This window comes from Trichomycterus rosablanca, chromosome 6 (assembly GCF_030014385.1).
Source record: "Trichomycterus rosablanca isolate fTriRos1 chromosome 6, fTriRos1.hap1, whole genome shotgun sequence".
In the NCBI taxonomy this organism is placed as follows: Eukaryota; Metazoa; Chordata; class Actinopteri; order Siluriformes; family Trichomycteridae; genus Trichomycterus; species Trichomycterus rosablanca.
In genome coordinates, this window is record NC_085993.1 from 43,241,122 (window position 1) to 43,385,300 (window position 144,179).

The 144,179-nt window shown below is 38.8% G+C and overlaps 2 protein-coding genes, 1 long non-coding RNA gene and 1 other non-coding gene across 4 annotated transcripts; all 4 read left to right on the forward strand.

Annotated features, from left to right (window-relative positions):
• The first annotated feature begins 16,695 nt into the window (after positions 1-16,695).
• On the forward strand, positions 16,696-105,864 carry col7a1 (collagen, type VII, alpha 1). Its single transcript, XM_062998143.1, has 116 exons — positions 16,696-16,759; positions 19,757-19,937; positions 20,980-21,136; positions 23,316-23,409; positions 23,521-23,679; positions 23,771-23,934; positions 25,424-25,553; positions 25,675-25,794; positions 27,651-27,806; positions 28,130-28,249; positions 28,518-28,667; positions 29,118-29,228; positions 29,799-29,927; positions 30,356-30,481; positions 30,631-30,777; positions 31,965-32,087; positions 32,201-32,467; positions 32,618-32,761; positions 33,783-33,911; positions 35,059-35,205; positions 35,398-35,526; positions 37,530-37,676; positions 37,798-37,917; positions 38,001-38,150; positions 38,789-38,925; positions 40,620-40,746; positions 41,176-41,319; positions 42,452-42,627; positions 45,770-45,877; positions 46,399-46,470; positions 47,847-47,882; positions 47,977-48,030; positions 48,296-48,361; positions 48,464-48,577; positions 49,728-49,754; positions 49,873-49,917; positions 50,239-50,310; positions 50,661-50,720; positions 51,130-51,165; positions 51,252-51,296; positions 52,233-52,268; positions 52,372-52,416; positions 52,502-52,537; positions 52,633-52,656; positions 52,847-52,879; positions 56,341-56,412; positions 56,508-56,567; positions 57,491-57,526; positions 57,659-57,739; positions 59,461-59,496; positions 59,624-59,668; positions 59,802-59,873; positions 60,467-60,511; positions 60,606-60,641; positions 60,778-60,819; positions 61,291-61,371; positions 61,453-61,488; positions 61,620-61,655; positions 61,980-62,060; positions 63,421-63,456; positions 63,602-63,673; positions 64,476-64,520; positions 66,512-66,547; positions 66,649-66,684; positions 68,630-68,734; positions 68,831-68,890; positions 69,029-69,064; positions 70,565-70,600; positions 71,340-71,387; positions 71,468-71,503; positions 71,590-71,721; positions 74,288-74,497; positions 75,094-75,129; positions 75,213-75,257; positions 75,442-75,549; positions 75,634-75,705; positions 75,794-75,838; positions 77,134-77,169; positions 78,758-78,793; positions 78,875-78,919; positions 79,052-79,084; positions 79,203-79,265; positions 80,196-80,231; positions 80,395-80,475; positions 80,579-80,647; positions 80,796-80,831; positions 81,652-81,711; positions 84,560-84,604; positions 84,688-84,723; positions 84,812-84,847; positions 84,957-85,016; positions 86,004-86,129; positions 87,778-87,849; positions 90,088-90,123; positions 90,220-90,279; positions 91,286-91,330; positions 92,545-92,580; positions 92,670-92,705; positions 92,824-92,880; positions 94,424-94,495; positions 94,578-94,649; positions 95,614-95,649; positions 95,766-95,846; positions 97,012-97,065; positions 97,152-97,205; positions 97,427-97,489; positions 98,058-98,120; positions 98,219-98,335; positions 99,870-99,947; positions 100,035-100,088; positions 100,191-100,239; positions 102,283-102,378; positions 103,616-103,741; positions 103,905-103,967; positions 105,487-105,660; positions 105,776-105,864. The coding sequence occupies exons 1-116, from the start codon at positions 16,696-16,698 to the stop codon at positions 105,796-105,798; spliced, it is 9,225 nt and encodes a 3,074-aa protein (XP_062854213.1). The 3' UTR covers positions 105,799-105,864.
• On the forward strand, positions 29,152-30,704 carry LOC134317186 (uncharacterized). The gene is made up of 4 exons (XR_010013182.1): positions 29,152-29,228; positions 29,799-29,927; positions 30,356-30,481; positions 30,631-30,704. It is a non-coding gene; the product is annotated as an uncharacterized LOC134317186 (long non-coding RNA).
• Positions 105,865-121,240: 15,376 nt separating the features above from the next.
• LOC134317330 (G-protein coupled receptor 22) lies at positions 121,241-123,042 on the forward strand. Its single transcript, XM_062998144.1, has 2 exons — positions 121,241-122,087; positions 122,529-123,042. The coding sequence occupies exons 1-2, from the start codon at positions 121,241-121,243 to the stop codon at positions 122,951-122,953; spliced, it is 1,272 nt and encodes a 423-aa protein (XP_062854214.1). The 3' UTR covers positions 122,954-123,042.
• A 13,916-nt stretch (positions 123,043-136,958) lies between these two features.
• trnaf-gaa (transfer RNA phenylalanine (anticodon GAA)) lies at positions 136,959-137,031 on the forward strand. Its single transcript has one exon. It is a non-coding gene; the product is annotated as a tRNA-Phe (tRNA).
• Positions 137,032-144,179: the final 7,148 nt, after the last annotated feature.

Genomic DNA, 144,179 nt, shown 5'->3' on the forward strand with positions numbered 1-144,179 from the left:
TGGTTTTAATGTTATGGCTGATCGGAGTATATGTTAATTAAAAGTTTAAAAAAAGTATTAAAAGTTTAAACCGTTTAGCGGTTTTTAAAACAATGTTTTAATAAAGACATGCATTTAATGGTTAACATAATGGTTTCAAAAATACTGCTGGCTCATCAAGAGCTAATTTAATAAACTTTCTTTTCAGCCTTTCTTCTGATTTAAACTTATTGAATACATGGGCGGTGGCAACATTTCCTCAGGACATTTCTTTTTAATCAGCTGCATCAGCCGCTCTTGTTTTTAAATTATGCTTAGTGTTTACTGCCAATTGAAATGCTGCATAAATCATCCATGGTAGAAAATGAAGGAAAGAGAAAATAAGAGAGAAAATGAGGGCTTAGTTAGTCTATTAACATGTGCAGAGATGTGACCAAAATGTCATATTTGGATGGGAACATTGTATGATAAACCTGGATAGTTCTACCTAAGATAGATAGATGCCTCGATCCAATATAATTAGCAGATGCAATGAAACATTTTTGTTTACACAGATTTATCATTGTGTGTAAAAGAATATAGAACCTGTTGAATGCAGCTGATAGTTAGCTAGGGTAAACATCAATAAAGATAGAAGCAGACAGGTATGTAAGCTAGAATGGAGACAGTATAAAGAAATGATCTGTTTTCAAATTGAATGCAATTAAATTACACAGACTATGTGCTAAAATGTTCCTGCACCTCTAAAATAACCCACAATGCCCTTTCTTCAGACAAGTCCTGTCATATTCCCACAAAAAGATTTACATTCACTTTGCACAATAAAGAAGCAGTGGTAATTTAGTGGTAAATGTCCCTGAGCAAGGCCCTTAACCCTCAACTGCTTATATTGTACCAGTCACAATTGTACATTGCTCTGGATAAAGGCATTTGCTAAATGCCATAAATGTAAATGTAAAATCCTCTGCCAAAACATCACTTCACTCAAATTTTTTCACTGATTTTTAGCATTGTATATAAACCCTCTGCTAAAAATCATTTAACTGGACAGACGTGTTAAAACAAGCATTAAATTTAAGTTCTGTTAAAACGTAAAAGTAATTTCATTTCTCAACATTTGAGATGGGTGCCCTCTAGGCCTGGATTCCTGATAATTGTGGTCAAAAGGCTTGGGTGTGGTGCAAATGTGTATCTGTAAATGTGGGTGTGTGAAATAGTTTAAGAGGGAGTTTTAAGGATCACCTATCAGCACAATTGTCTGGTTTAGGGACGTGAATTAAATGAATTGTGAATAAAAACTTCAGTGCAAGGGTGTGCGTGCCTTAAGGTTTGTCGTAAGTTTAATAAATTTAACAACAATTAATAAAATAAGAAAAATACTGAAACAGTCATGTGTAAACCTACTTTGATCTGCATTAAAAAACATTACAAAGATATATTATTATTTGCTCATTTTAAATGATTACCTGTGACATATCTGTATTAACATGTATGCAGGGGCAATTTAAGACTAAATTTGTTCTAAATATTCAAAAATAAGGTTGCACATAAAAGAGTTTAAGGTTTGCACCTTTGCCAAAAAGTGAATTGCTCCAGTGAATAATCCTACAGTTTAAAAACACCACAAGCATTTGCAATTTAACTTTAACAGAGCAACATATCAATAAAAATTCCAGGAATCCAACAAACGAAAATGACTTAGAAACTCTGCTGGGATGTTTGATCACACAAACAACTTGTAAGCTGAAAGAACATAACACTATTTCAATGAGCAGCTATTCTGGGCAGTTAGTCGTACATCACTTTAGAGGCCGAAATAAACCTTAAATAAGTACAGTGGTTAGATTATTTAGATTATATTTATTAAGAAGGTAATTTCATAAAAAGATCATTTAAATCTACAATACTGATAAAATGCAATAATCTTATATTCAGTGTTTTACAAGCTTATACATTTTTTAAAGCACACAATTAAAATTTATTTAAAAAATTATGTTGGAACTACAAGTGCAAGTTCATTTATATATAGGACGTTCTATCTGAGATCTTACTCTATAGAGGCTTAATTAACACAAAACATTTGCCACTTTCAGATGCAGATATCTTTCCCTTGACTATAAATATATACAATTATTAGTTTGCTCCATTTAAAAAATGTACTCTCACTTTTACAGGAGCCAAGCTGAAAAAAATAATACTAAGGATGGTAATTTTGTATCTTTTTATTTGTTGCTATTTTGCTATTGACAATGCTCTTCAAAGTTGTCCACTCTGACATACAAAATATATAATGTTTATATAAAAAATGTTAAAGGTGTTTGGGTGGTGCAGCAATCCCACAGCTGACACCTCTTGGAAGCTCAGTGATGCCACCAGCCTGGTCATGATCTCCACAGACACAATTGGCTGATTTGGCCCAGATGAAGATCTAACTATTTGCCATTATGACTCAACTGGTGGAGTAATACACTAACAAATAATGTAAATCATTATTTGGCAGAAATAGAAGATTTTGGACTGAGTTGTAGGACCTCAAAAAACTGTTCCATCCATCCAGTGCAAATATGTGTATGTATACACAACATCAAATATAATACTATACACATTTTAGCAATTTCTTACCCTGGGCCTAAGCAGTCTCCATAATCACCTGTGCCTCTTTCATAGAGTCTATAATTTACTGATGAATAGCAGGACTTTTATTTTAAGACAGGAATTTAAATGTACTTATCTGTGTGGATAATCCATCATATTGTATTATACACTTTCTTTACATATGAGCATGTTATGCAGGCTAAACAAAAAAGTATTTTAATGTATAAACATTACCCAGGTTTATTTTAGTCCTTACTAAACTTTTTGTTGCACTAACTTCAACAGGCTGCATTATTTAGAGTAACATGATATTTTGTTAACAATACAATGTCACAATTTTAAACCCCTACATAATAATAATACTAATACTCAAATGTTCTGCTAGGCTATATGACCTAAAGTTGGGTTACAAAATGATTAAAGCATTTGGGAACGTAATAATGACTCCTAATTTGCTTCAGCTGTGATGTTATAAAAAAACACCATCCAGAGAATCAAGTGTTCAAGGTGTGTTGCAACTATCATGAAACTAAGAAGCTGCTACAAAAGCTGAGAGAGGAAATGATTTAATTGCACCAAAAAGTCAATGATTATAAAACGATTTTAAGACCTTGAACATTTTAAGAGACACCATTAGGAATAGTGTACAGAAGTTTAAAACTTATAATGCAGCAGCAAACCTGCCAGAAGGAATTTGGATTGTAGAGGTCTGGGACACAGTTCTATGGAGTGACCAATCAAAACTGGAAATGTTTGGCCAAATTGATTAGCGGTTTGTCTGGCTCAAGAAAGGTGAGGCTTATGACCAGTACAATACTATCCCCACTGTCAAAAATAGAGGTGGGTCAGTAATTATGTGGGGATGTTGTTCGGCTGCAGGAACTGGCAATCTTGATCATGTGACTGGCATCATGGATTCATAGACATATCAAGGCATTTTGAAGAAGAATGTTATGACTTTCATAGGAAATCTTTGGTGGGTTTTACACATTTACATTTTCGGCATTTAGTAGACGCTTTTATCCAAAGTGACTTACAGTACTGTGACAGTATATTGTACAAGCAATTGAGGGTTAAGGGCCTTGCTTAAGGGCCCAACAGTGTCAACCTCGAAGTTGTGAGGCTTGAACCAGCGACCTTTCCAATACTAGTCCAGTACCTTACCCACTAGGCTACAACTGCCCAAAACACAGTTGGAAGCTTTACACATAAAGAATGGGGGCAGCACGGTGGCTCGGTGGGTAGCGCTGTCGTCTTACAGCAAGATGGTCCTGGGTTCAATCCCCAGGTGGGGCTGTCTGGATGTTCTCCCCATGTCTGCGTGGGTTTCCTCTGGGAGGTCCGGTTTCCTCCCACTGTCCAAAGACATGCAAGTGAGGTGAACTGGAGATACAAAATTGTCCACGACTGTGTTTGATATAACCTTGTGAGCTGAAGGACCTTGTGTAATGAGTAACTACCGTTCCTGTCATGAATGTAACCAAAGTGTAAAACATGACGTTGAAAATCCCAATGAACAATCAAACATGAATAATGGTTGAAGATTCCACAAGATAGGTGTCAGAAGCTTGTTAGCACCAAAATCACTTATTAGAGTTTATCGGGGTGAATAATTGTAACATGGACATTTATCAACAGAAATAACTGAATGTATGTATTAAGTATTTTTTGCTTAGAACTTGATGTTGATTGTTTGTGGGTGATTCTTCAATTGGGGGAACCTTTATGTCCCTAGGTTATAAATTTGTGTTAAAAATACTTTATTACAAAACAAATATTTTAGGTATTAAAAAGATCATTCATTGCATCACTAAAAAAATTACATACCAAAATAATTATGATTTCCATTTTTTATGATGATTTAAACATCAATATTTTGCTACTTTGGCCTTGTCCCCAACCCAGACTTTAAAACTTCTCTGCTCTAATAAAATGCTAAAAAGTGATCAATTCATTATAAAAATCACAATATGAGTTTTATAATAACTTAAAAAGAAACAAAATGTCATTTTTTTCATATTTGTACAACCTATGCATATTTTTGAGCAATATATTACTGCCCCCAGCATTATCGTCATCACCGCAACAGTGTATGGTTTCTGTAGAGAATCATTTGAAGGTAACACTTGTTTATGTTGTAACCATGGAAACAAAGACTCGCAAGGAAGCACATGCCAGCCATGAGAGAAGATTGACAATTTAATGTCTGGAAATGTGAGTAATTTAATCATGTATTCCTCCTGATTATAGAGTATATTTATTCAGCGTCATTACCATTTACATCAGTATGGCAGTACTTTACCAAACAAAAAAAAGAAATGTACACATTATTTATATGTATTTAAAGTGCATCTTGTACTAGCTATTGACTAGCTTCAGCAAATCCATGGCCTAGCTAGTTTTTTTCTTAAAAAAAGTAAAAATTTCCATTACCGCAACACGTCATTACCAACACATAATGACATTTTGCTATGCCACTTTGCAAATAAATATGAGATATTAAAATTCTATATAAGCTCAATTGTAGCCATCATTAAGTCTTTGCTCTAAAGCATGTAAGCATTATCTTGACATAATTAAAACTAAATTATTACTCATTTTATTTTTCAAAAGTTAAGATGGTAAAAAGAGCCCGCAATTGAAGAATCACCCTAATATATGTTGATGATGGTTGAGCTTGAGCTATTTTTTGTGTCGTTGATAAGGTAGTATGTGTTTTGGTAAATATAACATGTAGCCTAACCCAGTAAGGTGAGTGATACCTGAGAATCACTGCTGAGTGAGATGATGGGAGTCAGAATGAATTTGTCTACTCGTGATCTGATTGGCTGAATCACGTTGAGGCGGGTAGCTCGCGCACCCCGGGTTCGTCTTCGTCAGGGGCACAAAAATGATCTTGAAGGGAAACGAGAGCAGAGAACAAACGGAGCCAAAGAAAAGGCTTAGCTGTAGGCGCCTGGACAAGTCTGAACCACAAAACCGGAGCTTCCAATGTTCCCGGCGCTGCTGAAATTACACTTTATGTGAGGCTCATAGAGATACTTAAGTAAAGGTGCAGAGCTTTTTGACTAGAAAAAGCACTTTAATGGACCCACAGGAAAGTTTAATTTCACACCTGTAAAGCTGCTGTTTGGAAACGGCAACGTGGAACAGCATCTAAGAAATATGCTTCACCAGATCTAAGTTTTCCTTTTCTGGTATATTTTTCATTTAACAGGTATGTTCTGTGTTATAATACTTCATAACATGTCGTTGTTTGTGATACAGAAATGTAAAACAGAGTCAGTTACAGATAATGTATTCATTAATGTCTTATCAATAAATGTGTGAACCGATTCTTTGGAGTCGATTCATAAAAAATTCAATTCCACAGTTGGAATTCGACTCACGTTTTGTGACTTAAAATGATTCTGAATTATGATTCTGAAGTCTTGCAGCAAAAGTCTCATATTTATAGTATGACGCTGTTTAATAAGACTAATAGAATAGAATGTCTTTATAGATATACAAGTACAGTACAATAAATTAATTTGACACATTTTCCAGCTTGTTTGGAAGTCGGGGTCAGAGCACTGGTTAAGGGCCTTGCTCAAAGATTGGACAGTGGCTGCAAGGAAGAGCCAGGGTTCGAACCCACAAACTATCGATTGATACCCCAAAGCTTTAACCACAAGCAAGGCTAATTTACTAGAATAGTTATGACCCTAAAGAGGGCGGCACGGTGGCTCGGTGGGTAGCACTGTCGCCTCACAGCGAGAAGGTCCTGGGTTCGATCCCCGGGTGCGGCGGTCCAGGTCCTTTCTGTGCGGAGTTTGCATGTTCTCCCCGTGTCTGCGTGGGTTTCCTCCGGGTGCTCCGGTTTCCTCCCACAGTCCAAAGACATGCCGCTAGGCTAATTGGAGACACTGAATTGTCCCATAGTTACCTAGCTGCTGCGATGCACAGACCAGTGCATTGTAGTGCCGGTCCCAAGCCCGGATGAATAGGGAGGGTTGTGTCAGGAAGGGCACCCGGCGTAAAAACTGTGCCAAATCCCGCCGGCGACCCCTGACGGGAAGAAGCCGGAAATGCCGACCCCGTAACCGAAAAACGGGACAAAGGCTGAGGAACAAGAAGAAGAAGTTATGACCCTAAAGAATATCTGAGGATAAGTCAATAGATATGTGCACCAAGTCAATGTAACACTTTTTTCATTAGATGTCAATTTCTGTTCTATTGCATTTTTTATTATTCATTGTTTTCCGGCATCAGTACTGACCTCCAAAATTTCCCCAAATCAAACATACCTAGCCGTAACTGAGGCTGGATTCTTATTATCTGTAAAATCTCTGTTAAAAGTGAACACCTTTCCACACCCTGGTTAGTGTGCTATGGGTCTGTTAGGGAGGTATCTGGGGTTCAGCCAGAGTTAATAAGACAACTGATTTATAGAAGCAGTTTTGACAAGTGTGGCATGCTGGTGCAGATATTTTATTATTTTTAGCCGCAGAAGTTTTGATGTCATATTTAAGCAGCTGTTTTTGTAGGTATGTAAAAGAATTAGTAGCTTATTCTCTCAGAATATTAAATATGTATTGTATCATTTTTTCAACACATTAAGCTACCGAGACTTTTTAATTAGTGCCACAGTTTACAACCAAGGCCAAATCCTGAGTTTACCAGAACTCAGTACAGCTAAACTTCTGTATTAGTGTATGTGTACTTTTGTTTAATGGTGATGGTATATATACACCGATCAGCCATAACATTAAAACCACCACCTTGTTTCTACACTCACTGTCCATTTTATCAGCTCCACTTACCATATAGGAGCACTTTGTAGTTCTACAATTACTGACTGTAGTCCATCTGTTGCTCTGCATGCTTTGTTAGCCCCCCCTTTCATGCTGTTCTTCAATGGTCAGGACTTTCCCAGGACCACCACAGAGCAGGTATTATTTAGGTGGTGGATCATTCTCAGCACTGCAGTGACACTGACATGGTGGTGGTGTGTTAGTGTGTGTTGTGCTGGTATGAGTGGATCAGACACAGCAGCGCTGCTGGAGGTTTTTTTTTTAATACCGTGTCCACTCACTGTCCACTCTATTAGACACTCCTACCTACAGGGGTTGGACAATGAAACTGAAACACCTGTCATTTTAGTGTGGGAGGTTTCATGGCTAAATTGGACCAGTCTGGTGGCCAATCTTCATTAATTGCACATTGCACCAGTAAGAGCAGAGTGTGAAGGTTCAATTAGCAGGGTAAATATTGCAATGCACACAACATTATGGGTGACATACCAGAGTTCAAAAGAGGACAAATTGTTGGTGCACGTCTTGCTGGCGCATCTGTGACCAAGACAGCAAGTTTTTGTGATGTATCAAGAGCCACGGTATCCAGGGTAATGTCAGCATACCACCAAGAAGGACAAACCACATCCAACAGGATTAACTGTGGACGCAAGAGGAAGCTGTCTGAAAGGGATGTTCGGGTGCTAACCCGGATTGTATCCAAAAAACATAAAACCACGGCTGCCCAAATCACGGCAGAATTAAATGTGCACCTCAACTCTCCTGTTTCCACCAGAACTGTCCGTCGGGAGCTCCACAGGGTCGATATACACGGCCGGGCTGCTATAGCCAAACCTTTGGTCACTCGTGCCAATGCCAAACGTCGGTTTCAATGGTGCAAGGAGCGCAAATCTTGGGCTGTGGACAATGTGAAACATGTATTGTTCTCTGATGAGTCCACCTTTACTGTTTTCCCCACATCCGGGAGAGTTACGGTGTGGAGAAGCCCCAAAGAAGCGTACCACCCAGACTGTTGCATGCCAAGAGTGAAGCATGGGGGTGGATCAGTGATGGATTGGGCTGCCATATCATGGCATTCCCTTGGCCCAATACTTGTGCTAGATGGGCGCGTCACTGCCAAGGACTACCGAACCATTCTGGAGGACCATGTGCATCCAATGGTTCAAACATTGTATCCTGAAGGCGGTGCCGTGTATCAGGATGACAATGCACCAATACACACAGCAAGACTGGTGAAAGATTGGTTTGATGAACATGAAAGTGAAGTTGAACATCTCCCATGGCCTGCACAGTCACCAGATCTAAATATTATTGAGCCACTTTGGGGTGTTTTGGAGAAGCGAGTCAGGAAACGTTTTCCTCCACCAGCATCACGTAGTGACCTGGCCACTATCCTGCAAGAAGAATGGCTTAAAATCCCTCTGACCACTGTGCAGGACTTGTATATGTCATTTCCAAGACGAATTGACGCTGTATTGGCCGCAAAAGGAGGCCCTACACCATACTAATAAATTATTGTGGTCTAAAACCAGGTGTTTCAGTTTCATTGTCCAACCCCTGTAGTTGGTCCACCTTGTAGATGTAAAGTCAGAGAAGATCGCTCATCTATTGCTGTTGGTCATCTTCTCGACCTATATCAGTGGTCAAAGGATGCTGCCTATGGGGCGCTGTTGGCTGGATATTTTTGGTTGGTGGACTATTCTCAATCCGGCAGTGACAGTGAGGTGTTTAAAAACTCCAGCAGCACTGCTGTGTCTGATCCACTCATACCAGCACAACACACACTAACACACCACCACCATGTCAGTGTCACTGCAGTGCTGAGAATGATCCACCACCTAAATAATACCTGCTCTGTAGTGGTCCTGTGGGGGTCCTGACCATTAAAGAACAGCATAGAAGGGGGATAACAAAGCATGCAGAGAAACTGATGGACTACAGTCAGTAATTGTAGAACTACAAAGTGCTTCTATATGGTAAGTGGAGCTGATAAAATGGACAGTGAGTGTAGAAACAAGGAGGTGGTTTTAATGTTATGACTGATTGGTGTATATATAAATACAACAGAAGGTTTACCTATGTAAGTTAGACCTGTTTATACATGTTTGCTGTAGTGTGTAGACCTATAAAGTGCTTCAGGAAGTAATTATAAAAGAGATGAAAAAATTAGAGTTTTTCTTTTGGGTTTCCTCTGGGCATTTTATATTTCCAGTTTATACTAGTATGATGATTGACTACTCTACATTTTTTCTAAGGCAGTAGTAGCTCAGCGGTTAAAATACTGGACCAGCTATCAGAAAGTTGCCAGTTGAAGCCTACCACCACCAAGTTGCCACTGTTTGGCCCCTGACCAAGGCCCTTAACCCTCAATTGCTTGAAATGTATTCAGTCATAATTGCAATTGTCGCTTTGGATAAAAGTGTCTTCTAAATGCACCAAATGTCAATATAAATCTGCACAGCCTGGTGAGTGCTCAGTGACTGATCACTAGAACAGCTGCACCACCACTCTGACCCTTACCATATCAAGGATATTCTTTCTATGTGTTGTTCATATATGTTTACGATCAGTTTACTCCTAATGGATAAGTAGGGCAAATGACTGTTACACAGAATGAATGTGTGTTACTTAGAGCATCTGTATTCACTCGCTCTGGCTTCTCTACTTCCTCTTGTGGTTCTTTGTTTTAAAAATGCTGTGCAGTTGTGCATATTCTGCATGCTTTATTTGTTTGTGTCTGTTGTGGAGTTCTTCTCAGTTCTTCATTCACTCACTTGCTTACTCAGACATTACTTACATGCTAATTCATAGAAATCTGTCTGACAGATGCACTTTGACAGGAAAGGAAATGTCCACTCCCTTTAGAAGCTGTAGGAAATCATCTGTTTTATGTCTTGCTGTTTTAACAGACTGTTTTGCATCTTTGGGGCAGCAGAAATCTTATTGTGGGTTATTTTTATGTGCAAAAAGCACCTAATTTATTTGACAGTTGTTTTGTAGTTTCCATTTTTAGCTGCACTATTATTTAGCAAAACATTACCAACACCCCCTGCTCTATTTGTTTGCGTGTAATTGAATCCGCTGGATCTACTCTGCCCTCTTTTCTGATTTTTCTACTTCATTTATTTTTCTTCAGTGTTCGATTCTAAGGGTCATTGTACAACAGTTTGTATAATGGCAGAACAACATCACAAGTTCTTCCTTTCACATTTCTTCTTAGTGTTGAAGACATGCTCATAAAGTAATTTCACTCATATTTTAGATCAGATGTCCTCTGTTACTATTTTGTCTGTTCTTATTCTGACCTTATATGGCTTTTTTATGAACATTTCAGGGAGTGCAGTTATATAACAAATTGGAATGTTTTTGTGGCATTTGCAATAGTTTGGATACCTTCCCAGTAGTAATGTCTTAAAACTTGTTTGGCCTTAATTAACCGTTAGGACTTGTTATGCAGGTCAACAATTGTCATCTGATTTTTTTATTTTCTGTTTTCTTTTAGTTGCTCCTATTTATTTAGGGGGAGACATGGTGAAACATTCTGGTAAACATACCTGAAATGGCACAGTTTTTACACTAGATGCTCTTTCTTATTTTATCTGGGCATTTCATTTTATAAAATATAAATATGATTTTTCAGAATTTGGGTCAGTCCATCTACCTATCTATCTGCCTACCTGCCCTATCTATCTGCCTGTCCTATCTATCTCCTCCTCCTCCCCCTTCTGCCTCTCTCACTGCTACTGACTTTGCAACATTCTTTCAGGACAAGATCGACAAAATCAATCAATCCTTGTCTCCGACTGACCCACTTTCAACTGACCCTCAACCCACCAACACACTCACCAGCTTCACCCCACTCACCATGGATGAGGTTACACAGCTCCTCTCATCCAGCAATCCCACTACATGCACACTCGACCCTATACCATCCACCATCCTCAAAGACCTCTCGCAGGACCTAATCCCCTTCATCACACCCATCATCAACAACTCCCTGACATCAGGTGTTGTCCCTACTGCTTTTAAGAAGGCTCAGGTCATTCCCCTTCTTAAGAAACCTACACTAGACACTATAGACATTAACAACTACAGACCTGTCTCACTCCTCTCTTTTCTATCCAAAATTCTTAAACGTGCTGTCTATAACCAACTATCTGCCTTTCTCACTCAGAATGACCTCCACGATCCGTACCAGTCTGGCTTCAAGGCAGCACATTCTACAGAAACAGCACTTGTAGCTGTTACTGAGAAGCTTCATGCAGCCAAAGCAGCCAAACTGTCATCTGTTCTTATTCTTCTTGACCTTTCTGCAGCCTTCGACACAGTGAATCACGGCATTCTCCTGACCACTCTCTCCAACCTTGGAGTAACAGGTTCAGCATGGCAATGGATGGCCTCCTACCTGGAAGGGCGCTCCTACCAAGTGTCATGGAGGGGATCCATATCTACCCCATGCACTCTCTCAACCGGTGTTCCTCAGGGCTCTGTACTTGGCCCACTTCTCTTCTCTATCTACACCCGCTCTCTGGGTAAGGTCATAGCCTCCCATGGCTTCTCCTACCACTCCTATGCAGATGACACTCAGCTTGTTCTGTCATTTCCTTCTTCAGACACGCAAGTCTCAGCTCGCATCTCAGCATGTCTGCGAGATATCTCACAATGGATGTCAGCTCATCATCTAAAACTTAATCCCAGCAAGACAGAGATGTTGCTCATTCCTGGAGATCTGTCTCCAACCCAGGACCTAGTCATTTCTCTGGATGACTTCCAGATTAGACCATCTGATAAGGTAAGAAGTCTTGGTGTTGTCCTGGATAACCAGCTGACCTTCTCTCCTTATATAGCCAACATGACGAGATCGTGCCGGTTCCTCCTGTACAACATCAGGAAGATTCGGCCATTTCTCTCCAGAGAAGCTACCCAGATTCTGGTGCAATCACTTGTAATCTCTCGGTTGGACTACTGCAACTCCCTCCTGGCAGGAGCTCCCATGTCCACGATTAAACCCTTACAGCTCATTTAAAATGCAGCTGCACGTCTGGTCTTTAACCAACCTAAACACTGCCACATCACCCCACTGCTGCGTTCTCTTCACTGGCTTCCTGTAGCTGCACGCATTCAGTTTAAAACACTGACGCTCGCCTACAAAGCCAAAAATGGACCAGCCCCAAGCTACCTTCGGGGTCTAATCAAACCCCGCTCTGTACCACGCAACCTCCGAGCCTCTAGTCTAGCTCGACTTGAGCCCCCATCCAGGACTAAAGGAAGACAAGCATCAAGGCTGTTCTCTGTTCTAGCGCCCAAATGGTGGAACGAACTTCCTCTGTCTGTCCGAACAGCTGAGTCTCTTGCTGTCTTTAAAAAACGATTAAAAACACACCTTTTTACTAAACACTTAGGCTGATTTGTACTTATTTACTAACACTTTATTCCAATCTTTTCCATTTCAAAAAAAAAAAAAAAAAAAAGGCACTTTGGTTCTAACAGGTTTTAGCAGAGTTGTGTTCTTCGACTGTTGTCTATCTAAACTTAAGGAATGAAATGTTCACTATGGAAGCACTTCTGTAAGTCGCTCTGGATAAGAGCGTCTGCTAAATGCTGAAAATGTAAATGTAAATCTATCTGTCTGTCTGTCTTTCTGTCCATCTGTCTGTTTCTCTGTCTGTCCAGCCATCTGTCTATCCATCCATTCATCAATCCAGCCAACTATAGGCCTTAAATTCCTTTTGTGTATATCTTATATAGTATGTACTGGGCTGCACTTAATCTCTTTTTTGCTAAATAATTACATTGATATTGTAAGATAAATAACTGTCTTACTGCAGCCCATGTCTTTGATACACTGATGTGTAAGCAGTGAAGTGAGGGAAAGGGAAGGTAGAGTAGGTGCCAATGATGCATGGAATAGATCTATATGTGTGTGGGCCCACCTCTCTGAATATACCATCACTACATCAACAGTATCTCATGTGTGGTTTATATTGTTTCATAGAATGGTTGGTTATACATTTGATTTATTTGCACAGAAAGCCTAAAGTCCTCACTGCCTCACCTTGTGTGGCCCAGTATTAAATGTCTAATTTCCTGTCGGTTGGAAACTTCTGATCTAGGCGGTAATAATGTTTGGAGGTTGGTCCAACAGAGCAAAGGTTTGCCTGCAAGTGCGCCAGAGGGTGTACTTTTAGTTGACTAAAACTCTTGTTGCATGTTAAATCCCACCTTAAAGTATGGCATGCAAGGAAGAATTACATAGAAAATATATAGAGATAAATTCCACGGTCAGTGGAAGTCACTGAGCACCTCAAAATGAAACAAATCCTAGAGAACTTGTAGTACAGTTGTCCCCAACCACCAAGCCGCAGACCAGTACCAGTCAGTGGGTCATTTATTACTGGGCCGCACAGAAAGAATAAATAATTAGAAATCGCTACAAGAGCAATTAAATTTCCAATACTCTTGGGGTGTTAGTGTCTCTAATCACCACTAGGTGTGAGCAGCGTCTCGTTGCAGCGAAAAAAGCTCAGGGTTCCCACCGAATTTCCATTCTATAGTTTTTCTATTTTAAATCCTCCCGCCCCCACCGGTTTGTCAAATTATATCTTATATGAAACCGGTCCGTGGTGCAAAAAAGGTTGGGGACCGCTGTTGTAGAACACAAGACTAATCCAAGTCGTTTTAAGCAAAAGCAGAATAAATGAAGAATACACAAACTTCGTATTTATGTGGATAAAAATACTCATACAATTACAATTCACTTCATTCTAGAAAAAAAAGAAAAGATTTATCACTTGTATTTTTCTGCTTTAGAAATATCTAGGCTTATTAAAAGTATTGACTTGACTTTAATTTGCCCATGTTATGATCAGAGTTCAAGATAAAAGAGTTGCAGAAAAAAATGTTTCAGCTCAAGTGTTTAGGCCATGCTAAATCGTTTTAAATGCCTTTCTCAAATAATAGACTAAAAGTGTTATTGTTGGCTGTTGAAGGTAATGTATTTCATATCACTCTTCTTAATAGATAGAGCAAAAACATTTGTTACATAAAGCCATCAGTAATGTATGTATTTATGATTTCAGTAATTATATATTAGTATATATTAGTATATTTGAGTAATAGATCATCATGTACATACCACTTTGTTGTATTTTGGGATTGATCACACCTATAAATGTTCCATACCTCTTTCCACACACACACACACGCACACACACACACACACACACACACACACGATTACTCATGTCATATCTTGTCAGAAACACAGTGAGGGATGCCACGCTCTTTAAGATCATGTTTTTGTTACGCATTTGCCAGTAACTTGAGTTTGAATATTTGTTGTGTTATAACTCTTTGCATGGGTTATTTGTTCATATTAACTGATGTGGAGCTGACAACAGTCTCTGCATGTTTTGTATTTGCCTAAGAAGTAGACAAAGCTAAGTGGGTCTCTGTAAAATAAGCAAAATAATACTGGTAACTGTGGTGTTACAATAACTAGGATCCTGCCCCTGCTGAACCCTTGAACAAGGGTCTAAACCCTCAGTTGTTTAGATTGTCTCTTGTTTCAGTTGTAATTTACTTTGGATAAAACTATCCGCCAGATTTATAAATGTAAAAAATGTTGGGTTTTGTGGGGTAGAATGTATTTTTGTGGGATTTAGGTTGCTGTGTTTTGAAGACGTTGGTACATGCTTAGACTTCTTGGTTCCCTTGGGGGAATTTAGTCACATAAAACCAAATTAAACAGTTCAGACCAATTCAGACTTTTTGCCTACAGAAAACAAAGATTAAAGAGTTTGAGTTCTTTTTCCAGACAGGAGAGCCATTGGGACTCTTACAGTTACTCATTATACTTCTCGTCAGGGTTGATTACAAAATGTTATGAACATACACCGATTAGGCATAACATTATGACCACCTCCTTGTTTCTACACTCACTGTCCATTTGATCAGCTCCACTTACCATATAAAAGCATTCTGTAGTTCTACAATCACTGACTGTAGTCCATCTGTTTCTCTACATACCTTTTTAACCTGCTTTCACTCTGTTCTTCAATGGTCAGGACCCCCACCCCACAGGACCACCACAGAGCAGGTATTATTTAGGTGGTAGATCATTCTCAGCACTGCAGTGACACTGACATGGGGGTGGTGTGTTAGTGTGTGTTGTGCTGGTATGAATGGATCAGACAAAGCAGTGCTGCTGGAGTTTTTAAATACCGTGTCCACTCACTATCCACTCTATTAGACACTCCTACCTAGTTGGTTCACCTTGCAGATGTAAAGTCAGAGACGATCGCTCATCTATTGCTGCTGTTTGAGTTGGTCATCTTCTAGACCTTCATCAGTGGTCACAGGACGCTGCCCACAGGGCGATGTTGGCTGGATATTTTTGGTTGGTGGACTATTCTCAGTCCAGCAGTGACAGTGAGGTGTTTAAAAACTCCAGCAGCGCTGCTGTGTCTTATCCACTCATACCAGCACAACACACACTAACACACCACCACCATGTCAGTGTCACTGCAGTGCTGAGAATGATCCACCACCCAAACAATACCTGCTCTGTAGTGGTCCTGTGGGGGTCCTGACCATTGAAGAACAGCATGAAAGGGGGCTAACAAAGCATGCAGAGAAACTGATGGACTACAGTCAGTAATTGTAAAACTACAAAGTGCTTCTATATGGTAAGTGGAGCTGATAAAATGGACAGTGAGTGTAGAAACAAGGAGGTGGTTTTAATGTTATGGCTGATCGGTGTATGTGTGAAACAAGCCATTCTTATAAACACAGTTTTAAACTGACCAGAACCAAGCTGACCCATAAAAGTTCAGCTAGCGTAATAGACCACCCGAGTGCTGTGCCTCTCGAGCACCTTTTTAACACTGATCACATGTCAGTTCTGTTTTACAAACTACTGTGCATTATTTGTATATTCTACTAAGAATCTAATATGGATATTTTCATCGTATATGCAAAACTAAAGCTAAAGAGAGAGTGTATTGTTAATATTGCTGTGCACAAACATGTATAACTGCACATATATGTTTTATGCATTAGTCAATGCTTACTTTGAAAATAAACTTTGGCTCAAAGCTTTGTTGGTTTTGTAGTTAGACATACAGTGCTAATAACTGTGCTCAGTGTCTCATCCTGACACTCGGTTTTATATACTTCAGTTAAAAGTCTCAATTCTTGTCATTTGTGTTTATAGAAAGGATACAGTTCATAGGTTAGACTGTTGCTGATTGCTGATTGTTATTACATGTAACGTGAGATGACTAATGTTTGAGTGTGTGTGGCATTTTTTGTTTTGTTTAGAGAGAACATGTGGCACCGGACATTGGTGGTTGCTGTGTTGCTGTCCTTCCCATACACATCTACAGCTCAAGGTAATGATTTGCAAAAGTCATCTGTAGAGAATTGAGCAAAGCTTCTAACATTTGCAATGGCCTGGTTACACAATGTTAGGCTCAATATCTAGTTACTAAGAAATTTTAGGAATCATGTTTATGTATAAAAAGAGGATCCACCAATGGCTCAGTCTTTGCAAGCTAAGATGGGTTCTGGCTCACTACTTTGTGCCAAGAGAATTGTCAGTCAGTTAAAACAGAACATTTCTAAAATCTAGATTGCAAATAATGTCTTTTACCATCTACCATACATACAATTGTGAAAAGATTTAGGGAATCTGGAGAAATCTCAGTCTGTGAATGCCATTGCCACCACATGTATGTACATACACAGATCAGCCATAACATTAAAACCACCTCCTTGTTTCTACACTCACTGTCCATTTTATCAGCTCCACTTACCATATAGAAGCACTTTGTAGTTCTACAATTACTGACAGTAGTCCATCTATTTCTCTACATACCTTTTTAGCCTGCTTTTGACCTGTTCTTCAATGGTCAGGACCCCCACAGGATCACCACAGAGAAGGTATTATTTGGGTGGTGGATCATTCTCAGCACTGCAGTGACACTGACATGGTGGTGGTGTGTTAGTGTGTGTTGTGCTGGTATGAGTGGATCAGACACAGCAGCACTGATGGAGTTTTTAAACACCTCACTGTTACTGCTGGACTGAGAATAGTCCACCAACCAAAAATATCCAGCCAACATCGCCCCGTGGGCAGCGTCCTGTGACCACTGATGAAGGTCTAGAAGATGACCAACTCAAACAGCAGCAATAGATGAGCGATCGTCTCTGACTTTACATCTACAAGGTGGACCAACTAGGTAGGTAGGAGTGTCTAATAGAGTGGACAGTGAGTGGACACGGTATTTAAAAACTTTAGCAGCGCTGCTTTGTCTGATCCACTCATACCAGCACAACACACACTAACACACCACCACCATGTCAGTGTCACTGCAGTGCTAAGAATGATTCACCACCTAAATAATACCTGCTCTGTAGTGGTCTTCTGGGGTCCTGACCATTGAAGAACAGGTCAAAAGCAGGCTAAAAAGGTATGTGGAGAAATAGATGGACTACAGTCAGTAATTGTACAACTACAAAGTGCTTCTATATGGTAAGTGGAGCTGATAAAATGGACAGTGAGTGTAGATAGAAGGAGGTGGTTTTAATGTTATGGCTGATTGGTGTATGTGATGTCTTTTCCTGGGAATTTCATGGCTGTTTTAGCAAGACAACAGCAGGTGTCATCTAGGTGGCAAAATCTAGGTGCACATGCAAAAACAGCAGGGATTCATAGTGTAAGCACACATCCATAAAATGTAAGGCACAATATGTAGAGAAGTGAGACAACAGTGACCACAGGTTAAAATCTCATATCAAGCAAGACTGCAACTGCAAAACTGCAACAATTAGTATTCTCAGTGTTATTGATAGGAAAGGTAGGAATTTCCCCCATGGGGCTCAATAAAGGAATCTTATCTTCAGAAATCTTATCTTAAGGAATCTTATCCTAAGGTGAAGTAACACCTTGCTGCCTTCTCTTAGCAACCAACCTTTCCTTCATATTTGCAAAAGCATCAACCTCTGCAAGCTGGTCAGATTTTTGCAGTCACTTACAGTGATGTTGCAGAGTAACAGCTGTTTAGCATAGTTCATACACTAAAATAATTCAGATTATTAAACAGTCTAGTACATGTAACCAGCTGGTGGAATCTGGTAGTAGAAGCCCAGGTGGTAAAATTAACTTCCCTGGCAGTTCAAACAGTTAAGTCTCTTGTCATCTGTAAAAGGTGAATAAAGACTCACTTGTGTATTAATAGGGACTGTTTTACGGGAAACTCATTATTTAAAAAATAAAAACCCTACATATGTTTGCCACCTAGATGTATTATGAACAAGGCAATGACAAATTGAAACTTTTGGGACTGTCAAAAAGTAATGTCTGTTGAAATCTAATTGGCCAATAATCTACTGTATAATACATGCAGAGGTGGAAAGAGTACTATTACTTTAGTGAATTTTTACTTAAGTACGAGTAAAGTTAGTAGTCTAAAAATCTACTCAAGTAAAAAGTAACTCATTTAAAATTTACTCAGAGTAAACGTTACTTAGTTACTTTTTTAACAGGAGAGGGTGTCTCTTCTGTGTAATGCAAACAGTGGATATAAAGTGGATATAAATCTCACAATAGTTGTTTTTAATTAAAATATAATAGAAAAAAACATGTTGATACAACATTTAAAACATTTAGGGATGTGTAATGTGTCATTTTAGTACAGACCATCCCATAAAACTCTTTCAAACTGTATAACCACTGAAGTTGGCATTAATTGTGGATTCTATAGATCAGCCTTCTTTTCATCACCAACAAATACCAAACAACAGTCATACTGCAAATCTCATAACTCAACACAAGTAAAGGTTACAGGTGTTGTGACTTTCACTAAATGACACAAAGAAAACCTTCAAGATGTAAGACAAAACTTTTAAAAATCGCCCTTCCCCCCCTACTCTATACCCAGATTACAGCTCCTTTATTTTTTTACTCAGTAACGGATGTCATTTAAAACGTAGCGAATTACAATTCTTAATACAAAACATATTTAAGTAAAAGTAAAATTACTGGTTGTAAAATCTACTTTAAAAAGTACAAGTACACCATAAAACTACTCAATTACTCAAGTAACGTGAGTAAATGTAATTCATTCTTTCCACCTGAATACATGTAAATTGATTAATAATATTGTGCTGAACTGACATGTGCCTTGCTTCTACATACATCTAAAAACACAAGCTGTAAAAGGATGGTATAAGTGTGACCAACAGGAAACTTAACAATTTATTAATTGGTAAATAACAAAAGAAACATTTAAGTTAGCAATGTAATTTCCAGTGTTTCCTGTCTATTTCTACGTCTTTAAATAACTGAATTGCTAAAGACGAGGGTTGAAACTTCTCTTCAAATGCAGGTCAATGTAATAACGTTGTTGTGGCGGATATTGTGTTCCTTGTGGATGGGTCATCCAGCATCGGACGTACCAACTTTGTCTTGGTGAAGGACTTCATGGCAGGGATTGTCAGACCCTTCTCCAAAGCAGTGGGAACATCTGGCATTCGTTTTGGAGCAGTGCAGTACAGCGACACAGCAAGGTGTGTATGTAATGTATGTAATGACATGGTATTATTAAATAAAATACTATATTATTCACTTTATTGTATTTAATCCTCTTGAAGGGGATGAATATTACAGATTGCTACTATATACATTTGCAAAATGTTACATTATATATATTGCAAAATGTAGTACACCTGTTGAGGAAATACATTTTAAGTAGAATTAGCGTCTCTTAGAGTACTATGATTTTCTCCACATCACAAAGTCAGGTTAGATTGTTATTGTTATTGTAATTTTTTTTCTTGGTGTAAATGAGATTAAATAAGTGAATAAGCAAGTGATGCCCTAATTATATACTAATGCGTTGTCTTGAGAGAATATCTGCCTTGTGCCCATTTATTTTTTATATGCATTTTTTAACTATTCTCAACTAGAACATTTGACTGCTTTTTTTTTTTTATCACTAACTGATCGTATATTTTCTAATCACTGATTATGCCCATCATAGGATTGCAGTGCAAATATTATTAATTCATTTATTGTCTGTTGTATCACTTCTTTATCCTAGTCAGTGGGTCCGATTAGTTGGGCGGAATGCAGGTGACACCCAGGAAAGGTCCATCAAACACATACTCACACGTAGGGTGTGTGACAGCATGTCTTTGGACCTGTGGGATGAAACCTACAGACACAGGGAGAATATGCAAACTCCACACAGACAGGACCCTGACCACCAGGCTGGGAAATCAAACCCAAGCCCTTTTTATTGTGAGGCAGCAGCACCTCCCACTGCACCACCATGCCGCCCAACTGCAGTGCATTTTACAGTAAATGGGGATTAAACAGAAGGGTGTCTACCTTAGTACAAGTTGTATTTTTATTTTTGCTTTAGGTTTACTACAGAGGCTGGAGTTTTATCACACCTTTAAACCTAGTAATTACCAGCAGGTGAAAGCAGGTGTTTTTAAGCAGGGGATTTACCAGATTGTGCTGGAGATGTGCAGGATTATCTAAGTAGGTGGGCTGTTGTGTGGTTGTTGCCTAGCTCCTCTTGTAAATGTTTATACCCATTCTCAGGGTGGAATTTACCTTTACTACATACGTGAATGGCACAGACCTGTTAAATGCTATCCAGAACATCAACTATAAAGGAGGAAATACTCGCACTGGAGCTGGCCTTAAATACATTGCAGAAAACTTCTTCAGTCCCAGCACTACCAGAGATGTGCCCAAGGTGAGTACATTGTGTTTGTTTGGCTTGAGTGTTAAAATGTGTCGTGTTTTAAGCTCATAATAACGTGTAATCATTGGGAGATTAAAGCAGATTCATAATAAATAGAGCAGCACTTTTTCATGGCAACAGAAATGTATTATGTTGTCTCATTATGTGATTCTCCCAGTATGGACAAGAACACAAGTGCTAAACAACATCCAAAAATACAGATTTCATTATATTCCAATATTAGTAAATAACATACAGAAAGCAGGTGGGAGACAATAATTACACCTACAATAATTTAAGCTGACTCTTTCTTGGAGTTTCTCTCTCTTCATTTTAAAGAAATTTCAGCCCACACTTCTTTTAGTTCATTGATGTTTGCGGCTATTTATTTATGCACAGCTCTCTTAAAGATCACTCCACAGCATCTCAGTGATCTGGACGTTAACTTGACATTTCCAACACCTTGATTTTATTTCTTTAGCCATTCAAGTGTTGATTTGGTTATGTTGAAGGCCTCACATTTTCTTTGAAGTTTACGATTGTCCTAATGACTGCATGTTTCCTATGGCCGCAAAACAAACCTAAATGATCACCATGCTTGCTAGTCAGTATGATGTGCTTGTGGAGGTATGCTGTGTTTGGATTTTGCCAAACATGGCACTGTGTATGATGACCAAACATTTCGTTCTTGGGCTCATTACGCTTGATCAAAAGGGCGGCACGGTGGCTAAGTGGGTAGCACTGTCGCCTCACAGCAAGAAGGTCATGGTCCCCAGGTGGGGCAGTCCAGGTCCTTTCTGTGTGGAGTTTGCATGTTCTCCCCGTGTCTGTGTGGGTTTACTCCGGGTGCTCCGGTTTCCTCCCACAGTCCAAAGACATGCAAGTGAGGTAAATTGGAGATACTAAGTGTCCATGACTGTGTTCGATATAACCTTGTGTTAATTGTTGAACCTAGAGTATCTACCGTTCCTGTCAGGAATGTAACCAAAGTGTAAAGCATGACGTTAAAATCCTAATAAACAAACAACCACTTGATCAAAAAGTTGGGGCATTTTGTAAGATGTAATTAAAAAAAGTATCTGTAGTTAATTCTATCATGAAACTTGATCATGCACAAAGAAAGTCATATATCAATTCTATGCAGAAAAATTTCACTGGGCCCGAGCTCATCTCAAAGGAACCGAAAGTCAGTCCTGTAGTCCATTAAGTCCACATTTCTCTGCAGAACTAGGCCTGCTATTGTCTTGCTAAAATTGTTTGTTTGTTTATTTATTAGGATTTTATGTTCATGTTTTACACTTTGGTTACATTTATTCATCAATTCACAAGGTTATATCAAACACAGTCATGGACTATTTAGTATCTCCAATTCACCTCACTTGCATGTCTTTGGACTGTGGGAGGAAACCGGAGCACCCAGTGTAAACCCACGCAGACACGGGGAGAACATGCAAACTCCACACAGAAAGGACCCAGACCGTCCCACCTGGGGATTGAACCCAGGACCTTCTTGCTGTGAGGCGATAGTGCTAGCCACCATGCCGCCCGTCTTGCTAAAATAACCATGGACTTTTATATTAATAATATAATATTATTAATAATAATAAATGTGTATATTGATGCCTTACATTGTACTGTCTTTTACTCCATATTTGTATATAGCAGTGCCCCTGTATATTCCTCCATTATTTCTTTTTTTTCTATATTGTATGGTTGTGCAACATGTGTAGAGTTCTGTGTTTCTGCTGCTGTTACAATTTCCTTCGGGATTAATAAAGTTCTATCTATCTATCTATCTATCTATCTATCTATCTATCTATCTATCTATCTATCTATCTATCTATCTATCTATCTATCTATCTATCTATCTATCTATCTATCTATCTATCTATCTATCTATCTATCCATCCATCCATCCATCCATCCATCCATCCATCCATCCATCCATCCATCCATCCATCCATCCATCCATCCATCCATCCATCCATCCATCCATCCATCCATCCATCCATCCAAAAAACATCACCTTGATGGCAACATAAATCTCTCTAAAATCTACAACACACTAAACTACAAAACAGAATTCACTGTATATAAAATAGGAAAAGTGTGTGTTTTATTTGCTGAGTATGTTTTCTAGTGTGTTTTAAATAGCCTGTTAGCCTAATGTGTCTTTCTCTGTTTGTCCAAGATTGCTATTTTGATTACAGATGGAAAATCTCAGGATAGTGTTCAGGAACCTGCTCAGAGACTACGCAACTTAGGAGTTAAAATATTTGCAGTGGGTAAGAACAGCACTTCGGATTATTTTTCTCAATTACTTGGAATATATTGTGTTTAATTCTAACATGATATGTCTGATTTGCTCTTTATCTTTCTATTATTTTCTCTTTTAGGTATTAAGAGTGCGGATCAGAAAGAACTAAACCTCATTTCTTCGCCTCCTGATAGTGAATTTACCTCCTTTATTGGGAATTTTAGGGCTCTCAGCACTCTGCTACCTCTGCTGTCTCCTCGTGTGTGTAGATCATCTGGAGGCACCTATTCAAGTGATGGTATTTAAGTATCAAAATATTTAGAGATATTTCCTTGGAAATAAAGAAATATTAAGAAAATCACCACAGTGCTGCTTTGTGTCTCTACCAGGTGCCCTCAGTGGCCCATCTGACTTGAGGTTTTCAGATGAGACCACTAATTCCATCCGATTTCGGTGGGCACCAGCAGGGGGTCCCGTAACTGGATACGTAGTGCAGTACACTCCTCTTTCTGGTCTGGGTCAGCCACTGACATCAGACCTGCGGGAGGTAAATGTAATGTAGTAATATTGTAAGTGTTTGTATGTGTGTTTGAGAAAAAAAATCAAGGAGTAAGCAACTTGTTTTCATAATTATTTCCTCATAAATACTTATGTATGTAAATGTTTTTAATGTAATTATGCTATAATTATTTTTAGACAACTTGTAACTCATTAGACAACTTAGATAGCTTATAAACATATTTTACATTACTGTGTAAAAGAGAAAGTACTTTTCTCAGGAAAAGGCTTCAAATAAGTTTAGAAATGCGTTTGCACTATGTGTGTACTTGAGTACATAATCTAGTCCATAATCCCGCTAATAGAACCTACAAAAAAGTACATTTAAAGAAATTCCCTGTCAAACTCCTCAGTGATGTTTTAAGTAGTCACCATGATCCTTACTGCCATGTCATCGTGTATGGCTTATGCTTCAGCATTATGCAGACACCAAACTTAAACTCTTCATGTCCAAACGTGTTGGCTGGAAAGACTCATTACACCCAATCCTTCTCTCAGAGTTTAATTGTTATTCACTTGTTTACTCTGGGTGTAAAACAGTTTTTTTTTTCTTTAAAAGGTTTGTTTTAATTGTTTTAAAAGATTTTGTTTACTATTTAAAAAATATTATGTCAGAATGATTCGTTTTAATTTATTTGAACACCCTAAAGTCTTCTGTTGGATGCCGTGGTATGACTAATTTTACAATATGTAATTCTGGAGAAAAAAATTGAATATGGATTGGTGGACTTTTATGCTGTTGATTTTGGAGAAAACAGGATTCATCTGGCCAGTCGATTTTCTTTTATTGCTCTAATATCCAGTTCTGATGCCTGCGTACCAGTTGTAGTACTTTTAACAGTGTACATGTCTTAGCATGGGGACTTGACTGGCTTTCGACTAGGCAGCCCCACAGAGAAGGGTTTAAAGCACTGTATGTTGTGTCACCAGTATTGCAATTATATGCAGTATGAGATACAGCTTCGCTTCTGTTGGTCTCTACCAGACACCATAGCCTTTTTTTTCAATCTTGGCTGCCAAACAACTTTGTGATTTGTACTTTCTTGGACCAGTGGGTACTCACCATGGCAGCCTGGGAGAATCTCTTGTTGCTTCTGAGATACTTTAGTCCAGTCATACGGCAATAAATATTTGACCCTTATTAAAGCCACTCAGGTATTTATGTCTGATCATCTCTGCTGCATTAAACACGTGTAATACAAGTAACTACAATCAGCTTAACATCTAATATATCTGTGACCATAAAGTGGGCACTACCATGCAAATATTTTTTATGGGTAGGCCTTATGGTTTGGCTAGACATATTGTGTACAGTGAAAATGACAAATATTATGATATTTATGAGACCTGAGCATGATCTTTACATTATACACATGTTTGAGGCAATTAATTTTTACGTATAGCAGTGTTTTTTTACTCTTTTAGAAATGTACTTGATAATTCTTACATTCTCATCCTATATAACTTTCTTTCTTGTCTCTCAGGAGAGAGTAGCAGCTAGTCAGCAGGTCTATGTGGCACGGCAGCTACGGTCGGGCACAGAATACTTGGTGTCAGTTATTGCCCAGTATCCCAACAGTGTGGGCGAGACAGTGTCTGGCAAAGCTCGAACAAGTGAGACAAACGTGCATAATACCATGTACTAACATATGCTGTGTGTATAAGATGTATAAAAGATCATGTATTTCCAAAATAAATGCAATGTCCTTATTTTGCATTTTTATTATCTTCTCAGGGTCTGTACAGACTGTGTCCTCTCTGCGCTTGGTGCAGGCTGGGTTTTTTACTTTATCCTTGGCATGGGACCGTTCCTCTGGCACCACACAGGGTTACAGGATTACATATAGGCCCAGAGGTAACATGCACACACACATATAACTAATCATTTAGTTGATAACTACAGATAAATTGTGTTGATTTAAGTTGGTGTCTTATAATTTAATTAAATTGTCGCTGGGACCCAGGGTTTGAATCCGCAGCAGTACTCTTGGCCAGTCAGAAGTATACATACACACATTCTGAAAGGAGGGCGGGGGCGTGAAGTCCTGTCTGACTCTGACCAGGCTAAAGTGGTGGTAAAACATGAAAATGACATGAAACTATTGGGAACCTTAAGATGCTATAACTTTCAGTACCAGTACTAACTTTAGTGTGTTTCTGTGGAGCACAATTTGCACATCCTTATGAGAAGGCAGTGTTTTCTGAGCACTCTTATTGAATTTTATGTTTCTGCTGTGTTAAAAAAGAGCATCGATGTATCGTTTCATTTAAAAATGAACAAAGTGAGCTTGAGCAAGCTTACCTAATTCAGTCCATGTTTAGGGTCTTGCAGATACAACATGGAGAAGGGTGCATTTTGCAGACACTTTTAACCAAAGCGACTTACAATTGTGAGCATATACAATCCTTGCAATTGAGGGTTAAGGACCTTACTCAAGAGCCCAACAGTGGCAACCTGGCATATGTGGGGCTTGAACCAGCAACTTTTCAATTACTAGTCCAATACCTTAACCGCTTAGCTCCCACTGCCCTAATACATCTACGTATATCCATGTATCTATTAACAAAGGCATAGATCCACAGTAAGCAAATCCCTCTAGTGAGAACCTGTCGGGTTCACATTTATTTAAGGTAGATGTAGGAGCAGGTTTGAGAAACAAAAGCATACAGAACAGCATATAGCAACATTAATTGCTTATACATTTCATTTAGTTTTTATTTCACTTATTCTTATCAATCATTTTATTCTGGTCGGAGTCACGGCTGGTCTGGTTTCCCTGGAAACACTGGGCGCAAGGCAGAAAGTCAAGTTTGTGTGTAGGAGCGTTATAATACATTTAGTTGAAATGCTTATTTATCATGTCATGTGTTTCCCTTTGTAACAAAGAGTGTTTATTTAACAAGTGATTTAATGTCTTATCTGGGTAAACAGTTCCATTAAAGTCTCTAGGAAATGATTTCTTTTAATTGTTAACAGTTGAGAGTATTTTTGTTCAGTGTTAAATAGTGTTGCTATGGTGGACTAGGTACATCTTTAGTGTAAATTCTGTAAGTATTGTTCGAGTTGGCAGACTTTAATAGGTCAGATTGGGGTGTGTCTATATTTAGTCTGGCTAGGTTTTATAGACATGCTAAAATGTCTAAACTTGTCCTGTCACTTGGGCATGTGGATAACTCTATAAATATGTTTGTATCATATCATGGATTAGCTTACTTAGATTTGTAAGCTGAAAAATACTCTGTTTTATGGTCTTGTAATGCAGGATTTATTTTCCATGTCTGCACAGGAAAGGTTTCCTCCAGCATCTGCTTTCATTATCTGTCAGTGGAAAATTCCGGAAACAGTACACACACGAAACAGAAACAAATGCTAATTCTTGTACAACAGAATAAAGCAAAGACAGTCATCAAACTCCTCACAAATATTGATCTGAAGACACATTTAAAGACTAACAGAACAGTACAAGAATTATAGACTGAAACTTTTAAAGGGAATTATTAACCTCTCATGCTATGAATGGACCCAGTGGGTTAACATGGCCGTAAACATCCAAATAAACAAACTAAATAAAAATCATATTAAACACTGAAACAACTGCACAATAAAATATTTATTGGTATTTAGCGTCTTTAAGAGTGTTACCTGAACAGTTTTTCATGTATTGATATGGCAATATTTTCACCTTGTTTTGCTTTACGTTTGCTTTACAGGTGAACCTGCTAGCTTGTTGCAGGAGCAGACAGTTGAATCGGATGCCACTTCTCTCACACTGGATGGTCTTAAATCAGATACAGAATACGTTATTAACCTGTATCCCCTTTTTCCTCGCGACAGTAATGCACTATCTACACTTAATGCCCGCACATGTGAGTTCACACACACACACACACACACACACACACACACACACACACACACACACACACACACACACACACACACACACACACACACACACACACACACTTTGAACAATACTCCCTGCTGCTTCAAATTTATACTAAACCTCCAGCTTTATCAATCTGATCTCGTCTGGTCTTATACGCGCGATTGTTGTCCTTAATTGATGTGATACTGCCACCATGTGGTAATTTTTATAGATATCAATGATCAATTATGACGTAATTATTTAATTGTATAATTGTATCATGATGACCATAATTGATCTTGTGTTTTCGTGTGTGAGTAGTGCGTTTAGAAGGAGTGCAACAACTCTCTGTTAACACAAGCTCAAGCAACAGTGTTGATGTGCGCTGGAAGGGAGTAACTGGTGCCAGAGGATACAGGCTTGTCTGGGGACCTACAATAGGTAAGCATTTAAGCATTGTAATTTTTTTATTTATGCATTTTCTCCCAATTTAGTGTAGTCAATTTGTCCTCCACTGCTGGGGGATCCCTGATTCCTGATCCCTCTCGCCAGTGGAGTTCACATACACCAGCAACTTTCCTTCCAGTCAAACCTGATTAAAAACCAAAAGCAGTGTTTTTACTATTTATTTTTTGTATTTCTCCTTTGATTTGCATCCCCCCTTTCTCTACATGTTAAGCCTGTTAAAATATCTTTCCTGTTGTTTCAGGACAAGATCTAGAGACTGTAGAGGTGGCAGGTGACAGTGAGACTCATAAACTGGTAAACCTGAACCCTAACACAGAATACCTGGTTACTGTCATTGCTTTGTATAATGGAGAAACAGAAGGGCCTGCTTCAACCACACGCTTCACGATAGGTATTTACAAACACATATACACATACATAATAAAGGTTTATTTTGGTGTTTACTTACTCACTTACTCTAAGGCTGAATTTACATGATACACTGCAAAACTGTATTTTGTGTTATTGTTTCATATGAAGTGAAACCCTGAACTGTTTTAACAATCTTAAATCTAGCAGAACACGTCTCCAAATGACCGTCATTGACAGAGCTTTTTTGTTTTAAATTAAAACACATCATATAAAACTGCGTCTATGATAACTGTCTAGTCCGTTGGACAGTTGGTCAATATTGTCAGTAGGCAGCAGAAAGCAATTTTGCCACATATAATGTGAAGCACAAAACACTTATCATGTAAAAGCCACCTAACACTCAACATTGGGGCATCTGAGTCACGTTACTTTGAATAAGTAGCTGTATTAGTGTATATAAAAGGTTAAACTATTTATTTTATCTAAACAGAGCAGCAGGTTCTGAGAGCCATTTCAAAAGGACCCACCAGCATCCGACTGAACTGGAACCAAATCCGAACAGCCAGAGGCTACCGACTGGAGTGGTATAAAGAAGGAGAGAGTGAGTTACACACACAAACACTCACACACAAGATTATGCATTGTTAGCGTTCTTTATTAGCAACATTTCCAACCAGTCCAGATTTTTCAGTCACAAATAGCTAAATACAGAGCTGTGACAGAAAAACAGGAAACAATGGGATTAACAGCTTCATTGTGTCATGGCGTAGATTCTTTGGAGACTTAGCTTAGGGGTAGGTCACTATTCTTCCAAAGTAGATTTCTCACAAAATATTCACATCAATCTTGTGAAAAAAAATAAGAAAACATATTACACAAGCTCCACACATGCATAATTTTGTGATTTTACTGCGCAATAGTTTCAGCATTTATTAAACTATATAAATGCATTTTAAAAATTTCAATTATAAACTCCAAATGCAGCTGGACAAATTAGCACCCTTATTTTGTACAGACTGTAAAAGTGCTCTCAATTAAAATCAAGCGTCAGCTGTCCAAAATTAATTTCAATTAGCTTTATTCAGGATTATACTAGTTTATATCGTTTGAGGTATAAAACACTATAACACAGTTCTTTGATGCACTTTTTTATTTTTGTTTCCAACCACAGGCAACAACATTCAAAAACAGAACTTCTCTCAGTCTACCACAAGCTATGAGCTCAGAGATCTTCAGCCAAGTACTGATTACATCATAACTCTGTACACACTCTACGAAGGACGAGAGGAGTCCACAACAGGTCAGAACAGTCAGCTGACACAAAAGACAATTCAAAACAACACTAATGTGATTTGTATTATATGTTATTTGAAAGTGTATTTTTTCCAGTATCTTTTTTTTGTTGTATTATATTTTTTAATTTATTTATTTATTAATGACATTTAAGATGTTAGTGTCAACAGAATTATATGAATTGACCAATTTTCCCTTAAATTTGTCCATATCTAATGATCATAGCAGTCAGAAGTTAAAATATTCCAGCTGGATAAAAGTATTACATGCATTAGTAAATGCACTTGTGGCATTAGATGGTGCATCGGTCAGTTTTGCTAGCCCAGCCCCTTAGTCGATTCTAAGCAGGATGAAGCGATTGCTGAAAATAAAATAAAAATGAAACATGTTTCTGTTGTGTTTTATAAATGATTTCTAATAATTGTTTGTGTTTAGTGTCTAGTGTGGTTGGTATAGTCACCGATCTCCGAGTGCTCGAGACATTTGGCAGTACTGTACGGCTGGGATGGATAAGGGTGCTCGGAGCAACGCAGTACAGCATTCTCATACTGAACACTGAATGTAAGAATGTATTGTACATAAAAATAATTAGTGCTAGGCAGTCTGATGAGATACAATCTGATGGTATCTTAAGTCACTTGCCAGAGCTTGAGTGACTTTTTTAGTTTTATGTAAAGTAGCTGTTGACAGTTTTATGGCTCTTTTTTCAGCTGGGTTAGAGCAAAACCTGGTTGTTCCTGGAAACCAGACAACAGTTGACTTGAGCGACCTTATAGAAGGTGTATCCTACTCCGTAAGTGTGACTGCGCTAGTGGGCAACATCAAAGGAGATCCAGTCACTATCTATCTCAGACCAGGTATGTATATCTGTTTTCTTGTCTGTCTGTCTGTTTGTCTGTATGTGTGTTTGGTTTTGCAATATTACAGTGGGGTTATATTACAGCATTTCTCCCAATTTTCCTCCAATTATTTGATTGCATTTTGCTTCCTCTCTACTGCTGCTAACCTTCACTCCTGACCAAGGAAAGCCGGGATTTTTCACCTGCACGAGATGAGCTCATATGGGGCTCATTCTCACACATGGACAGTCACACGCTGATTTCCACTATCCATCGCCTGATGCAGGCACTATCGATCAACCAGCAATGGTTGTAAATCAGTTATGAGGAATCTGCTCCGGCATTTACCCCTGACAGATGAACCAATCATTGACCAAGTGAGCGCCCCGACCTGCCAGTAGCAGAACTGAGATTTGAACTCACAAGTTTGAGATGTCAGCTCTGGTGTGCTAGCGTGTTTTTACTGAGTGCCAGGATAAACAAATATTTCATAAACTAACATGATTTGAAGTAGTAGCCCTGTACACCTGAGATCCAGTATTGAATGTCAGCTGACGTTTTGACCAGCCAAGTGTCTAAAGAGACATGATTGACTATTTCTCTTTTGTGGGGAAGGGGGGTGAAATGCTAGTTGAAGCCCTGATATGGATTGTAACGATGTTCAGGGAATTCCTGCCTTTTTGTTTTCTGCTGAAACTAGTCTTTCCTTGACCTGACCACAATTAAGTGGTTATTGGAAATAAAATGGTTTAAAGTGGTTCAGATTGTCTGCTTTATATCAGCATCCAGAACATAATATGTTTAAACTGGTTTGTAACTTTATTGCTACAGTGCAATACAGATACACATGGTCAAACCTAAGTGAAAATTAGTGAACACATTCTCAACAAGGAACGTGCACATTTTATGTTGATCTGCTGCACATAAGATATCAGAAACAAAACAAAAAATGTGGCATGTGTAAAAGCAAAAGAAATTTATTTACTTATAATGTGGTAAATTCTGCAATTAAATAGTTTTTTGACTTGTTGTAAACTGCTTTGCTATTGCTACTTCTGGTTATAAGTTGTCTTAGTAAATTAAAAAAGAAATATTGTTTGAAATAATGTCTTTATAGAAATGATAAAAAAATGAAGCATTAGTTAATCAGTTATTTAATAAAATTATTTCTGCTTGATCTTTTAACATGATTGAATATTTCACAGCATCAGTTCTGAATAAGGTGACAGACCTGCGTGTGGTGAATGCTAACAGTCGACGAATCCGAATTTCATGGACTGGAGTTAGCGAGGCAACAGGTTATAGAGTCACTTGGAGACAAGGCAGTAGTAAGTGTATAAATACATTCAGTATACATTGTATATATATTTTTATATAAATATATGTATCCCAAAATTATAAAATGCTAGAGTGTAATCTCTGTCTTTCCTATCTATTTTAGATGCAGAGCAGGTCCGTGTGCTTGGTTCAGATGTTACTGCTTACACTATAGAAGGGCTACAGCCAGATGAATCTGTTATTGTGGGTGTGGCTGCTGTAAGCGATAGCCAGGTCGGAGATGTAGTGACTGTCACTACCAGAACGTCTGGTTACGTAGGGACAGTCACAGGCCTGCGGATCGTCGATGTCCGTCCCACGCGGATTCGAGTGTCTTGGTCAGCTGTATCCAGGGCAACAGGCTATAAAATCACTTGGCAGCGGGATGATGGTAGGCATGATAGATTTATGCTAAGCAGGTACAATGCTGCATGTTAATCATTTTAGTATGTGTCAAATTAAGCTCTGCGCTTCGTGCTTTGCATTTGAAACAACCATATTTCAGTACTTGGTTTATTTATGATATCTCCTCTAACCCCAGGAGTGGAAGAAACTCAGAACTTACCTGGTGATGCTACATCCTACACCATTGATAGGCTGCAGCAAGGCACCTCCTACAAAATATCTGTTTCTGCTCTGAGTGGCTCCAGGCAGGGACCCACTGCCTCCCTGAATGCCAGGACAGGTACTAATTCACTTAGCATCGTTTTTATTTACACATGACAGAAGTCCTGACAAGGCATGATTTGTCAAACATAAACGGCAAGAGTAGAACCTGTTTAGTAGTGAACAAGCGGTCTTTTACAAGCGGTAATGAAACATGCTAATCATATTGAATAAAGATGCAGCTGATATATTAAAGCTTTTTCTGACAGCATTAGTTTATCTATTATGATATAATAAACAGAGTTTTACTTTTATACTGGAGCATGATGCAAAATATCCACATAAAAAAAGATACACAGACACGCAAATGCAGAATTTAATTTGCAGTGACTCCATATTGAGGCAACAGCTTTCATTAGCAATTTTACTGTATAATAGTTTTAGCATTCATTAATTTAACTATATAAATGTATTAAAAAAGTTAGAAACTCCAAATGTGGCTGGACTTATGAATGTTAATGAATTTAAATGTTCTTTTTTAACTGACTGCATTAATCGAACAATGACTTTCTGGTCTGTTTTTGGATAACCAGTCAATTATGGACATTCCTATTAGCTGACAACTTAACAATTTTGCAAACCTTGCAAAATCATTTCCTAAGAGCAAAGGGTTGATACTAGGGATGTAATGAAGCACCACAAGACAGTAAAAAATCGGTGCACATATGCCACGGTTCTAATTGGTAATTCATTTAAGATGAATCGATATTCACTTTAAACAGCAGAGGGCACTGGCACTATTCACCTTGTCTGGTGGACTGCACTTCACAAAGTTGCCAGGTAGGGGATTTTCCAGCCAAATTTATTTATGTGAGGATATTTCTTCATTTGTATTATTCGTTTATTTATATAATGTTGGATGGTGAACCCAGTATCGTGGGTAGAGTGTATCGTTACATCCCTAATTCATACCCAGTATTAGTATGTTGATGTAATTCTGTAAGTGAAGAATTAACATAAAAAATGTTCTAGTTTAATTAAATGAAATATTATGTTAAACAAATAGCTAAGAATCTTATTCTTGTCTTGTCTGTGCTTAGCTTCAGATGAGTTTGTGGTTGGACATGTTACTAATTTACAGCAAGAGTCTCGAGGGGAAAGCATCAGAATCAGCTGGGTTGGAGTTCAGGGAGCAACAGCATATAGAGTACTGTGGAGGAAAAGTGAAGGTAAGTAAGCGTACGTACACACATACACACTCGTTTACTTTTGCTTAGATCCACCAGTTCTAAAATATCTTTCACTAATCAATTTAGCTTGGAAGCAAAAGGTGTTGGTGAATGATAAAGACAGCCACTTAATGTAAATGCATCATTATTCACTTCAAACTGCCTAGAAGAAGATTAAAAGAAGTTTTGTCAGATACAGTATTTAAATGTTCTATTAGCAGTCAGTGATGGTTGCCTCTCATTCATTGCCATCTCTGGCTTGTTCTGGGTTTCCCTTCTTTACCCTCTTTTCTGGTTGGTGTGACTTGGTTGTTACAAGCGTTCTGAGCAGCTTGCCATATTGTGACAACAGTTTTCATTTTCTATCTCTGTTCTATCCACTTTCAGCATCGGGACTCTGTTTAGACTGTTGCAACACATTTGGAAGTATATAATTTATTTAATTGATTTTATGCACCTGTTACAAATGGGTTTGGCTGAAACACCTGAGCATCAGCAGTACAGCGGTAGCCTGTGTTAAATCATTTTTCCATTGTACTTTCGAGCCCATGTTTCTCACAGTAAGATGTGCAGTTTGACATTTGTACTTTCTTGAGTCAAATAATACTTTTATTGAATTTTACAAACTGTCCCAACATTTTCGGTTGTTAATAATCACTAAAATACATAGATTTTGTATTGTAATAATATGTTTAAAATAACTGCTACCAGTTAGCGCCCAGGTGGCACAGCGAGATATTCCGCTAGCACGCCAGCACCGAGATTCTGAACTCCTCGGTTCGAAACTCGGTGTTGCCACCGGTCGGCTGGGCACCATCTGGTATGGATAATTGGCAGCGCCTGCAGCAGATACTAATTGGCCACAGTATCTGCAGGGTGGGGGCCAGACTATGTGTGGGTGGGTGGGTCTTCATACGCTGTGTAAGGACCCTGATTGGCAGAAGAGATGCCTGTGCAGAATGCAGGGGCGAGAAGAGTAACGTTGTGCACATGTTGGAAGAGGTGTGTACAGCGACGTGCTCTCCTTGGATGCAATCGGGTAGCGTTCAGCAGCGGAAGACAAATTGAGTGTGCTAAATCGGGAGGAAAATGGGGAGAAAATGCTTACAAAAAACTGCTACTTTAATGTAACCACTGATGTGTCTAGGTGGAGATGAGCAGCTTCAGTTGGTAGGTGGCAATATAACATCAGTGGATCTTAAGCAGCTGGAAGGAGGAGCCCAGTATGACATTCAGGTTGTGGCCCTGATTCAGAACAGAGAGGGGCCTCCAGTCTCCATCAGAGTCACCACAGGTCAGTGTCACCCTTAAAGACAAGTTCATGTTTAAGCATGTTTGGTCAGACACACCTGCGTATCACTGTAGAGATAAGGTGCGTGTATGGGGGGCGGGGTCGGCATGATCATATTAATGTTACACTACTTTTAAGTTGGTTGTCACTTGTGCTTATGAATAGCTTTTAATAGTGGAAGGGTGTGTTTTTCAGCATCATCCGAAACTGTGCCTAGAGTAGAGGGACTGCGTGTTGAACAGTCAGCTGCAGGAGGGCTGCGTTTCTACTGGAGTGCGCTGAGAGATGTTGATGGGTATAGAATATACTGGAGGTCTTCACAAGGTACTCAATGCACATCACACAACTAATTAATCCATGCTGTTTACTCATCTACAAAAAGACACACCTGCAAAAAATGTGCATGATAACTTAGGGCTGGGCGATTTTCACGATTAATTCGGTTAATCAGAATGAACGTTTTCACCCGATGTTAGAATGTGACAATCGCGATTGTTTACATACTTTATATTTTTACTAAAATACCAACATGACACGAGGCAGAAACTGACCAGACGCTCGCGGAATATAAGTCAGGGAAAGTTTAATATAAAAAGGCAAAAACAGTGTACAAAACCAGGTCAGAGTCCAAAACCAGAGGATAAACTAAAACAGTAAACGGAAGACAACAAGGGTTATACACGGTAACGGTTAGATTCAGAAATAAGGAGCGTAAACACAATCACTGAATCGAACACCGCTGAACTGAATCAAAACTCCGGCGCGGATTGGCTGACCGGGGACATGTGACGGTCCGTGGAAACATGGGAGTTGTAGTCTATATAGTTAGAAGCAGAACGTGCCCCCTCCATCCACCCCCCAATCACAAGAGGACAAAATCAAAGCTGAGCTGAGTGATTACTTCACCCCCCCTCCCCCAGTATAGATACTGATACAGACTCACTCAGTGGTGGAAACAGCACAGCACAGACTCGTGTTTCTTTTAAGAAACCTGTAAAGAACTTTTTTTTAGTCCTTTTCCTAATGTAAGGTTTTGCTGCACATTATTTAAAAAAAAAAAGAGTTGTTTGTGAGCTATTCTTATAAAGCATATAGATAATTCAGATTTCCATTTTGTTTTTAATTATTGTGATCGTTATTGTTATAAATTTTTAGATCCTTAAAAGGATAATTATAGGTGGTGGTGGTACTAATCTGAGTCTTATTTCAATTGCATTATACAAGAACAAAAAAAATCGAAATCGTAATCGACAATCGGTTATAATTTTAAAATAATCGAGATTTTTTTTTTGGGGCAAAATCGCCCAGCCCTATGATAACTTGCATACAGGCTTCAACCAATGCAGTATTAAAATGCATGTTAACATTTTCTTTTTGTTATTTAAATACAATGAGGGTGTAATACATATGTCCTTTGGTATCTGGTACCACAACATTACCAGCAGGTCCTTCAACTTCTGTACGCAGCAACATGGATCCTTCTACAGTGCATCCAGGTGCCATCTCTTGTACTTATAAATGATGCACTACCTGTGTGCCCATTTGAGGTACTTTTGACGGTAGACAGGAGTTAGGATGGCTACTTTAACTGTTCTTTGACTAGGCAGCCCCACACAGAAGGGTGTAAAGCACTGTGTGTTGTTGTAATACATTCACCTCATCACCAGTATTATAATTATTTGCATTTTGAGCCACAGTACCTCCACTGTTGGTCATTACCAGACACCATAGCCTTCATGTCATCTGGCATTAATGAGTTCTGGCTGCCCAACAAGCTGTCAGTGGTTTGTGGCCTCTCCTTTTTCTCCTTTTTAGAGATACTTCAACCCAGCCATCTGATAATAATAACGTAACAGTTGGTCCCTTGTGAAAATTACTCCCGATTGTATGCCTGATTGTATTTGCTGCACTCAGCAAGTGTACTACAGGTAACTAGCATCAGCCCAACATGTAATATATCCCTAATTGTAACAAAAAAGGCAGTGTCATGCACATTTTTGAGGGGTGGTCCTAATGTTTTGGCTGATTGCGGTGTCTGCAATGGTTTAAAGTTTTTTTTGTCATTTTTCAAACACAGTGGCACAAAGTGGCTTTATAAAGGCCATCATGCTTAACCTGGAGAGGCACAAATGAATTATTAAACATTTTGTTTATTTAAAAATGAAGGAGCTTATTTCTAATAAATGAATCCAATTCTCAGTTGCTCTTAATTGAAAGCCAAAAAATTCAATCCTGTATTATTTTGCACGTTCTGCCAATTTTGTTGTTAGTTAAGCAAATATGCAGTCACATTCAAGTCGCCCATGTGTAAAATCCTTTTTTTTAAGGTGAGGCTGAATCAAGTCGTCGGATTGATAGAGATGCAAGCTCGTTTACCTTGGATGGCCTCCGTCCTGGGTTGACTTACACTATACGATTTGCTGCTGTGAGAGGGGGCAGAGAAGGTCCACCTGTCACTATCAGAGAAACCACTGGTACAGCCTCAAAACAGGCACACACATTTCCCTTTTACCCATAATCCCATAAGAAATTTTAATCACCCCCTCATGATTTAACATCATCTCAGCTACAGTTATACATTTTTTACTTTTCCAGCTCCATTACAAGTTGTGACGGATCTCCGGGCAATAAATACTACCCAGAACTCTGTGTTGCTTGGTTGGAATCCAGTTTCTGGTGCAAGTGAATATGTACTGCGGTGGCAGGATGAAGACGGTGAGAAACACATGACCATGGTTTAAAACGAACAAACAAATAAACAAAAAGAGTGTGTGTGTAAGAATGTTTGTTTGTTTCAGAACCAGACAATGGCCAGACAGTCACTCTTCCCGGTACGACCAACTCGTTCCGCGTGACTGGTCTGAGGCTGGGTCGTCAATACCGTTTCACTGTGCAGGCTATGGTCTTCAATAATGCAGGTCCAGAGACTGCTGTGGAAGAACGCACAGGTTTTCTTTTTATTATTCAAGAAATGGTTTCCCTTCAGATTAAATTTATGCAAAATATATTTGCAGGTAATGTGGGTGCAGTATAGCATTAGGTTTCAGGGGACCTTGGGGTCCTGCATTGTTTTTAGACGGTACTCTGGTTTCTACCCAATAGTAGACTGGCTGCTCTAAATAGCCACTAGTTATAAGTGATTGGGTGAGAGTGTTTTGCCCTGAATTGGCATCCAGGGTGTATTCTGACATTGCGACACTGCATCTTAAAGTGGCACCAGAGCCACCAAGACCCTGATCAGAATTAAGCCGTTACTGAAGATAAATTAATTTGATCAGTCAAGTGTTATGTATTGCACTGGAACTATTATGCTATTGGAGCTGTAAGGAATAAAAGTTTACCTCACCCTAATTATTTTTGTAAATAAATACACAGTTCCCTTTAATAGTCTGTTTTGCTATTTGATATAAAGCAATAAAAGAGGACAAGAGTCAGTTCTATACAAATTCACAACACAGACACTCAGTATTTATTATTTTTTAGGAAACAGGATATTATAATTATACAGTGAATGTAAATTTAAAGTAGGTGAAACAATATTAGATATATTTTTCAAAGATACCTAAGTCGTCTCTTGTTTTTCTAGTTTGTGTGGATGGTCGTTTGGACGTGGTGTTTTTGGTTCCCACCTCTCGTGATCGCTCTGCATTGGAGGAACCTCTTTTTTCTCTGCTTGCAAGTGCTGTGGGATCTCTCTCCAGTATTGGAGCCAGGGACTCCCAGGTAGGTCTGCCAAAGCCTAGAGCACCAAATGCACTGCAACAGACTTTAGCAAGGACACAGGCCAAATTGTTAAAAGAACATTTTAACTGAATCTACAACTGCATATTAAAGATTTATTTTTGATTAACACACCACAATATTTTTAGTCTGTACTACTTTGTCAGATATACATGTACATGAGTAAAGTATAATGAAATTCTTATTCAACATGTCCCAGCTGGTTTTGAAGCTAGGGTCAGAGCGCAGGGTTAGCCACTGTATAGCACCCCGGAGCCAAGAGGGAGCAGCAGTGGCTCCATTGCAGAGCAGGGATTCAAACCTACAGCCTTCTGATTGATAGCCCAGAGCTCTGCCCACTAGGCTACAACTGTCCCAAATGAAGGAAAATGGTGGTAACATGTATATTAAATGTTTTTTACAAAAATTAAATTAAAAAACCTAATACATATCCTATTAAAGTATATAGTGGTGTGTCATATTTGTTACAATTGTGGTGCCCAGCTTATTTTCCTCTGCTCTTTACAACTTAAAAAAAAACAGTTTACTTAAGCTGCGTCTGAAATTGCATACTTCCATACTCAACAGTACGCGAAATGAGGACGCGAGAGCAGTTAGTATGTCCGAATACATAGTATACACAAAGAGGTATGCGAGAAGTACCCGGATGACCTACTTATTGGGCAGCCATGTTTGAGTATGCAAACGATGCACACTTGCGGTCCGCTAATGTATCCCATAATGCAACTGGAGCTGCGTAGGCGATCGAAGCGGAATAAGAAACAAGAAATATAGTGGAAAACGGAGTCCTCTGTTCACAAGTGTAAGTAAGATAAATAAAATATTTTTTTTTAAAGATGAATAAATAACAAAAAGACGATAAATATCCAAAATTTTGGTTTGTAATGAGTCTGTAACTATGGTGATATTACGTCATCACGTCCCGCGTCATCACTTGACGTTGGTAAGATGGTGGACGTAGTATGTACGGGTGTTGTGTGCATACTGCATACTTCTGTACTGAAAGTATGTACTTTTTTACCGGCCGAGTAGTGCATACTTCCGCCAATCTAGTACGTACTCTGTAAGTATGCGATTCCGGACGCAGCTTTAGGTATAGATTTGCTTCTTGGATCACAACTTCCTAAATCAGTATATTAGAAAGTTTAAAGGGTTCCAGCCCTCTTAAGCCCCTAAAAACTGGATTATTTCTTATTTTGGATTATGATGTGTAAATATAAAACCTGGTTAAGGGTCCCCTGAGTAAGGCCCTTGACCCTCAATTACTCAAATTGTATTCAGTCATAATTGTAGGTTGCTTTGAATAAAAGTATTTGCTAAACACCACAAATATACATGTAAAAACCATGATGCTGTGCTACTAGTGGCATGGAGAGTCCTACAAGGATGGATTCTTTGTTTTAAAAATGTTTTTTGATTGTGTGATTGGTGACACATTTATATCATGTATTACTTTTAGCATTTACTCAATCAACAAAGAGGACTATTCATTTGTTAGCAAAATACATAATATTATATTATATACATAATATACATAATACAGAATCTTTTAACATGTTAACCTGGGGGGGGGGGAAGGGGGCAGTTAAACAGATGGATGGCTGGGTCAGTGACGGACATGATCTTTTAACTTTTAAATAATTGTTGTATTGCTATGTGATGCTCTCAAACTCCAGGTGGGAATGGTGGTCTATGGTGCAGAACCTGAAGTGCGTTTTCGTCTGAGTCGGCATAGCAGCAGAGAACCCTTACTAAGGGAGATTCTGTCTACCCCTTTTACTGGGAGACCAGGAAATAATATAGGTCTGTATGTGTATTTTAATGGTCCTGAAAAAGTGACCCTTAAGGTTTATTTTTATTTCTATTTTTATTTTAAAATACAACCTACGGTAGAATTTGGCTGACTATGAAACCGCAAAGCATCCTTACACTATTAATAACATTTTTAGCATTTTTTTGTAAAATGCTGTGTTCACTTTCTGCCAAATGTAACCGGACCCAAGTTCATTTTTGACTCGTCAGTGCACTCTTGGAGGCTGACCACTTCTGGAATGATTGAGCACTGTTATAGTGTTTTTTATTCCTTTTACTTTATTTGTTATTGTCCATTTTTTCATTTATTCTTGTTTATCTAATCTAGTCATATCCAATTATTATCCAATTACTTTCATGTACTCAGGTTTTGTCTTAAACACAGTGTCTAAATACTTGCTTGTTTGTGTGCTGTGTTAGGTCAGGCTATGACGTTTACTCAGCAGTATCTGCTAAGTGCAAGTGCAGGTCGAAGGGCTGGTGTGCCAGGTGTGGTTGTCATCATCACTGATGAGAAATCATCTGATGATCTTATCCGTGCTGCTGCTGCAGTCAGGAATTCCGGTAAGTTCCACGTGTGTGTGGTACACTACACAAACATTCATTAAGGGCAAAACTACTTTGACGAATCTTTATTCTGTGGATTTTTAAAGGCAAAGTGCTATATTGCAGAAATAACAATAACATTAAGGTCATGCATTTAGCACATGATTTTGATAGATATATTCATGGTATACTGTAGAGGATTAGCTAAATTATACAGCGGTTGGACTACAATTAATTCATTATTTTATATACCATGAATCATATCATATCGCTACTGTGCCAGGGTTACAGTTGTCCTGAGAGCTCTATATACCTAGAATTAATTATGAAGCTTACTGAATTGTACAGTACAATTGGCCATTAGTAACCATGCCTATAGTTAAATCCTAGAATCAACAAAATTCACTAAAATAAAAGTTAAAATAAAACAGAAAATGTATTTTTTTAATGAAATAGGACAGAACTGTGAGGGCTTGAAGTAGGTGTTTGGTCTTCACATGTAGTGCTGTAAAATTAGTTTTGGGTGTTTGAAGATACCATTATGGCAGAACATTTCAGACCCCATGTTTTTATCCATATTAACAACTTTGCACTAAAATAATAGCAAATAAACACAATCATGTCCAGATCATATTAGCTGTAAACTATACAGGTGCATTGTACATATGCAGACATAATATTTATTTATAGTCAGTCTATGTGAAATGCAAGTGTCACAAAGCCTCTTATGACTTGCCCTGCCCAGCATGTCAGTTCTGTTGATAATTGGCCTTTATTTATTATCTGGTATTATTCTAAAAAGTGCCTGTAATCCCCTTATTCACATGCTGGCGAGTGTGTCAGCCAGTATCATCAAATCTCTAAATATTACATTTCGAATTAACGTTACATAGACCAGCATTAACACTATCATCTTGTACTAGGCTTGTTGAAAAAGCAGGAACTAGTGAGTGTAATGTAGTGCCACTTGGTTAATGCAGATTATACTTGGCCCAGAACCTGATATGGGGAGCCCAGAAAAGAGTACCTGCAGTTTATAAGAAGTCAGGGTAAAAAAAACATTTTACACTGTGATCTACATTGATCTTAACACTGCAAGGCTTACTGAGTCTGTGGTGTACCCTTCAGTTAATCTCTTGCACAACCGCAGGTGTGACCGTGTTGGCTGTTGGGCTTGGACGTGCAGATCAAGAGGAGCTGCGCAGGGCAGTTACAGATGGCAGCACTCAGAATCTGCTAACTGTTCGTGATGCAGCTGATCTCTTCAGACAACACTCTGAACTGGCAGAACTGCTTTGTGGCATTGCTAGAGGAAATGGTGCATTGGTCAGTCACTCTTCGTTACTGTCAGAACACCCATGTCATTTAACATGTCACACGTCTGGTGTACAATAGAGAACTTTAAAAACTTGTATTGTTTATCCTACCGAGTTACTTGTAAATAGACACCAGTTCAGTATGGGCTAGTGTGCACTACCTGATTTAATCACTAACAGCATAGCTAACTAGTGCACATCAAATGCATTAAAGCACTAAAACATAATCAAGACTGTGCTATAAATACATAGGTGAACAGTCTAGACATCTAGTGTATGTGATATAATTTACTGTAAAACATTTGTGTTAATAAGCCGAAAGTGGTGCTGCTGCAACTGGCAGGTTGAGGCCTTATGTTTTTAATTGCACACTATTAAGTGTGTACCAGTTACAAAACTTAAGCTCTGTTGGAGTAATAATTTAGCACACAATTTGAAAACATGAATCGATAAACTGTTTAAATGACCTTTATAGTTTTTGAAGTAGTGTCTACTAGGCATAAAATTCTCTTTCACACACACACACACACACACACACACACACACACACACACACACACAAAACGCATGCACACACACTCACAGATGTAATGCAGGAAATACTATATTACTGTAATAATGTTACATTTCCTACATTTGAAATGCTTATTTAAAACTATGAACATTCAGTCTGCATTGTGTATGTATGTTGTAGGGTCCAGACCAGTGTAGAGTACAGTGCCCACAGGTACATCACTACACACACATCACTATTTTATCATCTATATATATATATATACTGTATATATATATATATATATATATATATATATATATATATATATATATATATACTGTATATATACTGTATATATACCGTGTATCACAAAAGTGAGTACACCCCTCACATTTCTGCAGATATTTAAGTATATCTTTTCATGGGACAACACTGACAAAATGACACTTTGACACAATGAAAAGTAGTCTGTGTGCAGCTTATATAACAGTGTAAATTTATTCTTCCCTCAAAATAACTCAATATACAGCCATTAATGTCTAAACCACCGGCAACAAAAGTGAGTACACCCCTTAGTGAAAGTTCCTGAAGTGTCAATATTTTGTGTGGCCACCATTATTTCCCAGAACTGCCTTAACTCTCCTGGGCATGGAGTTTACCAGAGCTTCACAGGTTGCCACTGGATTGCTTTTCCACTCCTCCATGACGACATCACGGAGCTGGCGGATATTCGAGACTTTGCGCTCCTCCACCTTCCGCTTGAGGATGCCCCAAAGATGTTCTATTGGGTTTAGGTCTGGAGACATGCTTGGCCAGTCCATCACCTTTACCCTCAGCCTCTTCAATAAAGCAGTGGTCGTCTTAGAGGTGTGTTTGGGGTCATTATCATGCTGGAACACTGCCCTGCGACCCAGTTTCTGGAGGGAGGGGATCATGCTCTGCTTCAGTATTTCACAGTACATATTGGAGTTCATGTGTCCCGCAATAAAATGTAACTCCCCAACACCTGCTGCACTCATGCAGCCCCAGACCATGGCATTCCCACCACCATGCTTGACTGTAGGCATGACACACTTATCTTTGTACTCCTCACCTAATTGCCGCCACACATGCTTGAGACCATCTGAACCAAACAAATTAATCTTGGTCTCATCAGACCATAGGACATGGTTCCAGTAATCCATGTCCTTTGTTGACATGTCTTCAGCAAACTGTTTGCGGGCTTTCTTGTGTAGAGACTTCAGAAGAGGCTTCCTTCTGGGGTGACAGCCATGCAGACCAATTTGATGTAGTGTGCGGCGTATGGTCTGAGCACTGACAGGCTGACCCCCCACCTTTTCAATCTCTGCAGCAATGCTGACAGCACTCCTGCGCCTATCTTTCAAAGACAGCAGTTGGATGTGACGCTGAGCACGTGCACTCAGCTTCTTTGGACGACCAACGTGAGGTCTGTTCTGAGTGGACCCTGCTCTTTTAAAACGCTGGATGATCTTGGCCACTGTGCTGCAGCTCAGTTTCAGGGTGTTGGCAATCTTCATGTAGCGCAACAATTCGTCTTTTAAGATCCTCAGAGAGTTCTTTGCCATGAGGTGCCATGTTGGAACTTTCAGTGACCAGTATGAGAGAGTGTGAGAGCTGTACTACTAAATTGAACACACCTGCTCCCTATGCACACCTGAGACCTAGTAACACTAACAAATCACATGACATTTTGGAGGGAAAATTTTGGAGGGTGTAGTCTCTTAGGGGTGTACTCACTTTTGTTGCCGGTGGTTTAGACATTAATGGCTGTATATTGAGTTATTTTGAGGGAAGAATAAATTTACACTGTTATATAAGCTGCACACAGACTACTTTTCATTGTGTCAAAGTGTCATTTTGTCAGTGTTGTCCCATGAAAAGATATACTTAAATATCTGCAGAAATGTGAGGGGTGTACTCACTTTTGTGATACACTGTATATGTATATACGTATATACTGTATATATATATATATAAATATATATATATATAAATAAATATATATATATATATATATATATATATATATGTATATACTGTATATATGTGTGTGTGTGTGTGTGTAATGATCATATATGTTTTCTTCTTTCTTTTTAAGGGTGTGAAAGGGGAACCAGGACAGAAGGTAAAAAAAACATTGTTTATGTATTGTCATGTTATTGTACATTAAGAAAACTGTTTTAATGTACATTGAGTGTATAGTTAACACCAATGAGAAACACTTATGCACAAGTCTGTTTAACCTGACCATTGTTTAGCATAACTATGTTAAATAATTGGATTAAACATTTTGAGTTGAAAGCAGTCAGCATATTTGTGCTACAATTTATAATTCTTTTCTTTTAAACTATCTTCACCATTTAAGTTCTACAAACATTGCCTTAATTTGTGTAAGCTCTTAAAAACCTTTTTTGGATTAGTACATGAAAAGCAATATTTACAAATCGTGTTATTTATTCTTTGTTTAGGGTGAGAGAGGCAGTGATGGATCGCCTGCAAGGAATGGAGAACCTGTGAGTTAATCATAGTAATTGTACTCATTTACTGGTTCCTGTCTGGTAACAGATCGACTTCTTGTCTGTTTTATGTTTTAATCAGAATCATCTTAATGAATAAATTCATGTGTTCATGTAAGGGTCGAAATGGTACACCTGGTCGTGATGGCCCTAGAGGACCTGCAGGGCCACCTGGTCTTCCAGGATCCAGTGTGGACCCACCACAAAGAGGAGAAAAAGGAGAAAGGGTAGGTGAAACACGTTCAGAGGTAGACACTGTTCTAAGTATTTTATACTACATTCAGGAGTAATTAAGCAAATATAATAATAGATAAAATATATAAGTGCATAAAGTCATAGATAAAAATGCATCAATGACTCATACTGGATTCCTTCTGGCTGCTCCTATTCGGGGTTGCCATAGCAGATCATTTGACTGCATATTTGATTTGGCACAGTTCTTACATCAGATGCCCTTCCTCACGCAACCCTCTTGTTTATCTGTGTTTGGGACCATCACTAAGTGTACATTGATATTGATAGCGCCTTGACTCATACTTACAGTTAAAAATGTACAGTATTTGTGAATACTAAATCCCAACTTTATCAGCCCACATGTATTTATTATTTATTAACATACTGACGTTCTTAATCCATTTAAATGTATTTTCTCATGACATAAAGGCCTTTTTACTTTGCCACAAAGGACACATGCTAACATGTGCGCACTGCTGTCTTTAATAATATCTTTATGCTTTTGTGCTTTCAGGGATTTCCAGGGCTGGATGGGAGTCCAGGAATCCCTGGGCGTGCAGGTACTTCTGGTGCTGCAGGCCCTCCTGTAAGTACACTTTTAAAGAAACTATAAATTCCTTTATATCAGTTATTCATTCATTGTATGTTTTACCACCGCATTATCCTGGTCACTTTTGTTGTGGGTCCAAATCATTGGGCAAAGGGCAGGAAACCCTACAGACAGGTGCATCACAGGGCACACACACTTAGGGCAATTTTTAGTAGCTCCAATTGACCTGGCTGCATGTCTTTAGACTTTGTGGGGAAAAAACAGAGCACCCATGCCACCACACGGAGAACCCCAACAGAAAGGGTCAAGTCTGCCCGCTCATGTAATCAAACCCAGACCCTTCCTGCTGTTAGGCAGACACTGCTACGCACCCGCAAGAACTGAAAATGAACCCAATTCGCCCGAACTCTAACTAAGAACAATGCTCTGGGTAAAAAGCCACAAGCAAAAGGGTAATGGGAAAGTAAAAACAGGGGACAAAATAACAGAAACAAATTTAACAAATAAAATACACAAAACATTTGCAGCCTGCAACAAAGAAAGATAACAAGAAAGTTATGTACCACTTTATCCAGGGTGGTTCCCTTGTGCCAACTGAAAAAGGTTGCCAGAAATATACATTTACACTAATAGCATTTAGCCAAAAGCTTTTATCCAGATACAGTCTGAAATGATCAGAATACAATCCAAGCAATTGATGGTTAAGGGCCTTGCTCAAGGACCCAACAGTGGCAAACTGGCAGTACTAAACCAGCTGAGCTCCCACTGCCCACTATAAAAGTGTGCTTGCCTCATACACCTGCAGAAAATAGACCAGACCGAGCCTGGCATCACGGTTTACAGAGAAAAGCAGGTTGCCAGAAGAGGAGCTGGCAAATCTGTGAGAAAAACTGAGATAAACAGTTAACACTTCTACCTGGAATAAGTTAAGAAAGGCAGAAGAACAAGCCGCTGATCTTTATGGCTGGTGGGCTTGTTACAGAATGTAGAGGACATGCTACGCTTAGTCTAGTCTGGCTTTTCTGCCCTGTCGAAATGAGTAATGCCAATCTAACTCCGCTTATTTTCTTCTATAATTGTATACTTGATTTTGCTTCTGTCAACTATGGTTTGTCCATGGTTTGTCCATTAGTGTGCTAAGGGACAGTGGTAGCCTAGTGGGTAGAGCTTTGGGCTATCAACCGGAAGATTGGCGGTTTAAATCCAGGCTCTGCTATGCAACCACTGTTGGGTCCTTGAGCAAGGCCCTTAACCCTGTCTGCTCCAGGGGCGCCGTACAATGGCTGACCCTGCGCTCTGACCCAGCTTCCAAACCAGCTGGGATATGCGAAGAAAGAATTTCATTGTACTGTACATCTGTATATGTATATATGACAAATAAAGTATATGTTCATGTTCTAATTTTTCTACAGGGCTTGCAGGGGATACCTGGAGTCAGAGGGGACCCTGTGAGTTTATGTCCGCACAAGAACTCCTACAGACATAAATTAACGTTAAATTAAATTAACATTAAAAAATAATAAAAACACTCTTTATTTTTAGGGAGAACCTGGTGGCACCGGGTCTCCTGGATCAAAAGGGCAAAAAGGTGACAGGGTAAGATACTTCATCAGATTGTGATGTTGCAACACTGTAGGTGTTTGATGCTTCGTTCAAAGTGATTTGCTTTTGTGCATTCATGTAAAAGTGAATAATCAACAAGCAATCTATGATTAAGTACTGTAGGTGATTTTAAAACATCACCTGCATGACCTTTGAAAGACAGACTTGGCTTATAATGGCATGCTGTTAGCTTGGTGCAGACTAGGGTGGGGGATCTGTTTCTGTGTTCATAATAAAGAGAAATGTCTTTGTTTAACAGGGTGATTCAGGAACTGATTTTGGCTTGCCAGGACGCAAAGGAGAGCCAGGAGTTCCCGGTCTACCAGTAAGAAGAACACATGAGTAACATGAATTTTACAGTGAAGAGTCGACCATGACATTAGAGCCTAATTTGGATTGTTTTAATGGCATATTTCTCTGTTTGAAGGGGTCTTCGGGACGACCAGGTTTGAATGGGCCAAAGGGAGAACCAGGAGTACCAGGGCTAACAGGACAAGATGGTCGCCCTGGGATACAGGGCAACCCTGGGCTGTCAGTAAAGGTGAGCTTTTCATGGTTTACATGTGTGTTATATGTATGTGTGTGTGTGTATGTGTGGGTGTGTGAGAGAGAGTAAGAGTAGGAGAGAAGGTTTGCATTAATCTTTACGGTCGCAGCATGTGTAGGTTTTTTACTTATCTGAAATAACATACAGAGGAGGTTTTAAATGATTTTCATTAAGTCTGTCTAAGGGTGCTTGGATGGTGCAGCAGTAATTAATGCTAACCCACTACTGCTGGGATCCAGGGTTTAAATCCCCAACAGTGCTGTTGTTTGGTTGGTTGACTACATCCAGATGTGATTGGCTATGTCTGATGGGGTAGGTGACCGACACCCTGTGATAGATTGGTGTCTTGTCAGGTGTGTGTTACTGCATTGTGACCACTGAGGAATCTGGGAAAACTGAACCCATTACAACTCTGACCAGGATTAAACCATATGGGTTTTTCAGATCATTAGTAAGCCCATATGAGGCCAGCTAAAGTGGGTCATTGTTTAATGCAGTGTTGTGTGAGGGATATACACCTTACCGTTTACATATAGATCTCCAGATTTACTTAGTCTTTTAATTATGTTTTGAACAGTATATGATTTTATGGTTTTGAACTGTATAATTTCTTGCAATCAAACACTTAACACTTAACAGTCCTCAAAAAACATCGGACGGGCTAATAATACACTGTCATTGTACAACTAAGGTCTCTTGAAGCGTGCTTATTATGGTGCAATACTATCCACTTATTTCTTAAAAGTAAATATGACATGATTTTAAAAATGTAAGATATAAAATCATACCTACCTATTTTATTTAGAACTTTAAATGACTAAATAACCATTAACATGTCACTTTCTCTGCATTAGCATCAGGTGGTTGCTTTATTTTATAGACCTTTTATGTGATGAGGAAGCCATTGTTTGCTATGGAATTAAACAGTGTTTTATATACAAATAATAGCAGATTAATTTCATAATCAAGGATTACTGCACTTAATGGTATATATGTCATTATAAATGGTATAATGTACAAGCAATATGATATGTGTATTTGTCATTGGAGGCACTGAGCTGAAGGGTTATAACAAAAACTATTGCTTAATTAGTTTGACATTTACCAATATTAATGTGTAATGTGTAATGTCACACTTTTTCAGGGTGAGAAAGGAAGCCGGGGAGAACCAGTAAGTAATGATGCTTTAATTAAATGCGACAAAATTACACTAACATTTTTTTTCTGTTGTCTCCTGAGCTCAAGTATGTCGCTTGTCCTTGCTATCTTCTTCTCTTACTGATTTACAGGGTGTGGGGAATGGGGTAGCAGTAAAGGGTGATAGGGGTGAACCAGTAAGTATTATTTTCATATTTATTTTAAGATTAATTTAAAGCATTAATGTGCTTGTTTGTGCATGTTAAGTGCTGTTATACATGCCTCAACATACTAAACTTGAAGGCTAAACAGACTATACCAAACCAAATGTGCCACTACATTTTCTGCCATGCTGTAGTTTTATTTCATTAGTAGTGGTTTTATATTGTTTAGCTTTAAGATCAGCTTTTATGAAATATATTTTTACTTTATCTCATGTAGTGTGACTAGGAATGAGTTAATAAATCAAGAGGAAACTTGACTTTTAGTAATCTAAGGTGTTGTTTATGTTTGTGTAGGGAAATACGGGACCGTCAGGGCCTCAGGGCTTTCAAGGACCGTCTGGATCAAAAGGTTCCAAGGGAGAACTGGTAAGTATGTGTATGTTTATATGTTTAAGGTTTTTGATGCAGTGCTGCCTGTTTTTATGTTTTGTGGCTCTTTTGGTGCATACACTTATTGATTTGTTTATTGATCACATTATTTATCACCGATGTACAAAATGAAAACACAGTTCTCTAGATGATGAGTTCTCAGTGACAGCCCAGGACATGATTTCTTCTTCACCAGACTGTTAACACTTATTATTCAGACAGCTAGCATTATCTGGGTATCCACTAAACCCAGATAACAAAGTGGTGTTCAGTTGCCACTAAATGAAACAAGTTTTGTATTTCTAATATGTATTTTGACTGTTTATTTATTTATTTATTTATTTCAGGGGGAGAGCATAAAGGGCAGTCCAGGGCTCCCTGGGAGCCAAGGAGATCCGGGTGATCGGGTGTGTAAGCATAAATGCACATCATGCACGATCATCTTTACATACATACAGACATTCTCTTCTTACTTTACAGCATTGTGCTAAACAAGCGCTTACATACATTTTACCTAATGTTAACAGTCTATTACGCTAGCCCACCACTGCTGAAATTTGGAATAGAATTTCAACGCTATCGTCCAACCAGGTGTCTACACAGACGTGATTGGCTAGGTCTGGCAGCTCTCTGTCTAGGTTGTTTCATAGTGGAACCAGACCTGCCATTACCCTGACCAGGTAAAAGCAGTTAATGAGAATAGAATGAAATAAAAACATTAAGCCACATTTTCCCCCCACACAAACACATTCTCATATCTATATTAAAGCCATTAAAAATACTGGTTGATCTGTTATTATCTATTTTGTGTCCTAGGGTCCGAGGGGTCCACCCGGTGAAACTGGAAGCAAGGTTATTATCCAAAGATTAATATTTAGTTTAAAAAACTAAAATGTTTGGAAATACAAGCAATAACTTGCCTAAATGACCTTCTCTAGGGTGACCGGGGGCAGGCTGGCGAGCCTGGACTACAGGGTGACAGAGTAAGTGGAACTTTTTACAGTGGTTTCTACTGAGAGTTACAAAGTGTGTTGTATTGACAGGGCCATTCATACTAGTAGATTATAAAGACGCAATAGGGTCAACAATCAGAAAGAAAACAAATAAACAACTATAAACATGGTCCAAAGTTATATATAGTAAAAAAATGAGTTTGGTTATAGATAAATATGAAAATAACATACAGCATAAAAACAAGCTTTAAGTTGCACACACACTTAAATTAATGTGGCGGCACAGTGGCTAAGTGGGTAGTTGCTACTGTTGGGTCCCTGAGCAAGGCCCTTAGCCCTCAATTGCTCATCGTGTTCAGCTCATTTTGTAAGTTGCTTTGGATAAAAGCGTCTGCTAAATGCTGAAAATGTAAATGTAAAGTTGGGATCTAAAATTCATATCCCCAGCAGTGCTACTGGTTGAGCGTCTATGAACTAACATGATTGGTTATGTCTGCGTATGAAGTTATAATACAAAAAACTGAATTAAAGGAAAGATTATTGTTGTATGCACGGTTGGTGACATCATTTTTCATTTCTATTGCATATAAATTCAATTATTTTCCTTGTAATGTATGATTGGGATTATGATTACTAATATGCAGATTTGTCTTTTGGGTTTGCTGTGTTCTTTTGTGGTTTGTTAATCTCAGTTTTTTTGCCGCTCGGTGGTGTGGCAGTCTATTATGCTAGCCCACCATTGCTGAGATCCTGGCTTAAATCTAAGTGGTGCTGTTGGCCAGCCAGGCGTCTGCACAGACATGATTGGCTGTGTCTGGGTAGGGGGATGGCTGAAGCACTGCGATGGATTCCTACCTTGTGCTCAGTGTTTCAATTTGGAACCAAATAATAAGTGACTGAGTCCTTTTCTCTAACTTCTGTATATGTGTTCTTGATATTAATAATTGCTGTGTGTGTATTTTTTAGAGTGAGAGAGGACCAGCCGGTCCAATAGGAGAAAAGGTGTGTATCACTTAATTAAACTCTTTCTTGTTGTTTCATGGTATGCGCTATACTTGTTTCTATACATGTGCATATTTTCTTTATTTGTGTTTGTGTGTGTAAGGGCGAGGCAGGTAAACAAGGACCAACTGGACCCCCAGGAATCAGAGTAAGTATTCAGTTTAAATGTGATTTATTAATGAAGATGTATGTGTGTCTTTGCCTGTTTGTTAAATTGTTTACACGGGTTTTAGAGCTTTCCTGGCACAAATGGTACTCCAGGCGAGAAGGTAAGGAGCTTAAGTACTCAACAAAAGAACTGAGGATGCTGGCAGTTTGTTTTTGCAGTTTGTTACATTCATGTTCATTGTGTTTTTGTTAATAGGGAGCTAAAGGAGAACCAGGCGGTGTAAGTTGAAGATTATCTGCAAGACACAGCTGTAGTGTCTCTCACATCTGTGATTTATCACTTCAGTTACAGTACAGTGCCTTAAAAGGATGTTTATTTTAAGCCATAGAAATGACTCTGGATTACAATCAAACAATTAAATACAATTAATGTACTACTGTGTATTTATTGTGTGCCGGTTTGCTTCCAGGGCCCAGAATCAGTTGGAAGAAAAGGGGAGCAGGTGAGATAAACTTTTGTCATGCTTGTTTATTATTCAGTTTATTTAAAGCATTTTCCAGTTCATTAAGTGTGTAGGAAAATGTGTCCATATTGTAAAAAATATGGTAGATCAATATATATATATGTATATGTGTATATATACAGTATGTGTATGTATATATATATATATATATACAGTGTATCACAAAAGTGAGTACACCGCTCACATTTCTGCAAATATTTAATTATATCTTTTCATGGGACAACACTATAGACATGAAACTTGGATATAACTTAGAGTAGTCAGTGTACAACTTGTATAGCAGTGTAGATTTACTGTCTTCTGAAAATAACTCAACACACAGCCCTTAATGTCTAAATAGCTGGCAACATAAGTGAGTACACCCCACAGTGAACATGTCCAAATTGTGCCTAAAGTGTCAATATTTTGTGTGACCACCATTATTATCACTGCCTTAACCCTCCTGGGCATGGAATTCACCAGAGCTGCACAGGTTGCTACTGGAATCCTCTTCCACTCCTCCATGATGACATCATGGAGCTGGTGGATGTTAGACACCTTAAACTCCTCCACCTTCCACTTGAGGATGCGCCACAGGTGCTCAATTGGGTTTAGTCCATCACCTTTACCTTCAGCTTCCTCAGCAAGGCAGTTGTCATCTTGGAGGTTGTGTTTGGGGTCGTTATCCTGTTGGAAAACTGCCATGAGGCCCAGTTTTCGAAGGGAGGGGATCATGCTCTGTTTCAGAATGTCACAGTACATGTTGGAATTCATGTTTCCCTCAATGAACTGCAGCTCCCCAGTGCCAGCAACACTCATGCAGCCCAAGACCATGATGCTACCACCACCATGCTTGACTGTAGGCAAGATACAGATGTCTCGGTACTTCTCACCAGGGCGCCGCCACACATGCTGGACACCATCTGAGCCAAACAAGTTTATCTTGGTCTCGTCAGACCACAGGGCATTCCAGTAATCCATGTTCTTGGACTGCTTGTCTTCAGCAAACTGTTTGCTGGCTTTCTTGTGCGTCAGCTTCCTTCTGGGATGACGACCATGCAGACCAAGTTGATGCAGTGTGAGGTGTATGGTCTGAGCACTGACAGGCTGACCTCCCACGTCTTCAACCTCTGCAGCAATGCTGGCAGCACTCATGTGTCTATTTTTTAAAGCCAACCTCTGGATATGACGCCGAACACGTGGACTCAACTTCTTTGGTCGACCCTGGCGAAGCCTGTTCCGAGTGGAACCTGTCCTGGAAAACCGCTGTATGACCTTGGCCACCATGCTGTAGCTCAGTTTCAGGGTGTTAGCAATCTTCTTATAGCCCAGGCCATCTTTGTGGAGAGCAACAATTCTATTTCTCACATCCTCAGAGAGTTCTTTGCCATGAGGTGCCATGTTGAATATCCAGTGGCCAGTATGAGAGAATTGTACCCAAAACACCAAATTTAACAGCCCTGCTCCCCATTTACACCTGGGACCTTGACACATGACACCAGGGAGGGACAACGACACATTTGGGCACAATTTGGACATGTTCACTGTGGGGTGTACTCACTTATGTTGCCAGCTATTTAGACATTAATGGCTGTGTGTTGAGTTATTTTCAGAAGACAGTAAATCTACACTGTTATACAAGCTGTACACTGACTACTCTAAGTTATATCCAAGTTTCATGTCTATAGTGTTGTCCCATGAAAAGATATAATGAAATATTTGCAGAAATGTGAGGGGTGTACTCACTTTCGTGATACACTGTATATATATATATATATATATTAGGGCTGTCGAAGTTAACGCGATAATAACGCATTAACGCAATCTCAATTTAACGCGATTAAGATAAATAGTGCCATTAACGCAAATTCTAGTTCATGTTGAGACTTGACTGGTAGAACAAATGTTTTAATGTCGGACATGTCACCGTTTTTCATTTGCGGTTTGTTAACAAAATGTAAAAGAGCGTCGTAGCATCTGCACTTGCATAATAAAGAAATAAATACACGCTATATTCACAAGTTGTTGGGAGCAGAACACTTTATTAACTTATTCTGTTATGGTAAAGAATACCGGACAGCTGAGTCAAGCACGTTAGTTCATGAGCTATGGAAGCCCCAAAGGGTCAAAACACACTCACTTCGTGTAGAAACGTCCATCAAACCATTGGATAGTATTACTGCCTAGTATGTGAGTGAATAAAACTCCCTTACAGTTTTCTCTTGTCCCAGCAGTTTTTAACATTTAGCATAAAATGAAAAACACCATTTTAATTGTAACATTTCACTTAAAAATCCTTGTTTTCTATAACATTTACACAGATTTTTTTTAATGCGATTAATCGCGATTAACTATATGAAATTCTGAGATTAATCGTGATTAAAAATTTTAATCGTTTGACAGCCCTAATATATATGTCACGGTGGGGCTAAGGACTAAACAAAGACAAGACAAAGGGGGCGGACACACACGCAGAGATGTAGGGCAAGATATTTATTAATGAACTAAACAAGGGAATGACAAGAGTATGGAACATGAACTAGGTACACGGACTGGGAACACAGACTGGGAACACGGACTGGGAATATAAACTAGGGATACAGACTAAACATAGGTTAGGAACATAGGCTAAACATAAGCTAGGAACATCGGCTAAACACAGGCTAGGAACACTGGCTAAACACAGGCTAGGAACACTGGCTAAACACAGGCTAGGAACACAAACTAAACATAAGCTAGGAACACTGGCTAAACACAGGCTAGGAACACAAACTAAACATAAGCTAGGGACATTGGCTAAACACAGGCTAGGAACACTGGCTAAACACAGGCTAGGAACACTGGCTAAACACAGGCTAGGAACACTGGCTAAACACAGGCTAGGAACACAAACTAAACATAAGCTAGGAACACTGGCTAAACGCAGGCTAGGAACACTGGCTAAACACAGGCTAGGAACACAAACTAAACACAGGCTAGGAACACTGGCTAAACACAGGCTAGGAACACAAACTAAACATAAGCTAGGGACATTGGCTAAACACAGGCTAGGGACATTGGCTAAACACAGGCTAGGGACATTGGCTAAACACAGGCTAGGGACACTGGAAAATAACCACCCTAAACCAAAACAACCCCCGCCAGCCTGTTCCTCAGCTCTCCTTTTTAAACTGGTCCCTGATTAGGAACAGCTGGGGCTGATTGCTCAGGGGGACCAATCAGGAGTGAGGCCTGGCAGGAGTGAGTGTGCTCACGGAGAAGAGGGGCGTGGCACATATAAGCACACCAAGGCTAGCAGTGTGACAATATATATATATATATATATATATATATATATATATATATATATATATATATATATATATATATATATACTATATATATATATATATATATACGTATATATATATATATATATACATATAAATATATAAAATATTGAGATATATATATTCTTTTAGGGCCAGAGAGGACCTCCAGGTCCCGACGGATCTCAAGGTGAAAAAGGAGCATCAGGAGAAAAAGGAGATAGGGTACATTTTGTTATTTTGTATACTAGTAGATCCTAGGGAGTAGGGAGCACAATAGTCTTTTAAAACACTAACTATTTGTTTGCCTCTGTTTTTAGGGTCTTCCTGGAATTGGTACATCTGGCCAACCTGGACTTAAAGGAGAACCGGGTGATCGGGTTAGTATGCCCACAGGCAATTAAAAGCACTGATATGCTGGTTTGGTTGTTGTTCCTGAATGTAATTGCAAAATTTTAAGAAATATAACTTTGTAACATTGTTAACATTTGTGTTTTCAAATCTTGCAGTGTGGTATAATAACATGGCAAAGATGTAGAATAGAACGATTGTGCCAAATTGCCTGACTGGAGAGCGTCGGCACCCACAGAGGACCATGCTTTTTTTAATATTCCTACACCACACATGCAGGCACCTCAAGCAGACAGTAGATGCTGCAGCAGCGGTAGAGAGAGGATAGCCCAGCCACCCGTCCTTTTCTCAGACACAGCCAATAGTGTCTGTTGAGTGCCAGGCCAGTCTTCAGTGAGTCTGTCTGAGCCAAACAGTCAAATAAAAACCCAAAACAAAGAAGTGGCTTTGGTGCAAGTCTCTGAAAGCCTTTGAGTGGCCCAGCCTAAGCGCCAAGTTAAACCCCATTATAAAATTTGTGGAGAGACCTGAACATGGCAGTTCAGAAGCATGCATCGAATCTGACAGAGGTTAGAAAAAGCTGCCATGAAGAATGGGATGAACTGCCCAAAGCTTGTATATATGCATTCTAAAAGACTTGCAGCTGTTATTCACAGTGGGAGATCAGCAGTTAAGATACTGGCCTAGTAATCAGAAAGTTGCTTGTTCAAGCTCCACCAATACCAAGCTCCACTAGGTTTTTGAAAACACTGTTTTTACTTTGTCATTATGGGTAATGAAGTGTGAATTCATAAATAAAAATGGCAGTTATATCTATTTAAATGTAAATTCACAACTGCAATAAAGTGAGCAAAACTTCACTGGTAGTTTTTGAAGTTACACAGATAAATTACACAGCAAATTTAATTTGAAAATAGTAATTTCTACTTTATTTGTTTATGTGCTTTATCAGGGTGCTCCTGGATTAGCTGGCAGAGCTGGCATCAAGGTATGCAGCGTCCTTATTTTAAAACAGTTATACCAAACCTGTACTCTAATACCACAATATTACTGGACATTTTAACAAAGTTTTAAAGGTTTTTTTTAACCAAGCTTTTTTTTTCTCTGTGGGATTTTGTAGGGCAACCAAGGTGAACCAGGAGAGAGAGGAGAACCAGGCAGTTCTGGTCCTGCAGGACCGGTCGGCCCCAGAGGAAAAGATGTAAGAGAATATTTTTCCACCTAATCAACTCTGTTCAGCTATATGATCTCAGGTAATCTCAGGCCAAGGCAACAGCTTAAGCTTTAAGTTCTTTTAGAGGTTCAGAATGTAGGATTTATGGGTAAACGTCATATAATTTTTATTAAAGTTTTATTTACCTTATTAACAAAAAAAGAACCAGCATTGTTGTTGCTAGTCATTATTTACCATGGTTGTTTTACTGTACACTATATGGACAAAAGTATTGGGACACCTGTTCTAATGATTGAATTCATGTGTTTTAGCCACAACATTTGCTAACAGATGTAATAATTTAATTTTTTAAAGAAATTTAGATGCTTCTTTTAACTAAATGGGCACAAATTTCCACAGACATGCTTTAAAGTCTTGTGAGAAGCCTTCTCAGATTAGTTGAAACGAACTTTGTAGTTATAGTAAAAACGAACTTTTTCACGCCCACTTCTTACTAACACTCCATTAACACTCTTCTACATTTACTCGTCTACAGGTACTGTGAGATGGAGTTAATAACTCTTGACATGTGCAATGCATTTAAGTTTTATTACTTTTTACCATTCATAGGACTCTTGGGTGGTGCAGTGGTCTGTTACACTAGTCCACCTCTGCTGAAATCTGGTTTCAAATCTCAGTTGTGCTATCGGCTGTCCAGATGTCTACACAGACATGATTAGCTATCTCTTTGGGTGGCGTCCAATGTATTCCTGCTTTGCTTCAGTTTCTTTTGGTGGATCAGGGCCTGCTACAACTCTGATCAGGAAAAAACGATTAATAAAAATGAAATGAAATGACCATTGATTACTTTACATCTACAGGTACATTATATTTAGGGCTGGGTGGTATGACCAAAAATCTGTATCACATTATTTTTTTAAGATTCTGACGGTTTCACGGTATATCATGGTGGGTTTTTTTATTTTATTTTTTGTATGACTGGGACTTTTTATATTTCTGTGGCTGATTTTACTGTCATAAGTACATACAATATTAAAAGTTTCAATTTCACCATGTATATAATGAAGGTTTTGAGGACTCTAAGCTTTGCCTAACCCCACACAGTTTATGATGGAATCAGTACATGTAAAACTGTTTTAATAAATACAATGTTTATTGTTTATTTAATGTTTAAGTATTGTATGATTACCCTTAGCTCTCCCTTTAACAAATAAAACAATGTTTGCAAACTCCACTGTTCAACTTGACCACAGGTCTGATGTAGAAAAGTGGATGACTTTAAATATCTCCTCTTCCAGTTCGCTTATAACATTGATATAGCAACTGACCTGAAGTTTCCCCCCTTAAGACATACCTGGAATCCACTGTTTTAATTATTGCTCTGAAAGCTTCTTTCTCGACTGTTTATTGAGTAATATTATATGATTTGCTGCCTACTGAAGACTACAGCTGTAGTATTAACTGTGCTACGGTATGGCGGTATATGAAAAATCCATACTGTATGAGGAATCAAAGACGGTATACCGAATGTACCTAATTATATTACATTTATTACTATTTAGGGCAGTAGCTAAGACACTACATTAGTAATAGGAAGGTTGCTCGCTTAATCCCCAGTACTCCCACATTGCCACTGGTACTTAATCCTCTATTACTTGAACTTGTATATGGTCACAATTGTACGACGCTTTTCATAAGAGCTTCTGCTAAATGCTGTAAATGTACAAATATTTTTGTTTTTCATTTAGGGTGTAAAAGGTGACAAAGGAGATGACGGGCTTCCTGTGAGTTTCACTTTTACTCTTCTTTGTCTTATAGTGGCTATTGTATCTAATATACAAATACAGACAGTGATTTATATGCTATTAGATTTCCTATGCTATTATTTTCTATTGTTCCATGTGCTCTCAGGGGGAAGATGGGTCACCTGGTAAACCAGGAGAAAGAGGACTGAGGGTGAGTAGGTTGTAAACATAAACACATAAGACATTTCTTATTTAAGCATAATTATTGGGTGTTGTGTTTATTGAGAAACTCTGAGCTGACTAACTTAACTGGAATGTTTTATCATTGTGCCTTGATGTTTCAGGGTATTGCAGGGCAGCCGGGTCAACCAGGCGATAAAGGAAACCCAGGGGATTCTGGCGAGCCAGGACGAAGTGTAAGAGACACTTGTGTTAAAGTATCAGACAAATAACGTTAATGCTAGTCTTAGTAACGTTAATTCAGAATGTAATGTGTAATGATTTGCTGATACCAGCTGAACACTCAGAACTGTTGGAAGACAGGCATCAAGACTATTCTCTGTACTAGCACCCGGGTGGTGGAATGAACTTCCCCTATCTCTAGCCATCTTTTAAAGGCGATTTAAGACCCACCTATTTAGTAAGCACATAAATTCTGTAAGTCGCTTTGAATAAGAGCGTCTGCTTAATGCTGTAAATGTAAATTTTAACGACAAACGCAATGCGAGCTAGCATTCTTTATTAGCAGTTTGCTTGCTGACCTGCTATCAGAGATTGCAGAAGGACATTTCCAGCCAGGTTTAAAAAACAATATTGATGTATAGATGTTCCTGTGTCATTTGTTATTTTCATGAGCATTAGGAGGTAGTATAGGTACACAGGTAGGTAGTGAATATCATGAAAAAATATTGCACATGACAGCTCTATTCAAAAATGTTAAATCACAGTTAAAATATTGTTATGGTTCAGTTATGCATGTTGGCTGTAAACAATATTGTGTTTGGTGTAGGGCACTCCAGGACCTCTAGGACCAAGAGGGCAGAAGGGAGATCAGGTCTGAAATCTTATATATGCTCTTACATCTTACCACACAAAACACCCACTGACACAGACAACAAACAGTATTCTTTATTATGTTTTTACTATAGGGAATACAGGGTCCCCCTGGCCCTCCTGGAGATGCCGTAAGTGCACATTTACATAATAATAATTATTATTATTATTACTATAATAATAATACAATAATCAGTACTAATACCCAAATATTGCTTGCTTTGATTCCTTGCTAGCCATATTAATCTTGTTTTGCTTGTATTTTAGGGAGATATGCAGTCTCTTTTAAAGGGAGAAAGAGGAGAAAAAGTACAGAACAAAGTTTTTATTAAAATCCATACATCACTTTAATTCTTAACACTTTAATGGTCTCCTCAACCCTTTGGTTGAGCTTACTTTGTGTCTAAATACTTAATAAGCTGTATTTAAATAATCTTGTTTGGGCCATATCTACTCGGTTGACATGTGTTAAACTCAAAAATATTGGTAGATGACACTCTGGGTTTTAATATAACCTATGTGTCAACTTAAAGCTAGCAGCTAAAAAATCATTCATGAAAAATTGCTTTGTCGGTTTGATAGAGGCAAATTTAAAAAATACTGTGTGCACTAGTAAAACATAAGAAGTGTTTGTTGTTGGCATAATTTTCTAAACATTTTCTTGGTGAGACCATTAAAGGGTTAAATATGGTTAAATGCTTCAACTAGAAGCTGCACTACTTCTGTTAATACTACTGCTGATATGATTAGTATTTAATCTTTTGTCTGTATGTCAACCAGGGAGAGTCAGGTACTCCTGGGGCAAATGGTAGCAAAGGTCAGCAAGGGGATGCAGGACCACAAGGTTCCCCAGGAACACGGGTAAAGATTGCATTGAGCTCACCTACCTACATATGTATAAAGTCTGGACTTGTTTGTGAATTATTTTTTGTTCAACTTTAGGGAGCTGATGGTCAGCGTGGACCAGTAGGAGGCAGAGTAAGAACTCTTTTCCATGGCTTGACTTTTATTTTTTCTGATTCTTCGCTTTCAGTGGCTAAAGAAATGATCTAGTTTATATGTAACCCGTGTTGATGCATGAGTTTTACTCATCTGTGACATCTGTGTAGGGCGATCCAGGGGAGCGAGGCAGCCCAGGAGAGAAGGTAGGTTCTTAAACTAACTATAGGCATGAGTTCTTGTGGTAGAGTCCAAGTGCACTGTGGGATTGGTCTGTACAGTCTACAGAACTGCACAGTTTAGTGTGTTGTTTTAGCAGTAGTTTGGTCTTGTGCGACCAATAAGCAATCTTTGAATCTATTACAGCAGACTAATACATCTGGCTTGTGTTCCTTTAATACCTTTACTGGTTTTCCAATGTATTGTGAATCACTGTCATTAGTATCCACACAATTATTCATTCAAACCATTTGTGTTAGCTGTTATTGACTGTGTGTGTGTGTGTGTGTGTGTGTGTGTGTGTGTGTCAGGGAGAGAGAGGAGCTGCAGGAGTGGATGGGCGGCCTGGTCAGGATGGAAAGCCCGGCCCACCTGGATCTTCAGGTTTACGGGTCAGGACTCTTTTTTAACTACAGATCAATTGTTTGTTGATTTACACACACACACACACACATACACACACTTTTTTCTTTTGGCTGCTTCTGTATTTAGAGGTCACCACAGGCAATCATTCTGGCTTTTATACCTTATTTGGCAGTCTTTACATTGGATGCCCTTTCTGATGCAACCCTCCTTATTTTTATCCGTGCTTTACACTAAGCTCAATGGCTTAGCTGGTTGGGCACCTAATACAGTCACGTCCACGCAGCTCTCAAGCCAGATATTGTGGCGCCGGCGAGTAGGAGGGATAGCATCAGGGCCGCAAATGAGCTGCCTTTGGCAGTTCAATCAGTGGTTTAGGGACAGACACTCATTCATACACACATACATTCATACAACAGACAAACATATAAGCTGCCTATCCAACCCTCACCGCAGCCACCCCACTCCCAACAACAGGATACACGGCTACGGTGAGCTTAGACACCACTGCCGCAAGGCTTTCTGGGTAAAGCCCGTGCCGGCCTCCAGTGGCGACGCTACACTGCCCCCTCCCTAATGGTCAACTGTCCCGGTGACCCACTCACCAGCGTCCACTGGGTGGCTCCATGTCCGGACCGCACCCCATTACACTGCCGAGCCGCCGTTCTACCCACTGCTGCACCTGGCCTACTGGAACACCGCACTGACCCGATCAGTGGGCAGGGCACAAGGAGACGAACACCGTCCTCCCAGCCACCAGTAACACATGCCCCCGCAGCAACACCTGGGCTAGCGCAATCGGACAGATCAGGCATATTGGCCCACCAAACCATCAGAGCCACCCAAACACCACGATCCCACTTCTGACACCAATGTGGCGCCGGCGAGCAGGAGGAATAGCATCAGGGCCGCAAATGAGCTGCCTTTGGCAGTTCACTCAGTGGTTTAGGGACAGACTCTCATTCATACACACAGACATTCATACAACAGACAAACATATAAGCTGCCTATCCAACCCTCACCGCAGCCACCCCACTCCCAACAACGGGATACACGGCTACGGTGAGCTTAGACACCACTGCCGCAAGGCTTTCTGGGTAAAGCCCGTGCCGGCCCCAGTGGCGACGCTACAATATTATTGCAGCTATGATGGTGGGCAGAATTTGTTCACCTGTTTATCTACACAATTTGAATAGGCAGTCATGAAGGATTAAACTTGCTTACATTTGTATTTGTTAATATATATATATATATACAGTATGTGTGTGTGTATATATATGGTCAAATATGTAATATTTGCAATAGCTTGCCATTGTACCTTAAATGTCAGCACACATGATTACAAAACAATGTTGCTACTTAACAGGCTGTGCATTGACTGTTTTACAGGGTGATCCTGGTAAAACTGGAGAACCTGGCCGAGATGTAAGTATGCACTTTCATGCAGTCTTTTTTATTCATTATTATTATTTTTATTTAATTTTCATCCACTAGAGGGGGACTGCTGAGTAATTTCCTATTATTGATTCTAATGAAACATTTTGTAAAAAGGTTTTTTTGTATTTTTCAGGGCTTAGCAGGACTGAGAGGACCACAGGGGCCCCCAGGACCAATTGGGCCCCCAGGAGCTGCTGGCACACCTGTAAGAAATGTCACCAGCATTTGTACCTAGCAGATGGATTTTTACAAATGGTGAAAAAGCTTAATCTCACAGTGAAGAAATGAGAAAAATACAACCCATATGTACATATTTGAGCTTACAGCAATAATTACAGTGATTACATTGTTCCAATTAACCCAGTTTTTGCCCCTATGTTCAGTGTGGAGAGTGGTTTGGCATAAATAGAAGAATGACTACACTGTAAAGAACCTGATGCCTACTGCAAAGTATGGTGGAGGGTCTGTGATATTGTGGGGCTTTTTATCATTCAAATGGTTTGGGAACATTGTTATGGTTCATAGTATCATGGACTTTATGAAATACTAGGGCATTTTAGTTTTTAAAAGAAACTAAAATGGGTTGGCATTGCATCTTCCAGGTAGACAATAATCCAAAACATATGTCCTGACCAAAAAAAAAAAAGGCAGTGCAGAAGAGAGGACCTAGTACCCTGGATGACCTGGAGAGATTCTGTGGAAAGGAATGGTTTAATTCCCTTCTCTGTATTCTCCAGCCTTGTAAGATCTTATAGGAAAAGAATCAGGGGTACCAATAATTGTGGCACATGTGGTTTTGTTGAAAATTATTATTTATTGATGAGGGTTTTTTTTTTTACTTCAGTTATTTTTTTCAAGGTGATATTAAGCTAATTCACAAAAAAATTATTTCTAAAATGCTTCTTACATACATGTGAAATATATGTAGAACAACACTGCAAATAATGAAGGGCATTCAACAGTGGGCTTAAGCATCACCAACTTAAAACTAGTTTGTTTTGTTTTAGGGTAAACCAGGTGATGATGGAAAGTCTGGACCTCCAGGAAAGACTGTAAGTTTTAATTGAAGTTGTGAAAATAACAAAACATCATTATATCAATATATTAACATCACAATACATTTAAATTCTTATGGTATTACATCTGTTACCTCCTGTTACATCTATCTCTTTAACACAAAAACTACCAACATAAGTATTTATAAATTTCCATAAGAGTTCCATAAATGATTTTTTTATGGAAAATCAACCTCAAATCCTTTGCACTTGCACAACATAATTTTACTTTGAGGGTAGAGCTCTAATCCAAGTATTAACAGTCTCTATCATTCTTGCACTCATACTATTGTTACAGGCCTGAGTCTTATTGAACAGAGAGCTTTATATCTATTTAGTTGAGTGTGAAAGTAGTTTTTAAGCTCAGAGGCACTCTCTGGAACTGATCACTGCTTCATCTAACAATGTTTCAGATGTGAACTCTACTGTGAGGTGTGTGAAAATGATCTGCTCCCAGAGCCAGGCATTTAGTAAAGTGATTACTTTAAATGACTTTCTATTTCAAGTTGCACACAAGTTATTTTAAAGTGCTTAACATTTAATACTTTTTTATAATTAAAAAAGAAACAGCACATATACAGACATTCTCACAGTAAAACAGCTGACTGACTGAAATCAAGGTATGAAAAGCATTAAAAGTGTAATTTAAAAAAGATAATGATAAACTAATGACAGTGAGCATTATAGATTTTCATTTTCATCAACCACTTTATCCTGTTTGGGGTCACGCAAGATCTGGTTACACCGTATAACACAGGGTTTAAAACAGAATACCCTGCACAGGTGACACTAGAATGCAGGGCTTCAGCCACCTCCTTCTTCAGACATAGCCAATCATGTCTGTGTAGACGCAGGGTGGCACCCGGCATTATAAATTATAAAAATAAATTAAATGTTAAACATTTATGTATTTTCTTAGCCAGGTAAGCTGATAAATGAGTAAGGTAAATACATATAAATGAATGTTTATTATACTGACAAAGAACATTGATGATTAATCTGATATACACAAGTTGTGTTGTAAAGTTGTGTGGATTTTAGATCCACACAAGTGTCCTGTGATTTATGTATGCAGCTACATTTACAGGTGCATCAAAAAATTAGAATAGAATATTCAAATCCTGAATAAATTATAATACATTTACATTAAATAATTGAAACCATAATAATAAAGACATGCACTTTTTATCTATTATTTTGCAAAGACTTTGTAGATGTCAGATGTTGTGTTAAATTTGCATTGTGCAACTAAGCTGCTTTTGGGATAGTGCAAAAAAGAATCTGAAAAAAGCCTCAAATCAATGTTCTTAAAATACATTAAAACATTTTTAATAATAAAACAGCTACATTGCTGTCTTACCCTGCAAGTACTTTATTGGTTCTGCTTTCATGTGAATTTCTGTATGAGAATCATCACCATGAAATTATCATCATGCTGCACTTCGTCCAGCTGAGTGAACACACTTTTACCTAATGAGTCCATTAAATCTTTCATAATGAGAGCATTAACCATCGTACTAAATTGTAACTGAGCTTAAATAATCAGCAGTTTTGACTATAATTACAAGACCGATGATCAATCTAATTTAATTCTAAAGCAGCACTATTTCTGAGATAATATGAATGATTTTTTTATCAAGAGTAAATGAACCCTTGTGTATTTATTAACAAAGCAAAATTGTTGGACTATTTTGCTACTCAATAGATGTCTTGAAAAGATCATATCAAGAATACCATGCAATGCTGAAGAGAATAAAAAAAACAGAAATAACTGTGTGTTCACGCTGAAAGGTAAATAAAAATGGTGTCAAACAGCACAAAGAAACACTCTGCTCTCAAATGAAAAACTTTTGCAGAAAAACATTGTTCATAAATAAATAAAATAAAATAAAAAATAAAAAAAGTCAAATTGTCATTACAGGTGTAAGAAAACATATTTATAATGGAATTGCTTGTTAAATTAATCATGTTCTTCAAAAAAAAAATAGGGTGAAGATGGCGTCCCTGGGGAGGATGGCAGGAAGGTAAGAAAAGTGTTTTTAATTTTAGCTTAGGTTTTGTAATTATTGAGTGTAGATAGATAGATTAGATAGTTTGATCATGTCTTGGCTGTGTGTGTCTACAGGGTGACAAGGGAGAATCTGGCTCTCCAGGCAGAGATGTAAGTCATTTTCTTTGAACATTGACTCTGTCTTTGAACATTCACTTATGGTTTCTCTTTACTTGACTTTAAAAGTGTGCCCAACCTGGATTTCTGCTAGTCTCTGCCCTTTTAACAGATTTAAAAAATGCATTGAACACTATATTGAGCACAGGGCCACAAAACCTGGACAGTTAGATTGGAAAAATGTTACCTGATCTGATTCATTCTAAATTCCTGCTGTGACTTGCAGATGGTGGGGTCAGAACTTGCCATGAACTGCATACAATCATGGAACCAGTCTGTCTTGTCAACAGTTTAGATTGGTGGGGGTGATGCAATTTTGAGGCAAATGCTTTTAGGTACATACTTTCGTGCCGCTCTAATATTAATGGATAGACTAAGTGCTTTTTGTCATTTCTCTTGTTTCTGGCAATTACCCTTATCACTCTTCCAGTGACATTGCAGGCTAGATCACATTACAACTCATCTTCTGCACATTTGTAACCTATTCCACTGTAGATCCTGACTTGTAAGTTGGCATTACACTGCAGAAATGTGTCAGCAATGTTAAATATGGGAATATATTATTTCCACATTATTTTTATTTTTAGTATTTGCCCACTTCCTGCTGCTAATTATGATGCATCATGGGTAGAACAATTACCAACCTGGGGTGAAAATTAGCACATGTTTTTTTCAAAACACGGGAAGTCAACTACCTCGTTCTTTCAAATAATTTGTCAAATTGATGTGTTTGAAGGAGGATAAGATAAGATAGCCTTTTATTATCCCACAGGGGGAAATTTGTATGTTTGGATGTTTACTGTCTGCTTTTAGACACAAATTCCCAACTGCCAAATTGAACTGTCAAAATCTATCAGTCTTAAACTTTTCATGTTTCAAAATCCCCTGCCCTAATATTTATATTTCGTTAAAATGATTTTTTTTTTTTTATTATTATTTTTTACATACATCAGATTATTTTAAATATTTAAAATAGTGTTCACAGTGGGGAATACAACACAAGCAGGTCAAACATGGAAAATTGATCATCATAAATCTAAAACACAAGCAATGATTTAAACCTAAAAACGACATAAGATACAAATTACTCCTGTCGAAAGTCAGGAGCATCATCAGTGACTCCACTCATCCCTGTCACAATGTGTTTACCTTTTTGCCCTCGGGTAAAAGGTACAGTAGTCTACACTGCAATACGGTCCGATTTAGGAATAGCTTTTACCCGACTGCCATTAGACTCCTGAACAGAACAAAATAACCAAATACTGATGCAGATTAAACCATTTGTGCAAAATCTAATATACAATATTGTAATGTGCAATAACTTAATGCGCGATATCATAATGTGCAATAATGTGCAATGTGCAATAATCACGTGTAATTATCACTATGTGAATTTTTTTACATGTGCACTACTCATAGCTATGCAGTAACCATTTGTAATAACCACTATGTGCAAATCTTGGCATGTGAATTAATATTAATATATGTAACTTTTAATATACCTATTTCAGTCTTTTACATTTTTATATCCTTCATTTTATATATGCTCTATATTTTAAATCTGCAGTGTTTTTAGGATTAACCAAATGCTCGTAATTTAGTTTGAAATGTGAAATGACAATAAAGTTAATCTTGAATCTTGAAACTTAGGGAACCTAACAGAAACTAGAAAAAAACTAACATTAATAATGTTCCATTAATGCGACACATTCACCGTATGACTGGTGTAATACAGTGCAATGTGACACATCTTCACAAAAGATAAACAAATAATTCGCCCATAAACATGTAAATGAATGTAATTATGGAAGCCATTTACAGTAGTGGAGTCAGTAAACTTGTGGAAAAACTTCCACAGCTGTGTCCATTCCAAGTGCAATGGTATGTCCCATGATTTAAAACAATATGCATTCCTTTATCTCTTTTTTCTCTTTGTCAGGGTCAAGACGGGCTGAAGGGGGATCGTGGCCCTTCAGGACCCACTGGACCAACTGGGCAGCCTGGATCCCCAGGGGTCCCAGGTAACATTGGACCACCAGGACAGGTGTGTGTGTATATGTGTCTGTGAGAGATCAAAGCATCAATGCTCTACAATTTTTGCTGGCCTTAACATCTCTTTCTTTTTGCTCCTTACTTGCAGGTGATATATATTAAAGGAGCTGATCCTATTCAAGGGCCCCAAGGGCCTCAAGGAGTCCCAGTGAGTACAAGTACACCACAGTCTTTTGTAGATTCCATTAATTTAGCAATCTTAAAAGTATAACCAATTACTTAAAATGTATGATCAAAAACAGAACTACTTCTACATTTTTATAGTTTTATTACATTATTCTTTCAGGGATCACCAGGAATTCCAGGCGATCCTGGATCAAGAGTAAGTTAGGATTTTTATTCTCCTTTCCCTGGGTGTAATATTTGCATTAGGTTAGCAAAGGATAGCTTGAGTTCATAGCCTCTGTATGCTGTTTAGTTCCATACATGTAGTATAAATTAGGGATGTTGGATATTAATTGGTTAATTGCTGCTTGATTTCATTTGAGAGTGCAGCTACAGTCTGTTGGAGCGAAACACACCTTCATACCTACCCTCTGTGCCCACGCGTCAGTTTTGTGTTCATCTGCATGTCTGTGTTGAGTGTTTGATTTGGAATTTTAATGCAGTTAAATATTGTATAAATAATCTACTAGGAATTCAAATTACAAACAGAAATGATTTTAGGTCACTATGGAGGCTGACTGCATGTTAAACATGTGGATCTGTGTGTAATAATGAGGATATTTTGCATAATGCTTTAGTATGAAGGTAACACTCTGCTTATCATCTTATACTTATAATATCTACACTAATACTGTCAGGAAAAGCTTTAATATACTGACTGCATATTTATTTATTAGGATTAGTTCTGATGTTTCGTTAGTGCTTGTTTTGAACTGTTTACTACTGATACTGAACTGGTTCTGCTCACTGTATTTATATTCATCTTACTGTTCTACATTACTGCCACATTCACTGTTACACTGTTTATTAAATAAGGCATTAAGACTTATTCATATGAAGCTCAGTGATGTGCTTTATATTCTGATAGGGTAAGCTTTTTGTTTATCAGTTAATTGTTGACTGTATCAGTTAATTGTTGTATGACAGTTGTTTATCAGCTAAAAGACATTGGCAAAATTTGCATCCCTAGTATGTACCTACTAGTGCACACATCATTATATATAGTTTAAAAATTGCTCAAAGGGGTATTTTTGCTATTGTAATTTTAAGGTGGACCATCTATGCTTTTAACCTACTGAAATAGTACATTTGTTTTTTGTTTTATAATCAAGACTACAGTTTTATATCTTATTCCTAATTCTTTATTATGCCTCCCTGTCAGCTTAGACTGTTTTTATCCAACATTGTGTGTAAGTTCTACAAACTAACAAGAAATCAGCCCTTTCTGACACCAACAAGCATGCCACAAAGTCATTCAGATGACATTTTTTTTTCTCATGTTGATGTTTGACATGACAATGACCTGTGTCTGTATAATTTTATACACTGTGCCACTGCCACATGACTGGTTAATTAAATAATTACATGCCTAAGGCTGTGTGTTTCTAAAAAAGTGGTCATGCCAGGGTATGCATGTTTAAAAATTTCACATCAAACTTCCCTTTATAAATACTCTTGCATTTGCAATGCATTGTTTTCATTAAAATTAATGACAACGATCATTTTAATGAATGTGAAAATGCCCTGGTAAATATGGTTTTAGATTCTCATGTCCTGGAATTTCTATTGAGAAAAACCTCGCAAACACACAAGACTTAAGTCACCTATTGTGTATGTTGCTCTAAATGAATAAATAACTCACACCTACTTTTTATAGGGGGAGAGAGGTGTACCAGGCACAAAGGGAGATCAGGTATGTTCTATTAGACCCTTTTATTATTTGTATGCTTTATGTTTTGAATTTGAATGGATATATTTCTCATTTTACTCATCAATCTACTTCTAAATTTGAACCCCTTTGGTAGCAATTACAACAACTTCTTGAATACGTCTCTAAAAACTTTGCACACCTATTTTTGGGCAGTCTATCCCACTCTCTATCCCAGATCTGGTCACCAAGAGTCTGTGAACTGCCATTGTCAGGTCTTTTTACAGATGTGTTATAGGGTTTGAGTCTGGGCTATGACTGGGCCAATTAAGGGCAAGTTCAATTTGGCCAGATGTTCAACTCTAGAAAGTTGGAAGGTTCTGCCATGCTTTTTTCATAATTATTATGTTGAATTATTATGTTCAAAGCCGTAAATATTGCTTTATATTCTTGCCCTGATCTGTACCTTTCCTCATTTTGATCATGGGGGTCAACAGACAGTTCCTTTGCTTGCTTTCTGTTCTGACAATTGAAGCCCCCTTGTAGAGCCGGTGTGTGCCTTTCCAAACTATGTCCAAGTATTAAAGCAAACAGGATGCACACAAGTTGGAGTGCCAAGTCAAAGTGTCTGAATACTTAAATTGTTTTAATCATAATGGGTAATTAAGTGTAGATTTAAGATGCAAAATCTAATCTGCTACAAAGTAAAACCTTATTGTGTCATGGATTTGCTTTGTCTGCTTTTTTAAATTTATGTATTTATTTTATTTGTTGTACTTGTCAGGGAGATCCAGGAGAAGATGGATCACCTGGAAAACCAGGAACCGCTGCAGTAAGTATACACTCACTCAACCCCACATTTTAGTTGGCAAACCAGTCACAATAAGAATATTCTTCCTTTTTCTGTTTCAGGATGTGAAGAGAGCACTTTCAGATAATAACATTGAGGTATTCAGAAGATTAACAATGAAATGCCAGTGCTTTATAAATGCAGTGCTTGTAGAGCAGATGTAAGAAGTTCTTGTTTTGTTTAGATTAGGGATCTGCAGGCGGTGCTGGAAAAGAAGGACATAATACTGCAGATACCTGACTTTTCAAAGAGAACGGATAAAGGACAAAAAGGAGAGAAAGGAGATGGAGGAGCTCCAGGCCCGTCTGGTGCAGATGTAAGTGTTTGTGTGTGTGTGTGTGTGTGTGTGTGTGTGTGTGTGTGTGTTTGTAAATGATGGGCATGAAAAATCATTTTACATTGACAAAATATTCACTTGAGTGGACACTGTTTATTTCTGTTATGGGCACATGTAGTTTTATTGAATTTTAATAAAGTGAGTATACCAATCATTTGAGGGGAAGGTCACATGAGATAAAGCCTGTTGGAAACTAAAATTGTTCTGGCACACCTGTTATCAGTGATCTTGGATAAGATTTACAAATCCACAGACACAGAGCATGTAAAATTTATATTCAAATTATTTATATACAGTGCCATGAATAGTGTTTGTTTTTCTATTTTAATTTTCACACACGTTCATTTAGATAATAATATTATTATTATTATTATTATTATTATTAACAACCTGATTATATTAATGTGTATAAACAACCTGAGTTTATACACTGTCATGGGAAAATAAGATGAGATGATAGATGATCGTGGGTTCTTACAGAAGTGGAATAGCTGAAGAACAAGAAACAGAGCTGTGTCCTCTCTCTTTATATTGCTCTAGTCACAATACATTGGGTGTTGGACTTTGGAACCTCCATTCTGTTTTAACTGTTGTTTCTTATTTTCTTATAACAGCTTAATGACAGACATGTTGCTTATCTCTGTACTTTAGACTCCCAGACACATCTCAACCACAATATAACTAAGGATTTAATGCACAAAACAGCATAAAACTAATATTCAGGTGATATTAAACATAATCTAATTATTCCATAACTACACAATATGGTTAAAAAAAAAAGTTCATGTATTGAAAAAAAAGGCCATCCAATGCAAACTGGACTGGCTGAAAATAATATAAGATTCCCACTTCTTAAAAAATTCACTACCTAACAGTTTTTGAAAATTTCTACCACTTCTGTTCTGGTAGAAAATAAAGTTTTGCAGTGGGGGGAAGGTTATCTGCAGGCTTTTCTCACAGCTAGCAACATTACCTTTACAAGAATTGGATGTTTGGTGTAACAGTTGACTTCACATTGTGTCTGTCTTTATTGAAGCTGAATGAAAAGTTCAGTTCTTTTTCAATTTCTATGCAATAACTGTGGTTAAAAAATAGGATTTATACTTTTTGGATTTGTTTGCATGTTAACATGTGTTTGTGTGTGTGTATGAGCATGTATTTTTATAAAAAGAGTAGAAGCATACAAATTAAGTGGTACCTTGTAACTCAACGTCCTCTAAACTCAAAATCTTTGAAACTCAACGCCCTTCATCAAGAAATGTGTACCCTTAAACTCAATGTGTTTGCAACTGCTGCTTTAACTTGAGCGGTGGGGTAAAATGTCATGCATTTAGAGAGTCTAAACGATTATCGTTTAAAAAAAGGAACTTAATGTATTAAAAGAATGACATAGAAACACTAAACCTCTTATTTGTTCTCTCCACTAATTAAGAAGCATAAGGAAACAATAAAGAAGTAAAGCTAAAGAGCAGGTTTTATTGTATTTTTGATTGATTTATAACTCTTTTTTTATTGTATTTCAGTGTTTTTATATTATATTTGTGTTATTTTCAGTATGTAAGTGTCAAAAACAACCCCATCATTTTACATTAGCCTAAAATATACGCAGTTCCACGGTACCATGAAACTCATTAACAGGCTTCCCATACAAAAAAATACCTTAATCTCAACGCCTTTTAAACTCAACGCCACTCCCAGAACCAATTGACGTTGAGTTTCAAGGTATCACTGTAGTTTCTTTGTGGCTGTATGCTGCATGACTGTTATGCTTCTGTTGCACTTTTACTGGCCTGTGCAGTGGTGAGTAGTAGGAACTGAGTGGTCCTCAGGAACTGTCCATGGTGATGTGGTTCTGAACTGATAATAATGACTGCCCACTTTTTTAGCATCTCTGGTTTCCAAATTAAATTTTACACATAATTTGTCTGCAAACACTTGAGCAAATATTTAAATGAAACATTATGAAAATTAAACCAAACATACCTGATAAACCTTATTTAATAGTATATAAAATGAAACTTGCAATATGGCAATGAATCATGGATTTTATGACATATCAAATCAAGTCATCAAATCAGTTTCCACAGCAAAAAGTGCTGCTTGCTTTATGTTTTTGTAACACTGTGTGTAGTGTAGTTTGTGTCCATGTATTGTTTTATATGACAGTTTTAGTTTTGTTCTTCATTTTCACTGTGTTAAGTCTAATTGATAAATGATAGCTGGTCAGCAAAGTAAATCTTTTAAATCCAAGGTGGTGGATCTAAATAGTGTTCAGTGTCAAGCTTGTTTGTTTAAACAATATGATTAAAATGAATTCATCAGAGGCATTAATGACTAGCAGTTTTACTTCTGGAGTTTTACTGTCTATAGACCATCAGAGACAAAGTTTATTCACATTCTGATTTGTCTCTTTTGTTTTATTCTGTACTTTCCTGGCTTACAAAGTAAGGTTTTACATTTTTGTACAGTTTTTCTCCTTAAATCTCAGCGTTTTAGCTTGCTCTCATTGTAATCCTGTTTTACTACTTTTTTCTCTTGCTCTAAGGGTGCTCGAGGCTTACCAGGTGAGCGAGGTCTGAAAGGTGATCAGGGTGACAAGGGGTCTCCAGGTCCCCAGGGCCCCATGGGAAGGGCTATAGGAGAAAGGGGCCAGGAGGGTCCTTCTGGACAGGCAGGGGAGCCTGGCAAACCTGGCATTCCAGGTGTACCAGGACGAGCTGGAGAACTCGGAGAGGCTGGTAGACCTGGAGATAAGGTAAAGAACATTTATTAGCTTTTATTGAGTTTTATTGATTTTATGTTTAAAATGTGTTTTTACAATTGACCACCAGAACATGCTTAAATTTAATAGAATAATGGACTGTTAAACATCCAGGTCAGTGTAATTTGGCTAAATGTTCAGGTTTGCTGTGACTACAGCCTGAACACAAGAACAAAAAAACTACATACAGCAAACACTATGTCTGGCAGAAAACACTGCACATCACCTGATAATACTGTCCTTACAGTAAAGTAAGGATAGCATGGTATAAATTATGCTATGTGAGTGCCTCTCAGTGGCAGATAAAGAATCTGATTGAGCATGATCTGCCATGGAGAATGGGTTAAACTGCACTTATCCAGGTGTTGAAAGTTTGAGAGACGTATTCAAGTCTTGCAGCATTTTTTTTTTTAAACTATTCAACAAAAGGTCCAAATACTTGCAAATGAGAGTGTTCACTTTATTCATGTGGTTAAATAAGTGCAGATTGGGTAAAAATGCCAATTATATTTAATCAGAATTGAACTCATTAAAGGTAAAGATGTGGATTTTTAACACATTAAGTTTTAACTTCATTTGGATTTTTATAGGGAGAAAGAGGAGAAAAAGGAGACAAAGGAGATTCTGTGAGTACTGATCATTTTTAAACCACTCAAATCTTCACTGACAGCTGTTTATGCATTCGATTTCACATTTCACCTCTTTTAAGGGTAAATCTGGAGTCACTGGTGTAGCAGGACCCCCTGGACCTAAGGTAAAAACAATTGAAACTGAATATTTACTACATCATGTTTGTGGTGGTAAATAGATTAAAGTACAGGACTAATTATAGAAATGTTATGGATTCAAGCTTCACCTCTACCAACCTGTCACTCACTAGGGATAAAAGCATCTGCCAAGTGACTAAATGTAAATGTGTACTGTGTTGCGTATTCTAGGGTGACTCAATCGTTCAAACCATGCCTGGTCCACGGGGTCTGCCAGGCCCTCAGGGTAATAAGGGAGAGGATGGAGTGCCAGGGCTTCCTGGGCCTAAGGGAGATCGGGTATGTACTTTTGTGTGTGTAACATTGTGTGTGTGTATGCATACACATTTCTCTAATGATTAATCATCATTCTTTATCATTTAGGGTTTTGCAGGTGTTCGTGGAGAGAAGGGAGAGAGAGGGGAGACCGGGGAAAAGGGCAGAGATGGCTCTCCTGTAAGTGTTTAGAATCCTAAAATGAGGCTGATTTGACAGACAGCTATGCTGCTGTTTGTATGTTATGGTGATAATGTTATATGTTTAGGGGTTAACAGGAGAAGCTGGAAAACCTGGACTGGATGGAAAGCCGGTGAGGTTTACTTGTTTTATACCTTTGCGCCTCACTGCAAAAGATAAATTTGTATTATGCATAACATCAATTTAATTATGGAATTAATTTTATTTAAATGAAAATATTTGTTGTTTGATTATAAAGCTATGAATGCTGTAATTGTTAAGAGTATTTTAACTGATTAACAGTAGGTTTCTGATTTTCACCCAAGAAAGGGGGTTTTAAGATATTGTAACATGCTTTTTAGTAGTCTATCTTAGGCATTTACAGCCATATGATATGAGGTCCAGATTCCAAAAACTGTACCAGGTAAGTGGCAAAGTGAAGGCTTAGTATTCACCACCAGTCATCCCGGTCAGGATCGTGGTGGGTCTGATTCATTGGGTGAAACTCACCCCTATTTATTTGCCCACCTGCTTTCCAAGTCCCCTATCACACAGCATTCATAAGTATTATAAAGTGAGACTAGCACATGCCTCCTTTAAAACATGGACAGCCAGCCAACCACATTTTACAAGCTGTTGCTCAATCACTGTCATTGGCCAGGCTAAACTTCTTTGAGTTAGACTTTCAACCCACTATTAAATGCACAGATGTGCAGGATTGACTGGGACTGGGATTGACTGGACTGGGGGAGTCTTCATAAGGGAAATGCAATTGCTGTTCCTCTCACCCAGAAAACACATCCAGTCATGTAATATGTAATTAGTTATGAACCATATTTTGAACTGTGGAGCTTTGTTTGATATAGCCTAGCACCTGCCTTGTTCTATACAATCACAGCAGTAGATTATTTTTCATTACATGTTAGTGTTGTGTTGCAATGACTGTTAAAGTGACCACATTGAGGGGTAACAGAAACAGTAATATTAAATATGTAAAGGTATAGTGGAAAGTAGACTGATGAGGAGAGCTGAGACACACTTACATCTTTATTTATTCCCCTCTGGAGCAGGGTTTAAGGGGGTCATCTGGTCTACCAGGCCCAGCTGTGAGTAACATTTACCCAACTCTGCAGCCGATCCGGGGTGTGTTAGTGTAGGGGGTCTGGGGGAGTCTGGCTGCGAGATCTGCAGGAGTCTACTAGAGCTGTTTTTGCTTGGCTGAGACCTAAAACAAACTGTAGAAAATAACCGATACAGCATTGCTTCTAACAGCTCATCTTTCTGTCTCCCCCAATCACACCCCCATCTACTGTCACTCCTTGTCATTCCACTGTCTGCCTGACTTTTTCACAATTCACTGATCTTTAACTGTCACTGTTCCTTGCTGTATTTCTTTTCCCTGTATGTCTCTCAACCCGTTTTCTGTAGGGCTTGCCTGGGTTCCCAGGAGTGCTGGGCAGACCGGTAGGTTTTCTCTGGCTGCATTTGTTGGCTGATATGCTTTGTAGTGGGTAAGGGGCAATGTCTGAGTCTGTCTGTTTATGGGTCAAAGACTTTTACCGGAAACATGGCAAAGATTATTTGTACTTTTTAAATGGTTTTAAGTGTTCAGTGTGAAATTAGAATGATAAAATGTAGCTTATATATGCAACAATATTGCACTTTAATTTTCTTTCTAATTGAATGTGTTACTGCTTCTGTGAACACTGAGATAAGTAAGAATTAAATATATAATGCACTTTTCGTAATTTTCTGTTAAAGCACCAGCCTTAACAGTAAAGTAGTCAAATTTAGTCTTTGACCCATATATATGTCTAGCGGTGTCAGTTTACTGTACATGTATGCTTAGTGTGTGTGTATGTGTGTTTGTGTGTTTTCAATGTGTTATTTGTAGTTATTTTACTAGTACCTGTAAGTACATGTACACTAATAATTTATTAGATTACTGTTATATGATTATTCAAGTTGTAATTATGAGCCCTTCCACTGCCAACTGTCACCAAGCCACCTAACTGTAACCCAATAATACAATCGTTTTTAGGTTTTAAGATTTAAACATTTATAAAATCAAATATATATTTTTTATATTTATGGCATTTAACAAATGCTTTCATTTGTTCATTTACAACTTGTCAATAGTTGTGATAACAGTTTGAGCAAATGAGGCTTAAGGGTTTTGCTCAGGGACCCAGCAGCTGCAACTTGGCTGTGGTGGAGTTTCAACCAGTGATTTTCAGATTACCAGATCAGTACTCTTACCAAAATAGGAACAAATGTCAAAATGCATCCTAAACTAATGGTGTAATTACTATTTCGAACACCAAAAATCACTATTTTTAGCGTGGATGCATTAGCTTCAGTCTTCAGACAGCTCGCTAAAAGCTTATCTCTGATGGTACGTAACTTAAGGGAAGATAGAAAGTTCCGGAGAGTGCGCACAGGTAGTAATGGCTAGAGGGAAAATATATAGGTGGGGGCCACCATGCAGGGCCTTCAAAACCAAAAGAAGCATTTTATATTGTATTTGGAACTAGTGTACAAATTTAAGTTTAAATAGTTAAAATAGTTTTACTAATTACAATCAGGTCCATATAAAAGTAGTTTTTTCTATACCTTAATACTACTACAAAAAAGTCATAAATGATAAATTATGTAAAGCCATTTTTTTTTTTGCAAATCACTGAAGTGCAGGTCTATAGAGTCTAAGCTAAGCAAACAAAAGAAAGTGGCATTTCTCTGTGCTTCTTGATAAAATAACTATTCATAACACTTGATTTGAAAGATAAGCATGCTGCCTTATTAAAAGGCAGATATACAGTATGTACATGTATTTACATGCACTGTTATATATGTGTCCTCTTATGGGATTAAAAACACCTTATATAGGTGTCTTTAATCACAGCTATAAAAGACCTTAGAGTTGCGTTTGCATGTATGTGTGTAAATGTGTGTTTATGTAATTCTGAGCATGCACAGCACTAGTGTTACTATAGTGTTGCTAATAGCTTTGTCTTTGTGTATGTGTGCTGATTGTCACATGTCTATTACACAGGGAAATCCTGGAGAACCAGGCATTCGAGGGTTACCTGTAAGTATGCACGTCAGTGCACAAATGTTAGTACACCAACATACAAAAGTGCGTTCCTACTAATTCTGAGTATCATTGTAGGGGCCAATGGGTGCAAATGGACCTCCTGGACCACTTGGTGTGAAGGTCAGTGTCAACCCATGATTCAACCCATGATTCTGTTGACTTCATCAATACCTGACTTGGTTAAATTGAGCAAAAATGAATAATGTATATAAAAAAAGTATGTATATGACTGTGTGTCTGGTAAAATTTTAGGGTGACCAAGGAGAGGCAGGAATTGGAGTTCAAGTAAGTCTTTACATTAAGTGAAGTGTATTTGATTTGACTTCATTCATGTAATACTACTGAAGTGCATTATTAAAATGCTAAAATAGTACAGTCATTAAAATGTCATTATATTTAACAGGGCCCTCCCGGATCGCAGGGCATAAGAGGACTACCTGGAATTATAGGCACACCAGGAGCTATTGTAAGATAAATTACTATTTTTCATAGTTTGTCATTTTGTCCCAGAACTCTTAATATAGTATCAGCTCTCAGTCCATTTCTGTTTGCAATGGTCGTAGACAGGTTGACAGACAAGGTTAGGCAGAAATCACGATGGACTACGATGCTTGCGAATGACATTGTGATTTGTAGTGTAGGGAACAGGTTGAGGAGAGCCTGGAGGGATGGATGTTTGCAATGAAAAGAATGGGACTAAAAGTTAGCAGGAGTAAAATTGACGTGTGAAAGAATTAGAACCAAATTTCCACCAAGGCTAGCTACTCAATCCACCAGCGAGTGACAACCCAAGCGTTTGAAAAAGAATGCATTTGAAGGCAGATAACTCAATATAACCACTCCAACATCTGATGGTATTTGCATCCAGGATGAACCTTGTGGCGGGAATGCTGTTATGAGGCCACTGGAGGCAGCTTACATCCAGGGCAGATTGCTCGTGGCAGCCAACTTTAATAAGTATTAAGCCACTGACTGAATTCCCAGGAAAAAAGATCAAAAGAATGCTAGCAAAAGAACCAGCAAGTTGGGCAGAAACAAACCCATCATCCTGGCCAACGAAAGCCGCTATATATAGTTCACTCATGGCTGCAGCATATAAGTGCTTAATGAGGTGCAGAGACTGCTGATTGAATGAACCAGCACTGTCAGTAATCTGGACCTTTATATACTTTATTTACCAATCTATATGGCAGATGGGCCCATTACACTGTTCCTCATATACATGTACTGTATATATACATTTTGATTCATGGTGATCAGTGTTTAGAACTGTTAGATAGTCAGTCTCATGAGGTCCAGCATGAGATTTATAAATGCCAGGAACATATATTTTTATTTGTATCCTTTTATTTTAGGTGAATACTTCTTAGTATGTTAATTCTAAGCCTTTTTATAGGGCCCACAAGGACCTCCAGGGCTTCCAGGACAAACGGTGAGACTTAATTCATGAATAAACACATGAGACAGACATTGTGTGGGTGAATATTACTTCATATTCATATTCCCTGCTGTTTTGCAACTTGGTGTGTCAACCACATACAATTGGGATTGATTCAATCTGATTACAAAATTTGCATGTAAAATGTTTGCCGTAGGGAGAGAGTGGAAAGCCTGGGGTCCCTGGTAGAGATGGTATACCTGGAAAAGAAGGAACGCCTGGGTTGCCCGGAAAACAGGTACATTTTAACATCTGAAAACATTTCTGCTCTTAAGCTTTTTCTGCCCTGCTCCTAATCAGCCTACATGTTCCTGCACTTTTTCACCTTCCTTTGTCTACAGGGTATTGCCGGACCCGTGGGCCCCCCAGGAACAAAAGGAGAGCAAGGAGATAGTGGCCCACCAGGAAAGGTATGTATAATAAAAATGTAAAAGCATCATTTGTAGGAGTGTGTTTTTATAGTGTACTGATTCCTTTGGGAAACATACCTGCATTTCTTCTACAGTCTTAATATCCCTGTGTTTTCTGCTCTTTCTACTCTGTTTATATGTAATATAGGCAGTAGCTGGACCACCTGGAGTAAAGGGTGAGAGGGTGAGTGACCACTTCGCTTATTTTGTAGTGAATGGTGTACATCATGTATGTTCATCAGTCTATTGCCATAGGCGGCGCTTAGGTGGCGCAGCGGTAAAACACGCCAGCACACCAGTGCTGACATTTCAAACTCATCGGTTCGAAACTGGGTGCCTACATGAACAATGATTAGCTCGTTGTTCATACAGGGTGGGAAGCCGGATAGGGACTCTCTCATGACTGATGCAATTACGACCTCTGCTGGCTGATTGATGGCATCTGCACAGAGACGGGGAAAGAGTGCGTTGATCAGGGTGTGGCTCTCCGTACACACAGCTGATCCGCATATGAGCTCGTCTAGTGCAGGTGAAAAGATGCAGTCGGCTACTGCACACGTGTCGGAGGGGGCGTGTGTTAGTTTCGTTCTCCTCAATTAGGGCGGGGATCGGCATCAGTGGAGAAGAAGCATAATGCAATCAGGCAATTGGACGCGCTAAAGTCGGGAGAAAAAGGGAGAAAATGCATAAACAAAATATTGCCTTAGGCAGTTCTAATCATGCGTAATGGATCATTTAGTGGGTTTGTTCTATGTATTTGAGACTTTCAAACAAAAGGCTTTTGTTAAAGTACAGTACACAAAGATAGTCTTTCACTGCAGATATTTTATGCTTTTTCTAAAGAATAATTTGCCTCATTTTATGTCTGTGCTTGTACAAAGAAAAATGCAGAAGTGCTATCTGCATAATTAGTCAATTCTGTAGAAAACTGAGTATATAAAAGAATTATGTGAATATATTTGTGCACATCAGTATTTTATTGTGATTTCTTTTTTATTGTGAAGGGTCCTTCTGGTGAAACTTTGCCAGGTGTTGCTGGAGAGAGAGGTCTACCTGGATTACAGGTGATTTTGTCTTTTATGCTTTACACAATGATATACACCGACTAGGCAAAACATTATGACCACTGACAGGTGAAGTGAATAACACTGATTATCTCTTCATCACAGCACCTGTTAGTGGGTGGGACATATTAGGCAGCAAGTGAACATTTTACCCTCAAAGTTGATGTGTTGGAAGCATGAAAAATGGACAAGCGTAAGGATTTGAGCGAGTTTGACAAGGACCAAATTGTGATGGCTAGACGACTAGGTCAGAGCATCTCCAAAACTGCAGCTCTTGTGGGGTGTTTTCAGTCTGCAGTGGTCAGTATCTATCAAAAGTGGTCCAAGGAAGGAACAGTGAGAAACCGGCGACAGGGTCATGGCGGCCAAGGCTCATTGATGCACGTGGGGAGCGAAGGCTGGCCCATGTGGTCCGATCCAACAGACGAGCTACTGTAGTTCAAATTAGTTAATGCTGGTTCTGATGGAAGGGTGTCAGAATACACAGTGCATTACAGTTTGTTGCGTATGGGGCTGCATAGCTGCAGACCAGTCAGTCAGGAAGGTGGTCATAACGTTATGCCTGATCGGTGTATGTTTCCTGATTCACAAATAAATTACTGTGACTATTTACTAAGTAATAATAATAATAGTAATACCTTAAAGTTGCCAGTAAATTATTTTACAACCCTTTCGTGTTTTAGTTATTTGTAAATGTTTTAAAATACTATTGGTAGCCGCTCAGGTGGCACAGCGGTAAAAGACACGCGCTGCAACCAGAGCTGGATTTCGAAGGAGCATCGTTTCGAATCCAGCTCTGCCTTCACGGTCGAGGCTGGGCGGCTATGGACAACGATTGGCCTGTTGTCCGGGTGGGGGGCGGGACTTGAGACCGTAGGGGATGCTCTCTCAGGAACGGGGCGGTTGCGCCCTCTGCTGGCTGGTTGGTGGCGCCTGTATGGAGACGGGAGGGGGTGTGGCGGAGTGTGTGATCCTCCGTGCACAGTACTCTGCCACGCTACACTCGTCAAGTGTGGGTGATAAGACGGTCGATTGGCTGTGCACGTTTCGGAGGAGGCGTGGAACGGCCTCGTCAGCCCCAATCAGGAGCAGGAATCCGCACTAATGAGAGGATGATAGATGGGACGAAATTGGACGTGCTAAATTAAAAAAATAATAATAATAAAAATTTAAAAAAAAATTAAAAAACAATTAAATAAATAAAAATACTATTGGTAAAAGGCCAGTATCACATTTAATATCATAGTAAGTGTAAATAAGGACAAATATTTATTTAAAAAGTTTCCAACCTCAGTGTCTATTTCAAACATTTAATACATTGGAATAATTGGGCACTCAGGAGGCCTAGCAGTAGAATATGCTAACCCACTGCTATCAGCCTGTTGGGCATGTACACAAACATGACTGGCTATACATGAGGGGGATGGGGGTTGTGGTGGCCACACTTGTCGGATAAAATAAGGAGAGTTGTGTCAGGGAGGGCATCCTGTGTAAATATTGTGCCAAATCAGGTATTCAAATCAGAATGATTTGCTGTAGCCCCCCATGAATACAGGGAGTAGTAATCAGGGATGGACAGGTAGGTGAATACAGGGACCTTGTGGATGGCTTTGGCAAGTGGTGCGTTAGGAACCATCTGCTCCTGAATATCTCCAAAACTAAGGAGATGTCCATGGACTTCAGGAGGAAGAGGACTGTGACCACCCCTGTTACCATCATGGGTCAGAATGGTGAACACATACAAGTATTTGGGTGTCTGGCTTGACAACAGACTGGACTGGAGGGCCAACACAGAGGCTGTGTACAGGAAAGGGATGAGCAGACTCTACTTTCTGAGGAAGCTCAGGTCCTTTAATGTGTGCAGCAAGATGCTGACTATTTTCTACCAGTCTGTTGTTGCGGGGGCTGTCTTCTTTGCAGCAGTGTGTTGGGGAGGCAGCATCAGAGCGGGAGATGCAAAAAAACTTAATAAACTGATCAAGAAGGTTGGCTCAGTCTTGGGCTGCTCACTGGAAGGCTTCGAGTTGGTGGTCGAAAGGAGGTCTTTAAACAAACTCATTTCCATACTGGACAATCCATCACATCCCCTCCAAGACCTCCTAGTCAGACATTGGAGCACATTCAGTAACGGACTCATTCAGCTCCGCTGTAAGAAGGAACGATACAGGAAATCGTTTGTACCAACAGCGATCTCACTGTATAACTCATCCCCACTGTGCCGGGACATTATCGCTCACTGAGTTAATACCAGGACTATCAGGACAGACTCATGAAGCATGATCTGTCACTCTGTTTATGTCATTGCACATCTCTGGACATTTAATGCCAAGACACTTTTGTAATTTATCTATTATATTACATATTGCATATATATTTATTCCTACCAACATTGTACTGTAATACTTAATATTTCTTATGCACCTTGAGCCTATTTAATTAATAATTTTTAACTGAGTCTTTTATTTACTTAATACTTTTTACTTATTTTTTCTGATGTACCTTGAGCTGTTGTAATACTTGACTTTCCCTCTGGGATTAATAAAGTGATCTATCTATCTATCTATCTATCTATCCATCCATCCATCCATCCATCCATCCATCCATCCATCCATCCATCCATCCATCCATCTATCCATCTATCCATCTATCTATCTATCTATCTATCAGCGGGTATGTCATGTACATTGTTTTGATTCATAGTACCTGGCTGCAGGAAACACATGAAAGTACTCACATGAACATACATGTAAAAATATTTGAATATCAGATTTCTACAGTCAGATGTGTTTTGTTTTTTTATGTAATGTATTTTTATTTTAATACCAGTGATGCCTTCTCTGTTTCTCAGGGTGTTAAAGGAGACAAGGGACCAGCCGGCATTAAAGGAGATAAAGTAAGTGCAAAAATATAAATACACATCCCCCTCACACACACACCACAATAATTGATTGATCATGTTGTGCACTTGACCTGTAGGGAATAAGAGGCGATCCTGGGGAGGCAGGTGAAAATGTGAGTATCTGCAGACAGTATATAGAAAAGCACCAAGGAACATCCAAGTGTTGTGCTTTAATGTTTGTGTCTCACTCTGCTTTCACAGGGAGACAGAGGACCACTGGGGCCTAAAGGATCTAAAGTATGCCATTAATTCTGTTATTCAGTCATAAATTATAGGATTGCCTGTGATTATTTTAGCTCAATAAATCCAGTCATGTCAGATTAAAAACTGCTTTTGCTTGTTTTAGGGGGAATCAGGCCTGGGAATAACTGGCCCTCCAGGACAAACTGGACCCCTTGGCTTAAAGGTTTTCTTCACTTACACAAAGACATTATTTTATTCTTATAATATTTTTACAGAGTAATGTTCTCTTCCAAATTGTGTTTTCACTGACCAGTTGTATTTTGTTAATATAAAAAATGAATTTTGTACCTGCAACACACTCAGAAGATGTGGGACAGAGGCTGAGATGTGTTACATCACACTTTTTCATCATTTAAGCACTAAGGATACTCCTAATTGTTGCAGTTTTAAGTGGATTTTTTGCCCATTCCTGCTTGACACGAGACTTCAGCTGCTTAACAGTCTATGGTTGCCGCTGTCTGATTCTCCTTTTCATAATGCGTCATACATTTTTAATTGGAGACCTCAGGTGACCAGTCAAGCACACTCACTCTGTGTCTATGAAGCCACAGTGTTGTAGCTCATGCTGGCTGTGACGTGGCATTGTCTTGCTAAAATAACCATGAACTCACTGGGAGAAGACATCACTTTGATGGCAGCATTGACAGCAGGTTTTACAAGGTACTTAAAGCTCCAGTGTGGCTATATTTATAACAGTGGCCTGTTAGTTTCTCATGCAGTGCAATCTGAGGACTCATAGTTCATGCACATTTAATAGTGGTTTACAGCCTTGCAATACAGATTCCCTGAATCTTTTTCATTATATTATGTACAGTAGATGGTGAAAGACCTAAATGAAGTACAATCTTATGTTGTGTAATTGACAATTCTCTCATAAATTGGTAAGCCACGACCCATTTTTGCTTGCAAAGACTGAGCTTTTGATGAATCCTTCTTTTATACCCAGTTATGATACATTTCACTTTCATGTAACACCTGTCCCAACATTTTTAGTGTGTTGCATCGAATTCAAATATAACTTATAATTACCAGTAATATGTAAGTACAAATACTTAGAAGTTTTATTATTCACATAGTTAAATTTTCATGCCATGTCCATGAAAACTACTTTATATGTCTCATACATTTACATTTTATATATGTTTTTTAGGGTGATCCTGGTCTTCCAGGCCCTCCTGGATCACCAGGTCCTCAAGGTCTAGCAGGAACACCAGGAGTAGCAGGTCAAAGAGGTGAAGCAGGCCAGCCAGGAACTCCAGGACCTCCCGGAGACAGGGTTTGTAAAGACACTCAAAATCCCCACTGCAGTGATTTGAGTAATTATTATAGAAACCACTGCTGTATCCAGTTATGCCTCTGTTTTTGCCTTATTGTTCACCTGATGCATTTACTCAAACAAAACATTTTAAGATTTTAAGATGATTTTAAGATGGTGAAATCATTTGACAAGAAATGAAAGAAACTAAATTCATGTTCACTGACATGGGTATTGTCAAGTGTCATGTGATACAACAGAAAATTGATCAGAAACTGCTAAACTCGGAGCATAAAATGCATTGTAAAATTTAAATGTCTACTCGTAAAACAGATCCTAATTTAAGTAATTACACAGTCTTCAATTTTACCTAATACCTTTAGATATACCTCAGATCTGCAAATTGAAAAATAATGACAGTGATGTCTAGAGCTTGCCTTAAGAAGTACTGGCTTATTAGTTAGTTAGCTAGACCCTTGACTGATGTCGTAGGGGTGCCATGCAGGAGAGGGCAATCAGCGACATCAGTCCTCGGTTTTTTGCAGTAATGTGCCAGGGGTCTGTCCGGTCCATACTTTGACATTGTCAATCCAGGACTTGCGTTGACGCCTTCTCCGCCGTTTACCTTCCACTGTGCCTTGGAGGATTGTCTTAGCCAGTGAGTCGTGGCGGGTCACATGGCCATACCATGCAGGCTTACGATGTCGCACAGTGGCAAGAAGAGGCTCCTGGTTTCCTGCGAGTGTGGTGATTTGCTGCCAGATGTATTCGTTGGTCTTATGCTCGGTGTAGCGGAGTTGCCTGAAGTTCTTGTTCTCGAACACTAGGATTCTACTTTCAGTTACAACATTTAGAGTCAGCTGAAACTGAACGTAGAATTCAAGCGTTTGAGAACAAGAACTTCAGGCGACTCCTGCACATTCGCTACACAGAGCATAAAATTTAAGGACTGGCTTGTTAACAGATCACCAGCTCTTTAATGTCTGTTGGCTTTTAAATATTCTCTTTATTTGTTCCCTAAAAGACAGTTAAATTAATTATCTTATTACATTTGTTTGTATTCACAATTTTAAGGAATTTAAGAGAAAGAAAATCACATTCAAATCATGAATCCAACTTTCTCGCATTAATGCAGTTAACATACAGAATACTACTATATACGCAAGAATGTGCAGGAATGCACTTTCTAATGCAACCCTGCTTTTTCCTCGAGGCTTGAGACCGGCACTGAGAGCACACTGACAAGTGCACTTCTTAATGGCTAGGCTGTTCACAGGCCTAGCCAGTCATGTTTGTGTAGGTGCCAATCTGGCCAGTAGCACTGCTGAGATTTAGTCCCCTAGATCTGAGAGGTTGTGGGCTAGCAGATTTTACTGCTGTGCATCAGAATAATTATTGTTCCTGCTCACAAATACTAAAAGTGTACAGACATTGCTTTACCTTTTAGGATCTATGAATATTCATTAATACACAAATATGCCAGGTAGTCATGTTATTTTTGTGATATATTAGTCTGTGATGTAATATCATATTTTAGGGAAATGTCTGGTGAAATAAAAGTGAAATTAAGGGTAACCATACTTTTCCTGGCTCATTAAATAAATAATAAAATGAAGATTTTAGAGGTGATTCTCAAGGTGATTCTTGACTATTAATTTTGGTGTTTAAGGGTTTGCAAGGCTTTATAGGCAAAGCAGGAAACCCAGGGACACCTGGTACTCCTGGACCCCCCGGACCACCAGTAAGTAGAACGTGGATATGTTTATTTTATCTGATTGTACAGTTATGTATGGGCTATATGGACAAAAGTACTGGGACACCACTTCTAATTTTTTAATTCATGTGTTTCAGCCACAACAATTAATAAATCAGTTATATAAAATAAATTATATTCTTTAAATTATATTCTTTCTGAAAACCAGGGAAACATTTAGGAAAGGCCCTTTCCTGTTTCAGCATTATTGTGCCCCAATGCACAAAGCAAGTTATGTAAAGACAGCAAGAAAAGCTTGGTTTAATGAAACTGCACAGAGCCCTGACATCAGCCCCACTGAACAGATTTGGAATGAACTGGAGCATCAGTTTAAGCTTTCTTGAGCAACATCAGTGCCCATTTATAGAAATCTTCTTTAGACTGAATGGACACAAATTCCCACAGACATAATTTAGAGCCTTGTAAGAAGGCTTCACAGCTGTTGCTATAGCCTATAAGATCTCATAGAGGTCACTCTATTGTAATAGCATTTGTTAATACTTTTGTACATACACTTGAGGACAAAATTATTAGCCCCCCTATGAAAAATTCATTGTTTTAAATGTATTTCCCAAGTACTGTTAAATAGAGCAAATAACTTTTAACACAGCTTTTTCAAACATCCCAGTTTTATTTTGAATGATTACATCATTTTACTTTGCCCACAGAAATGAAATTATTTCACAAAATCAAAAACTACCACGGTCAAAATTATTAGCCTCCCTGATGCTAATAGTCAGTTGTGTATCCTTTTTGCTGGATAACAGCCTGCAGTCGTTTGCTGTAGTTTTCAACAAGTCTCTGACGCATCTCCTGAGGAATCCCAGCCCATTCTTCTTTGGCAAATCTCTCAAGCTCCTCCAGATTTGATGGCCTTCTGGCATGAATCTTCTTCTTCAGTTCACCCCACAGATTTTCAATGGGATTCAAGTCAGGGCTTTGTGCAGGCCAGTCAATAACGTTCACTTTGGTCTTCTGGAGGTAGTTCTTCACCAGGAGCGATGTATGTTTTGGGTCGTTGTCATGTTGGAAGAGAAAGCGACGACCCAGACCAAGTTTTGCTGCTGACTGCTTAAGGTTTTCTTTCAAAATCTTCACATATCCTTCTTTCCTCATGATTCCTTCCACCTTGACAAGATTCCCAGGTCCAGATGCACTGAAGCATCCCCACAGCATAATACTCCCACCACCGTGTTTCACTGTGGGGACGGTGTTCTTTGGGTGATAAGCCTCCCCCTTTTTCCTCCAAACATAAGCAATGTCTCTATGGCCAAAGAGCTCTACTTTTGTCTCATCTGACCAAAGGACATGCTTCCAGTATGCATAATCTTTCTCCAGGTTGTCCTTAGCGTACTTCAGTCTGGCTTGAAGGTGTCTTTTCTGCAGGAGTGGAGTTTTTCTTGGTCTGCAACCTCACAATTCATTCCTGTGCAGGGCTCTAGTGATTGTCTTTTCTGAGACAATAATTCCTGACTTGGCTAAGTCATTCACTAGTGTCTTGGCAGTTGTTCTTGGGTCTTCAGACACATCTCTCACTAGTTTTCTTTCCAGGGTCTTTGATATCTTGTGCTTCCTACCTCTGCCAGGCTTGTTCTGTATTGTGTGGTTCTCTTTGAATTTTTTAATAATATTTCTCACTCCAGTTCTTGACACTTGGAAACGCTGTGATAACTTTGTATATCCTTCTGCTGCTTTGTAAGCATCGATGATTCTTTTTCTCAAGTCTAAACTGATTTCTTTTGTTTTTGGCATGATGCTTTCTCAAGTGACAGCTCAAATGCTTACTGAAGCTTTTATACTGTGTGTAAATTGGGAGATAACCCTCAGCTGTGACTTGATTTAATGAGCTTTCATCATTTCAAAGTTAAAGCACACCATTGCACAGCAGTGGTTTGTGCTATGGCTCAATAAAAAAGTCAGTACTTAAGGGGGCTAATAATATTGACCCCGGTGATTTTTGTTTCTTTTCAAATAGTTCTGTTATAGTAAGCAAATAAAAATAATGTATGCTTTCTAAAGAAAACTAGTATGTTTAGAAATGCTATATTGAAAAATCCTTGCTCTGTTATAAAAGGACTTTGGGAAATTTTAAAATAACTTTAAAATTCATAGGGGGGCTAATAATTTTGTCCTCAAGTGTATAGTGTGTGTGTGTGTGTGTGTGTGTGTGGTTAAAGCATTTCAAATTGTTTTGTCATAATTTACATTGTGCCTCTGGTTTATTAGGGTACTGCAGGTACACCTGGCATGAAGGGTGATAAAGTAAGTATTATCGATTAATATAGAATACATTTGAACAGAAATATTGCAATTATCTAATTAACTAACAAATTGGATTCATTTGGATTATTTGACTAGGGTGAAGTTGCAGTAGGAGTACCAGGACTCAGAGGAGAGAGAGGTGATCCAGGGCCTCGGGTAAGACTAAACATCATAGGTTAGGATTTTAAAGGCCTAGTGCTTTAAAGTGTACAGAACATAAGAAAAATTGAAAGCAATATATAAATGGGCTAATGAGGAGCAGCTTGATTTGAAAACTTGTCTTGATAGATGAAAGTCTGTGCCTCCGGAGATTTTCATAAATGTTCAATGACATTTAAAGCTAGTGGTTGGGGAGGTCATAAAGACACTTGACTTATCTTGGTGTTCATCAAACCACTCATGAATAATGTGTGCCTGTATGTGGACATTATTATCCTGGAGATCTAGAAAGATCTTTAATATCTGTTGCCTGCAACAATTACCTGATGCCTGTTAATACACCAACGGATCTCTCAACATTGTTAACATTGCTCAGGGGTCTGGGTTTAGCATTCTCTACACCAATTATGCTCGTTTACACATTTGAATTGTGTAATGCAGAAGGTTATAAAAGGTTTCTGGCATTCATTCCAGTGTTGTCTAGCATACATTTACATTTTTAGCATTTTATCCAAAGTGACTTATAATTGTGACTGAATACAGTGCCAGCAGTTTAACCACAGAGCTACTACTGCCCTAGCTCATTATGTGCAATACTTTTGGGGCTGTACATCTGGGGCATTTAGAGGTTGTCCTAGGTGTATCTATAACTACCAGTTAAATTGCCATCACCATTTCTCTTGTCTGACATTTGCAGGCATGACATTTTCTTTAAAACTTTAAATAATTCCAGGCTTGTGACTGATGTACCTGCAGAACTATTTCACCTTTTTAGAACTCTGTTCTTCTCTCGGTGCTTCAAGTTACCTTGAAATGTCACATATTAAAGTGTAACTGTCAGAGCTTCTTTATAGCTGATTCAGTCCATGCTGGTAAGTATCAGTTCTCCTCATAGTTGAGGTCATTGCTCATGTAGTTTTTCTGTATTTTTCACATGCTATATAGTTAAGCATTTTAGTGTTTTGGAGTGAAGGATGGATGTTTTCTTGTCTTGTTCATGTAGGGAGAAGAAGGACGACCTGGACTGGATGGAGAAAGAGGTTCTTCGGTAATTATGTTCATATTCCTATTTATCTTCTTGTCTAGCTTGCCCTCTTATTTCATTATCTGTATCTTGGTCTGTCCTTTATCTTGAGACTCTGGCACCAGTGTCTGTGCCTCTTACTTGCTCTCAGTTATCTTTATTGTATCTGACAGTAACTGATCAGAGTGACTGATTCTGCTTTACAGATAGAGAGTATCGTAACTCAGTGTCAGTGAACAGTGGAAGACAAGACTTCCAATCTTTTTGGGCCTATGTTTAAAACAATTTATAGTTACTGTACTAATCTCTACCTCTCATACTCGCTGTCATTTTTGTAAAAGTATTTTGGCTAAAACTATATTTACACGCTTATGGTTATGTCATCCCAGTTGAAAATGTCTAGGTTTGCCTTATAAAGATAGCAGTTCTGCTGTCTCCTGCCATTGCACTCTAGAGAAAAGCATTTAACTCTAAATTGCTTTGGGCACTCACCCTGCAGAGACTATTATTACACTGCCTTGGGCAAAAGAATCAGCTTAATAAGACCATACATACATTTATCATGCACCAATGGTTTCACTCATAACGTTTTATGTGAGCGCACAAAGGAACAAAATCCTTTCCTATGATTGATTTTCCCTGGGATTTTCTTCCACCTCCTGAAAACATGCCCCTGGTAGATGCTGTAAATTGTCCCTTATACAAGTAAGCGAATAAATAGCAATATGTATAATTCCCTGTGATGGATTGCAGCCCCTTCCAGGGTAAATTCCTGTCGGTCCTGCTCCCGGTGTTTCTGAGTAGGCTTCTGACTGATTGCAGCGCTGATCAGGATGAAGCGGTTAAATTTTTTTCCAATAATAGGGGTCACCACAGAGGATCATTCTAGTCCACATACCTGATTTGGCACAGAATTTTTTCTTCTTATTTTATCCAGGGTTAAGACTGGCATCAAGTGCACTAAGAATTGCACTTTCAATGGCTTGCTAGGCTGTTCAGCCATCCTCCACTATACAGATAGCCAATCATGTCTGTGTAGTCACGCCACCGACTGATAGCAGTGCAAAGATTCAAATCCCAGATTTGTGGACTAGGGTATTTTCCTGCTGTGTGACCCAAGTGTGCGAGGATAAAGAGTTTACTGAAGATGAACAAATAAGTACACATATGTTTCATAGGCAGATTTGGAATAGATATGATGGGTTTTAGATTGTAATTCACATTTCTGATTTGTGCAGGGATTTCCAGGTGCCAAAGGAGCACAAGGAGAAAAGGTAAGTGTATTATCTTGAAGTGGCCTTCTTATTTGTTATAAACTAACGTAATAAACCTTTTATATTAAACTTTCTTCTTTTTTTTATAGGGTGCAACTGGACTTCAGGGAGAGAAAGGAGTGAAAGTAAATGTTTACCATATCTACAGCTTTTATTGTTTAAGAAGTGGTTGTATTATGCCATGTGGTTTATGTTTGTGGTGGCAGTATGTGCATTCAGTTTATTATGCTTTGATTTTTATAGGGTGAAAGTCTGTTGGTTGGTGGGCCTCCTGGTGAAAAAGGAAACAAGGGAGAAACTGTGAGTCATTTCACCTGAAGCAGTTGCCATGAGCACTTGCTTATCTTATCTTAATCTTAATGCCAATAGTCCTTTCCAGTTCGGAAAGAAGAATCTTTAGAAATGGACAATCTACAGTCCCCACATCCAGCTGTCCAAAGGGCTGGCATGAGGTCAATAGTAATTAGAAATCAAACATAAATAAGTGTACATCCTACACACAATACAACTGCATTGGGTTTTTTTGTTGAAGGTACTGTTTTTAAGGGACTTTTTTTTTTTCAGTTTATCTAAGTTTGTATGTTCGTGCTTGTGTGAGAGTGTATGTAGCTCCATTGTAATGTGTTGGTGAACAGAGCTGATCAGAAAAATATTAAAAATATCAGCTCACATTAAAAAAGAAAGATTGTTACAGAATGTAGAGCTTTTAACAAGAGATGGACCTTTAAGTATTTATTTACTGAAGTCAAAGGCAAAGCTGGGTGGTTAGTTTATAGGGAACAGATTGCTGTGTTTAAGGATTACAATTTGAATCGCCTCAAGAAACACAAGAACTTGAGTCATGCAGAGCAAGCACAGACATCTGAAGCTTTGCTAGCTAAGCTGCAAACACAACAAGGGATGGAGCAGACAAGACTAGCTTCATGATATCCAGAAAAGAAAAACAAAAACTAACAAAATAGCAGTAGCACTTTGTATTAAATTACTTTAATGATTTTTAATGCAAAAACATGCATTTCTTCACAATTGTTTTTGTGAATGTTAATTGAATAGTGAAATAATGTTGGCACGTGTACTATGCCTGCTTCATATTTTCATTACCTAATTAAAACATCTAGTCTCACCAGTAACAACTTATCAAAACCATACAAATTAGCTGCTTAGGTGGTGCATCGGTAAAACACGCTAGTACACCAGAGCTGGAATTTCGATTACATTATACCCAATCTCAGCTCTGCCATCCAGCAACGATTGGCTGTTGTTCATAGGGTGGGTAAGCTGGACCAGGGTTTCTCATAACTGGTGCAATTACGCATATTGGGGGATAATGCTGATCAGGGTGTGGCTCTCCATACACAAGGCTGATCCGCATATGAACTCGCCTTCTGCAGGTGAAAAGAGGCAGTCAGTACTGCTCACTTGTCGGAGCGTGTGTCAGTTGCGAAGCTCCTCAGTCAGCAGTGGAGGGTTGTATCGGTGGAGGTGAAGCGTAACGCAATCAGGGTAATTGGATACGACTACAGTAGGGGAGAAAATTGGGGGGGAAATTCTGAGAAAAAGAGGGGGGAAAAAACATACAATTTACTACTTTTAAAATTAATTTAAAAAAAACGTTTAGCCTAAATTTCTTTTATTAATTGCCCACCACTGGGTTAAAGTATGTTTCAGCTTTGTGTACGCACCACAGTAGAGCTTACTGAATTCTGTGCATGCTGACAGCTCGCATACAGAAAAAATGTGTAGTTATTAGTAATTTATTTTGGTTTTCTTTGCAATTTTTGTAGTTTTATCCAAAACAAGGCAATTGTTGTAGATTTCTAATTTTGTGGCCTTTTTCCCACAGGGAGACAGAGGGCTTAAGGGTCCTCAAGGTGAAAAAGGCCTAAAAGGACAAGAGGGACCACCAGGGATACAGGTAAGATTCTGTACTTATTTATCTTATTTTAAATAGGTTTGTGATTTCATATGTTACACAAAATGTTTTCACATGTTTACAGGGTCTGAGGGGAGAGCCTGCAGAGAGAGGTTCCCCTGGATTTCAGGGTGCACGTGGGCCAGGAGGACAGAAGGTAAATATATCTTTAACTGTTAGCTGTTGTAGTCTGATACTTTTATTATTGTTATTATTATTAGTAGTAGTAGTAATATGTATTTGATGTATACACAAATTCACTCACTCACTTTCTTAACCACTTATCCAATCAGGATCGCGGGGGTGGGTGGATTTGGGTGCTGGAGCCTATTCCAGCTTTTCAATGGGCACAAGGCAAACAGCAACACCCTGGACGGGGCAGACACATATACACACACACACGAAAATACACACCCATTCACCTATAGGGCAATTCAGTGTCTCCAATGAACTTGACTGCGGGAAGCGGAGCTCCCAGAGGAAACCCACACAGACACAGGAAGCACATACAAACTTCACACAGAAAGGACCCAGACCGCCCCGCCTGGGGATCGAACCCAGGACCTTCTTGCTGTGAGGCGATAGTGCTACCCACCGTGCCGCCACTGTATACACAAATAGTAATAATAAATACTGCTGCCAAAGACATCCTAACAGTGATGTCACTGGATGAAATATCAGTGATAAAGAGAGGAGCACTTATTATGTTCCAGAATGTCTGACCCTTTATTAATAGAGGTTCATCTTAGTTGTAGAAAGCTGGCATTTTATATTTTCGTGTGGATACAGTGCAGGCTTGGGGTCTTGCCCTTCTGTTCAAGGTTCAGTAAATATGAACTTTCGCTAATACACACATTAGCTTCGGCTTTGTGTCTGATCCAAATAAATATTTATAAACTATCTTAAGAATCGTATTGCTCTGTGTTAGAACCGCTCTGGAGTAAGTAACACTTCTATAACACTTCTATGGCATCCAAGGGAACACACTTTGTTGCGGTCTAAGCTTAGTTTTTCACACTATGTAAAATATAACTGTAGCTTGAGACACTCACCTGTTGTTACTGTGTTGCCGTGTTACAATTTGACACATTTTTAAGCCTGTCATTATCCTTAATTTGCAGGGAGAGGCAGGACTGCCTGGGGTTCCAGGAGAATCTGTATGTATATATTTTTATCTCTTTACCTCAGGATCAAGCAATAAATTATGCATTTTTATTCCCCATAGGCTTGATTATGCCCTTTATTTGATGATGTGTGTGTGTGCAATACTTAGGGTGGGCCTGGCAAAGATGGCCTTCCTGGCACCAGAGGAGACAAGGGAGAGAACGGTGTGACAGGATTGCGTGGACCTAAGGTGTGTGGGTGTGTGTGGGTGTGCATGCTGAGGGGTTGATTGAAATGTAGGTTTTCTAGTGAATTTAGCCAAACATACATTGTGACTAACATGACATATGTGAACTAACAATATAGATTTGGCTGCTGTTAAAACATAAATGGTTTCATGTTATCACTTAATAAAAAAGCAAAAAAAAAACAGTGATTGTATCGTAATAAGCTGCTGCTAGCACCTTCAGGCATCTTCACAGAATAAATGCTGTTATTTAATACTTTTTTATATGCATTTTCTCCCCATTTTCCTCCCGATTTAGCGCACTCAATTTTGTCTTCCGCTGCTGAGAGATACCAGATTGCATCCAAGGAGAGCACGTTGCTGTACACGCCTCTTCCGACACGTGCACAGCCCTCCTGTTCTCGCCCCTGCATTCTGCACAGGCGTCTCTTCCGCCAATCAGGGTCCTTACACAGCGTATGAAGAACCAACATACCCACACATAGTCCGGCCCCCACCCTGCAGATAAGGTGGCCAATTAGTATCTGCTGCAGGTCCTGCCAATGGCGCCCAGCCGACCGGTGGCAACACCGAGTTTCGAACCGAGGAGTTCAGAAACTCGGTGCTGGTGTGCTAGCGGAATATCCCACTGCACCACCTGGGCTGTTATTTAATACTTGCTGCCAATGACGGTTTGATCTTTAAGGCAGACAGATAGGTAGTCAGGCAGAATACTCAGCCTAGAGTCCCAGATATACTTGTGAAGCTTTGCACTCAGGTGTAAGGAGTAATGCCTGATGAGGTGCAGGGAATGCTTTAAAATATAGTGCAAAGAGAATCTGTGCTTTCCTATTGGGATGTTATGATCTGCTGATTTTATCATTCAAAGATGCTATTAATATTGCCCTAATACATATACTGATGGGATTTATAATAAATGCTTAAAATATCTTATACAAACCACTATCTACACTGGAACTGTTGAACTTTTAAGACAAATCCCTCAATTTAGACAGTGATTGAGGTGGGTTTAAGGTATTAGGTGTGTGTGTATGACTGACCTAGAAATAGCGCTGTACTCTATAGAGACATGGAGTTCTATCGAGCTTTTCGGTGGTCAGGTATATATTTTCATTACTCTGTCACCATGACTTACTGGCAGCTTGATTGAAGTCTCATTGGTGTACAGGGGGAGCGTGGCTCCAAAGGAGTGTGTGGAGCAGATGGACAAAAAGGAGAAAGGGTGAGTAAAAGAGAAAGTGAGAGAAAGATCTTTGATGATGTTTAACTTTGAGGCTTGTTTTAATGGTGAATGTTGTGACTTCAAAGGGAGATGCTGGAATGAACGGTAGACCAGGTTTACCTGGAAGAAAAGGAGAGTCGGTACTTACACACACACACACACATTTACATTTTCAGCATTTAGCAGATGCTCTTATCCAGAGCGACTTACAAAAGTGCTTCCATAGAGAACATTACCTTATTCTAGTTTAGACACACACACTACAAAGAGTATAATCAATTAATTACATAGTTATTTTCAGTTACAATCCTAATACTAATACTAATCCTATTCTCTGGTGATACTGGAAATTTCGTTACAGGGTGATGTGGGATCTCCAGGGGCCACTGGAAGTTCAGGAAAAGAAGGAATTGTTGGACCCAAAGTATGGATTACTTCAACATGTATTCAAGCTTTATTTTTGAAAAAAAAAAAAAAAAAAAAACACCAAAGTATCACAGTATTATTTACCTTTAGTTTGATTTGCCTTTGTCATGGCTATAAACTGTGCAAAAAATCAAACATGGTTACACCCACAGGCTTTCCAAAACCCTTCCGTAATTATTGTGATAACAGGTGTCGTGATGAAGAGATAATCAGTGTTATTCACTTCACCTGATAGTGCTCATAATGTTATGCCTAGTCGGTGTATGCACCTCCTCTGACACTTTTTATCACCTGCTGGTTGTGGGTTCCCACACAGAGAGACTAACTCCATGTTGACCACATCTTTAACACTACATATTGTTAAAAAATTAGTATGTATTAATATGACCCGCTATTTGGTGCAGTTTGGGATGCAGATCCTGTATACTTTGAGCTGTGATCTAATGTGTTGTGTTGGCTTGTGATCACCCACCAATATGGCAAAGATACATAGAACTGAACCAGATAAAAGTATTAGCAATTTAGCAAGTATATGTGCAATTAGCTTTTTGCATCTTCCTGTTTAGGGTGATCGAGGTTTTGATGGTCTATTGGGACCAAAGGGAGAACAAGGAGAAAAAGGTGAAAGGGTAAGTTATTATTTTAAAGACCTGCTATAATATGATATGTTAAATATTAATGTCTGTATCTTACTTATCTTTATTAATCTCATTCTTTTCCTTGTCAGGGTCCACCTGGTATCCCTGGCCCACCAGGTCCACGAGGTGTAGATGGGCCACCTGGTTTGACTGGTCCACAGGGGCTTGCTGGAGTAAAAGGTCCTGAGGGACTGCAGGGGCAAAAGGTTTGTAAACCAGGGAAATTTGTGTCACTTATGTTGTGGTTATACATGTAAGCAACCAGCTGTGACATAAGCAGCATCGTCCACATACACTCATACATAATTGATCTTGTTAGAATGGCACATGTCAAGGGTTGGGATGTAGTAGCTAGCAAGTGAAAAGTCTCTACTTAAAGTTGATTTGTTGGAAAGAGGAAGAATGGGCAAGCTTAAGGATCTGAGCAACTTTCTTCAAGGGCTTGACAGTTGGATCAGGGCATTTCCAAAAGTGCAGGTTTTGTGTGGTGTTACCAGGACGCATTTGTTAGTAAATCTAAAGTGGTCCAAGAAAAGACAACAAGTGAACTGCCGACAGGGTTGTGGGCAACCAAGGCTCACTCATGTGCCTGATTTGAAGGCTAGGCCGTCTGGTCAAACCCCACAATTATTAATAATTGTCAGCACAAGCTTTGCTGATTAAATATGTAATTGAAAAATTAACAGTTCTATGCAGCATAATGAGATATTAATTTGTAATCAAAAGAGACATTTCAACACACACACGTGTGTGTATATACGTATATATATATATATATATATATATATATATATATATATATATATATATATATAATGACATAACTGGAAATATTGGTACTGTTGCATTTTATTAAAATATGGAGCCCTGTATTATGATAAAGAAAAACAAGCCCAGACTAGGCATAACATTATGACCACTGACAGATGAGGTGAATAACAATGATTATCTCTTCATTACGGCACCTTTTAGTGGGTGGGATATATTAGGCAGCAAGTGAACATTTTATCCTCAAAGTTGATATGTAAGAAGCAGGAAAAATAGGCAAGCGTAAGGATTTGAGTGAGTTTGACAAAGGCCAAACTGTGATGGCTACATGACTGGGTCAGATCATCCCCAAAACTGCAGCTCTTGTGGGGTATTCCCGGTCTGCAGTGGTCAGTATCTATCAAAAGTGGTCCAAGGAAGGAACAGTGGTAAACCAGCGACAGGCTCATGGGCGGCCAAGGCTCATTGATGCATGTGGGGAGTGAAGGCTGGCCCGTGTGGTCCGATCCAATAGACAAGCTACTGTAGCTCAAATTGCTGAAGAAGTTAATGCTGGTTCTGATAGAAAGGTGTCAGACTGGTGGTCATAATGGTATGCCTGATCGTGTATGCATTTAACAAAATTAGCACATTTTAGGTAAATTACATCCACTCTATGTTTAAACTTTCAAAACAAGAACACTATGTCTACTGTAAGGGTTGCTTTGCTGCCTCAGCCACGGAAAATCTGTGCAGGCAGCAATAAAGTCAGAACACTGTTAAGGCATTAGGGGGTGTAAGGTACAGCCCAGTTTAAAAAAGCTGTACCTCAGTCATAAGTTTTTGGTCTTCCAACAGGGTAACCAAAATGATAATGGCACAGATATAAAGATAGTTGGTGTTTAGATGATCCTTACCTGGATGAAGCAGATACTGAAAATAAGTAAAAATGAATCCATATTGTGATCAGTAATTGTGGAAATCATTTTGTAGGGTGAACGAGGTCCCCCAGGACCCGCTTCGCTTGGCCCTAGAGGCATTCCAGGAATTCCAGGAGAGAGAGGAGAACAAGTCAGTCAATGCATATAGCTCTATAAATTCATTATCATTTTTGTATTGTTAGCACATCACACTCCTAAATGTTTGATCTGTGTAAAGGGTGAATTAGGCCTTGATGGCGCCAGAGGAGAAAAAGGAGAACCGGGCATGACGGTCAGATTATACACCATCACCCCCATTATTTCATACTTATTGTACATCTTCCACTCAGTCTGCTAGAGTAACAGTCATCACTGCATCTCTTGTTCTTTGTAGGAGGATGAGATTCGGTCTTATGTTCGTACTGAGATGAGCCAGCACTGTGGTAAGTGATTGACTGGTGTGTCCTCCACCTACTTTGTTCTAATATGCATAATAAGTTGCTTATAGCAGACAATATGACAAACTCCCTTTCTCATTGCTGTCTTTATTTGTGTGTCTTTCTTCTTTTTGCAGCATGTGGAGGTAAGAAACCTTACATTTTAGAACACCACTGCACACAGTTTTAGAATTCACATTAGCACTACATCAGCCTTAAACAAGATCAAAGGGGCAGTTAGCACCAGAACAATTGTGCAACTGTTCCAGTCGGCTATAATTCCTTTTTTTTCTAGTAAAATGTGAAATGACTTTTCAAAAAGACATTGAAATGCTTCCAAATTACTTATTTGGTTGAATTGAACATTTAGTGATAGTGTTTGAGGAGAAAGCTCATTTCAATCAGCATAACAATCTTGATTCATTTTGTGGAATAATTTTCCCCCATATTATTTCATTTTCATGTTTACCATTGCTTTATCCTGTTCAGGGTCGCAGTGGGTCTGGTGCAGTAACACACCCAAACAGAACACCAAACCATTGCTGTGCCCTGGCAACCCCCTTTCCCGGACATAACCAGTCTCACTGTATGTAGCACCACTGAGGATTCAAACCCTGGAACCAGAGCACAACCTAATGAATTACATATTCAATCAAAATATCTTGGTACTGCCGCTCAGGTGGTGCAGCGGTAAAAACACACGCTAGTGCACCAGAGCTGGGATCTCGAATACATCGTATCGAATCTTAGCTCTGCCTTCCGGCTGGGCTGAGCATCCACATGGACAACGATTGGGCTGTTGTTCATATAGGGGTGGGGTATTAAGCCAAATAGGGACTCCTCGTAACTGATGCACTACAACCTCTGCTGGCTGATTGATGGCACCTGCACAGAGGCGGTGGAAAGACTGCGGATCAGGGTGTGTCTCTCCGTACACAAGGCTGATTCGCATATATGCACTCGCCTAGTGTGGGTAACACAATGCATATGGCTGCTGCCCACGTGTCGGAGGGGGTATGGGTTAGCTTCATTCTCCTTAAATCAGAGCGGGGGTCGGCATTAGTGGAGAGGAAGCTTGATGCAATTGGGCAATTGGACGCGCTAAAAAGTTGAGAGAAAATGCATAAACAAAATATTTTTAAGAATTATAACTTGGTACTGATTTGAATTGTCTCTTACATCTACAAGGAAGTGGATTGTGTCCACTTGTCCAAACTGTTCCCATAGCAGAGCCCACCACTGCACACTGAGATCAAGGGTTTGAAGCTCAGCACTGCCTTACCCAAAGTGTTTTCCATTAGAACCGGGCCCGTCTTGACCCTGACCGGTATAAAGAGGTTAATAGAAGTGAAAAAAACTGAAATTTGTTATCTGTCTGCACATCCCACCTCATCTCATCATTAAAACTGACATATGCCAAAAGGCATTACAAAAGCAAGCAACAACATGTGTGCTGAATATTAAACTCTTAATGATGGAAGGTTTAAAAAACAGTAAAAGGAATGAATAATTGAATGTGGGAGTATGCTGTGGATGTACTCTGTCAGAGAAGCTTGCCGGTGGCTTGTTATGCATGTTTTCCACCATCAGTTAGAAGCTTTTTCACTCACAATAAGAGGCTTATTTGTTTAATCCATTTAGTTAAATGTGTATGTATTGTGTATATTTATGTTTGGTTTTTATATGTCACAGCCAAAGACAGAAAGCCATCATTTTAGCTTTTACAATTTGAACACAAAATAACCATTATTATTAATTTCAGCATTCATTAATCTGACGTTTTTAAAAATATTTGTAAGAATTTAAAACATTCACATGCCCACATTACTCTGGTGTTTGTGTTAGCAAGTTTATTTGGTCAGACTGTGGAAATGTAATGCATGTACTAATATACTTCTTAAGTGTGCATGTGTTGTACTGGTATCTCAGCTGGGGTGATGTGTGTATCATTATGAACATGTATGTGTGTGTGTGTGTGTGTGTTTGTGTGCTTACCGATGGGCTTTAATGGCCTGTGTTTGTGTCATTTTCTTCTGGGCATATTGTCAGGTGGTGGAGAAATTCCATCTCGTCCAGTGGTTTCAACTTACCGAAGTCGCTCTTCCACGTCCCCTGAGAGGTCACTAACCCAAGGGGACGAGGAGGGTGAGTCTTTTGTCCTATTCTAACTTGCAGTAATTTTGTTCTTGTCTACCTGTGTATTTCACCACACATGAATTTTCTATAAAAATGGGGCATGTGAATTATTGCTCACTTCTTACTTCAGTAAGATGTTAAATACAGTGTTTGTATTTAACATTCTCTAACCTCATGTACACACTTAATAAATGAAAGGAATAATGAATTCTACATGATTTTTCACTTCATACATGAGTAGCTTTGCATCAGAGCTAAAAGACTAATAATGACCAAAACCATAAAATCTCAACATACATCGTTCAGCCATAACATTAAAACCACCTTTTTGTTTCTACACTCACTGTCCATTTTATCAGCTCCACTTACCATATAGGAGCACTTTGTACTTCTACAATTACTGACTGTAGTCCATCTGTTTCTCTACATAACTTTTAGCCTGCTTTCACCCTGTTCTTCAATGATCAGGACCACCACAGAGAAGGTATTATTTAGGTGGTGGATCATTCTCAGCACAGCAGTGACACTGACATGGTGGTGGTGTGTTAGTGTGTGTTGTGCTGGTATGAGTGGATCAGACACAGCAGCGCTACCTAGTTGGATGTAAAGTCAGAGACGATCGCTCATCTATTGCTGCTGTTTGAGTTGGTCATCTTCTAGACCTTCATCAGTGGTTACAGGACGCTGCCCACGGGGCTCTGTTGGCTGGATATTTTTGGTTGGTGGACTATTCTCAGTCCAGCAGTGACAGTGAGGTGTTTAAAAACTCCACCAGTGCTGCTGTGTCTTATCCACTCATACCAGCACAACACACACTAACACACCACCACCATGTCAGTGTCACTGCAGTGCTGAGAATGATCCACCACCCAAATAATACCTACTCTGTAGTGGTCCTGGGAGAGTCCTGATCATTGAAGAACAGCATGAAAGGGGGCTAACAAAGCATGCAGAGAAACAGATGGACTACAGTCAGTAATTGTAGAACTACAAAGTGCTTCTATATGGTAAATGGAGTTGATAAAATGAACAGTGAGTGTAGAAACAAGGACGTGGTTTTATACAGATCTACGAAAGCTATGTATGTATGAAATGACTGTCCTGTTTTATCTCTTACTTATGGTGAAGGAAAAATCGTGTAACATTGATTTTTGGTCAAAACTATTATTTTAATATCAAGGTTTTGCATGTGTGGAAATTCAGAATTTATAGTTATTATTTCTGGATGTTCTTTGTTTTTTTACAGCTCGGGAAATGCATGTTGTTTTAAACGCAAACGACCCCGACTATGAACACATCTACTCCATCGAGAGCTATGATGATGCCATGGATGAAATTGTGGACTTTACCCCCTCAGTCAGTGAAAGTGATGGTAATGAATCCTTACACTATTATGAACTATATATGAACATTGTTACCTGTATGTTTCTGTGTACATGTTTACATGACTGCATTATTGTTAGGGAATATTTTTAAGTATTATTGTGTAAGCCTAGATACACACTGCATCATAAACAATATGAATATTTTGGTAGGCAAGCACACCACAATTGATGAACAAAATGCAGGGAGAAAGAAAAGAGAAATTAAAGGTGAAGGTAAGCCCTAACCAAAGCATGCATGTGCTAAGCATGTTGGTGGTATGTTGGGTATTAAAACTTGGCTGTTGTAAATAGCATTATTGATGAGCAAGTCTTGACTTAACAGCTGCATTTTTTATAATTTGCAACTGCTTATCTAATGTTAATGCACATTGAACGATCACTCATACTAGTGCGATTTCAGCTATAAATACAAATCCCATTCTGGAATTGTTGGGGCATTTTGTAAAGTACATAAAATACTATATCTCTTGTTAAAAACGTTTCTCGGCCACTCAGGTGGCGCAGCGGTAAAAACACACTGAACACCAGAGCTGGGATCTCAAATACATTGTATCGAATCTCAGCTCTGCCTGCCGGCTGGCCCTGATTGTCCTGTTGTTCAGATAGGGGTGGGATATTAAAGCCGGATAGCGACTCCTCATAACTAATACATTTACGACCTCTGCTGGCTGATTGATGGCGCCTGTACAGAGATGGGAAAAGAGTGCTCTCAGGGTGTGTCTCTTCGTACACAGCGTTGATCCGCATTGCACTCGTCAAAGTTTAGGTGACAAAATGCATATGGCTGCTGCCCACATGTCGGAGGGGGCGTGGGTTAGCTTCGTTCTCCCAAAATCAGAGCGGGGGGAATTGGACGCACTAAAAAGGGAGAAAATGCATAAACTAAATATAAAAAAAAAAACACATGATTGCAAAGAGGTCTTTCACCATCTACCATACATAATACTTTGAAAAGATTTATGAAACTTGTCTTAGACTGTGGAGGGTAGGGATGGAAACTACTGTAGAATTGACATGCTCTTTTAGCCCTTTAGAAGACATTGCATGCGACAACGTTATGCTACTCTAATAATTACGAGCAAATGAGCTTGGGAGTATTTTGGAAAACTGTACAACACTGTGGCGTAGGAGACACTGAGAGCGTGCCCACTTGCAGTTAGTATCTTCAGTTTCAAAATGATTAAAAAGTGCACCTGCCTTTTCCCAACTGTTTGAGTGTTTTGAAGGCAGGTGTTTGGGTGACAAAGCAGTCTATTAGGCTAATTAGACTATCAGCCAGCTGGGCATTTACACAGACAAGATTGGCTTGATGGATTGGTGCCTTGTCTAGAATATTCCTCCTTTGCACCCAGTGTTTACAGTGGAACCAGAGCTGCCGTGACCGTGAGCAGTATAAAACGGTTGATGAAAATTAGATATAAGAAAAAACATCCTCCAGCAACATTTTGCTTAAAATACCTGGGGGGCCAGTTACGAAATCAGCTGGGTGGTAGGAATTAGAACAAAATAGAAATAAAAAGTAGAAAAAACTTTCTATTTGTATTTAAATTGTACTTAATAAAGCATAGATTGATTTATTTGGATTTTTTTTAATAAACTGTCTAAAAATAGGTGCTGCAAACTAATATTGTAAAATGTGGAGCAGAGCTGTCAGTGCTCAGTAGCACATATCTAATGTTATTACATTCTATATTCTGCTTTCATCTTCTGTACTTTTGTTTGTGATTGCTAGATCCCTGCATCTTGCCAATGGATGAGGGTGGGTGTTCCAGATATACTCTGCGCTGGTACTTTAATTCCCAGGCGGGCGACTGTAGACCCTTCATCTACAGTGGCTGTGAAGGAAATGCTAACCGTTACACACACAAGGAGGACTGTGAAAAGCAGTGCCTTAAACAGAAAGGAGGTATGTACAGCTTTAAAATATGTGTAGTTTCACTTCCATAGTGGCACTTAGCTCATCAATTTTGGGATTTCAGGTTTCACAAGCACATTTAATTCCTGTCTGGTTTGTTTTACAGCTGCTCTTGATGGTGCACGGTAGAGACGGAACTATGAACTCTCCAGCACAGCATCAGTATTCAGTATGCTCACCATAATCACCTGCTGGTTCCAGTTCAATACATCAGTCTGTATGATCTTTACCATTTAGATGTATTTTTGCTTATTTATTTTGTGCAATTCTTCAATACATTTAAGACAAGTGGAATCACTTAGCTCGAACACAACTAAGGCAGAATGGAACTAAATTAAAGGACTGATCATTGAGAAGGGCAATTATTTTAAGCCACATGTTTATTCATGATTGTTAAATTCTTAGCCAATCTTAGCCCTAAGAACCAGGCTGTTAAACCCAAATCAGGTAGTCATCACCAGAATTCTAACCCAAATTGATTTACAAGCTGATATGAGCGTGTAAATACTGAGAATAACAAAGAAAAATAACTTCTTTTTTCTTCTCATGTGTTTTGTCAGCTGTCTTACACAGACTGTGCTGGAAGGTACAGAAACTATTCATGATAGTCTAGCACTAGAGTACCTTCCAGGAAACAAAACTGATTTCTGTTCATTTTGACATTTATTAATTTATCTTTGTATTGATAAATTACACAAAACAAAATTATGGGCATGTGGAAACCTAATCAAAAAAATGAACATGGTCACAGATTGTCCCAGGTATGTGTTTAAAGTTTAAGATAAAAACAATATACAGATTACCCTGGTATAATGATGCTTAAAAAACTTTATAGACTTGAACTAGGAATGCAGTGGAGTTTTTTTCCACAAAGGATGTACTTCAAACCATATAAGTGTTGCCCTGTATTGTTTTTATGACCGTTATTTATTTTTTTAAAAAAGATTATGCGAAACTCCCTTTAATCAGCTTTTCAGTAATATGACATTGTGCATATAATCTGTATGGTGCTGCATGATCATATATGGTGCTGCATAATCAGTATATATATATTTTTTTATTTTTTTTATTTTACTATTCTGGTGCTAAAACATGGCAGAGTCTGTACATTTCGCAAGGGATAATTTCTGGTTTTTGGTTCCATTTTGCTCCTTTTTTAGAATGTAATAAAGTACCGAGGTGAACAGTAGCCCAGCTGACTGTCTGGTTTATGTGAGTCATTTACTCTTACTGATAGTGTGACTCTTGTCAGATCTCTATCAGCATCTACAGACACTCAGGTTTATCTGAATCCTAAGTAAGAGCTCCTGGTGTTTTCCAGTCTCAGTACAAAATAACACCTTCGCTCTAGTTATTTAGCCATAATATATCCACTGTATCACATTTACACCTAATGTGTTGTTAATATTTCTGAGATCATAAACTGTGGCAGGGATGAGTGACAGTACAGACATGGGAATGTCAATTACATTACTGGTCAGAATGCCCGTTTTTCATCTAGTTACAGCTGCATTATATCAGAAGCAAAGCTAGAACTGCTTTCATGCATAGAATCAAGACTGCTATTTTTGCTGCTGCTATTTTTAGTGCACAGTCAGTCTCTGCTGTCTAGAGAAGTACTGTAAATAAAGATCTGTATTTTTTCAGCTTGAACCCCAAAAGAAACGTTGCTTGAATTGCATGTTTACTTCTTTTTAAGAGAAATGGTGCTATTTTAGGACATATTTATATTGTGGATTGTACTTGATAATGTCTTTTGTATGTGGTAAATAACGATAAAAAATTTCTAATTGTTTACTTTTTGGACTTAAATGCATTCCATTACTATTAAAATAGCTGTGTTCAGCTTTTTAAAAAAAATTTAAACGTCTTTTGTCTTATTTTTGAGTTTATTATGTTGTCAAAGCATGCAAACAAAGAAATCAAACAAATGTTTAATGACATTATTAGAATATTTACCAATATTGCATAAACTAAATTTATGTATAATAATGGCACCAAGGTGGCGCAGTAGTAAAATACACTAATCTAATCTACACTAATCGACTGTGTATATACAGTCTCCTTCACAATTATTAACATATATACACAGACCAGGCATAACATTATGACCATTTTCCTAATATTGTGTTGGTCCCCCTTTTGCTGCTAAAACAGCCCTGCAACTGTGATGCACTGTGTATTCTGACACCTTTCTATCAGAACCAGCATTAACTTCTTCAGTAATTTGAGCTACAGTAGCTCGTCTGTTGGATCGGACCCACACGGGCCAGCCTTTGCTCCCCATCTGCATCAATGAGCCTTGGCCGCCCATGACCCTGTCGCCGGTTTACCACTGTTCCTCCCTTGGACCACTTTTGATAGATACTGACCACTGCAGACCGGGAACACTCCACAAGAGCTGCAGTTTTGGAGCTGCTCTGACCCAGTCGTCCAGTCATCACAATCCCTTGTCAAACTCACTCAAATCCTTACGCTTACCCATTTTTCCTGCTTCTAACACATCAATCTAATATATCTAATATATCCCACCCACTAACAGGTGCCGTGATGAAGAGATAATCAGTGTTATTCACTTCACCTGTCAGTGCTCATAATGTTATGCCTGGTCGGTGTATACAGTCCCCTGCTTTGGAAAATAAGCAAAACTGATTGTCCACGCTTTCATTAAAAATAAAAAGCTACCCTTTATTATTAAATACAATGACTAAAGTAAAAAAAACTAAACCTAATCATTATCTTATCACCGCACTGGGTGCCAATATTTGTAAAGAGAACTGTATGTGTTTGAGTCTCTGCTGTTTTGCCTAACAGCAGAGACTATTTTGACCAAAGGGTCAAATTTAATTTAAAGGGTCAAATCAAATGTAATCAAATTGAATTGTCATTACACTGCACATTTTCACACTATTTTTTTTTAATGTTTTATTCATACCCCACCTCTTTTCCCCTTATACTTCCTCTCTTTCGCTTTGACACAAATGACTTCTTCATCTCATTGAAATGCACTGAGGACAATCAGGCCAGCACCCCAATCTGTCACTCAGATACTATTTCATATTGCATCTACTGATAGCCATTTAAACTTATTTTTCACTAGATTTTTCTGTGTGTTATTAAATATTTCATTTCTTTATTCCAGTGTCTGCTCCGGTTACCAGGAGGGATTTTCTCCTTCTCTGTTTCAAACGCACCACTTCATTTTTGATGACTACATTGGACTATATTGGACATGCCTTGTTTTTTGAAAACTGTCATATTTTAGTGCTCAGTTGTTGTAGATGGCTATGGTTTCTTTTGCAAGTCACTGTTTAAATCACTTTTTGGCTGAGCGGATACGAGAACTGTCATGGAAATGTAGGGCAGAGCTTAAAATATAAAGCTGCTATTGTTTAAACTGATACTAGGTTGAGCTCTATTTCATAAACAATATACTCAAGCCCTGCGATGGACTGGTGCTCTGTTTTGCGGCTGCTGATGAAAATTAAATGATTTTGAGTGAAATAGACTACATTTATTTGTATATTCTGACTTTTATATAGTGATAAAATAACACAAATTATTTTAAATCTAAAAAATATTAAAACTAAATAACTAAAATTTATAGTGAATAGGGGCAATTGTCATACTGTACTTACTTGATTGAAATATTTGTATAAAAATACAGTTATATAAACTAAACTTGGAAACTAATTTTAGAAATTAGAAATAACTACAATAAAATTTTGAAAAATAATTAAAATAGCAGAACTATAAAAGACAAGTGCTTATGGGTGTGATGTTCTCATGTACAGTGTATCACAAAAGTGAGTACACCCCTCACATTTCTGCAGATATTTAAGTATATCTTTTCATGGGACAACACTGACAAAATGACACTTTGACACAATGAAAAGTAGTCTGTGTGCAGCTTATATAACAGTGTAAATTTATTCTTCCCTCAAAATAACTCAATATACAGCCATTAATGTCTAAACCACCGGCAACAAAAGTGAGTACACCCCTTAGTGAAAGTTCCTGAAGTGTCAATATTTTGTGTGGCCACCATTATTTTCCAGAACTGCCTTAACTCTCCTGGGCATGGAGTTTACCAGAGCTTCACAGGTTGCCACTGGAATGCTTTTCCACTCCTCCATGACGACATCACGGAGCTGACGGATATTCGAGACTTTGCGCTCCTCCACCTTCCGCTTGAGGATGCCCCAAAGATGTTCTATTGGGTTTAGGTCTGGAGACATGCTTGGCCAGTCCATCACCTTTACCCTCAGCCTCTTCAATAAAGCAGTGGTCGTCTTAGAGGTGTGTTTGGGGTCATTATCATGCTGGAACACTGCCCTGCGACCCAGTTTCAGAAGGGAGGGGATCATGCTCTGCTTCAGTATTTCACAGTACATATTGGAGTTCATGTGTCCCTCAATGAAATGCAACTCCCCAACACCTGCTGCACTCATGCAGCCCCAGACCATGGTATTCCCACCACCATGCTTGACTGTAGGCATGACACACTTATCTTTGTACTCCTCACCTGATTGCCACCACACATGCTTGAGACAATCTGAACCAAACAAATTAATCTTGGTCTCATCAGACCATAGGACATGGTTCCAGTAATCCATGTCCTTTGTTGACATGTCTTCAGCAAACTGTTTGCGGGCTTTCTTGTGTAGAGACTTCAGAAGAGGCTTCCTTCTGGGGTGACAGCCATGCAGACCAATTTGATGTAGTGTGCAGCGTATGGTCTGAGCACTGACAGGCTGACCCCCCACCTTTTCAATCTCTGCAGCAATGCTGACAGCACTCCTGCGCCTATCTTTCAAAGACAGCACTTGGATGTGACGCTGAGCATGTGCACTCAGCTTCTTTGGACGACCAACGCGAGGTCTGTTCTGAGTGGACCCTGCTCTTTTAAAATGCTGGATGATCTTGGCCACTGTGCTGCAGCTCAGTTTCAGGGTGTTGGCAATCTTCTTGTAGCCTTGGCCATCTTCATGTAGCGCAACAATTCGTCTTTTAAGATCCTCAGAGAGTTCTTTGCCATGAGGTGCCATGTTGGAACTTTCAGTGACCAGTATGAGAGAGTGTGAGAGCTGTACTACTAAATTGAACACACCTGCTCCCTATGCACACCTGAGACCTAGTAACACTAACAAATCACATGACATTTTGGAGGGAAAATGACAAGCAGTGCTCAATTTGGACATTTAGGGGTGTAGTCTCTTAGGGGTGTACTCACTTTTGTTGCCGGTGGTTTAGACATTAATGGCTGTATATTGAGTTATTTTGAGGGAAGAATAAATTTACACTGTTATATAAGCTGCACACAGACTACTTTTCATTGTGTCAAAGTGTCATTTTGTCAGTGTTGTCCCATGAAAAGATATACTTAAATATCTGCAGAAATGTGAGGGGTGTACTCACTTTTGTGATACACTGTATAAGTGCTTGAGTACAGATTTCTGTGCATCTGGGCATGTACTGAAGTCTTTATTGGGACCCCATACAGTATTACCATAATATAATGCGTACAAGACAATTTTGTCCAACAGGAAACATTTGGCTGGTCCACATGAGGTACAGTGATTTTATTTATTTATTTACTGGGCAGCACAATGGCGCAGCTGTTAGACTTGGTGCTGCACAGCATTATGGATACATATGGATCACTGTGAAGAATATACAATGTTTTTTACCTGTCTGCCTGGGCTTTCTCCAGGTCCTCAGTGGAAGGTGGATTCACTGTTTTAAGTTGCCCCTTGTAAATATAGGTGTGTCTAAATATGTGATGCCCTGCAAATGATTGGCGGGCGGCACGGTGGCTCAGTGGGTAGAATTGTCGCCTTACAGCAAGAAGGTCCTGGGTTCAATCCCCAGGTGGGACGGTCTGGGTCCTTTCTATGTGGAATTTGCATGTTCTCCCCGTGTCTGTGTGGGTTTCCTCCGGGAGCTCCGGTTTCCTCCCACAGACCAAAGACGTGCAAGTGAGGTGAACTGGAGATACAAAATTGTCCATGACTGTGTTTGACATTAAACTTGTAAACTGATGAACCTTGTGTAGTGAGTAACTACCGTTTCTGTCATGAATGTAACCAAAGTGTGTAAAGCATGACATTAAAATCCTAAAAACAAATGGTTGACAAACTGGTGATGCTGGTTTCCACCAATGCTCAGTGTTTCTGTTCAGTATAAATAGATTAATTAATAGTGGTGGCACAACAGCAGGGCTCTTTAGGTCCAGGGTGGAATACTTGCTTCTGATCAAAGTCTATAAACAGCCCTGTCCAGTGTGTGTTTTAGACTTGCTCTTACTGTTTCTCCCAGTGAACTACTGCCACCCTGACCAGAGTGAGCGTTTAGCGATAATCGTTGATAAATCAATAGCATTATTTACAGTAAAACAGTCAATGACTGTGTGTGTGTGTGAGTGATTGAGAGAGAGAGAGAGTGTGTGTGTGTGTGTGTGTGTGTGAGTGATTGAGAGAGAGAGTGTGTGTGTGTGTGTGTGTGAGTGAGTGATTGAGAGAGCGAGTGAGAGAGAGAGAGAGTGTGTGTGTGTGTGTGTGTGTGTGTGTGTGTGTGTGTGTGTGAGTGATTGAGAGAGAGAGAGAGAGAGAGAGAGAGTGTGTCTGTGTGTGAGAGAGAGTGAAGGAGCTGGGCCCGACTGGTACGTCCGGATGACAGCACACAGGCAGGCGGGTGCAACAGCAGCTGTATGAGAGTGACAGAATGAATGAGTGAGAGTGAGACAGCACACACACACGCACACACACACACACACACACACACACCTGCGCGCTGTGCTGTAGCTGATCGCACTGATGTATCATTGCACCGGGTGATGGATCATTGCATTGAGCTGCTGTCTTATTGCACTGGGTGATGCGGGAGAAGATCTCGGTCACGTCCCGCTGTGTGAGTGAGTGAGTGGGTAAGTGAGAGTAAAGGAGTGAGTGGGTAAGTGAGAGTAAAGGAGTGAGTGGGTGAGAGTGATTCCGCAGTGTAATGTAGCGGGAAATCCCAGCGTGCGCCTCCTCCACGCGGGACAAGGTGAGTAGAAAAATCGCGCCTTCACACTTTCACATCTTTTCTTTCAGCTTTACCGTGCAGCATCCTTCTCACAGACTGGTGGCTCGACTGGAGGCTGGTACTGAGAACCGTGAGTGAAGCTGCCAGTCTGTGCCTGGTTCTTGATCGGTGTGTGTGATCACCTGCCGAGGTGTGTGTGTGTGTGTGTGTGTGTGTGTCTGTGTGTGTTTATTAAAGCAGGAGTGATGGATTTTTCTGTTACTTGCACAGTCTCTGTTGCTGGTGCAGTTTTTAGATCGGAATGCCTGAGGAGAAATCCGATGCAGAGCATGAAGTTAATCAGGATTTAATCTGCGCTGCCATGCGTCCTGTCACAGACTGGTACTGCACCTACTGCTCCAAAATACTGTCAGTTCTCAGCCTGGTTTCCATCATCATGTATATGCAGTGTAGAGCTTGAATAGATCACATATTCCATATCAAAATAACACTAGTACATCAACAATTGGGCTAGTTAAGGGTTTCATTGTGCCTTTCCTGGCTGTAATGCTCTGATACTGTTTTAAAGTTAGACCTGGTAAAGGAGAGGTATGTATTGCTGGTATGAGGTTAAAAGGGGGAGAACGGGGTTGGTTGGCATAGTGTTGTTTTCCAGAAAGAACTGTGACACAAATGCTAACATTTGAATGTTGTCTCCTGTTTGTTAACATGGTTAACTTTTCATTCCTAAAACTGCCTTTCTGGGTAAATGCACACCAATCAGCCATAACATTAAAACCACCTCCTTGTTTCTACACTCACTGTCCATTTTATCAGCTCCACTTACCATATAGAAGCACTTTGTAGTTCTACAATTACTGACAGTAGTCCATCTGTTTCTCTACATACTTTTTTAGTCTGCTTTCACCCTGTTCTTCAATGGTCAGGACCCCCACAAGACCACCACAGAGCAGGAATTATTTAGGTGGTGGGTTATTCTCAGCACTGCAGTGACAATGACATGGTGGTGGTGTGTTAGTGTGTGTTGTGCTGGAATGAGTGGATTAGACACAGCAGCGCTGCTGGAGTTTTTAAATACCGTGTCCACTCACTGTCCATTCTATTAGACACTCCTACCTAGTTGGTCCACCTTGTAGATGTAAAGTCAGAGACGATCGCTCATCTATTGCTGTTGTTTGACTTGGTCATCTTCTAGACCTTCAGCAGTGGTCACAGGATGCTGACCACAGGGCGCTTTTGGCTGGATGTTTTTGGTTGGTGAACTATTCTCAGTCCAGCAGCGCTGCTGTGTCTTATCCACTCATACCAGCACAACACACACTAACACACCACCACCATGTCAGTGTCACTGCAGTGCTGAGAATGATCCACCACCCGAATAATACCTGCTCTGTAGTGGTCCTGGGAGAGTCCTGACCATTGAAGAACAGCATGAAAGGGGGCTAACAAAGCATGCAGAGAAACAGATGGACTACAGTCAGTAATTGTAGAACTACAAAGTGCTTTTATATTAAGTGGAGCTGATAAAATGGACAGTGAGTGTAGAAACAAGGACGTGGTTTTAATGTTATGGCTGATCGGTGTGTTTTGATTTTAACATCATGTTTTGCACTTTAGTTACATTCATGACAGAAACAGTAGCCACTTGTTATACAACATACAGTATATCAGTACACAAGTTCAATGTCAAACACAGTCATGGTCAATTTTGTATCTCCAATTCACCTCATCTGCCCCAGACCGCCCCACCTGGGGATCAAACCCAGGACCTTCTTGCTGTGAGGCGACAGTGCTACCCACTGAGCCACCGTGCCACCCTAAGAGATTTTAAAAGACAGTATATTGGGAATTGAATTAGATTTTTTAAATATGCTTTTAATGTCTGAGATTTTTTTCCACTCAAAACTGTATTGCTCCCCTCCCCCTTTTACCACAGCCTGTCACACAAGATTGTCATAACTATTGTTTTAATTAAAGCTTCATCTTTTTAGCCCACAGTTTCTCTATAATCCATCAAGCTGCACTGTGAACCCCATTGTTAAAAATAAATGAATTAGATTACATTTCATGTGCACTGCTTAACAACTGTATTGTTCTTACTAATAGAAAAATAACTTAAAATTGTGATTAAATGAAATTATTTAAACTGTTGCAGTGTGTTACACATTATGTCTAGATAAAGTGCCTTAAAATGCAGGCTCTAGTCTTGATCACTGTTGTTTGGTTTTGAAGTACTAACACCATTTCTGGAAAAGTTGGGACATTTTGTCAAATGAAGTAAAAACAAGAACCTGGGATTTTTGATTCCCTTGTTTGTTTGTTTTTTCTATGGGTATCTCCAAACACAAAAAATAGATGGATTTGCTAATCACACTTGCTTTTAGGTGTGACTGAGTGTGCGGATGTGTTATGCCCTGGGACAAGGGATTGACACCTTGTCCTATATCTGTTCCTATCTTGCACGCAGTAACCACCAGTCTTAACCAGGATGAAACAGTTTAAAATGTATAAATAATATACTACATTAAAGATATTAAGTCTCTTTAGCTATCCGTTTAAAAAAAAAGAAAAAAAAGAATATATATATTAATTTTTTTCAGATGTGTTGAGGGCAGGTGTCCGTGCAGGCTTATGGACCTTTATGGAACGGTCATGCTTGAACAGGAAAGGGCCTGCCTTAAACTGTTGCAACAAGGCTTAAAGTGTATTATTAATTTTGTGTTATGTGTTGTATACTCCTGTTAGCAATGGGTGTGGCTGGAACATTTTTTGTTAGTTATAATGTGTGATATGCCTGTAATACAACAGAAAATAAACCTGGCTGTCCCCTACAGAAAGGAGTAGGGAGATTAAAGCAGAAAGAAGGCTACACTAACTCCAGACTGATAATGAGATTGTAAATTGTTTAGTTAATCTTGGTTTCAAAGAGATAATTACTTTAGCCTAATTGATGACCGGCATTTTTGCAGAGGCTACAAGCAGCATCTGTTTCTGTTTTTCCAATCTCTGATTTTCAATTTAAATAGGAATTAAACACACTCACACAGCAGAGCTGACATCTGGAACTCGTGAGTCGAATTCCAGCTCTGCTACCAGCAGGCAGGGCGCCTATACAGATAACGATTGGCATGTCTGAGGGTGGGAATGCTGGAGGAGACTCCTCATGACTGCTGCAATTAAAACCTCTGCTGACTGATTGATGCCACCTGCGCAGAGACAGGAAATAATCAAGAGGTAACTCTCTATGTGTGATATGGATCTATATATAAACCTGCCTTGTGGAGGTGAAGAGAAGCGGTTGGCTCCTGCACACTTGTTGGAAGGGACACGTGCTGGTCAAGGCTCTGGAGTGATAGTCAGAAAGAGTAAAGGTAGTGAAATGTGATTGAGTAATGGGATAGGACTTGGGATAAAAAAATTGGGAAAAATGCCTTAAAAGCAAATAAGAATCAAAGGGTGGCAGGAGAGAACATATAAAGACAGAATAGCAAATAGACGGGAAGATGGGGCAGAATGATGGATGAAAAAAGGAAGATGTAAACATTAGCCTCCAGCAATTTTAGAACCCATGCTGCATGCACCTGCTGTAGTCCTTTTCACCATCTATCCATGGCCTTACCCACACAGTCTAGTTTTCATCATGCCTGCTATTAATCAATCTTATATTTACTTCTGTGTAGTCTCACCGTGTCAGCTAGTTTTTTACCCAGCATCCCTCTAGATGTGTAGCTATAAATCTGTACATGTTGTGTCTTTTCATGATGTACTTACACATAATGGCTGAATCTAGGTGAACTGGACCATCATGTGAAATAGATCAGGTAAAGTTAAGCTCTATACATTGAATGTTACAATACATGTTAGATATACATATTTTATAATGTTTTATTGCCACAAGATTCCTGAACATAGTAAATCATTTATTTACTTTGAGTTGCCACAGTGGGGATAGTACACTGATCAGCCATAACATTGTTGGCTGGATGTTTTTGGTTGGTGGACTATTCTCAGTCCAGCAGTGACATTGAGATGTTTAAAAACTCCAGCAGCGCTGCTGTGGCTTATCCACTCATACCAGCACAACACACACTAACACACCACCACCATGTCAGTGTCACTGTAGTGCTGAGAATGATCCACCACCCAAATAATACCTGCTCTGTAGTGGTCCTGTGGGGGTCCTAACCATTGAAGAACAGCATGAAAGGGGGCTAACAAAGCATGCAGAGAAACAGATGGACTACAGTCAGTAATTGTAGAACTACAAAGTTGTCCTATATGGTGAGTGGAGCTGATAAAATAGACAGTGCGTGTAGAAAAAAGGAGGTAGTTTTAATGTTATGCCTGATCGGTGTACATAGATAGTATAAAACTAGTGAGTACTTCTGCATCGGCCTAAGATTGTAAGTGTAACTTTTTAATAATATCTTAATAATAATAATAAGAAGAAGAAGGAGGAGAACAACAACAATAATAAGTTAGTAGGCGAGCTACGACAAGCCTCCTGAAAGAAAGAACATTTTGCTCTTATGAGGCAGGTTATTCATGTACAAGAGAAAAGAAAATGGTAGCTTTGCAGCTCAGGTAGCTTTTCAGTTTGGTATTTGCTCATCAGCATAAAGATGCATACCTGAGGTGGTCTTGTATCCTTCTCCAGATCTGTGCTTTTCCATGATTAGGTGTAGAATGTGGTCCTTTCACTAGAGTCTGATACCACTACTGAAAATTATTATATTTTGCAATGATTTATTTCTTCTCAAATTCTTTGTTTTTTATTACAGTTAATAAAATCAGTATAAAAATGAAGTTAGAAAATCTTAAATCTGAAAAAACTACATTATTTTAGAACTTTTAGTTTTTGTTATGCCCCCCCTCTGGTTTAATGAAAGTGTTTTTTAATAGACATTGGCTCAAAGCAAGCTTACAGATTGTAGGACAAAACCCCCTAATGATCTAGCTGAGAGCAACAGTAGCAAGAAAAACTCCCCTAATATTACAAGGAAGTGACTTTAAAAGGATCCAGACTTAACAGGGATCTCCAACCTCCTCAGGTAACCTAAAGGATATTTGAAAGAATTAGATTAGAAGTTATAACAAATAAAAAGCACAATGAAAGTAATTACAGTTCATCATCCTTCAGTTCAGTCTGTGGTAGAATATGCTCTGATATTGAGCCATTGTGAATGCAGTCACTGCAGATTCCCATCACATCCAGCAGTCTAGCAAAAACAACATTGATGGCACTGCAGCCTCAAACATACAGGCTTCAACCTCAAGTGGGCGAAGAGGTTCACAACAGAACCTTTTTTGGAGTAAAAATCAAGATTGTAGTTAAAATATAATTTACTAAGAGGTACTGCGGTCAATGGGATTATTTTAGGACATCAGCACCCTCCTGTCCCACCATCAACAAACCTGAGTGACCTTATGTGAGAGGCAAAAAAACAGCAACCCAGCATCCCTGATTACCACTAATCGACCACTACGACCACAAACCCCCAAGGACTAAATCCACAGACTGTTTTACAAAGGCTAATCAAAGGCCACAGTAAATAAGAATGTTTTAAATCTGGAAGATTAAAGACTGTGTCTAAATCCTAAACAGTGGCTGTAAGATTATTACAGTGCTCAGGGGAAAAGTAAAAGAATGCTCTAAATCACTCAGAATCAGTATTATAACTGCATGATTTCTGAGCACTTTGGGATGTTACTGAATGCTTGGCTTTCTTTTTTAAGTGCCACCATAAACGTTTAATGGGGTTTAGGTCAGGAGAAAACTGTAGAGAAAAGTCCATGATACTCAGCACCCGCTGATCTTCTTTAATGTTCAGGTCGTTGTTGCACATTCATTTCTAATGAATACCATAGTTTTAAATTCAAGAATGTGGTCTCACTATGTTTTATTTTGAATGATCTTTTGATTTAAATAAAAAGAGGCTTAATTTTGATTTCAGTAAACCATTTTGTCGATCTGAACATATATTTTGGTTTGTTGTCTTGCTAGAAGATCCAATGATGGCCCTTGAGTGTTTGTTGCCAATAAGCTTAAATATTTATATTGGTCATCTGACCATAGAACAAGCATTTAGCAAACTTACATTGTTGTTTAGATGACAGGAAAGGCTTTTTCCTGGCTAGCCTTTCAAATAATCTCTTGGCATGGAGGTAGTGTCTGATTGTAGGATTGTAGACTTGCTAACCCCAGGAGATTAATAAATCTATAACTCTCTATCAATAATTTTATAATCCTTTAGAACTGAAGCTGTTATTTTAGGAGAGTAGCATTTTTATAGCAATTCCCTGACTTTATTCCTTAAGTTTGTTTGTTTGTTTATTTAGGATTTTAATGTCATGTTTTACACTTTGGTTACATTCATGACAGGAACGGTAATTACTCATCACACAAGGTTCATCATTTCACAAGGTTATATCGAACACAGTCATGGACAATTTAATGTGTCCAATTCACTTCACTTGCATGTCTTTGGACTGTGGGAGGAAACCGGAGCACCCGGAGGAAAGCCACGTGGACACGGGGAGAACATGCAAACTCCACACAGAAAGGACCCGGACTGCCCTGCCTGGGGATCGAACCCAGGACCTTCTTGCTGTGAGGCAACAGTGCTACCCACTTAGCCACTGTGCCGCCCTTATTCCTTAAGTAAGTTGAGACTTGAGAATTTAGGCAATACTGCTCTTACTGTAGTTTTATTACTGGAGTAAGAGCAGTATTGGTATGTACGGCAGTACTATCCCAAACCCATTCATGTTTATAATTTTAGTGTGCCTTAGTCTTTGATTCTGCTCTGTCAGCAGTGTTAACTCAGCCAGACCTGCACCCTTCTTATACACAGGCATGCAGATGCTCTTAAAAAAAATCCAATTGCACACTTAAACCTGCAGACCAGTTGCCATAGTAACAGCCATCATAGAAATAGGATCAACCCCCCAGTCAAACTTATTTATTTATTTATATGCTTAAGGAGTTATTTTGGAATGGAGAAATGAGCTGCTATGAATGTAACCCCACCAGTTCTCATTTACTAGCTTCACTGCCTGTTCCATTTGATTTACAACTATCACAGTTTTGTCACTTTCAGGTTCCTTACAATGGTACAAGTGGTAGGTTCTGGTTTTTACTGAATTTACATTACAGCTGTGGACTCGGCCACTAGTAACCTGGTTGCATCATAACAAAGAAACATTGTCCCAGGAGCATATTTCTTTACTTTAAATACCATTTTAATTCTAAAATAGTTTGATGTAAAATAAATAGCATAAACTATTTGTGATATAAATATTTGTATAGCTTTACTTGAGCTATGTTATGTTTAAATAACGGGCCCATATTTTGGTTTTTATAAAAAAAAATTTATCCTAACCTTTGCTCACCTTCCAGGTCAGGTTAGTTCCAAAGCTTAATTTTGCCTGATAAATCCACTGGACTTGCCTTTTTGTTTTTGTAACTTCACCAGGCTTAAACAAAACACATGAACAACTGTTCCACTGCAGCACTGAATGATTTTTAAATTGTTGTAATAGGTCTATATACTGTTATTGGTATATAACTATGCACCAGTTAGTCAAAAGATTAGGATTATCCCAAAATGCCCAAAGCCCTGTGATGGATTGGTGCAGTCACCAGGGTTTTTCTGCCTTGCATTTAGTACTTTCTATTTCTGCTGTTTTACTTAATAGACCAAGGATGCATGTAGCATATTGGTTTCTTATTAAAAATTCACTTTTCTTTGACTTTTGGAGAGTTGGCTAAAATATATGAACATGCCAAGCCACTGTATAAAATAAAGATCATCGATTAATTAAAGACTTATTACATCGCCCAGGTGGTGCAGCGGGATATTCCTCTAGCACACCAGCGCCGACATTCTGAACTCCTTGGTACAAAACTCGGCATTGCCACAGGTCAGCTGGGCCGCCATCTGGCGGGCATAATTGGCCACCATATCTGCAGGGGGGCTCACTGGACTATGTGTGGGTGGGATCTTTATACGCTGTGTAAGGACCCTGATTGGCAGAAGAGACGCCTGTGCAGAATGCAGGGTCGAGAAGAGGTGGGCTGTGCACATGTCAGAAGAGGCGTGTGCAGCGACATGCTCTCCTCGGATGCAATCGGGTACCCCTCAGCAGTGGAAGACAAAGTTTACTGCACTAAATCGGGAGGAAAATGGGAGAAAAATGCAAAAAAAAGATTATGCACCTTTACTCTACCTGCTAATGCTGCACTAAACAAAAAGACGTGATAAAACCCTAACAGTTAGTGGAAATGGAAATGTTATGTTTAATTGTCTGTTACAAATAATTACTAATGTCTTTCACATCCATCAGTCTTGAGAACAATTGGTTATTGTTCAAAAGTCATCTTGCATAACACTCACACTAGAAAACCTTTATGAATGTCAATTTCTGCAGGATCACAATTGGTGTTCTTTCTCTCTTTTTTAGGCCTGTCATCCAGTCTTATATGAGTGGGTGGAGCATGACAGATTGGTGGAACTGGCAATGCGTTTGATGTTGCATGGTAGATTCCATGGAGACACATGGCAGTATTTCTGAGGACCCCGCTCTCAAACTCTTCGAGGCCAGCAATGGTGTGGGGGCGGGGCTTGTCGGGCAGGAGGAGGCGTGGTATGGATTCCGGATAACGGTTAGTGCTGTGCTGCTGTTGGAGCTGCTCCTCGGAGTGGGTGGGAACCTGACTGTTTTGGTGTTGTACTGCGGTCATTGCAGCCTACTAGAGTCCGTCAGTCATGCCGTCACTCTCAGCCTGCACACCCTTGACCTCTTGCTCTGTCTGCTCTGCCTACCCATCACTGCCACCCTCCTTCTCATGGGTGCCACCCCACACCATACCCTGCTTTGTTGCCTCCATGAAGCAGCAGCTACCTTTGCCAGTGTGGGAACTGCACTAAATCTGCTGCTCATCAGCCTCGATCGCTATGACATCAGCGTCAGGCCGGCCAATCGGTTGCTCACACCAAGGAGAGCTGCATTTTTGCTAATTGGAGTGTGGGTAGTATCATTTACTGTGCCTCTCTTACCGTTTGTGGAGGCAGAGCTTGCTAATGAGCCAATAGACGAAGCACCGGTTTATTCTAATAGCACATTACTGTGTTCACAACTGATAGGGACGTTGCAGGCTCATCTTCTGCTGCAGGTTCCTATCTTCCTGTGCTCTTTGGCCGTTATGCTGTTTACATACTCTCGGATTCTACAAGCCCTGCGCATCCGCATAGGACATCCAGCCAGAGCGCAACGGGACACCACACAACTTAAACGACACAACTGGCAAAGGCGTAAAAAGTCTGCAAGGTTGACAGAGAACATGACAAGGACCATCTCTCCTCCAGCCCTCTCCACTGGACCTCTTGTTGTCTCTGACACTATTACCACAGTAACCATGAACACAGAGACCAACACCCCCTTAATAAATACTCCATTGAGTCCAACCTCTACTTTCTCCACTGTAACCACACCTGCAAGTCCTACATCCACTGTAGGCCTATCTCTGGCAGCAGCACCATTAAGGCCTATGCCTGCATTATCCGCCACAACTACACCTTTAAACTCAACTACATCTAGCTTGAACCCACTCTTAAACTCTATCCCAACTACTTCAAACATAAGCGTACCTCTTAACCCCAGCCCTTCTATATCAACAATAGCTTCACCTTCAAACCACAGCCCAACTACATCCACTATAGCTTCACCTCTCATCCCTAGTCCAAATATACCCACCACACCTTTAAATCCAATACCTTCAGCACCTCTGACCACAACAGCATTGAGTCCTGGCCCTGCTCATGTCCAAACTAGTGTTGGTGTGGGGGCTTCAGTGTCGGCCATCCTGGCTCTGCGTCGTGCAGTAAGACGTCATAGAGATCGCAGAGAGCGTCAGAAGCGTGTCTTTCGCATGTCCGTCATTATTGTCCTTTCTTTCCTACTCTGCTGGGCCCCTCTGTCCATCACACCACTCCTGTGGCTGGCAATTGGACCCTCTGAATGGCTGGAGCGCCTAAGAGTCTGCTTCCTAGTGCTCGCCTATTGGACGGTGGTGCTGCATCCACTGCTGTATGCATTTACACGGCAGAAACTGAGAAAAGTTCTGCACACGCGTCTGCGCCGGCTCCGCACAAACAACACACACACCGTCATTCAAAAAAGAACAGGGAACAGACGCAAGCACAAGGCAGACTGCAGCGATGCTACAGACCGCTGCCTAATGGAGGCCATGAGAGAGTGACAGCTTGTGTTTGTGTGTGCTTGTGTGTGAGAGTGTATGTGTGTGTGACTTTGCAAATTAAGTGTGAGAAACGTGTGTGAGAGCTAATATTAGAGTATAGTTTTGCATGGCAACAACTATGTAATTTATACTGTACATAGATTATGAGAAGCACATGTTCCAAAGCACACAGAGCTAATCTCAGAAGGTACCACAGGGCACTGTCTAATTAACCGTAGACATCACATCTAATTTACTCGTGTGGTGCTAGAAAAGATTGCCAACAAGAGAGTGTGATGCAATAATTTTATAAACCAGGTACGCATGGAGTTTACATGCAGAATAATTCTTATAACACTGGCATTATACACAGCAATGTAATGAACTTGTATAGATACACTATATTGCCAAAAGTATTCACTTGTCTGCCTTCACACGCATGTGAACTTGAGTAACGTCCCATTTTTAATCCATAGAATTTAATATGATGTTGGCCCACCCTTTGCAGCTATAAGAGCTTCGACTCTTCTGGGAAGGCTTTCCACAAGGTTTAGGAGTGTGTTTATGGGAATTTTGACCATTCTTCCAGAAGCGCATTTGTAAGGTCAGACACTGATATTGGACGAGAAGGCCTGGCTCGCAGTCTCCACTCTAATTCATCCCAAAGGTGTTCTATCGGGTTGAGGTCAGGACTCTGTGCAGGCCAGTAAAGTTCTTCCACACCAAACTCGCTCATCCACGTCTTTATGGACCTTGCTTTGTGCACTGGTGAACAGTCATGTTGGAACAGGAAGGGGCCATCCCCAAACTGTTCCCACAAAGGCACAATGCAATCAGACAAGTACCGTTCTCCTGGCAACCGCCAAACCCAGACTCGTCCATCTGATTGCCAGACAGAGAAGCATGATTCGTCACTCTAGAGAATACGTCTAGAGTCCAGTGGCGGCGTGCTTTACACCACTGCATCTGGCGCTTTGCTATGCGCTTGGTGATGTAAGGCTTGGATGCAGCTGCTCGGCCATGGAAACCCATTCCATGAAGCTCTCTACACACGGTTCTTGAGATAATCTGAAGGCCACATGAAGTTTGGAGGTCTGTAGCGATTGACTCTGCAGAAAGTTGGCGACCTCTGCGCACTATGCGCCTCAGTATCCGCTGACCCTGCTCTGTCATTTAATGTGGCCTACCACTTGGTGGCTGAGTTGCTGTCGTTCCCAATCGCTTCCACTTATAATACCACTGACAGTTGACTGTGGAATATTTAGTTGCGAGGAAATTTCATGACTGGACTTGTTGCACAGGTGGCATCCTATCACGGTACCACGCTGGAATTCACTGAGCTCCTGAGAGCGACCCATTCTTTCACTAATGTTTGTAGAAGCAGTCTGCATGCCTAGGGGCTTGGTTTTATACACCTGTGGCCATAGAAGTGATTGGAACATCTGAATTCAGGTGATTGAGTAAATACTTTTGGCAATATAGTTTAGCTCCAAAATTATTGAAAGCCCTGATAAAGATGTCTTTGTGCCTAACTGGTACAAACATACTTTGAAAATATTGGAAAATAAACTTGAAGTACATTAAATATTTAATTATTAAAAAACCACAACATTGTTATTGGCATCCCAGCATCAACTACAATGTGCAACCTTCCTTTTCCAATTTATCAGCACTCAGTACTCTGTAATGCCTGAGAAAAATGAAATATACTTAAGACCAGTTCAATAGATTTTAATGACAGCTCCGGTTGTCTTTAATTTCTTAACTATTGACATAACAGTGAATAACAGCATTTTAATGTGTGTAACTTTTTCTACATATTGCCCAAATTATGAATGTCAACATATTTTATTTTTGTATTTATTATTGTTTCCCATGCTGTTAAATGACCAATAGAATTTGGCCTCTGTGTCATTTATTAATTGTACCCTAGTGAAAAAGGAATCATACACCGATCAGCCATAACCACCTCCTGGTTTCTACACACACTGTCCATTTTATCAGCTCCACTTGCCATATAGAATCACTTTGTAGTTCTACAATTACTGACTGTAGTCCATCTGTTTCTCTACATACTGTTTTTAGCCTGCTTTCACCCTGTTCTTCAATGGTCAAGACCCCCACAGAGCAGGTATTATTTAGGTGGTGGATCATTCTCAGCACTGCAGTGACAATGACATGGTGGTGGTGTGTTAGTGTGTGTTGTGCTGGTATTAGTGGATCAGACACAGCAGTGCTGCTGGAGTTTTTAAATACCGTGTCCACTCACTGTCCACTTCATTAGACACTCCTACCTAGTTGGTCCACCTTGTAGATGTAAAGTCAGAGACGATCGCTCATCTATTGCTATTGTTTGAGTTGGTCATCTTAATCTAGACCTTCATCAGTGGTCACAGGACGCTGCCCACGGGGTGCTGTTGGCTGGATATTTTTGGTTGGTGGACTATTCTCAATCCACCAGTGACAGTGAGGTGTTTAAAAACTCCATCAGCATTACTGTGTCTTATCCACTCATACCAGCACAACACACACTAACACACCACCACCATGTCAGTGTCACTGCAGTGCTGAGAATGATCCACCACCCAAATAATACCTGCTTTGTAGGTAACCATTGAAGAACAGCATGAAAGGGGGCTAACAAAGCATGCAGAGAAATAGATTGACTACAGTCAGTAATTGTAGAAATACAAAGTGCTCCTATATGGTAAGTGGAGCTGATAAAATAGACAGTAGGTGTAGAAACAAGGAGGTGGTCATAATGTTATGCCTAATGGTGTAGATGGGTGCTTAAGGGTTTCTAAACACTCAGGTGAACTTTATTAAAACAGGAACATGCATTATTAAAAAATGTTCAAATTTCTACAGGATTAAAAAAATAAATAAATAAATTCACTTTAATGAAAGGTTTAATTTTTCTGATATTTCTGACCTTTTTTCCATAATTTTACACATCTTTTCCCAGAGGGCCAATAATTGTGGAGCTGACCGATTCATAATTCTACAATATTCTTTTTTAAAGATTTACCAGTGTTTATGTATGTACATGATCAGGGATTTAAATAATAAATATTAATAAACAGACTGTGATTAATAGCTCAATTGAATGATGAATGCCAACAAATTGTAAATATAATTTATTTATTTGTGCAGTATGAATGTATTATGCCATATATTTATATATTCCATTAAGCTGTGATCAATGTGTATTTTACAGTAGATAAGCAATAAGGGTAATTCTGTAATCAAAATTATATCCCATGTTTGTTGATGTTCATGTTTTAGCTCATATACAGGACTTCAGGAGATTTATACAGACTTTAGTAATATTTGGACAAAAGGTTTTGTGGACACAGAATGTTCCAAGGTTATATGTGTAAGTATAAATTTAGAAGTACATCTCAGTCATGTTTGAAGAGCACCCATCCAGTGTAATTATATAATATATGTTCATGTGCATTCTGTAAAATTCTTTAATAAACATGGCCTGGGGACCTGAGATTAATTACATTTGGTTTCAAGTCTCATGAATATCTATAATCTGCTTTATGGTATCTCCAGGCACGTGCACAGATATTTTTGGGGGCAGGTGCTCAAGCCAAAAAAAAAGGGCACCCATCGCCAAAATTATTAATAAAATAAAAAAAACACAGTAGGATATTTAACTTATGTTTATTTTTGTTAACACAATCAATACACATCTAATCAAATAACTTAAATTATCAAATTGAATAAATAAATAAAAAACAGGCAAAAACAAGGCCATATTGTGCACTTTTTAATAACCAAACAATATATTAAATTATCATCAAAAAATAGCTCAACTTAAGACCTACCTTTGATTTAAAATCAGAAACCACTTTGGGTAGTTAATGTTAACAATGGGCCTATTATTATGCCAATAAAATCAAATAGACAGCTAAATAACATTTTCCTATTTATTCATCATTTTTGTATGCTGTTCTATATCATAGAGCATTATATTTAGCCTTCTACATACATTAGTTAGTAATGTTAATTACCTAGCAAAATTATTCCTCATTTGTAAACCTCAACTGTTGAAGTATAAATGCTTGCATGAAAATAACTCCTTGACTAAAGGTGACTTTTCCTACACAGTGTTTTGGCCAGGATGCTGTAATTATAAAATATTGTATGTTTGTATCTATTTTCAACACTTTACTGTGAGAGCTACTTGACATTCTCCTGCAAAATGTTTTTGCTCATATTTTTTTTTTTCACACTTTCACATCAAATTAAGTAAGATTTTAAATAAAACAAAACTAGTGAAACACCTTTGGGGGAATTGATGACAGAGAAAGGGCACTTTTCTCATCCAGGGCAAAAGGGCAGGTGCTTGAGCACCACTAGGGGTCTATCTGTGCACGTGCCTGGGTATCTCTACAGGGTTAGAATTATTTGTAGTGTAGCCAAACTAGCCCTATTTATAAGGGCCTTAAAGAAATCCTCAGCTATAGTCTTATCAGTTTTACTAATGAGGAATTACAAGGCATGTCTAATGTCTACTGTAGATCTTTTTACACCACCATATTGATAACTGAAGGAGCTGTATGCAGATTTTATACACGGAAGATTTCATTAATAAAAATCCCACCACTATCATGAAATTAATGTCCCTTACAAGTGTACATGAATTTCTGACCTCTTAAGTAGGTTTACATTTGCAGCATTTAGTACACACTTAATCTAAATTGATTTACAATTATGACCACTTACAAGCTGAGCAATAGCAGGTTAAGGGCCTTGCTTAGGTGCCCCAACAGTGGCAAATTGGCAGCGGTGGGGCTTGAACCATTAACCTTTGGATTAATAGACATGTACAATAACTGCTGCGTTTCCGCTGATTTACATTATAAAGATTCATTTTTCCACAGCTAAAGTGTTCAAATTCAAATTCAAATTCACAAACCTTTTTAGGACCGAAAATTCTTAACTGTTGCTTCAAGCTGTTATAGGAGACCTTGTTCAGAAACACTGTCTGGACAGGTTCCTCTCCTCTCAGGTCTAATTAAAGTAAATGCATGTCATTGCAGCTGATAAAAGTCAAAGGGACCAATTAAAGCCCTCCTGTGTCTGTGTCAGCGCCTCGTTTTTACAAAGACGATCGAATTCTGTGACTAAGCCACAGACATTAAATGTCACTTTAATTAGTATAATGGTCACCTCTTTGATCTCTCTCTCTCTCTCTCTTTCTGTCAACCACCCTCTCTGTTATTAATTTTTGAGGATTTATTGGCCATTGATGTACAGGCAAGCTGGAGTAAAGTGCAGGTCTTTAGTTCTCATCTTTAGAGATGTTAGCAGGACTCCACAGGTACAGGTTAATAGCTATAACTTCTATGAATTTTTAATGTAACACACTGACATTTACAGTAGACTCATTAAACACATTGTGTTAGAGCTGTAAGGCCTGCACTATATAGACATGATACTGCAGTTTAGTTTTTTATGAACCACTTCACCTTTTATTCACTGCATTCGCACGTCTTTCTGTCTGTAAATAATTTATGTGCACCTTTACACAAGGCTTTGAAGAAGAAAAAGATGCAAGCTGTAGTAGTTTTAAAAAAAACTTACATATAAATATGTACCATACTCAACCATAATACCTCATTACCCGAGTCAGGGTCTCAGTGGGTTTAATGCCACCTGGACACAATGGGCACAAGGCAGGAATACATTACATGAAGGGCATCACACACTCACACACATGGATGATTAAGAGTATCCAGCCTATCTTCTGCATGTTAGAAAAACTGATGGACCCTGTAAAAACCTGTCTGAGGAGAGAATATCAAACTTCTCCTAGACAGGACCTTCAGAAAGCCGTTGTCACTTAACACCATCTACTGTTGCATCAAGAAATGCAACCTGAAACTTTGGACTGGGAGAAAGTCATACATCGATTGAGTTTATTTTCAGTTATTGCAGGTACAGTGATAAAGGCACCTCAGTGGTGAGGCACAACCCACCCTGTTACTTCAGATGTTTATGTGTCTGTGTTTTTCTTAAAATCTGTATGTTTTTGCAATGACAGGGGCTCAAGCTTGTTTTCTTAAAGGGATTATTTAAAGATTTCGTTATTTATGATTCATAAACACTTAAAGGATAGTTGCAACTACATGCGGTTGCTCTCATCCTTCACTATTACTCTCTCCCTTAGAGGTCAATACATTTTAAAAGAGAGCAGGAAGAAGCCAGAGACATCACTGTGTCTTATGCAATTATTGTAGTGCTTATTATACAACCATCCAGATTCCACATGCCATTTTTAAATCTCACTCGTTTCTGTCATTTCCCCCTCTTTTTATGAAGCCCTCCCCTCTCAGCCTTCATCAGCCTTCATCAGCCTCTGCAGCAGAAAAGTCACCTTGGAGGACACAGAAAGAGAGAGAAGGGGATTCTGTGGGTGGTGGTGGAAGAAGTAACCATGCTACTGCATCAAAAGAGCATAAACTCTAATACTTGTGCATATGGTCATGAAGATTGGTAGTTTTAAAAAACAAAAGACTCAGATGAACATATAAACCGATGGAAAATGTGATATATGTTGATATGCATGTGAATATGCTTATTTCTCTGTCAGTCCAGCTCTGTTGTTTATGGTCTACTGGTGATGTTTCTCTCCTACAGATTTACTCTCCTTGCTGCAGCAGAAATGATTAAAGACACAACAGTTGATATTTTATTGTTTTCTTTTTGCCAATAAGCTGGAAATACTGTATCAGGGGAACACAACAAACACCCGAAAACTTGTTTATGTTCCTCCTGCTGGTCGTTTGCCTAATGACATGTCATCAAGAAAAACATGACTGCAGCAAGGAAAACACTGTTGCCATACTTTACCTTGTAACCACTGGAGTAAAAATCTGCCTCATGAACATTTAAACATGGCTGATTATCAGGATAGCGTGGCATTAAGAGAAAAATATTAAATTAAATTAAATGAATAAAATTAAAAAATGCTATTAAATAAGTAAATAAAATAAAATTATACAAACTACATTTATAAACTTTTAAATTAAATAGTATATTTTAACTCCCTGTGCAATAATTTACATTTTATTAATGTTATAAATACATTTGTTCATTGTGTTTTATCCTGGTCAGGGTCACACCCCAGACAAGTCACATAACATCACACACGTGTCTACTACATGTCTATGGACTTGTGGGAAGAAACCAGAGCACTAGTAGAAAACCCACAGAGACACAGGGAGAACATGCAAACTCCACACAGAAAAGACCCAGATAGCCCAGTCCTGGGATCAGATCCATGCCCTTTGTTAGGACGAATCTTTTAGTTCAAGAGGTCCTGAAGAAGCAGTCGGGAAGTCCAGAAAGTACTCTTCAAAACACTTTATTAAGTGTAAAAATGATCTGTGAATATATGTCAGAGCTAAGCCGATCGGCGCTCTTTTCTCCTGCAGTCTAGAAACACAACCACCAAAGAAAGAGACCCGGCCTCTGAGTGCGCCCTTCTTTTAAACTAGTCTAGGCTCCTCTTCCGCCGCTGCTGTTGGAGCCAATGAAATGTGCTAAAAAACCCAGGGCTCCGCCTCCCCCCCTTCGGTAGGAGTCAGGGAGGGAGCCTGGCCGGCGCCATTTTGAACAAAGGGAGCAAGGCCGGCGCCATTTTGAACAAAGGGAGCACGTGGGTGATTGCCGGAACACTTCCCATATTAAATGTACGTTTTTATGTTCCGAAAAACCTAACACCTTCTTGTGATGTGACAGCACTATTCACTGCACCCCGGTTTTGTACATATCTGTATTAGTTTTTTGTGACAGTTACAGATAGGGTGGCCACATTCATAGCCACATAGCCACAAAAAGGAGGACATTACACCCAGAAGGAGGACATCATACCAAGAACAGGGGGACATGATACTGCAACACACAGAATGAAACCATAACCCATAGAACAGAGTTTTTGACCAATTTAAGCAAGAATTCTATAACGAATTACTGTTTTACTTACTAAATATTGTGTCTACTTTTGATATGTAAGTTCGTTCCTCGCTCCCTCCAAAAGTTTACTTTTTGGCATTTGCACAGCGTTCCTGAACATGAGAGCTGCTGACTAACTGACTCTATTAGAGGTGTATACTGTACAGACCAGGGGGGTATTCCAGAAAGCGGGTTTAACAAACTTCAAACTTAACCCTGAACTCCGAGTTGACTTATCTCACCGTGTCATAACCGGAGTTTTCTGTTCCAGAAAAACGGTTCAGGGTTAGATTACTCAACTCTGAGTAGATTGAACCCAGCAGAAGCGCGTTCACGGTTAACTCTAAACAGGCATTCTCAATGGAGTGGCGATAAATGGATTCATCATGGATGTGAATGAAAGAAAAAGTAGTCCGTCATATTTTACACCAATAGAAGTGTTTATTTTAATGTTTGCATGTGCAGATCATGAAAATGTTTTAAATGTAAAAGTAATACAGCAGCATCCGTAAAAAAAGATGTCGCAAATGGCAAAAAAAAGTTAGTTAAATATGAGTGAGTTTAAATTCAATTAAAAAAAACTTGTTGAAACAATTCAACATTTAGCAGAAAGATAGGGCAAAATGTTTAATGTCAGTTTGTCACGATTTTGCACGTTTTTTCCCTTTCATTTACTCAATCTAGGTGTAATCCAAGTGGAATCAGATGCACATAGCAGCAGATAAAAATAAAATACAAAAACTGTCTATGTTCAAGGCATGTTTATTACATGTAAATCATTAGTTTGTAGTGCATAAACTATGGAATATTAAGAACTGCATTGGTACAGTCTGAACACTTTTTATTGCCATCTCTCCAGTGATTGGTGGTTTTGAGTCTCTTGCAATTGTTAGTGATCTAAATGTCCCTAGATCCTGATGAGTATAAATAATGTTCTTTAATCCAAAAAAAAAAACACTGTTGAAGGATGATAGAGAAACCATCTCCTCTGCCTCAAGGTGGGATGATACTGGGAGGCCTATAGAGGTACAGGATATGTTGAACATAGAGCATGGCCAGGGGCGAGTTAATGCACGGGCTTACCTGGGCTTCAGCCCAGGGGCCCCAAATAATTGAGGGCCCCGGATTGGCTGTTTTATTTTTTATTTATTTTGTTAGTTATTTTGGTTAATAAGAATGGGGAAGCTTACAAAATCATTTACGCGTTATTCATATTTCTGACTGTTGATTGGCCAGATAAACGAGCTGCCGTAATTCTGATTGGTGGTTTCAGTTAAGCAACGTGAACGTTAGAGCTAGTATGTGAGTGACATTCAGCTCAGCCAATCAGAATGCAGCACCAGGTTTATACATGTGCGTTCGGACGTTCTGCAGTTAGTTTTGTATATGAGTCTCGCCTTATGGTCCCAGCATTGAAGTTCGGGTTCTGGAACTAGGCGAAAGTGTTGTAACGCTCATTGAAGTCCTGACTAAACAGTTAAAGTGACTCTACCCTGTCGTGTGCCTTTATTCCCACACCTCCACCACCGCACAACAAAAGACCCGTAACATCCCCACCGGATAGCGGCTAGGTGAGCCGACCCTCTACGGTAGCAAGTGGCTAATGCTAGCGGTAAAGTGCTGCGATAACGAAAGTAAAAAAAAAACACGGCAATGTTTTCGTTAAGTAAAATATAAAAATAACTAAAAGACAATAAAATATCAGAATGCATGTAATCACACTACACAGTGAGTGCACAGCAAGGGATTTTGGGAATCTGTGTAACCTGCTTAACGTTACTATAGTATATTTGTACTGGGGCCCATGAGCTGCCACTGAACTCTGTTGTCTTGCGTTGTGTACTGATTTTATGAAAACTATACGTGGGGGCCCACAAGCAGCTGTAGCCCCTGGGCCCACAGGCAGATTAAATTGCCTCTGAGCATGGCATTTCATTTGATCTACCATGGTAATGTGTATGACTGTCCTCTAACAGAATGTGATGGGCAGTCCCGAATCAGATGAGGGACCATCCACATCCAAAGCTCAGCTTAGAACAGTAAAAATGTCTTACCAAATATCTGAAATATTGAGAACACAAAAAGCTATGTTTGATCATAACATGCTATTTTTGCCTCTTTCTTTTAAGTTGGGTGTAAATGATCTATACAAAGCCCATCTGGAGAAACAAATTGCAAAGTGTGATCCTCAGGTGGAGCATATACAATGGTGTTCAAAAAAATAGCAGTCCACACCATTAACCTGATAAATCACTGTTTTTAGTAGAAATGCTATTTCTACATAGCAAATAATTTACTTGAAAGTGTAGTAGAGTAATGAAAACAAAACAAACCCAACAATTAGGACATGCATGTAATTAAAGCATTGATTGAAAGGGGCTTGTTCAAAATAATAGCAGTGAGGAGTTCAATTGGTGAAATCATTCATTCTGCAGAAGAACGTGTGTCAAATTTGGCCCTTATTTAATTTAGGAGGGTGGCAAATGTTGCACAGCTTGGTCATAGCGCGTTTCCTTCTGAAATACTGGGTAAAATGAGTTGTTCCAGACATTGTTCTGATGAACAGCATACTTTGATTAAAAAGTTGATAGTAGAGGGAAAAACATACAGAGAAGTGCAGCAAATGATAGGCTGCTCAGCTAAAATGATCTCAAATGCCTTGAAGTGACAACCAAAACCTGAAAGATGCAGAAGGAAGCGTGGAACTACTGTTTGAATGGATCGAAGAATAGCCAAAATGGCAAATACTCAGCCAATGATCACCTCCAGAAAGAATTAGGAACATCTGAAGTTACCAGTGAGTACAGAAGATGATCAAGTGAAGCCAATTTACCAGCAAGAACTCCTTGCAAAGTCCCGTTGTTAAGAAAAAGACATTTCCTGAATGGGTTAACATTTGCCAAGAACACATTGACTGGTCCAAAGAGAAATAGCTCAACATTTTGTGGACTGGTGAAAGCAAAATTGTTCTTTTTGGGTCTAGTGCCCGTAGACAGTATGTCAGACGACCATCGAGCACTGAATTCAAGCCAAAGTTCACTGTGAAGACAGTAAAGCATGGTGGTACAAAATGATGATATGGGAATGTTTCTCATACCATGGTGTTACGCCTATTTATCACATACGAGGGATCATGGATCAGTTTAAATATATCAGAATACTTGAGGAGATCATGTTGCCCTATGTCGAAGAAGAAATGTCCTTAAAATGGGTGTTTCAACATGACAATGACCGAAAACATCTTGGTTACAGACAAACAAGACTGAGGTAATAGAGTGACCAGCCCAATCCCCTGACTTCAATCCCAGAGAGAACTTGTGTTCTGATATCTGAAACACGTTTTTTTGAGGCAAAACCCAAAATTGCAGAAGAACTGTGGAATGTAGTCTAATCATCCTGGACTGGAATACCTGTTCAGATGTGCCAGAAGTTGATCGACTCCATGCAACACAGATCTCATAAACAATTGTTTTGCCACTAAATATTAGTTCAGTAATTTAAAGTAAAGTAAAACCTCAAACATTTTTTCATGTTATAGATAATTTTTTTGAGTTTTTAATGAAAAATGCTGGCACTGCTATTTTTTTGAACAGCCTAATATTAATTTTTCTTAACTTTCTGTAAAGGATGAACACAAACTGGCTAAATGTTGTTACTGTTTTGATTTAGAATTGAAAGTGTAGTATTTTCAGTGCATTTGCATTTATGGAAATAAAAGTTATTATAATGATTTTGTGCTTTATTCACTTTTTTAAAATCACTGCTATTTTTTTGAACACTACTGTAAAACAGACAAGGCTAGAAATTCAGTTGCTTGAATTTAAGATGGGTGTCGGTGCGAAGGGTGTATAAATATAAATGTTCTTACTAAAGAATAAGGACAAGGAAATTAACTCATTGCACTGTTTTATTTTCAGTGATCATGCACAGAGCCTGACCATTTGGCTTCAATATTTGTAATGTGGGTAGCATCACATAAGATCTTGATGGAGAACAATAAGTTGCAGAATGTGTATTAAATGTTACACTGTTTTATTTAAAACATTTGTTTATTTTTTAAGATAATGGTCACTACCTGTATATGGAGGGATATTCTGTCTGCTGTTCACCTAATCCTTTTCCTTTTCTGCTGGTGCTTTAATGGGAATGTGAGCTCCATCCATGCAGCCACTAACCCTTAGGAATCCTTAAGATGGTGCAGAGCAATTTTTTTATTACTTTTCAGTTTTTATCTTTATTATTAAAGACAAACCTGCTATTCTGTGGCATTCATCTTTGATGTTTATTACGGACGAACAAGAGTTTCAATGCTAGGCATACTTTTTGGATGGACCAACATACAAAAAACGGAGAGCAATGCATAAAGTCTGCAAAGAAGTGAGAAGTGAGGGCTGATCCACAAAGTGTAATATTGCAAATGTGTAAAAAATAATACTTGAATAGACCCATAACAGGGCAGTTGCAACATTCATCGATATGTAGTAAAATCATTCTTTGACATAATTTTGCAAAGACTTTCTTGTGTACAGGTAGGGTTTTCATTCATTAATGTGACTGTATATATATATATATATATAGGCCCTGTTTTAAGTAACAATCATGTTTGGGGTTAATTACTACAATTAATTTAAAGCACAAATTATTTTAGCTTACTAAACTGTGTGTGTTAAAGGTATTCTATATTAATCCATAACATTCCATTCATAATGTTATAATTAATGCTATAACAAGCCTTTTTATTAATATTGTGATTAATAATGTTGCAACTGCCCCTTGTTGCAACCGTCCCCACTCTCCCCGAATTGACTGACTGATAAAAACGGAAAGGTTCGCAGAGAAATTAATCGGGAAATGACTAATCTGAGTTTAATGACTCGTTTCCGATTAAGATCTCTTCGAATAATTAGCGCGTCGGGATCCACTGGATCCTGAAGGAACGAACACGCCGGGTTTACATGAGAGAAGTGTGTGTAACCCCGGGTTAGGTTTAAGTTAACCTGCCAGCGAGCAGGTTAGCTTCAGAGCGTAAGTTGCTATAGTAACTGACACAGGCTCTCTTTAATCTCGGTTTCTGGAACGGAAAACCCCGAGTTTTCCTTAATTAAAGCAATAAGCACGTACGGTCTCGAGTGGCTTATTGCTTTTATAAAACGGCGGTCAACATAAAATATAATAAATACAACAATGTTTAATTCATAAATGTATTTATTGTGTATAAACTTACAATAAAGCATTCTTCAGCGACGCAAAATAGTTCGATTAACAGTGTTGCTAGGCAACATGAGGGCGAAAATAACATTAACTTTTCTATTCAGTGGCGTATTAATATGGAATGATGTGAGGTGGTCCTAGGTGTGAGTTTATCGGGGATTTTACAACGGCTTCGAACGCGGCTCAGCCAATCAGATTTTAGGACCGGAACTATCCGTTTTATAATCTGAGTTAATTTACCCAGTTAAATCATTTAACCCGTTTTCTGGAATACCCCCCAGAGCGAGCAGGCGAAATTCAACCACCCAATCACAGACTAGCATTTAGAGGGCGGACCTTCTGCGATTGGCCAGTGGTAGCACTATAAGCAGTCAAATGAGGCTGTTAAACCAATGAAATACAAAGCATTTGTTTTGACATGTACCTGAGCCAATGACAGATAATATTGATCAAAAATGTAACCAGTTCATTCCAAAAGGAGGATTTTTAAGTGTCCGTCCTAGTGTTGCGTGGATGGAGGACTGGCAGCTGAAAAGCCGGACTGTCCGACCTAAAACCGGACGGCTGGCCACCCTACTTACAGAACGCTTTTCTATTAACACAGAGGATCATCTCAAATGGCGGACACGTGATAAGAGTGTGGGTTGAGCAAAGCAACATGCGTGCTAAAAACCTGGGTTTAAATCTGTCCTTGGTTACAAAAGCTGAGAAGTTTGGTTTGCTCTGTACATGTTAACGTACGTTTTAAAAAGATTCTAAAGTTTCCTCCTGGCACAGCACATCTAGTAAAACGTTTTATATTCATCTGTATGTACATATTATTGTAGCTGAGACCCCCGTCAGTGCCGAAATAGCTCAGTTGGGAGAGCGTTAGACTGAAGATCTAAAGGTCCCTGGTTCGATCCCGGGTTTCGGCAGCAGCAGGTTCGCTTTTGTGCAACAATTATACAACAGATAACGGTAGTGGCAGAGGTGGAACGAGTACTAAAATATTGTACTTAATTAAAAGTACTATTACGTTAATGAATTTTTACTTAAGTACGAGTAAAATTACTAGTCTAAAAATCTACTCAAGTAAAAAGTAACTCATTTAAAATGTACTCCGAAGAGTAAACGTTACTTAGTTACTTTATTAACAGCAGGGGGGGTCTCTTCTGTGTAATGCAAACAGTGGATATAAAGTGGATATAAATCTCACAATAGTTGTTTTCAATTAAAATATAATAGAAAAAAACATGTTGATACAACATTTAGGGATGTGTAATGTGTCATTTTAGTACAGACCATCCCATAAAACTTTTTCAAACTGTATAACCACTGAAGTTGGCATTAATTGTGGATTCTATAGACCAGCCTTCTTTTCATCACTAACAAATACCAAACAACAGTCAAACTGCAAATCCATAACTCAGCACAAGTCAATGTTACAGGTGTTGTGACTTTAAATGACCCAAAGATGTCATTTACATTTGGCACAATTTTTACATCAGATACCTGACACAACCCTCCCTATTTCATCCGGGCTTGGGACCGGCACTACAATGCACTGGTTTGTGCATCTACCCAGCTAACAGGGAACGTTCCCACAACTTTCACTAATGTTACGTGAAAGTTCTTCTAATGTTATGAGCAAACGTTCTCACAATAACGTTAATAGAACGTTCTATAAACGTTACGTGACCTTGATAAATATTCTGTTCAATGTGTAATGTTATATTATGAACGGTCTTTTAACGTTTTTTTTTTTAAACAAAATTTTAAAGGAGTATGTGTGTGATATTCTTTAGATGCATATTAGGAAAAATTATATATACAGCGCCCTCCACAATTATTGGCACCCCTGGTTAAGATGTGTTAAAATAAATAAAATAAATTCAATATTTATTGCAGAAGCATAATCTCACACGGAAAATCGTAGAAAAATTTAACCCTTAACTCAAGTGAATTAAAAAAAAAAAATCCCTAAGAAATAATTATTTTTCATAAAATCACCTGTTCCACAATTATTGGCACCCCTAACAATTCCTAGAAAATAAATGTAATTGAAGCATTTCTGTCATTTCTACTGTAGTTCATAAAGTTGATCACAGTATCTAGGAACCTTTAATTAGTCATTCATCACTTCCTGTTTCCCTGGGGTATAAATATGACGTGACACAGAGGCCTATTTCTCTTATCCACTCTTCAACATGGGAAAGACAAGAGAACACACCATTCAAGTAAGGCAGATGTGTGTCGACCTTCATAAGTCAGGCAATGGCTAGAAGAAAATAGCCACTCGCCTACACCTGCCCATATCTACAGTCAGAGGAATCATCAAGAAGTTTAAAACAACTGGAACAGTGGCAAACAAGCCTGGACGAGGACGCAAGTTTATCTTGCCACCACGCACAGTGAAGAGGATGGTAAGAGAAGTAAAAAGTTATCCAAAGCTCACTGTAAGAGAATTGCATCAAAGAGTAGCATGGTCACAAAGTCTCCATAACAACCATCTGGCACTATCTACATGCCAACAAGCTGTTTGGGAGGCATGCACGGAAAAAGCCTTTTCTCACTTACAAGCATAAACGTAAACGTCTGGAGTTCGCTAAGCTATATTATATTACACAAGCTAATATATTTGTGTAAAAATATATTGTGGAACAACTCGCTGGTGCTGAGAATGATGACGTTTCTCAAGTCCATAAGAATGCAAGTACAGAGAAGAGCACATATTGAGGAAGCAACCAATAGCTGATCTGTTGCTGCACAGTTTGTTAGTCATCCTCTAGTCCTTCATTAGTGCAAAAACAGATTTTTATTCATAATTTCAATAGCATTTAAAGTTTTCAGCATATTCAGCTTTTAAAATATTTATCAAATTGCTCCAAAACAAGTTGTATTTTATCAAGTGTAACCCACATTACATACTACAACTCTTATTCTGACACTTTTACCCTTTATTACATAAAAAACTGATTTTTATTTATAACTTAAATAGCATTTAAAGTATTCATCATATTAATAACTTCAATAGCTTTTAAAATATTCATCAAATTGCTCCAAAACAAGTTGATTTTTATTAAGTCTAACCCACATTACATACTACAACTCTTATTCTGACACTTTTACCCTTTATTACATAATAAAAAAACAGATTTTTATTCATAACTTCAATAGCATTTAAAGTATTCAGCATATTAATAACTTCAATAGCTTTAAAATATGCATCAATCAGTGGTTCAAGTTAATATATTCCTTTAGTGTAACATATCCACTATTTGCAAAGCTTAAACATTAATTTTTTTTTATTTTTATTTTAAAGGGACAGTAGATGTAGACTACTAGGTAACTTAGTTGACAATTTCCCTATTTTGACCCATAACTTCAGTGGTAGACCTTGCCTGGCTGACATGTCATTTCTTGAACAGAATAATGTCTAATTTGAACATACATTTGAATTAAAATTATAAAAAAAAATTGTAACCATAACAGTGTATGTAACATACAGTAGTTGACGGTCAATTAATATACTCATTGACAATGTTCTATTATAGATAAAATATTTAAAAAAATAAGAGGACATTCACCACAATTTGTTCAATATGCCCTCCACAGAGATAAATGATATCATGTAATGCTAGTCACATAGTTTTAGAACAAACCATTTTTGAGTTGCTGAGTGGAGTTCTGTTAAACTTTTAAAATAAATAAAAAAATAGATGTTGTTGCCCTTAATGATTTTATTCATTATTTTAAAACCAAGGCACCCTCAACAGACACAGCAAAAACTGTTCATTTAGGAACATCATGACAAATTTCAAGCTAAATGAAGCATAGGATGCACATAATGTTTTTGTGATATTACAACATGTTTTCCATTAATAGGTAAAATATGAAATTTTTAAAGAAAACAGTTAGAATAAATATAATTGTCATTGGACATGGAATGTACCCCAAATTATAGAATGACTCTGATATTATGACTTTGGTGATCTCAAGATAACAAACGTGTTTTTTCAGATTACGGTTTATTTTCTACGGAGCCCCTTAGGGGTCACTAAGGAAAAAAATATATATGAAGAGCGTAATCCGTACCCTCGGTTTAGTAAACCGTACCCTCGGTTTAGTAATCCGTACCCTCGGTTTAGTAAACCGTACGCACGGTTTAGTAATCCGTACCCTCGGTTTAGTAATCCGTACCCTCGGTTTAGTAATCCGTACCCTCGGTTTAGTAAACCGTACCCTCGGTTTAGTAATCCGTACCCTCGGTTTAGTAAACCGTACCCTCGGTTTAGTAATCCGTACCCTCGGTTTAGTAAACCGTACCCTCGGTTTAGTAATCCGTACCCTCGGTTTAGTAAACCGTACCCTCGGTTTAGTAAACCGTACCCTCGGTTTAGTAATCCGTACCCTCGGTTTAGTAATCCGTACCCTCGGTTTAGTAAACCGTACCCTCGGTTTAGTAATCCGTACCCTCGGTTTAGTAAACCGTACGCACGGATTGTCTGCGCTACAAGTTTTACTGTGCGCCCACACCCCGTTTTACGGTAATACAGTTGCGAAGCATTGAAGAGAATAAAGCATCTTTTTACAGCTGGGGTGATGGGATAGCAAACTTATTAAAAAGTCAAATCAAAATCTTATCAAATGCCACCCCACAATCATAAATAACACGAGTACTTAGCTTGTGATTTGAGAGTGTTTTACCTTAGGAATTTAGAATAATAGGATTGCAAACTAACGTAAAGTGAAATGTACAGTATAAATGTCTGAGACTCATAAAGTCAGTAAGTAGAAGTAGGAGTATTCTTTAAGAGTCTGATGGGGTGATTTGATAATAATTTGATTTGCATTTTACTTTACGTTGGTTTGCAATCCTATTATTCTAAATTCCTAGGGTAAAATAGTCTCAAAATCACAAGATGAGTACTAGTGTTATTTATTGATTTATTTATTTATTGTTTATTTATTGTTATTGATTTGACTTTTTAATAAGCTTGCTATCCCATCACCCCAGATTACTACAGTAAAGATGTCTGAAATGTATTCCATTAATAAAAGAGTTAATGCTCTTAAAGAAAAAAGTGGAGTGCTCTGATAATAATTTGATTTGCTTATTTTAGACCTTTCAAATTGGTCTGTAACAATTCCACTTGTTTTAATGGAATTTTAAAATTTTACATTTGAATAATTTTACCATGGTATGTCTTTTGTTGCCTCTATATATATATATATATACAGTAAATATATAGTTGCGAAGCATTGAAGAGGATAAAGCATCTTTTTGCAGCTTAATATACTATATATTAGATATAATAACACACACACACACACATATATATATATATATATATATATATATATATACAGTATATGTGTGTGTGTGTGAGTGTGTGTGTGTTATTATATCTAATATATAGTATATTAAGCTGCAAAAAGATGCTTTATCCTCTTCAATGCTTCGCAACTGTATTACCGTAAAACGGGGTGTGGGCGCACAGTAAAACTTGTAGCGCAGACAATCCGTGCGTACGGTTTACTAAACCGAGGGTACGGATTACTAAACCGAGGGTACGGTTTACTAAACCGAGGGTACGGATTACTAAACCGAGGGTACGGTTTACTAAACCGAGGGTACGGTTTACTAAACCGAGGGTACGGATTACTAAACCGAGGGTACGGATTACTAAACCGAGGGTACGGATTACTAAACCGAGGGTACGGTTTACTAAACCGAGGGTACGGTTTACTAAACCGAGGGTACGGATTACTAAACCGAGGGTACGGATTACTAAACCGTGCGTACGGTTTACTAAACCGAGGGTACGGTTTACTAAACCGAGGGTACGGATTACTAAACCGAGGGTACGGATTACTAAACCGAGGGTACGGTTTACTAAACCGAGGGTACGGATTACTAAACCGAGGGTACGGATTACTAAACCGTGCGTACGGTTTACTAAACCGAGGGTACGGTTTACTAAACCGAGGGTACGGATTACTAAACCGAGGGTACGGATTACTAAACCGTGCGTACGGTTTACTAAACCGAGGGTACGGATTACTAAACCGAGGGTACGGATTACTAAACCGAGGGTACGGATTACTAAACCGAGGGTACGGTTTACTAAACCGAGGGTACGGATTACTAAACCGAGGGTACGGTTTACTAAACCGAGGGTACGGATTACTAAACCGAGGGTACGGTTTACTAAACCGAGGGTACGGATTACTAAACCGAGGGTACGGATTACTAAACCGTGCGTACGGTTTACTAAACCGAGGGTACGGATTACTAAACCGAGGGTACGGATTACTAAACCGTGCGTACGGTTTACTAAACCGAGGGTACGGTTTACTAAACCGAGGGTACGGTTTACTAAACCGAGGGTACGGATTACTAAACCGAGGGTACGGATTACTAAACCGTGCGTACGGTTTACTAAACTGAGGGTACGGATTTTGTCTTCACATATTTTTTTTCCTTAGTGACCCCTAAGGGGCTCCGTAATTTTCTCTGTGTTCTCGCCATAATAAAAGCTGCAAACACTCCACACCAAAGCTGGCAAATGACTTCATGCATATTGATGCTACTTTCTAGTTGCTAATGCCATGATCACCAGAAAAGTTGTGATTACAATAAAACCAACTTTTGTTATCTTAGGTTCACGCAAAAAAAGTCATGATCTCAACAAAATAACTTCTGGTATTTTAGATAAATAAATAACAAAAAATAACACAAGGAATACGTTCTGATCTTAAGACATTTACGTTTGGAGAAATAACACGTGGCCCTTCTGGACTTCCGTACTACGCCTGAAGTTCGCTTATTTACCAGATTCACATTAAACGGCGCTGCAGTTATCTTTAGTGTCTGTAGATGGCGCTACTGTATAGGAACTAGCCAAGACGCATTTTATTTTAATTCTATTTCAGACTGGATATATAATAATTAAACAATATGTGTAAAATATGGTGAAACTGTAAGAGTCTGTTAACATGCTTTACATCCAGGGGACTGTAATGGGGTGGAACAACATTAACTTCACGGTACTTAACGCCTCAGTACTCGGAACATCCATGGTGGAACATCCATGCCCTGATATTCTCTATTAAGCAACTTTGGTAAGTGTTAACAAGCTTCTGAAACATCTTGTATAATCTTTGGTAAATTCTTTACCTACAATTTTTATCTCATTGGGGTTTGGTGGCTTTCCAACTGCTTTCTTTTCATCCTGAGCGTAAAAATATCACTGCACCAATGTAAAAATAAAATATCACTGCACCAATGTAAAAATAAAATATCACTGCACCAATGTAAAAATAAAATATCACTGCACCAATGTAAAAATAAAATATCACTGCACCAATGTAAAAATAAAATATCACTGCACCAATGTAAAAATAAAATATCACTGCACCAATGTAAAAATAAAATATCACTGCACCAATAAAATATCACTGCACCAATGTAAAAATATCACTGCATATTGTACCACATTGAACTCTGTACTTTTCACAAATGTATCATCTCACCTGTATATACAATCAGTATTTTGCAAGTTTGCACATGGCACTATTGCACTACTTACACCAGCACAACAATAATATATATACTGTATATATCTGCTATACTTATATACTTCACTTTATTTATTCTCATGCATTACCCCTTCATGTAGCCACTTTAGTCACCTTCATTACCTTCATTACATGTAAATACATATTAGTCTATGACAATGTTACAGTGGTATTGGTGTGCCTAAGTAATGCCTTTCACATCCTGTATTAGGTTGTTTGCATATTAGAAATATTTAATATAAAATTTTGTTAACCTAACTGTTATTCTTTTTGCAAAAAAACATATAAACAGTATAAGATTACTTTTTCTTAACTACTTTTATCATACTGTTAGTTTTTATAAAATGTGTTACACTTTTTTCTGTCTTAAAAATCAACTTTTCGATTTTAAATAGCAATAGGAACATTTAACTTTGAAATTTAAATCTAAAATATCATTTATTTATACATAAAAAATATACTTCGTACAAGATAAAATATGCAAATAGGGAATATTTGTTTT

Excerpts from the sequence above, each read along its gene's own strand:
- LOC134317330 (XM_062998144.1), top strand. The coding sequence starts at position 121,241 with ATGGAGACACATGGCAGTATTTCTGAGGACCCCGCTCTCAAACTCTTC. Across the intron at positions 122,088-122,528 it reads CACTGGACCTCTTGTTGTCT|TTGGTGTGGGGGCTTCAGTG; the intron begins CTGACACTATTA and ends TCCAAACTAGTG.
- col7a1 (XM_062998143.1), top strand. The coding sequence starts at position 16,696 with ATGTGGCACCGGACATTGGTGGTTGCTGTGTTGCTGTCCTTCCCATAC. Across the intron at positions 30,482-30,630 it reads TCTCATACTGAACACTGAAT|CTGGGTTAGAGCAAAACCTG; the intron begins GTAAGAATGTAT and ends CTCTTTTTTCAG. Across the intron at positions 75,258-75,441 it reads CAGGACCCCCTGGACCTAAG|GGTGACTCAATCGTTCAAAC; the intron begins GTAAAAACAATT and ends TGCGTATTCTAG.